Raw genomic sequence first — 144179 nt, 5'->3', positions numbered from 1 at the left:
CTAGGTTAGGCCTGGTATTTTCACTCATCAGACTCATACTTTCGCATTCTTCACATACTCGTTGAACGGATCCTGGGTTTTTACTGGATTGGATCACGTAGTAGTGTGGTACCACACTGAAACAGTCGACTAAACCAGGTTTCGATGAATATTTTTGAGGATAACGCATGTTAGGTCTAGGTTACGTCTGGGATTTTCACTCATCAGGCTCATACATTCGCGTTTTTCACATACTTGTTGAACAGATCCTGAGTTTTTTCTGGTTTGGGTCGCGTAGTAATGTGGTACCACACTGAAACAGTCGATTAAACCAGGTTTCGATCAATATTTTTGAGGATAACGCATGTTAGGTCTAGGTTAGGCCTGGGATTTTCACTCATCAGACTCATACTTTCGCATTCTTCACATACTTGTTGAACGGATCCTGGGTTTTTTCTGGTTTGGATCACGTAGTAATGTGGGACCACGCTGAACCAATCAATGTAACCTGGTTTCGATCAATATTTTAGAGAATAATTCATGTTAGGCCTAGGTTAGGTCTAGGATTTGCCCTCATCAGGCTCATACTTTCGCATATTTCTCATACTTCATGGCTAGATCCTGGGCTGTTTCTGGATTGTATCACGTAGTAATGTGGTACCACGCTGAAACTGTCAATTAAACCTGGTTTTGATCAATATTTTAGAGGATATCGCAAGTTAGGTCTGGGAAAGGTCTGGGATTCGCCCTCATCAGGCTCATACTTTCGCGTTTTTCACATACTTATTGAACTGATCCTGTGTTTTTTCTGGTTTGGGTCACGTAGTAATGTGGTCCCACACTGAAACAGTCGATTAAACCATGTTTCGATCAATATTATTGAGGATAACGCATGTTAGGTCTAGGTTAGGCCTGGTATTTTCACTCATCACACTCATACTTTCGCATTCGTCACATACTTGTTGAACGGATCCTGGGTTTTTTCTGGTTTGGATCACGTAGTAATGTGGGACCACACTGAAACAATCAATTAAACCTGGTCATGATAAATATTTTAGAGGATAACGCATGTTAGGTCTGGGTCAGTTCTAGGATTTGCCCTCGTCATGCTCATACTTTCGCATATTTCTCATACTTCATGGCTAGATCCTTGGCTATTTCTGGTTTGGATCTCGTAGTAATGTGGTACCACACTGAAACGGTCAATTAAACCTGGTTTGGATCAATATTTTAGAGGATAACGCAAGTTAGGTCTGGGATAGGTCTGGGATTTGCCCTCATCAGGCTCATACTTTCGCGTTTTTCACATACTTGTTGAACAGATCCTGGGTTTTTTCTGGTTTGGATCACGTAGTAATGTGGTACAACACTGAAACAGTCGATTAAACCCGGTTTCGATCAATATTTTAGAAGATAACGCATGTTAGGTCTGGGACAGGTCTGGGATTTGCCCCCATCAGGCTCATTCTTTCGCATATTTCTCATACTTCATGACTAGATCCTGGGCTATTTCTGGATTGGACCACGTAGTAATGTGGTACCACGCTGAAACATTCAATGAAACCTGGTCTGGATAAATATTTTAGAGGATAACGCATGTTAGGTCTAGGTTAGTCTTGGGATTTTCACTCATCAGACTCATACTTTCACATTCTTCACATACTTGTTGAACGGATCCTGGGTATTTTCTGGTTTGGTTCACGTAGTAATGTGGTACCACACTGAAACATTCAATTAAACCTGGTCTTGATAAATATTTTAGAGGATAACGCATGTTAGGTTTGGGTTATGTCTAGGATTTGCCCTCATCAGGCTCATACATTCGCATATTTCTCATACTTCATGGCTAGATCCTGGGCTGTTTCTGGATTGTATCACGTAGTAATGTGGTACCACGCTGAAACAGTCAATTAATCCTGGTTTCGATCACTATTTTAGACGATAACGCATGTTAGGTCTGGGTTAGGTCTAGGATTTGCCCTCATCAGGCTCATACTTTCGCGTTTTTCACATACTTGTTGAAGAGATCGTGGGTTGTTTCTGGTTTGGATCACGTAGTAATGTGGTGCCACACTGAAGCAGTCCATTAAACCTGGTTTCGATCAATATTTTAGAGAATAATCCATGTTAGTTCTAGGTTAGGTATGGGATTTGCTCTCATCAGGCTCATTCTTTCGAATATTTCTCATACTTGATGGCTAGATCTTGGGCTTTTTCTGGATTGCATCACGTAGTAATGTAGTACCACACTGAAACAGTCAATGGAATCTGGTTTCCATCAATATTTTAGAGGACAACGCAAGTTATGTCTGGGATAGGTCTGGGATTTGCCCTCATCAGGGTCATACTTTCGCATTTTTCACATACTTGTTGAACAGATCCTGGGTTTTTTCTTGTTTGGATCACGTAGTAATGTGGTACCACACTGCAACAGTCCATAAAACCTGGTTTCGAACAATATTTTAGAGAATAATTCATGTTAGGTCTAGGTTAGGTCTGGGATTTGCTCTCATCAGGCTCATTCTTTCGCATATTTCTCATACTTGATGGCTAGATCCTGGGCTTTTTCTGGATTGCATCACGTAGTAATGAAGTACAACACTGAAACAGTCAATTAAACCTGTTTTCCATCAATATTTTAGAGGACAACGCAAGTTAGGTCTGGGTTAGGTCCAGGATTTGACTTCGTCAGGCTCATACTTTCGCATATTTCTCATACTTCATGGCTAGATCCTGGGCTATTTCTGGATTGGATCAGGTAGTAATATGATACCACACTGAAACGGTCAATTAAACCTGGTTTCGATCAATATTTTAGAGGATAACGCATGTTAGTTCTAGGTTAGGTCTGGGATTTGCTCTCATCAGGCTCATTCTTTCGAATATTTCTCATACTTGATGGCTAGATCTTGGGCTTTTTCTGGATTGCATCACGTAGTAATGTAGTACCACACTGAAACAGTCAATGGAATCTGGTTTCCATCAATATTTTAGAGGACAACGCAAGTTATGTCTGGGATAGGTCTGAATTTGCCCTCATCAGGGTCATACTTTCGCATTTTTCACATACTTGTTGAACTGATCCTGGGTTTTTTCTGGTTTGGATCACGTAGCAATGTGGTACCACACTGAAACAGTCGCTTAAACCTGGTTTCGATCAATATTTTAGAGGATAACGCAAGTTTGGTCTGGCATAGGTCTGGGATTTGCCCTCATCAGGCTCATACTTTCGCATTTTGCACATACTTGTTGAACAGGTCCTGGGTTTTTTCTGGTTTGGGTCACGTAGTAATGTAGTACCACTCTGAAACAGTCGATTAAACCAGGTTTCGATCAATATTTTTGAGGATAACGCAAGTTTGGTCTGGGATAGGTCTGGGATTCGCCCTCATCAGGCTCATACTTTCGCGTTTTTCACATACTTGTTGAACTGATCCTGGGTTTTTTCTGGTTTGGATCACGCAGTAATGTGGGACCACACTGAAACAATCAATTAAACCTGGTCTTGATAAATATTTTAGAGGATAACGCAAGCTTGGTCTGAGATAGGTCTGGGATTTGCCCTCATCAGGCTCATACTTTCGCGTTTTTCACATACTTCATGGCTAGATCCTGGGCTGTTTCAGGATTGTATCACGTAGTAATGTGGTACCACGCTGAAACAGTCAATTAAACCTGGTTTCGATCAATATTTTAGAGGATAACGCAAGTTTGGTCTGGGATAGGTCTGAGATTCGCCCTCATCAGGCTCATACTTTCGCGTTCTTCACATACTTGTTGGACTGATCCTGGGTTTTTTCTGGTTTGGATCACGTAGTGAAGTGGTACCACACTGAAGCAGTCCATTAAACCTGGTTTCGATCAATATTTTAGAGGATAACGCATGTTAGGTTTGGGTTAGGTCTAGGATTTGCCCTCATCAGGCTCATACTTTCGCATATTTCTCATACTTCATGGCTAGATCCTGGGCTGTTTCTGGATTGTATCACGTAGTAATGTGGTACCACGCTGAAACAGTCAATTAATCCTGGTTTCGATCAATATTTTAGAGGATAACGCAAGTTAGGTCTGGGATAGGTCTGGGATTCGCCCTCATCAGGCTCATACTTTCGCGTTTTTCACATACTTCATGGCTAGATCCTGGGTTTTTTCTGGTTTGGATCACGTAGCAATGTGGTACCACACTGAAACAGTCGATTAAACCTGGTTTCGATCAATATTTTAGAGGATAACGCAAGTTTGGTCTGGGATAGGTCTGGGATTTGCCCTCATCAGGCTCATACTTTCGCGTTTTTCACATACTTCATGGCTAGATCCTGGGCTGTTTCTGGATTGTGTCACGTAGTAATGTGGTACCACGCTGAAACAGTCAATTAAACCTGGTTTCGATCAATATTTTAGAGGAAAACGCAAGTTTGGTCTGGGATAGGTCTGGGATTCGCCCTCATCAGGCTCATACTTTCGCGTTTTTCACATACTTGTTGAACTGATCCTGGGTTTTTTCTGGTTTGGATCACGTAGTAATGTGGGACCACACTGAAACAGTCGACTAAACCTGGTTTCGATTAATATTTTTGAGGATAACGCATGTTAGGTCTGGGATTGGTCTGGGATTTGCCCCCATCAGGCTCATACTTTCGCAGTTTTAACATGCATGTTGACCTGATCGAGGGTTTTTTCTGCTTTGGATCACGTAGTAAAGTGGTACCACACTAAAACAGTCAATCAAACCTGGTTTCGATCAATATTTTAGAGGATAACGAAAGTTATGTCTAGTTTAGGCCTGGGATTTGCCCTCATCAGACTCATATTTTCGCATACTTCACATACCTGTTGAACAGATCATGGGTTTTTTTCTGGTTTGGATCACGCAGTAATGAGGTACCACACTGAAACAGTCGATTAAACCTGGTTTCGATCAATATTTTTGAGGATAACGCATGTTAGGTCTAGGTTAGGCCGAGGATTTTCACACATCAGACTCATACTTTCGCATTCTTCACATACTTGTTGAACGGATCCTGGGTTTTTACTGGTTTGGATCATGTAGTAATGTGGTACCACACTGAAACAGTCAATTAAACCTGGTTTCGATCAATATATTAGAGGATAATTCATGTTAGGTCTAGGTTAGGTCTGGGATTTGCTCTGATCAGGCTCATTCCTTCGCATATTTCTCATACTTCATGGCTAGATCCTGGGCTGTTTCTGGATTGCATCCAGTAGTAATGAAGTACAACACTGAAACAGTCAAATAAACCTGGTTTCCATCAATATTTTAGAGGATAACGCATGTTAGGTCTAGGTTAAGTCTGGGATTTTCACTCATCAGACTAATACTTTCGCATTCTTCACATACTTTTTGAACGGATCCTGGGTTTTTTCTGGTTTGGATCACGTAGTAATGAGGGACCACACTGAAGCAATCAATTAAACCTGGTCTTGATAAATATTTTAGAGGATAACGCATGTTAGGTCTGGGATTTGCCCTCATCAGACTCATACTTTCGCACACTTCACATACTCGTTGAACAGATCCTGGGTTATTTTCTGGTTTGGATCACATAGTAATGAGGTACCACACTGAAACAGTCGATTAAACCAGGTTTCGATCAATATTTTTGAGGATAACGCATGTTAGGTCTAGGTTAAGCCTGGGATTTTCACTCATCAGACTCATACTTTCGCATTCTTCACATACTTGTTGAACGGATCCTGGGTTTTTACTGGATTGGATCACGTAGTAATGTGGTACCACACTGAAACAGTCGATTAAACCAGGTTTCGATCAATATTTTTGAGGATAACGCATGTTAGGTCTAGGTTACGTCTGGGATTTTCACTCATCAGGCTCATACTTTCGCGCTTTTCACATACTTGTTGAACAGATCCTGAGTTTTTTCTGGTGTGGGTCGCGTAGTAATGTGGTACCACACTGAAACAGTCGATTAAACCAGGTTTCGATCAATATTTTTGAGGATAACGCATGTTAGGTCTAGGTTAGGCCTGGGATTTTCACTCATCAGACTCATACTTTCGCATTCTTCACATACTTGTTGAACGGATCCTGGGTTTTTTCTGGTTTGGATCACGCAGTAATGTGGGACCACACTGAAACAATCAATTAAACCTGGTCTTGATAAATATTTTAGAGGATAACGCAAGCTTGGTCTGAGATAGGTCTGGGATTTGCCCTCATCAGGCTCATACTTTCGCGTTTTTCACATACTTCATGGCTAGATCCTGGGCTGTTTCTGGATTGTATCACGTAGTAATGTGGTACCACGCTGAAACAGTCAATTAAACCTGGTTTCGATCAATATTTTAGAGGATAACGCAAGTTTGGTCTGGGATAGGTCTGGGATTCGCCCTCATCAGGCTCATACTTTCGCGTTCTTCACATACTTGTTGAACTGATCCTGGGTTTTTTCTGGTTTGGATCACGTAGTGAAGTGGTACCACACTGAAGCAGTCCATTAAACCTGGTTTCGATCAATATTTTAGAGGATAACGCATGTTAGGTTTGGGTTAGGTCTAGGATTTGCCCTCATCAGGCTCATACTTTCGCATATTTCTCATACTTCATGGCTAGATCCTGGGCTGTTTCTGGATTGTATCACGTAGTAATGTGGTACCACGCTGAAACAGTCAATTAATCCTGGTTTCGATCAATATTTTAGAGGATAACGCAAGTTAGGTCTGGGATAGGTCTGGGATTCGCCCTCATCCGGCTCATACTTTCGCGTTTTTCACATACTTCATGGCTAGATCCTGGGTTTTTTCTGGTTTGGATCACGTAGCAATGTGGTACCACACTGAAACAGTCGATTAAACCTGGTTTCGATCAATATTTTAGAGGATAACGCAAGTTAGGTCTGGGATAGGTCTGGGATTCGCCCTCATCCGGCTCATACTTTCGCGTTTTTCACATACTTCATGGCTAGATCCTGGGCTGTTTCTGGATTGTATCACGTAGTAATGTGGTACCACGCTGAAACAGTCAATTAAACCTGGTTTCGATCAATATTTTAGAGGATAACGCAAGTTTGGTCTGGGATAGGTCTGGGATTCGCCCTCATCAGGCTCATGCTTTCGCGTTTTTCACATACTTGTTGAACTGATCCTGGGTTTTTTCTGGTTTGGATCACGTAGTAATGTGGGACCACACTGAAACAGTCGACTAAACCTGGTTTCGATTAATATTTTTGAGGATAACGCATGTTAGGTCTGGGATTGGTCTGGGATTTGCCCCCATCAGGCTCATACTTTCGCAGTTTTAACATGCATGTTGACCTGATCGAGGGTTTTTTCTGCTTTGGATCACGTAGTAAAGTGGTACCACACTAAAACAGTCAATCAAACCTGGTTTCGATCAATATTTTAGAGGATAACGAAAGTTATGTCTAGTTTAGGCCTGGGATTTGCCCTCATCAGACTCATATTTTCGCATACTTCACATACCTGTTGAACAGATCATGGGTTTTTTTCTGGTTTGGATCATGTAGTAATGTGGTACCACACTGAAACAGTCAATTAAACCTGGTTTCGATCAATATATTAGAGGATAATTCATGTTAGGTCTAGGTTAGGTCTGGGATTTGCTCTGATCAGGCTCATTCCTTCGCATATTTCTCATACTTCATGGCTAGATCCTGGGCTGTTTCTGGATTGCATCCAGTAGTAATGAAGTACAACAGTGAAACAGTCAAATAAACCTGGTTTCCATCAATATTTTAGAGGATAACGCATGTTAGGTCTAGGTTAAGTCTGGGATTTTCACTCATCAGACTAATACTTTCGCATTCTTCACATACTTTTTGAACGGATCCTGGGTTTTTTCTGGTTTGGATCACGTAGTAATGAGGGACCACACTGAAGCAATCAATTAAACCTGGTCTTGATAAATATTTTAGAGGATAACGCATGTTAGGTCTGGGATTTGCCCTCATCAGACTCATACTTTCGCACACTTCACATACTCGTTGAACAGATCCTGGGTTATTTTCTGGTTTGGATCACATAGTAATGAGGTACCACACTGAAACAGTCGATTAAACCAGGTTTCGATCAATATTTTTGAGGATAACGCATGTTAGGTCTAGGTTAGGCCTGGGATTTTCACTCATCAGACTCATACTTTCGCATTCTTCACATACTTGTTGAACGGATCCTGGATTTTTACTGGATTGGATCACGTAGTAATGTGGTACCAAACTGAAACAGTCGATTAAACCAGGTTTCGATCAATATTTTTGAGGATAACGCATGTTAGGTCTAGGTTACGTCTGGGATTTTCACTCATCAGGCTCATACTTTCGCGTTTTTCACATACTTGTTGAACAGATCCTGAGTTTTTTCTGGTGTGGGTCGCGTAGTAATGTGGTACCACACTGAAACAGTCGATTAAACCAGGTTTCGATCAATATTTTTGAGGATAACGCATGTTAGGTCTAGGTTAGGCCTGGGATTTTCACTCATCAGACTCATACTTTCGCATTCTTCACATACTTGTTGAACGGATCCTGGGTTTTTTCTGGTTTGGGTCACGTAGTAATGTGGTCCCACACTGAAACAGTCGATTAAACCAGGTTTCGATCAATATTTTTGAGGATAACGCATGTTAGGTCTAGGTTAGGCCTGGGATTTTCACTCATCAGACTCATACTTTCGCATTCGTCACATACTTGTTGAACGGATCCTGGGTTTTTTCTGGTTTGGATCACGTAGTAATGTGGGACCACACTGAAACATTCAATTAAACCTGGTCATGATAAATATTTTAGAGGATAACGCATGTTAGGTCTGGGTCAGTTCTAGGATTTGCCCTCGTCAGGCTCATACTTTCGCATATATCTCATACTTCATGGCTAGATCCTGGGCTATTTCTGGTTTGGATCTCGTAGTAATGTGGTACCACACTGAAACTGTCAATTAAACCTGGTTTGGATCAATATTTTAGAGGATAACGCAAGTTAGGTCTGGGATAGGTCTGGGATTTGCCCTCATCAGGCTCATACTAACGCGTTTTCCACTTAATTGTTGAACTGATCCTGGGTTTTTTCTGGTTTGGATCACGTAGTAATGTGGTACCTCACTGAAACAGTCGATTAAACCTGGTTTCGATCAATATTTTTGAGGATAATGCATGTTAGGTCTAGGTTAGGCCTGGGATTTTCACTCATCAGACTCATACTTTCGCATTTTCACATACTTGTTGAACGGATCCTGGGTTTTTTCTGGTTTGGATCACGTAGTAGTGTGGGACCACACTGAAACAATCAATTAAACCTGGTCATGATAAATATTTTAGAGGATAACGCATGTTAGGTCTGGGTTAGGTCTAGGATTTGCCCTCGTCAGGCTCATACTTTCGCATATTTCTCATACTTCATGCCTAGATCCTGGGCTATTTCTGGATTGGATCACGTAGTAATGTGGTACCACGCTGAAACAGTCAATTAAACCTGGTTTCGATCAATATTTTGGAGGATAACGCAAGTTAGGTCTGGGATAGGTCTGGGATTTGCCCTCATCCGGCTCATACTTTCGCGTTTTTCACATACTTGTTGAACAGATCCTGGGTTTTTTCTGGTTTGGATCACGTAGTAATGTGGTACCTCACTGAAACAGTCGATTAAACCTGGTTTCGATCAATATTTTAGAAGATAACGCATGTTTGGTCTGGGACAGGTCTGGGATTTGCCCTCATCAGGCTCATTCTTTCGCATATTTCTCATACTTCATGGCTAGATCCTGGGCAATTTCTGGATTGAATCACGTAGTAATGTGGTACCACGCTGAAACATTCAATGAAACCTGGTCTGGATAAATATTTTAGAGGATAACGCATGTTAGGTCTGGGATAGGTCTGGGATTTGCCCTCATCAGGCTCATACTTTCGCGTTTTTCACATACTTGTTGAACTGATCCTGGGTTTTTTCTGGTTTGGATCACGTAGTAATGTGGTACAACACTGAAACAGTCAATTAAACCTGGTTTCCATCAATATTTTAGAGGACAACGCATGTTAGGTCTAGGTTAGGCCTGGGATTTGCCTTCGTCAGGGTCATTCTTTCGCATATTTCTCATACTTCATGGCTAGATCCTGGGCTGTTTCTGGATTGTATCACGTAGTAATGTGGTACCACACTGAAACAGTCAATTAAACCTGGTTTTGATCAGTATTTTAGAGAATAATTCATGTTAGGTCTAGGTTAGGTCTGGGATTTGCTCTCATCAGGCTCATACTTTCGCATATTTCTCATACTTCATGGCTAGATCCTGGGCTGTTCCTGGATTGTATCACGTAGTAATGTGGTACCACGCTGAAACAGTCAATTGAACCTGGTTTCGTTTAATATTTTAGAGGATAACGCAAGTTAGGTCTGGGATAGGTCTGGGATTTGCCCTCAGCAGGCTCATACTTTCGCGTTTTTCACATACTTGTTGAACAGATCCTGGGTTTTTTCTGGTTTGGATCACGTAGTAGTGTGGGACCACACTGAAACAATCAATTAAACCTGGTCTGGATAAATATTTTAGAGGATAACGCATGTTAGGTCTGGGTTAGGTCTAGGATTTGCCCTCGTCAGGCTCATACTTTCGCATATTTCTCATACTTCATGCCTAGATCCTGGGCTATTTCTGGATTGGATCACGTAGTAATGTGGTACCACGCTGAAACAGTCAATTAAACCTGGTTTCGATCAATATTTTAGAGGGTAACGCAAGTTAGGTCTGAGATAGGTCTGGGATTCGCCCTCATCAGGCTCATACTTTCGCGTTTTTCACATACTTGTTGAACAGATCCTGGGTTTTTTCTGGTTTGGATCACGTTGTAGTGTGGGACCACACTGAAACAATCAATTAAACCTGGTCTGGATAAATATTTTAGAGGATAACGCATGTTAGGTCTGGGACAGGTCTGGGATTTGCCCCCATCAGGCTCATTCTTTCGCATATTTCTCATACTTCATGACTAGATCCTGGGCTATTTCTGGATTGGATCACGTAGTAATGTGGTACCACGCTGAAACATTCAATGAAACCTGGTCTGGATAAATATTTTAGAGGATAACGCATGTTAGGTCTAGGTTAGCCCTGGGATTTTCACTCATCAGACTCATACTTTCACATTCTTCACATACTTGTTGAACGGATCCTGGGTATTTTCTGGTTTGGTTCACGTAGTAATGTGGTACCACACTGAAACATTCAATTAAACCTGGTCTTGATAAATATTATAGAGGATAACGCATGTTAGGTTTGGGTTATGTCTAGGATTTGCCCTCATCAGGCTCATACATTCGCATATTTCTCATACTTCATGGCTAGATCCTGGGCTGTTTCTGGATTGTATCACGTAGTAATGTGGTACCACGCTGAAACAGTCAATTAATCCTGGTTTCGATCACTATTTTAGACGATAACGCATGTTAGGTCTGGGTTAGGTCTAGAATTTGCCCTCATCAGGCTCATACTTTCGCGTTTTTCACATACTTGTTGAAGAGATCGTGGGTTTTTTCTGGTTTGGATCACGTAGTAATGTGGTGCCACACTGAAGCAGTCCATTAAACCTGGTTTCGATCAATATTTTAGAGAATAATCCATGTTAGTTCTAGGTTAGGTCTGGGATTTGCTCTCATCAGGCTCATTCTTTCGAATATTTCTCATACTTGATGGCTAGATCTTGGGCTTTTTCTGGATTGCATCACGTAGTAATGTAGTACCGCACTGAAACAGTCAATGGAATCTGGTTTCCATCAATATTTTAGAGGACAACGCAAGTTATGTCTGGGATAGGTCTGGGATTTGCCCTCATCAGGGTCATACTTTCGCATTTTTCACATACTTGTTGAACAGATCCTGGGTTTTTTCTTGTTTGGATCACGTAGTAATGTGGTACCACACTGAAACAGTCCATAAAACCTGGTTTCGAACAATATTTTAGAGAATAATTCATGTTAGGTCTAGGTTAGGTCTAGGTTAGTTCTGGGATTTGCTCTCATCAGGCTCATTCTTTCGCATATTTCTCATACTTGATGGCTAGATCCTGGGCTCTTTCTGGATTGCATCACGTAGTAATGAAGTACACAACTGAAACAGTCAATTAAACCTGTTTTCCATCAATATTTTAGAGGACAACGCAAGTTAGGTCTGGGTTAGGTCCAGGATTTGACCTCGTCAGGCTCATACTTTCGCATATTTCTCATACTTCATGGCTAGATCCTGGGCTATTTCTGGATTGGATCAGGTAGTAATGTGGTACCACACTGAAACGGTCAATTAAACCTGGTTTCGATCAATATTTTAGAGGATAACGCATGTTAGTTCTAGGTTAGGTCTGGGATTTGCTCTCATCAGGCTCATTCTTTCGAATATTTCTCATACTTGATGGCTAGATCTTGGGCTTTTTCTGGATTGCATCACGTAGTAATGTAGTACCACACTGAAACAGTCAATGGAATCTGGTTTCCATCAATATTTTAGAGGACAACGCAAGTTATGTCTGGGATAGGTCTGGAATTTGCCCTCATCAGGGTCATACTTTCGCATTTTTCACATACTTGTTGAACTGATCCTGGGTTTTTTCTGGTTTGGATCACGTAGCAATGTGGTACCACACTGGAACAGTCGATTAAACCTGGTTTCGATCAATATTTTAGAGGATAACGCATGTTAGGTCTGGGATAGGTCTGGGATTTGCCCTCATCAGGCTCATACTTTCGCGTTTTTCACATACTTGTTGAACTGATCCTGGGTTTTTTCTGGTTTGGATCACGCAGTAATGTGGGACCACACTGAAACAATCAATTAAACCTGGTCTTGATAAATATTTTAGAGGATAACGCAAGTTTGGTCTGAGATAGGTCTGGGATTTGCCCCCATCAGGCTCATACTTTCGCGTTTTTCACATACTTCATGGCGAGATCCTGGGCTGTTTCTGGATTGTATCACGTAGTAATGTGGTACCACGCTGAAACAGTCAATTAATCCTGGTTTCGATGAATATTTTACAGGATAACGCAAGTTTGGTCTGGGATAGGTCTGGGATTCGCCCTCATCAGGCTCATACTTTCGCGTTTTTCACATACTTGTTGAACTGATCCTGGGTTTTTTCTGGTTTGGATCACGTAGTCAAGTGGTACCACACTGAAGCAGTCCATTAAACCTGGTTTCGATCAATATTTTAGAGGATAACGCATGTTAGGTTTGGGTTAGGTCTAGGATTTGCCCTCATCAGGCTCATACTTTCGCATATTTCTCATACTTCATGGCTAGATCCTGGGCTGTTTCTGGATTGTTTCACGTAGTAATGTGGTACCACGCTGAAACAGTCAATTAATCCTGGTTTCGATCAATATTTTAGAGGATAACGCAAGTTAGGTCTGGGATAGGTCTGGGATTCGCCCTCATCAGGCTCATACTTTCGCGTTTTTCACATACTTGTTGAACTGATCCTGGGTTCTTTCTGGTTTGGATCACGTAGCAATGTGGTACCACACTGGAACAGTCGATTAAACCTGGTTTCGATCAATATTTTAGAGGATAACGCATGTTAGGTCTGGGATTTGCCCTCATCAGACTCATACTTTCGCACACTTCACATACTCGTTGAACAGATCCTGGGTTATTTTCTGGTTTGGATCACATAGTAATGAGGTACCACACTGAAACAGTCGATTAAACCAGGTTTCGATCAATATTTTTGACGATAACGCATGTTAGGTCTAGGTTAGGCCTGGGATTTTCACTCATCAGACTCATACTTTCGCATTCTTCACATACTTGTTGAACGGATCCTGGGTTTTTACTGGATTGGATCACGTAGTAATGTGGTACCACACTGAAACAGTCGATTAAACCAGGTTTCGATCAATATTTTTGAGGATAACGCATGTTAGGTCTAGGTTACGTCTGGGATTTTCGCTCATCAGGCTCATACTTTCGCGTTTTTCACATACTTGTTGAACAGATCCTGAGTTTTTTCTGGTTTGGGTCGCGTAGTAATATGGTACCACACTGAAACAGTCGATTAAACCAGGTTTCGATCAATATTCTTGAGGATAACGCATGTTAGGTCTAGGTTAGGCCTGGGATTTTCACTCATCAGACTCATACATTCGCATTCTTCACATACTTGTTGAACGGATCCTGGGTTTTTTCTGGTTTGGATCACGTAGTAATGTGGGACCACGCTGAACCAATCAATTAAACCTGGTTTCGATCAATATTTTAGAGAATAATTCATGTTAGGCCTAGGTTAGGTCTAGGATTTGCCCTCATCAGGCTCATACTTTCGCATATTTCTCATACTTCATGGCTAGATCCTGGGCTGTTTCTGGATTGTATCACGTAGTAATGTGGTACCACGCTGAAACTGTCAATTAAACCTGGTTTTGATCAATATTTTAGAGGATAACGCAAGTTAGGTCTGGGATAGGTCTGGGATTCGCCCTCATCAGGCTCATACTTTCGCGTTTTTCACATACTTGTTGAACTGATACTGAGTTTTTTCTGGTTTGGATCACGTAGCAATGTGGTACCACACTGAAACATTCGATTAAACCTGGTTTCGATCAATATTTTAGAGGATAACGCAAGTTAGGTGTGGGATAGGTATGGGATTCGCCCTCATCAGGCTCATAGTTTCGCGTTTTTCACACACTTGTTGAACAGATCCTGAGTTTTTTCTGGTTTGGGTCACGTAGTAATGTGGTCACACACTGAAACAGACGATTAAACCAGGTTTCGATCAATATTTTTGAGGATAACGCATGTTAGGTCTAGGTTAGGCCAGCGATTTTCACTCATCAGACTCATACTTTCGCATTCGTCACATACTTGTTGAACGGATCCTGGTTTTTTTCTGGTTTGGATCACGTAGTAATGTGGGACCACACTGAAACAATCAATTAAACCTGGTCATGATATATATTTTAGAGGATAACGCATGTTAGGTCTGGGTCAGTTCTAGGATTTGCCCTCGTCAGGTTCATACTTTCGCATATTTCTCATACTTCATAGCTAGATCCTGGGCTATTTCTGGTTTGGATCTCGTAGTAATGTGGTACCACACTGAAACTGTCAATTAAACCTGGTTTGGATCAATATTTTAGAGGATAACGCAAGTTAGGTCTGGGATAGGTCTGGGATTTGCCCTCATCAGGCTCATACTCTCGCGTTTTTCACATACTTGTTGAACAGATCCTGGGTTTTTTCTGGTTTGGGTCACGTAGTAATGTGGTACCACACTGAAACAGTCGATTAAACCAGGTTTCGATCAATATTTTTGAGGATAATGCATGTTAGGTCTAGGTTAGGCCTGGGATTTTCACTCATCAGACTCATGCTTTCGCATTTTCACATACTTGTTGAACGGATCCTGGGTTTTTTCTGGTTTGGATCACGTAGTAGTGTGGGACCACACTGAAACAATCAATTAAACCTGGTCATGATAAATATTTTAGAGGATAACGCATGTTATGTCTGGGTTAGGTCTAGGATTTGCCCTCGTCAGGCTCATTCTTTCGCATATTTCTCATACTTCATGGCTAGATCCTGGGCAATTTCTGGATTGAATCACGTAGTAATGTGGTACCACGCTGAAACATTCAATGAAACCTGGTCTGGATAAATATTTTAGAGGATAACGCATGTTAGGTCTGGTATAGGTCTGGGATTTGCCCTCATCAGGCTCATACTTTCGCGTTTTTCACATACTTGTTCAACTGATCCTGGGTTTTTTCTGGTTTGGATCACGTAGTAATGTGGTACAACACTGAAACAGTCAATTAAACCTGGTTTCGATCAATATTTTAGAGGACAACGCATGTTAGGTCTAGGTTAGGCCTGGGATTTGCCTTCATCAGGGTCATTCTTTCGCATATTTCTCATACTTCATGGCTAGATCCTGGGCTGTTTCTGGATTGGATCACGTAGTAATGTGGTACCACACTGAAACAGTCAATTAAACCTGGTTTTGATAAGTATTTTAGAGAATAATTCATGTTAGGTCTAGGTTAGGTCTGGGATTTGCTCTCATCAGGCTCATACTTTCGCATATTTCTCATACTTCATGGCTAGATCCTGGGCTATTTCTGGATTGGATCACGTAGTAATGTGGTACCACGCTGAAACAGTCAATTAAACCTGGTTTCGATCAATATTTTAGAGGATAACGCAAGTTAGGTCTGAGATAGGTCTGGGATTCGCCCTCATCAGGCTCATACTAACGCGTTTTCCACTTAATTGTTGAACTGATCCTGGGTTTTTTCTGGTTTGGATCACGTAGTAATGTGGTACCTCACTGAAACAGTCGATTAAACCTGGTTTCGATCAATATTTTAGAAGATAACGCATGTTAGGTCTGGGTCAGTTCTAGGATTTGCCCTCGTCAGGTTCATACTTTCGCATATTTCTCATACTTCATAGCTAGATCCTGGGCTATTTCTGGTTTGGATCTCGTAGTAATGTGGTACCACACTGAAACTGTCAATTAAACCTGGTTTGGATCAATATTTTAGAGGATAACGCAAGTTAGGTCTGGGATAGGTCTGGGATTTGCCCTCATCAGGCTCATACTCTCGCGTTTTTCACATACTTGTTGAACAGATCCTGGGTTTTTTCTGGTTTGGGTCACGTAGTAATGTGGTACCACACTGAAACAGTCGATTAAACCAGGTTTCGATCAATATTTTTGAGGATAATGCATGTTAGGTCTAGGTTAGGCCTGGGATTTTCACTCATCAGACTCATGCTTTCGCATTTTCACATACTTGTTGAACGGATCCTGGGTTTTTTCTGGTTTGGATCACGTAGTAGTGTGGGACCACACTGAAACAATCAATTAAACCTGGTCATGATAAATATTTTAGAGGATAACGCATGTTATGTCTGGGTTAGGTCTAGGATTTGCCCTCGTCAGGCTCATTCTTTCGCATATTTCTCATACTTCATGGCTAGATCCTGGGCAATTTCTGGATTGAATCACGTAGTAATGTGGTACCACGCTGAAACATTCAATGAAACCTGGTCTGGATAAATATTTTAGAGGATAACGCATGTTAGGTCTGGTATAGGTCTGGGATTTGCCCTCATCAGGCTCATACTTTCGCGTTTTTCACATACTTGTTGAACTGATCCTGGGTTTTTTCTGGTTTGGATCACGTAGTAATGTGGTACAACACTGAAACAGTCAATTAAACCTGGTTTCGATCAATATTTTAGAGGACAACGCATGTTAGGTCTAGGTTAGGCCTGGGATTTGCCTTCATCAGGGTCATTCTTTCGCATATTTCTCATACTTCATGGCTAGATCCTGGGCTGTTTCTGGATTGGATCACGTAGTAATGTGGTACCACACTGAAACAGTCAATTAAACCTGGTTTTGATCAGTATTTTAGAGAATAATTCATGTTAGGTCTAGGTTAGGTCTGGGATTTGCTCTCATCAGGCTCATACTTTCGCATATTTCTCATACTTCATGGCTAGATCCTGGGCTATTTCTGGATTGGATCACGTAGTAATGTGGTACCACGCTGAAACAGTCAATTAAACCTGGTTTCGATCAATATTTTAGAGGATAACGCAAGTTAGGTCTGAGATAGGTCTGGGATTCGCCCTCATCAGGCTCATACTAACGCGTTTTCCACTTAATTGTTGAACTGATCCTGGGTTTTTGCTGGTTTGGATCACGTAGTAATGTGGTACCTCACTGAAACAGTCGATTAAACCTGGTTTCGATCAATATTTTAGAAGATAACGCATGTTAGGTCTGGGTCAGATCTAGGATTTGCCCTCGTCAGGTTCATACTTTCGCATATTTCTCATACTTCATAGCTAGATCCTGGGCTATTTCTGGTTTGGATCTCGTAGTAATGTGGTACCACACTGAAACTGTCAATTAAACCTGGTTTGGATCAATATTTTAGAGGATAACGCAAGTTAGGTCTGGGATAGGTCTGGGATTTGCCCTCATCAGGCTCATACTCTCGCGTTTTTCACATACTTGTTGAACAGATCCTGGGTTTTTTCTGGTTTGGGTCACGTAGTAATGTGGTACCACACTGAAACAGTCGATTAAACCAGGTTTCGATCAATATTTTTGAGGATAATGCATGTTAGGTCTAGGTTAGGCCTGGGATTTTCACTCATCAGACTCATGCTTTCGCATTTTCACATACTTGTTGAACGGATCCTGGGTTTTTTCTGGTTTGGATCACGTAGTAGTGTGGGACCACACTGAAACAATCAATTAAACCTGGTCATGATAAATATTTTAGAGGATAACGCATGTTATGTCTGGGTTAGGTCTAGGATTTGCCCTCGTCAGGCTCATTCTTTCGCATATTTCTCATACTTCATGGCTAGATCCTGGGCAATTTCTGGATTGAATCACGTAGTAATGTGGTACCACGCTGAAACATTCAATGAAACCTGGTCTGGATAAATATTTTAGAGGATAACGCATGTTAGGTCTGGGATAGGTCTGGGATTTGCCCTCATCAGGCTCATACTTTCGCGTTTTTCACATACTTGTTGAAATGATCCTGGGTTTTTTCTGGTTTGGATCACGTAGTAATGTGGTACAACACTGAAACAGTCAATTAAACCTGGTTTCCATCAATATTTTAGAGGACAACGCATGTTAGGTCTAGGTTAGGCCTGGGATTTGCCTTCATCAGGGTCATTCTTTCGCATATTTCTCATACTTCATGGCTAGATCCTGGGCTGTTTCTGGATTGGATCACGTAGTAATGTGGTACCACACTGAAACAGTCAATTAAACCTGGTTTTGATCAGTATTTTAGAGAATAATTCATGTTAGGTCTAGGTTAGGTCTGGGATTTGCTTTCATCAGGCTCATACTTTCGCATATTTCTCATACTTCATGGCTAGATCCTGGGCTGTTTCTGGATTGTATCACGTAGTAATGTGGTACCACGCTGAAACAGTCAATTGAACCTGGTTTCGTTCAATATTTTAGAGGATAACGCAAGTTAGGTCTGGGATAGGTCTGGGATTGGCCTTCAGCAGGCTCATACTTTCGCATATTTCACATACTTCATGCCTAGATCCTGGGCTATTTCTGGATTGGATCACGTAGTAATGTGGTACCACGCTGAAACAGTCAATTAAACCTGGTTTCGATCAATATTTTAGAGGGTAACGCAAGTTAGGTCTGAGACAGGACTGGGATTCGCCCTTATCAGGCTCATACTAACGCGTTTTCCACATACTTGTTGAACTGATCCTGGGTTTTTTCTGGTTTGGATCACGTAGTAATGTGGTACCACACTGAAACAGTCCATTAAACCTAGTTTCGATCAATATTTTAGTGGATAACGCATGTTAGGTCTGGGACAGGTCTGGGATTTGCCCCCATCAGGCTCATTCTTTCGCATATTTCTCATACTTCATGGCTAGATCCTGGGCTATTTCTGGATTGGATCACGTAGTAATGTGGTACCACGCTGAAACATTCAATGAAACCTGGTCTGGATAAATATTTTAGAGGATAACGCATGTTAGGTCTAGGTTAGCCCTGGGATTTTCACTCATCAGACTCATACTTTCGCATTCTTCACATACTTGTTGAACGGATCCTGGGTATTTTCTGGTTTGGTTCACGTAGTAATGTGGTACCACACTGAAACATTCAATTAAACCTGGTCTTGATAAATATTTTAGAGGATAACGCATGTTAGGTTTGGGTTATGTCTAGGATTTGCCCTCATCAGGCTCATACATTCGCATATTTCTCATACTTCATGGCTAGATCCTGGGCTGTTTCTGGATTGTATCGCGTAGTAATGTGGTACCACGCTGAAACAGTCAATTGAACCTGGTTTCGTTCGATATTTTAGAGGATAACGCAAGTTAGGTCTGGGATAGGTCTGGGATTTGCCCTCAGCAGGCTCATACTTTCGCGTTTTTCACATACTTGTTGAACAGATCCTGGGTTTCTTCTGGTTTGGATCACGTAGTAATGTGGTACAACACTGAAACAGTCAATAAAACCTGGTTTCCATCAATATTTTAGAGGACAACGCATGTTAAGTCTGGGTTAGGCCTGGGATTTGCCTTCATCAGGGTCATACTTTCGCATATTTCTCATTCTTCATGGCTAGATCATGGGCTGTTTCTGGATTGGATCACGTAGTAATGTGGTACCACACTGAAACAGTCAATTAAACCTGGTTTTGATCAATATTTTAGAGAATAATTCATGTTAGGTCTAGGTTAGGTCTGGGATTTGCTCTCATCAGGCTCGTACTTTCGCATATTTCTCATACTTCATGGCTAGATCCTGGGCTACTTCTGGTTTGGATCACGTAGTAATGTGGTACCACACAGAAACAGTCAATTAAACCTGGTTTGGATCAATATTTTAGAGGATAACGCAAGTTAGGTCTGAGATAGGTCTGGGATTCGTCCTCATCAGGCTCATACTAACGCGTTTTTCACATACTTGTTGAACAGATCCTGAGTTTTTGCTGGTTTGGGTCGCGTAGTAATGTGGTACCACACTGAAACAGTCAATTGAACCTGGTTTCGTTCAATATCTTAGAGGATAACGCAAGTTAGGTCTGGGATAGGTCTGGGATTTGCCCTCAGCAGGCTCATACTTTCGCGCATTTCACATACTTGTTGAACAGATCCTGGGTTTTTTCTGGATTGTATCACGTAGTAATGTGGTACCACGCTGAAACAGTCGATTAAACCAGGTTTCGATCAATATTTTAGAGAATAATTCATGTTAGGTCTAGGTTAGGTCTGGGATTTGCTCTCATCAGGCTCATTCTTTCGCATATTTCTCATACTTGATGGCTAGATCCTGGGCTTTTTCTGGATTGCATCCAGTAGTAATGAAGTACAACATTGAAACAGTCAAATAAACCTGGTTTCCATCAATATTTTAGAGGATAACGCATGTTAGGTCTAGGTTAGGTCTGGGATTTTCACACATCAGACTCATACTTTCGCATTCTTCACATACTTGTTGCACAGATCCTGGGTTTTTTCTGGTTTGGGTCACGTAGTAATGTGGTACCACACTGAAACAGTCGATTAAACCAGGTTTCGATCAATATTTTTGAGGATAACGCATGTTAGGTCTAGGTTAGGCCTGGGATTTTCACTTATCAGACTCGTACTTTCGCATTCTTCACATACTTGTTGAACGGATCGTGGGTTTTTTCTGGTTTGGATCGCGTAGTAATGTGGGACCACACTGAAACAGTCAATTAAACCTGGTTTCGGTCAATATTTTAGAGAATAATTCATGTTAGGTGTAGGTTAGGTCTGGGATTTGCTCTCATCAGGCTCATTCTTTCGCATATTTCTCATACTTGATGGCTAGATCCTGGGCTTTTTCTGGATTGCATCCAGTAGTAATGAAGTACAACATTGAAACAGTCAAATAAACCTGGTGTCCATCAATATTTTAGAGGATAACGCATGTTAGGTCTAGGTTAGGTCTAGGATTTTCACTCATCAGACTCATACTTTCGCACACTTCACATACTCGTTGAACAGATCCCGGGTTATTTTCTGGTTTGGATCACATAGTAATGTGGTGCCACACTGAAACAGTCGATTAAACCAGGTTTCGATCAATATTTTTGAGGATAACGCATGTTAGGTCTAGGTTAGGCCTGGGATTTTCACTCATCAGACTCATACTTTCGCATTCTTCACATACTTGTTGAACGGATCCTGGGTTTTTACTGGATTGGATCACGTAGTAATGTGGTACCACACTGAAACAGTCAATTAAACCTGGTTTCGATCAATATTTTAGAGGATAACGCAAGTTAGGTCTGGGATAGGTCTGGGATTTGCCCTCATCAGGCTCATACTTTCTCGTTTTTCACATACTTGTTGAACAGATCCTCGGTTATTTTCTGGTTTGGATCACATAGTAATGTGGTGCCACACTGAAACAGTCGATTAAACCAGGTTTCGATCAATATTTTTGAGGATAACGCATGTTAGGTCTAGGTTAGGCCTGGGATTTTCACTCATAAGACTCATACTTTCGCATTCTTTACATACTTGTTGAACGTATCTTGGGTTTTTTCTGGTGTGGATCACGTAGTAATGTGGTACCACACTGAAACAATCAATTAAACCTGGTTTCGATCAATATTTTAGAGAATAATTCATGTTAGGTCTGGGTAAGGTCTGGGATTTGCTCTCATCAGGCTCATTCTTTCGCATATTTCTCACTCTTGATGGCTAGATCCTGGGCTTTTTCTGGATTGCATCACGTAGTAATGAAGTACAACACTGAAACGGTCAATTAAACCTGGTTTCCATCAATATTTTAGAGGGCAACGCATGTTAGGTCTAGGTTAGGCTTGGGATTTGCCCTCATCAGGGTCATACTTTCGCAGTTCTAACATACATGTTGACCTGATCGAGGGTATTTTCTGCTTTGGATCACGTAGTAAAGTGGTACCACACTGAAACAGTCCATTAAACCTAGTTTCGATCAATATTTTAGAGGATAACGCATGTTAGGTCTTGGTTAGCCCTGAGATTTTCACTCATCAGACTCATACTTTCGCATTCTTCACATACTTGATGAACGGATCCTGGGTTTTTTCTGGTTTGGTTCACGTAATAATGTGGTACCACACTGAAACAGTCAATTAAACCTGGTTTCGGTCAATATTTTAGAGAATAATTCATGTTAGGTCTAGGTTAGGTCTGGGATTTGCTCTCATCAGGCTCATTCTTTCGCATATTTCTCATACTTGATGGCTAGATCCTGGGCTTTTTCTGGATTGCATCCAGTAGTAATGAAGTACAACATCGAAACAGTCAAATAAACCTGGTGTCCATCAATATTTTAGAGGATAACGCATGTTAGGTCTAGGTTAGGTCTGGGATTTTCACTCATCAGACTCATACTTTCGCACACTTCACATACTCGTTGAACAGATCCTGGGTTATTTTCTGGTTTGGATCACATAGTAATGTGGTGCCACACTGAAACAGTCGATTAAACCAGGTTTCGATCAATATTTTTGAGGATAACGCATGTTAGGTCTAGGTTAGGCCTGGGATTTTCACTCATCAGACTCATACTTTCGCATTCTTCACATACTTGTTGAACGGATCCTGGGTTTTTACTGGATTGGATCACGTAGTAATGTGGTACCACACTGAAACAGTCAATTAAACCTGGTTTCGATCAATATTTTAGAGGATAACGCAAGTTAGGTCTGGGATAGGTCTGGGATTTGCCCTCATCAGGCTCATACTTTCTCGTTTTTCACATACTTGTTGAACAGATCCTGGGTTATTTTCTGGTTTGGATCACATAGTAATGTGGTGCCACACTGAAACAGTCGATTAAACCAGGTTTCGATCAATATTTTTGAGGATAACGCATGTTAGGTCTAGGTTAGGCCTGGGATTTTCACTCATAAGACTCATACTTTCGCATTCTTTACATACTTGTTGAACGTATCTTGGGTTTTTTCTGGTGTGGATCACGTAGTAATGTGGTACCACACTGAAACAATCAATTAAACCTGGTTTCGATCAATATTTTAGAGAATAATTCATGTTAGGTCTGGGTAAGGTCTGGGATTTGCTCTCATCAGGCTCATTCTTTCGCATATTTCTCACTCTTGATGGCTAGATCCTGGGCTTTTTCTGGATTGCATCACGTAGTAATGAAGTACAACACTGAAACGGTCAATTAAACCTGGTTTCCATCAATATTTTAGAGGGCAACGCATGTTAGGTCTAGGTTAGGCTTGGGATTTGCCCTCATCAGGGTCATACTTTCGCAGTTCTAACATACATGTTGACCTGATCGAGGGTATTTTCTGCTTTGGATCACGTAGTAAAGTGGTACCACACTGAAACAGTCCATTAAACCTAGTTTCGATCAATATTTTAGAGGATAACGCATGTTAGGTCTTGGTTAGCCCTGAGATTTTCACTCATCAGACTCATACTTTCGCATTCTTCACATACTTGATGAACGGATCCTGGGTTTTTTCTGGTTTGGTTCACGTAATAATGTGGTACCACACTGAAACAGTCAATTAAACCTGGTTTCGGTCAATATTTTAGAGAATAATTCATGTTAGGTCTAGGTTAGGTCTGGGATTTGCTCTCATCAGGCTCATTCTTTCGCATATTTCTCATACTTGATGGCTAGATCCTGGGCTTTTTCTGGATTGCATCCAGTAGTAATGAAGTACAACATTGAAACAGTCAAATAAACCTGGTGTCCATCAATATTTTAGAGGATAACGCATGTTAGGTCTAGGTTAGGTCTGGGATTTTCACTCATCAGACTCATACTTTCGCACACTTCACATACTCGTTGAACAGATCCTGGGTTATTTTCTGGTTTGGATCACATAGTAATGTGGTGCCACACTGAAACAGTCGATTAAACCAGGTTTCGATCAATATTTTTGAGGATAACGCATGTTAGGTCTAGGTTAGGCCTGGGATTTTCACTCATCAGACTCATACTTTCGCATTCTTCACATACTTGTTGAACGGATCCTGGGTTTTTACTGGATTGGATCACGTAGTAATGTGGTACCACACTGAAACAGTCAATTAAACCTGGTTTCGATCAATATTTTAGAGGATAACGCAAGTTAGGTCTGGGATAGGTCTGGGATTTGCCCTCATCAGGCTCATACTTTCTCGTTTTTCACATACTTGTTGAACAGATCCTGGGTTATTTTCTGGTTTGGATCACATAGTAATGTGGTGCCACACTGAAACAGTCGATTAAACCAGGTTTCGATCAATATTTTTGAGGATAACGCATGTTAGGTCTAGGTTAGGCCTGGGATTTTCACTCATAAGACTCATACTTTCGCATTCTTTACATACTTGTTGAACGGATCTTGGGTTTTTTCTGGTGTGGATCACGTAGTAATGTGGTACCACACTGAAACAATCAATTAAACCTGGTTTCGATCAATATTTTAGAGAATAATTCATGTTAGGTCTGGGTAAGGTCTGGGATTTGCTCTCATCAGGCTCATTCTTTCGCATATTTCTCACTCTTGATGGCTAGATCCTGGGCTTCTTCTGGATTGCATCACGTAGTAATGAAGTACAACACTGAAACGGTCAATTAAACCTGGTTTCCATCAATATTTTAGAGGGCAACGCATGTTAGGTCTAGGTTAGGCCTGGGATTTGCCCTCATCAGGGTCATACTTTCGCAGTTCTAACATACATGTTGACCTGATCGAGGGTATTTTCTGCTTTGGATCACGTAGTAAAGTGGTACCACACTGAAACAGTCCATTAAACCTAGTTTCGATCAATATTTTAGAGGATAACGCAAGTTAGGTCTGCGGTAGGTCTGGGATTTGCCCTCATCAGGGTCATACTTTCGCATTTTTCACATACTTGTTGAACAAATCCTGGGTTTTTTCTGGTTTGGATCGCGCAGTAATGTGGTACCACACTGAAACAGTCCACTCAACCAGGTTTCCATCAATATTTTAGAGGACAACGCATGTTAGGTATAGGTTAGGCCTGGGATTTGCCCTCATCAGGGTCATACTTTCGCAGTTTTAACATACATGTTGACCTGATCGTGGGTTTTTTCTGCTTTGGATCACGTAGTCAAGTGGTACCACACTGAAACAGTCCATTAAACCTAGTTTCGATCAATATTTTAGAGGATAACGCATGTTAGGTCTTGGTTAGGCCTGGGATTTTCACTCATCAGACTCATACTTTCGCATTCTACACATACTTCTTGAACGGATCCTGTGGTTTTTCCGGTTTGGTTCACGTAGTAATGTGGTACCACACTGAAACATTCAATTAAACCTGGTCTTGATAAATATTTTAGAGGATAACCTATGTTAGGCCTGGGTTACGTCTAGGATTTGCCCTCATCAGGCTCATACCTTCGCATATTTCTCATACTTCATGGCTAGATCCTGGGCTATTTCTGGATTGTATCACGTAGTAATGTGGTACCGCGCTGAAACAGTCAATTAAACCTGGTTTCGATCAATATTTTAGAGGATAACGCATGCTTGGTCTGGGTTTGGTCTAGGATTTGCCCTCATCAGGCTCATTCTTTCGCATATTTCTCACTCATGATGGCTAGATCCTGGGCTTTTTCTGGATTGCATCACGTAGTAATGTGGTACCACGCTGAAACAGTCGATTAAACCAGGTTTCGATCAATATTTTTGAGGATAATGCATGTTAGGTCTAGGTTAGTCCTGGGATTTTCACTCATCAGACTCATTCTTTCGCATTCTTCACATACTTGTTGATCGGATCCTGGGTTTTTTCTGGTTTGGATCACGTAGTAATGTGGGACCACACTGAAACAATCAATTAAACCTGGTCATGATAAATATTTTAGAGGAGAACGCATGTTAGGTCTGGGTTAGGTCTAGGATTTGCCCTCGTCAGGCTCATACTTTCGCATATTTCTCATACTTCATGCCTAGATCCTGGGCTATTTCTGGATTGGATCACGTAGTAATGTGGTACCACGCTGAAACAGTCAATTAAACCTGGTTTCGATCAATATTTTAGAGGATAACGCAAGTTAGGTCTGAGATAGGTCTGGGATTCGCCCTCATCAGGCTCATACTAACGCGTTTTCCACATACTTGTTGAACTGATCCTGGGTTTTTTCTGGTTTGGATCACGTAGTAATGTGGTACCACGCTGAAACATTCAATGAAACCTGGTCTGGATAAATATTTTAGAGGATAACGCATGTTAGGTCTAGGTTAGCCTTGGGATTTTCACTCATCAGACTCATACTTTCGCATTCTTCACATACTTGTTGAACGGATCCTGGGTATTTTCTGGTTTGGTTCACGTAGTAATGTGGTACCACACTGGAACATTCAATTAAACCTGGTCTTGATAAATATTTTAGAGGATAACGCATGTTAGGTTTGGGTTAGGTCTAGGATTTGCCCTCATCAGGCTCATACATTCGCATATTTCTCATTCTTCATGACTAGATCCTGGGCTGTTTCTGGATTGTATCACGTAGTAATGTGGTACCACGCTGAAACAGTCAATTAAACCTGGTTTCGATCAATATTTTAGAGGATAACGCAAGTTAGGTCTGGGATAGGTCTGGGGTTCGCCCTCATCAGGCTCATACTTTCGCAGTTTTAACATGCATGTTGACCTGATCGAGGGTTTTTTCTGGTTTGGATCACGTAGTAATGTGGTACCACACTGAAACAGTCGATTAAACCTGGTTTGGATCAATATTTTTGAGGATAACGCATGTTAGGTCTGAGATAGGTCTGGGATTCGCCCTCATCAGGCTCATACTAACGCGTTTTCCACATACTTGTTGAACTGATCCTGGGTTTTTTCTGGTTTGGATCACGTAGTAATGTGGTACCACACTGAAACAGTCGATTAAACCTGGTTTCGATTAATATTTCAGAAGATAACGCATGTTAGGTCTAGGTTAGGTCTGGGATTTGCCCTCATCAGGCTCACATTTTCGCATATTTCTCATACTTCATGGCTAGATCCTGGGCTGTTTCTGGACTGTATCACGTAGTAATGTGGTACCACACTGAAACAGTCGACTAAACCTGATTTCGATTAATATTTTTGAGGATAACGCATGTTAGGTCTGGGTTAGGCCTGGGATTTTCACTCATCAGACTCATACTTTCGCATTCTTCACATACTTGTTGAACTTATCCTGGGTTTTTTTTGGTTTGGATCACGTAGCAATGTGGTACCACACTGGAACAGTCGATTAAACCTGGTTTCGATCAATATTTTGGAGGATAACGCAAGTTTGGCCTGGGATAGGTCTGGGAATTGCCCTCATCAGGCTCATACTTTCGCAGTTTTAACATGCGTGTTGACCTGATCGAGGGTTTTTTCTGCTTTGGATCACGTAGTAAAGTGGTACCTCACTGAAGCAGTCAATTAAACCTGGATACGACCAATATTTTAGAGGTTACACCATGTTAGGTCTAGGTTAGGTCTGGGATTTACACTCATCAGACTCATTCTTTCGCATTCTTCACATACTTGTTGATCGGATCCTGGGTTTTTTCTGGTTTGGATCACGTAGTAATGTGGGACCACACTGAAACAATCAATTAAACCTGGTCATGATAAATATTTTAGAGGAGAACGCATGTTAGGTCTGGGTTAGGTCTAGGATTTGCCCTCGTCAGGCTCATACTTTCGCATATTTCTCATACTTCATGCCTAGATCCTGGGCTATTTCTGGATTGGATCACGTAGTAATGTGGTACCACGCTGAAACAGTCAATTAAACCTGGTTTCGATCAATATTTTAGAGGATAACGCAAGTTAGGTCTGAGATAGGTCTGGGATTCGCCCTCATCAGGCTCATACTAACGCGTTTTCCACATACTTGTTGAACTGATCCTGGGTTTTTTCTGGTTTGGATCACGTAGTAATGTGGTACCACACTGAAACAGTCGATTAAACCTGGTTTCGATCAATATTTCAGAGGATAACGCATGTTAGGTCTGGGACAGGTCTGGGATTTGCCCTCATCAGGCTCATTCTTTCACATATTTCTCATACTTCATTGCTAGATCCTGGGCTATTTCTGGATTGGATCACGTAGTAATGTGGTACCACGCTGAAACATTCAATGAAACCTGGTCTGGATAAATATTTTAGAGGATAACGCATGTTAGGTCTAGGTTAGCCTTGGGATTTTCACTCATCAGACTCATACTTTCGCATTCTTCACATACTTGTTGAACGGATCCTGGGTATTTTCTGGTTTGGTTCACGTAGTAATGTGGTACCACACTGGAACATTCAATTAAACCTGGTCTTGATAAATATTTTAGAGGATAACGCATGTTAGGTTTGGGTTAGGTCTAGGATTTGCCCTCATCAGGCTCATACATTCGCATATTTCTCATTCTTCATGACTAGATCCTGGGCTGTTTCTGGATTGTATCACGTAGTAATGTGGTACCACGCTGAAACAGTCAATTAAACCTGGTTTCGATCAATATTTTAGAGGATAACGCAAGTTAGGTCTGGGATAGGTCTGGGGTTCGCCCTCATCAGGCTCATACTTTCGCAGTTTTAACATGCATGTTGACCTGATCGAGGGTTTTTTCTGGTTTGGATCACGTAGTAATGTGGTACCACACTGAAACAGTCGATTAAACCTGGTTTGGATCAATATTTTTGAGGATAACGCATGTTAGGTCTGAGATAGGTCTGGGATTCGCCCTCATCAGGCTCATACTAACGCGTTTTCCACATACTTGTTGAACTGATCCTGGGTTTTTTCTGGTTTGGATCACGTAGTAATGTGGTACCACACTGAAACAGTCGATTAAACCTGGTTTCGATTAATATTTCAGAAGATAACGCATGTTAGGTCTAGGTTAGGTCTGGGATTTGCCCTCATCAGGCTCACATTTTCGCATATTTCTCATACTTCATGGCTAGATCCTGGGCTGTTTCTGGACTGTATCACGTAGTAATGTGGTACCACACTGAAACAGTCGACTAAACCTGATTTCGATTAATATTTTTGAGGATAACGCATGTTAGGTCTGGGTTAGGCCTGGGATTTTCACTCATCAGACTCATACTTTCGCATTCTTCACATACTTGTTGAACTTATCCTGGGTTTTTTTTGGTTTGGATCACGTAGCAATGTGGTACCACACTGGAACAGTCGATTAAACCTGGTTTCGATCAATATTTTGGAGGATAACGCAAGTTTGGCCTGGGATAGGTCTGGGAATTGCCCTCATCAGGCTCATACTTTCGCAGTTTTAACATGCGTGTTGACCTGATCGAGGGTTTTTTCTGCTTTGGATCACGTAGTAAAGTGGTACCTCACTGAAGCAGTCAATTAAACCTGGATACGACCAATATTTTAGAGGTTACACCATGTTAGGTCTAGGTTAGGTCTGGGATTTACACTCATCAGACTCATTCTTTCGCATTCTTCACATACTTGTTGATCGGATCCTGGGTTTTTTCTGGTTTGGATCACGTAGTAATGTGGGACCACACTGAAACAATCAATTAAACCTGGTCATGATAAATATTTTAGAGGAGAACGCATGTTAGGTCTGGGTTAGGTCTAGGATTTGCCCTCGTCAGGCTCATACTTTCGCATATTTCTCATACTTCATGCCTAGATCCTGGGCTATTTCTGGATTGGATCACGTAGTAATGTGGTACCACGCTGAAACAGTCAATTAAACCTGGTTTCGATCAATATTTTAGAGGATAACGCAAGTTAGGTCTGAGATAGGTCTGGGATTCGCCCTCATCAGGCTCATACTAACGCGTTTTCCACATACTTGTTGAACTGATCCTGGGTTTTTTCTGGTTTGGATCACGTAGTAATGTGGTACCACACTGAAACAGTCGATTAAACCTGGTTTCGATCAATATTTCAGAAGATAACGCATGTTAGGTCTGGGACAGGTCTGGGATTTGTCCTCATCAGGCTCATTCTTTCGCATATTTCTCATACTTCATTGCTAGATCCTGGGCTATTTCTGGATTGGATCACGTAGTAATGTGGTACCACGCTGAAACATTCAATGAAACCTGGTCTGGATAAATATTTTAGAGGATAACGCATGTTAGGTCTAGGTTAGCCCTGGGATTTTCACTCATCAGACTCATACTTTCGCATTCTTCACATACTTGTTGAACGGATCCTGGGTATTTTCTGGTTTGGTTCACGTAGTAATGTGGTACCACACTGGAACATTCAATTAAACCTGGTCTTGATAAATATTTTAGAGGATAACGCATGTTAGGTTTGGGTTAGGTCTAGGATTTGCCCTCATCAGGCTCATACATTCGCATATTTCTCATACTTCATGACTAGATCCTGGGCTGTTTCTGGATTGTATCACGTAGTAATGTGGTACCACGCTGAAACAGTCAATTAAACCTGGTTTCGATCAATATTTTAGAGGATAACGCAAGTTAGGTCTGGGATAGGTCTGGGGTTCGCCCTCATCAGGCTCATACTTTCGCAGTTTTAACATGCATGTTGACCTGATCGAGGGTTTTTTCTGGTTTGGATCACGTAGTAATGTGGTACCACACTGAAACAGTCGATTAAACCTGGTTTGGATCAATATTTTTGAGGATAACGCATGTTAGGTCTGAGATAGGTCTGGGATTCGCCCTCATCAGGCTCATACTAACGCGTTTTCCACATACTTGTAGAACTGATCCTGGGTTTTTTCTGGTTTGGATCACGTAGTAATGTGGTACCACACTGAAACAGTCGATTAAACCTGGTTTCGATCAATATTTCAGAAGATAACGCATGTTAGGTCTAGGTTAGGTCTGGGATTTGCCCTCATCAGGCTCACATTTTCGCATATTTCTCATACTTCATGGCTAGATCCTGGGCTGTTTCTGGACTGTATCACGTAGTAATGTGGTACCACACTGAAACAGTCGACTAAACCTGATTTCGATTAATATTTTTGAGGATAACGCATGTTAGGTCTGGGTTAGGCCTGGGATTTTCACTCATCAGACTCATACTTTCGCATTCTTCACATACTTGTTGAACTGATCCTGGGTTTTTTTTGGTTTGGATCACGTAGCAATGTGGTACCACACTGGAACAGTCGATTAAACCTGGTTTCGATCAATATTTTGGAGGATAACGCAAGTTTGGTCTGGGATAGGTCTGGGAATTGCCCTCATCAGGCTCATACTTTCGCAGTTTTAACATGCGTGTTGACCTGATCGAGGGTTTTTTCTGCTTTGGATCACGTAGTAAAGTGGTACCTCACTGAAGCAGTCAATTAAACCTGGATACGACCAATATTTTAGAGGTTACACCATGTTAGGTCTAGGTTAGGTCTGGGATTTTCACTCATCAGACTCATACTTTCGCATTCTTCACATACTTGTTGAACGGATCCTGGGTTTTTTCTGGATTGGATCACGTAGTAATGTGGGACCACACTGAAACAATCAATTAAACCTGGTCATGATAAATATTTTAGAGGAGAACGCATGTTAGGTCTGGGTTAGGTCTTGGATTTGCCCTCGTCAGGCTCATACTTTCGCATATTTCTCATACTTCATGCCTAGATCCTGGGCTATTTCTGGATTGGATCACGTAGTAATGTGGTACCACGCTGAAACAGTCAATTAAACCTGGTTTCGATCAATATTTTAGAGGATAACGCAAGTTAGGTCTGAGATAGTTCTGGGATTCGCCCTCATCAGGCTCGTACTAACGCGTTTTCCACATACTTGTTGAACTGATCCTGGGTTTTATCTGGTTTGGATCACGTAGTAATGTGGTACCACACTGAAACAGTCGATTAAACCTGGTTTCGATCAATATTTTTGAGGATAACGCATGTTAGGTCTACGTTAGGTCTGGGATTTTCACTCATCAGACTCATACTTTCGCATATTTCTCATACTTCATGCCTAGATCCTGGGCTATTTCTGGATTGGATCACGTAGTAATGTGGTACCACACTGGAACAGTCGATTAAACCTGGTTTCGATCAATATTTTGGAGGATAACGCAAGTTTGGTCTGGGATAGGTCTGGGAATTGCCCTCATTAGGCTCATACTTTCGCAGTTTTAACATGCATGTTGACCTGATCGAGGGTTTTTTCTGGTTTGGATCACGTAGTAATGTGGTACCACACTGAAACAGTCGATTAAACCTGGTTTGGATCAATATTTTTGAGGATAACGCATGTTAGGTCTACGTTAGGTCTGGGATTTTCACTCATCAGACTCATACTTTCGCATTCTTTACATACTTGTTGAACGGATCCTGTGTTTTTTCTGGTTTGGATCACGTAGTAATGCGGTACCACACTCAAACTGTCGACTAAACCTGGTTTCGATTAATATTTTTGAGGATAACGCATGTTAGGTCTGGGATAGGTCTGGGATTTGCCCTCATCAGGCACATTCTTTCGCAGTTTTAACATGCATGTTGACCTTATCGAGGGTTTTTTCTGGTTTGAATCACGTAGTAATGTGGTACCACACTGAAACATTCAATGAAACCTGGTCTGGATAAATATTTTAGAGGATAACGCATGTTAGGTCTAGGTAAGCCCTGGGATTTTCACTCATCAGACTCATACTTTCGCATTCTTCACATACTTGTTGAACGGATCCTGGGTATTTTCTGGTTTGGTTCACGTAGTAATGTGGTACCACACTGGAACATACAATTAAACCTGGTCTTGATAAATATTTTAGAGGATAACGCATGTTAGGTTTGGGTTAGGTCTAGGATTTGCCCTCATCAGGCTCATACTTTCGCGTTTTTCACATACTTGTTGAACAGATCCTGGTTTGTTTCTGGTTTGGATCACGTAGTAGTGTGGTACCACACTGAAACAGTCCATTAAACCTGGTTTGGATCAATATTTTAGAGGATAACGCATGTTAGGTCTAGGTTAGGCCTGCAATTTTCACACATCAGACTCATACTTTCGCATTCTTCACATACTTGTTGAACGGATCGTGGGTTTTTTCTGGTTTGGATCGCGTAGTAATGTGGGACCACACTGAAACAGTCAATTAAACCTGGTTTCGATCAAAATTTTAGAGAATAATTCATGTTAGGTCTAGGTTAGGTCTGGGATTTGCTCTCATCAGGCTCATTCTTTCGCATATTTCTCATACTTGATGGCTAGATCCTGGGCTTTTTCTAGATTGCATCCAGTAGTAATGAAGTACAACACTGAAACAGTCAAATAAACCTGGTTTCCATCAATATTTTAGAGGATAACGCATGTTAGGTCTAGGTTAGGTCTGGGATTTTCACTCATCAGACTCATACTTTCGCACACTTCACATACTCGTTGAACAGATCCTGGGTTATTTTCTGGTTTGGATCACATAGTAATGTGGTGCCACACTGAAACAGTCGATTAAACCAGGTTTCGATCAATATTTTTGAGGACAACGCATGTTAGGTCTAGGTTAGGCCTGGGATTTCCACTCATCAGACTCATACTTTCGCATTCTTCACATACTTGTTGAACGGATCCTGGGTTTTTACTGGTTTGGATCACGTAGTAGTGTGGTACCACACTGAAACAGTCCATTAAACCTGGTTTGGATCAATATTTTAGAGGATAACGCATGTTAGGTCTAGGTTAGGTCTGGGATTTTCACTCATCAGACTCATACTTTCGCATTCTTCACATACTTGTTGAACGGATCCTGGGTTTTTTCTGGATTGGATCACGTAGTAATGTGGGACCACACTGAAACAATCAATTAAACCTGGTTTCGATCATTATTTTAGAGGATACCGAAAGTTATGTCTAGTTTAGGCCTGGGATTTGCCCTCATCAGACTCATACTTTCGCATACTTCTCATACTTGTTGAACAGATCCTGCGTTTTTTTCTGGTTTGGATCACGTAGTAATGTGGTACCACACTGAAACAGTCAATTAAACCTGGTTTCGATCAATATTTTAGAGAATAATTCATGTTAGGTCTAGGTTAGGTCTGGGATTTGCCCTCATCAGGCTCACATTTTCGCATATTTCTCATACTTCATGGCTAGATCCTGGGCTGTTTCTGGACTGTATCACGTAGTAATGTGGTACCACACTGAAACAGTCGACTAAACCTGATTTCGATTAATATTTTTGAGGATAACGCATGTTAGGTCTGGGTTAGGCCTGGGATTTTCACTCATCAGACTCATACTTTCGCATTCTTCACATACTTATTGAACTGATCCTGGGTTTTTTTTGGTTTGGATCACGTAGCAATGTGGTACCACACTGGAACAGTCGATTAAACCTGGTTTCGATCAATATTTTGGAGGATAACGCAAGTTTGGTCTGGGATAGGTCTGGGAATTGCCCTCATCAGGCTCATACTTTCGCAGTTTTAACATGCGTGTTGACCTGATCGAGGGTTTTTTCTGCTTTGGATCACGTAGTAAAGTGGTACCTCACTGAAGCAGTCAATTAAACCTGGATACGACCAATATTTTAGAGGTTACACCATGTTAGGTCTAGGTTAGGCCTGGGATTTTCACACATCAGACTCATACTTTCGCATTCTTCACATACTTGTTGAACGGATCCTGAGTTTTTTCTGGTTTGGATCACGTAGTAATGTGGGACCACACTGAAACAATCAATTAAACCAGGTTTCGATCAATATCTTAGAGGATAATGCAAGTTAGGTTTGGGTTAGGTCTAGGATTTGCCCTCATCAGGCTCATACTTTCGCATATTTCTCATACTTCATGGCTAGATCCTGGGCTGTTTCTGGATTGTATCACGTTGTAATGTGGTACCACGCTGAAACAGTCAATGAAACCTGGTTCCGATCAATATTTTAGAGGATAACGCAAGTTAGGTCTGGGATAGGTCTGGGATTCGCCCTCATCAGGCTCATTCTTTCGCGTTTTTCACATACTTGTTGCACAGATCCTGGGTTTTTTCTGGTTTGGGTCACGTAGTAATGTGGTACCACACTGAAACAGTCGATTAAACCAGGTTTCGATCAATATTTTTGAGGATAACGCATGTTAGGTCTCGGTTAGGCCTGGGATTTTCACACATCAGACTCATACTTTCGCATTCTTCACATACTTGTTGAACGGATCGCGGGTTTTTTCTGGTTTGGATCGCGTAGTAATGTGGGACCACACTGAAACAGTCAATTAAACCTGGTTTCGGTCAATATTTTAGAGAATAATTCATGTTAGGTCTAGGTTAGGTCTAGGATTTGCTCTCATCAGGCTCTTTCTTTCGCATATTTCTCATACTTGATGGCTAGATCCTGGGCTTTTTCTGGATTGCATCCAGTAGTAATGAAGTGCAACACTGAAACAGTCAAATAAACCTGGTTTCCATCAATATTTTAGAGGATAACGCATGTTAGGTCTAGGTTAGGTCTGGGATTTTCACTCATCAGACTCATACTTTCGCACACTTCACATACTCGTGTTGAACGTTGAACAGATCCTGGGTTATTTTCTGGTTCGGATCACATAGTAATGTGGTGCCACACTGAAACAGTCGATTAAACCAGGTTTCGATCAATATTTTTGAGGATAACGCATGTTAGGTCTAGGTTAGGCCTGGGATTTTCAATCATCAGACTCATACTTTCGCATTCTTCACATACTTGTTGAACGAATCCTGGGTTTTTACTGGATTGGATCACGCAGTAATGTGGTACCACACTGAAACAGTCAATTAAACCTGGTTTCGATCAATATTTTAGAGGATAACGCATGTTAGGTTTGGGTTAGGTCTAGGATTTGCCCTCATCAGGCTCATACATTCGCATATTTCTCATACTTCATGACTAGATCCTGGGCTGTTTCTGGATTGTATCACGTAGTAATGTGGTACCACGCTGAAACAGTCAATTAAACCTGGTTTCGATCAATATTTTAGAGGATAACGCAAGTTAGGTCTGGGATAGGTCTGGGGTTCGCCCTCATCAGGCTCATACTTTCGCAGTTTTAACATGCATGTTGACCTGATCGAGGGTTTTTTCTGGTTTGGATCACGTAGTAATGTGGTACCACACTGAAACAGTCGATTAAACCTGGTTTGGATCAATATTTTTGAGGATAACGCATGTTAGGTCTGAGATAGGTCTGGGATTCGCCCTCATCAGGCTCATACTAACGCGTTTTCCACATACTTGTAGAACTGATCCTGGGTTTTTTCTGGTTTGGATCACGTAGTAATGTGGTACCACACTGAAACAGTCGATTAAACCTGGTTTCGATCAATATTTCAGAAGATAACGCATGTTAGGTCTAGGTTAGGTCTGGGATTTGCCCTCATCAGGCTCACATTTTCGCATATTTCTCATACTTCATGGCTAGATCCTGGGCTGTTTCTGGACTGTATCACGTAGTAATGTGGTACCACACTGAAACAGTCGACTAAACCTGATTTCGATTAATATTTTTGAGGATAACGCATGTTAGGTCTGGGTTAGGCCTGGGATTTTCACTCATCAGACTCATACTTTCGCATTCTTCACATACTTGTTGAACTGATCCTGGGTTTTTTTTGGTTTGGATCACGTAGCAATGTGGTACCACACTGGAACAGTCGATTAAACCTGGTTTCGATCAATATTTTGGAGGATAACGCAAGTTTGGTCTGGGATAGGTCTGGGAATTGCCCTCATCAGGCTCATACTTTCGCAGTTTTAACATGCGTGTTGACCTGATCGAGGGTTTTTTCTGCTTTGGATCACGTAGTAAAGTGGTACCTCACTGAAGCAGTCAATTAAACCTGGATACGACCAATATTTTAGAGGTTACACCATGTTAGGTCTAGGTTAGGTCTGGGATTTTCACTCATCAGACTCATACTTTCGCATTCTTCACATACTTGTTGAACGGATCCTGGGTTTTTTCTGGATTGGATCACGTAGTAATGTGGGACCACACTGAAACAATCAATTAAACCTGGTCATGATAAATATTTTAGAGGAGAACGCATGTTAGGTCTGGGTTAGGTCTTGGATTTGCCCTCGTCAGGCTCATACTTTCGCATATTTCTCATACTTCATGCCTAGATCCTGGGCTATTTCTGGATTGGATCACGTAGTAATGTGGTACCACGCTGAAACAGTCAATTAAACCTGGTTTCGATCAATATTTTAGAGGATAACGCAAGTTAGGTCTGAGATAGTTCTGGGATTCGCCCTCATCAGGCTCGTACTAACGCGTTTTCCACATACTTGTTGAACTGATCCTGGGTTTTATCTGGTTTGGATCACGTAGTAATGTGGTACCACACTGAAACAGTCGATTAAACCTGGTTTCGATCAATATTTTTGAGGATAACGCATGTTAGGTCTACGTTAGGTCTGGGATTTTCACTCATCAGACTCATACTTTCGCATATTTCTCATACTTCATGCCTAGATCCTGGGCTATTTCTGGATTGGATCACGTAGTAATGTGGTACCACACTGGAACAGTCGATTAAACCTGGTTTCGATCAATATTTTGGAGGATAACGCAAGTTTGGTCTGGGATAGGTCTGGGAATTGCCCTCATTAGGCTCATACTTTCGCAGTTTTAACATGCATGTTGACCTGATCGAGGGTTTTTTCTGGTTTGGATCACGTAGTAATGTGGTACCACACTGAAACAGTCGATTAAACCTGGTTTGGATCAATATTTTTGAGGATAACGCATGTTAGGTCTACGTTAGGTCTGGGATTTTCACTCATCAGACTCATACTTTCGCATTCTTTACATACTTGTTGAACGGATCCTGTGTTTTTTCTGGTTTGGATCACGTAGTAATGCGGTACCACACTCAAACTGTCGACTAAACCTGGTTTCGATTAATATTTTTGAGGATAACGCATGTTAGGTCTGGGATAGGTCTGGGATTTGCCCTCATCAGGCACATTCTTTCGCAGTTTTAACATGCATGTTGACCTTATCGAGGGTTTTTTCTGGTTTGAATCACGTAGTAATGTGGTACCACACTGAAACATTCAATGAAACCTGGTCTGGATAAATATTTTAGAGGATAACGCATGTTAGGTCTAGGTAAGCCCTGGGATTTTCACTCATCAGACTCATACTTTCGCATTCTTCACATACTTGTTGAACGGATCCTGGGTATTTTCTGGTTTGGTTCACGTAGTAATGTGGTACCACACTGGAACATACAATTAAACCTGGTCTTGATAAATATTTTAGAGGATAACGCATGTTAGGTTTGGGTTAGGTCTAGGATTTGCCCTCATCAGGCTCATACTTTCGCGTTTTTCACATACTTGTTGAACAGATCCTGGTTTGTTTCTGGTTTGGATCACGTAGTAGTGTGGTACCACACTGAAACAGTCCATTAAACCTGGTTTGGATCAATATTTTAGAGGATAACGCATGTTAGGTCTAGGTTAGGCCTGCAATTTTCACACATCAGACTCATACTTTCGCATTCTTCACATACTTGTTGAACGGATCGTGGGTTTTTTCTGGTTTGGATCGCGTAGTAATGTGGGACCACACTGAAACAGTCAATTAAACCTGGTTTCGATCAAAATTTTAGAGAATAATTCATGTTAGGTCTAGGTTAGGTCTGGGATTTGCTCTCATCAGGCTCATTCTTTCGCATATTTCTCATACTTGATGGCTAGATCCTGGGCTTTTTCTAGATTGCATCCAGTAGTAATGAAGTACAACACTGAAACAGTCAAATAAACCTGGTTTCCATCAATATTTTAGAGGATAACGCATGTTAGGTCTAGGTTAGGTCTGGGATTTTCACTCATCAGACTCATACTTTCGCACACTTCACATACTCGTTGAACAGATCCTGGGTTATTTTCTGGTTTGGATCACATAGTAATGTGGTGCCACACTGAAACAGTCGATTAAACCAGGTTTCGATCAATATTTTTGAGGACAACGCATGTTAGGTCTAGGTTAGGCCTGGGATTTCCACTCATCAGACTCATACTTTCGCATTCTTCACATACTTGTTGAACGGATCCTGGGTTTTTACTGGTTTGGATCACGTAGTAGTGTGGTACCACACTGAAACAGTCCATTAAACCTGGTTTGGATCAATATTTTAGAGGATAACGCATGTTAGGTCTAGGTTAGGTCTGGGATTTTCACTCATCAGACTCATACTTTCGCATTCTTCACATACTTGTTGAACGGATCCTGGGTTTTTTCTGGATTGGATCACGTAGTAATGTGGGACCACACTGAAACAATCAATTAAACCTGGTTTCGATCATTATTTTAGAGGATACCGAAAGTTATGTCTAGTTTAGGCCTGGGATTTGCCCTCATCAGACTCATACTTTCGCATACTTCTCATACTTGTTGAACAGATCCTGCGTTTTTTTCTGGTTTGGATCACGTAGTAATGTGGTACCACACTGAAACAGTCAATTAAACCTGGTTTCGATCAATATTTTAGAGAATAATTCATGTTAGGTCTAGGTTAGGTCTGGGATTTGCCCTCATCAGGCTCACATTTTCGCATATTTCTCATACTTCATGGCTAGATCCTGGGCTGTTTCTGGACTGTATCACGTAGTAATGTGGTACCACACTGAAACAGTCGACTAAACCTGATTTCGATTAATATTTTTGAGGATAACGCATGTTAGGTCTGGGTTAGGCCTGGGATTTTCACTCATCAGACTCATACTTTCGCATTCTTCACATACTTATTGAACTGATCCTGGGTTTTTTTTGGTTTGGATCACGTAGCAATGTGGTACCACACTGGAACAGTCGATTAAACCTGGTTTCGATCAATATTTTGGAGGATAACGCAAGTTTGGTCTGGGATAGGTCTGGGAATTGCCCTCATCAGGCTCATACTTTCGCAGTTTTAACATGCGTGTTGACCTGATCGAGGGTTTTTTCTGCTTTGGATCACGTAGTAAAGTGGTACCTCACTGAAGCAGTCAATTAAACCTGGATACGACCAATATTTTAGAGGTTACACCATGTTAGGTCTAGGTTAGGCCTGGGATTTTCACACATCAGACTCATACTTTCGCATTCTTCACATACTTGTTGAACGGATCCTGAGTTTTTTCTGGTTTGGATCACGTAGTAATGTGGGACCACACTGAAACAATCAATTAAACCAGGTTTCGATCAATATCTTAGAGGATAATGCAAGTTAGGTTTGGGTTAGGTCTAGGATTTGCCCTCATCAGGCTCATACTTTCGCATATTTCTCATACTTCATGGCTAGATCCTGGGCTGTTTCTGGATTGTATCACGTTGTAATGTGGTACCACGCTGAAACAGTCAATGAAACCTGGTTCCGATCAATATTTTAGAGGATAACGCAAGTTAGGTCTGGGATAGGTCTGGGATTCGCCCTCATCAGGCTCATTCTTTCGCGTTTTTCACATACTTGTTGCACAGATCCTGGGTTTTTTCTGGTTTGGGTCACGTAGTAATGTGGTACCACACTGAAACAGTCGATTAAACCAGGTTTCGATCAATATTTTTGAGGATAACGCATGTTAGGTCTCGGTTAGGCCTGGGATTTTCACACATCAGACTCATACTTTCGCATTCTTCACATACTTGTTGAACGGATCGCGGGTTTTTTCTGGTTTGGATCGCGTAGTAATGTGGGACCACACTGAAACAGTCAATTAAACCTGGTTTCGGTCAATATTTTAGAGAATAATTCATGTTAGGTCTAGGTTAGGTCTAGGATTTGCTCTCATCAGGCTCTTTCTTTCGCATATTTCTCATACTTGATGGCTAGATCCTGGGCTTTTTCTGGATTGCATCCAGTAGTAATGAAGTGCAACACTGAAACAGTCAAATAAACCTGGTTTCCATCAATATTTTAGAGGATAACGCATGTTAGGTCTAGGTTAGGTCTGGGATTTTCACTCATCAGACTCATACTTTCGCACACTTCACATACTCGTGTTGAACGTTGAACAGATCCTGGGTTATTTTCTGGTTCGGATCACATAGTAATGTGGTGCCACACTGAAACAGTCGATTAAACCAGGTTTCGATCAATATTTTTGAGGATAACGCATGTTAGGTCTAGGTTAGGCCTGGGATTTTCAATCATCAGACTCATACTTTCGCATTCTTCACATACTTGTTGAACGAATCCTGGGTTTTTACTGGATTGGATCACGCAGTAATGTGGTACCACACTGAAACAGTCAATTAAACCTGGTTTCGATCAATATTTTAGAGGATAACGCAAGTTAGGTCTGGGATAGGTCTGGGATTTGCCCTCATCAGGCTCATTCTTTCGCGTTTTTCACATACTTGTTGCACAGATCCTGGGTTTTTTCTGGTTTGGATCACGTAGTAGTGTGGTACCACACTGAAACAGTCCATTAAACCTGGTTTGGATCAATATTTTAGAGGGTAACGCATGTTAGGTCTAGGTTAGCCCTGGGATTTTCACTCATCAGACTCATACTTTCGCATTCTTCACATACTTGTTGAACGGATCCTGGGTTTTTTCTGGTTTGGTTCACGTAGTAATGTGGCACCACACTGAAGCATTCAATTAAACCTGGTCTTGATAAATATTTTAGAGGACAACGCATGTTAGGTTTGGGTTAGGTCTAGGACTTGCCCCCATCAGGCTCATACTTTCGCATATTTCTCATACTTCATGGCTAGATACTGGGCTGTTTCTGGATTGCATCACGTAGTAGTGTGGTACCACACTGAAACAGTCGATTAAACCAGGTTTCGATCAATATTTTTGAGGATAACGCATGTTAGGTCTAGGTTAGGCCTGAGATTTTCACTCATCAGACTCATTCTTTCGCATTCTTCACATACTTGTTCAACTGATCTTGGGTTTTTTCTGGTGTGGATCACGTAGTAATGTGGTACCACACTGAAACAATCAATTAAACCTGGTTTCGATCAATATTTTAGAGAATAATTCATGTTATGTCTGGGTAAGGTCTGGGATTTGCTCTCATCAGGCTCATTCTTTCGCATATTTCTCACTCTTGATGGCTAGATCCTGGGCTTTTTCTGGATTGCATCACGAAGTAATGAAGTACAACACTGAAAGAGTCAATTAAACCTGGTTTCCATCAATATTTTAGAGGGCAACGCATGTTAGGTCTAGGTTAGGCCTGGGATTTGGCCTCATCAGGGTCAAACTTTCGCAGTTTTAACATACATGATGACCTAATCCAGGGTTTTTTCTGCTTTGGATCACGTAGTAATGTGGTACCACACTAAAACAGTCAATTCAACCTGGTTTCGATCAATATTTTAGAGGATAACGCAAGTTTTGTCTGGGATAGGTCTGGGATTTGCTCTCATCAGGGTCATACTTTCGCATTTTTCACATACTTGTTGAACAGATCTTGGGTTTTTTCTGGTTTGGATCACGCAGTAATGTGGTACCACACTGAAACTGTCCACTAAACCTGGTTTCGATCAATACATTGGAGGATAAGGCATGTTATGTCTAGGTTAGGCCTGGGATTTTCACTCATCAGACTCATACTTTCGCATTCCTCACATACTTGTTGAACGGATCCTGGGTTTTTTCTGGTTTGGGTCACGTAGTAATGTGGTACCACACTGAAACATTCAATTAAACCTGGTCTTGATAAATATTTTAGAGGATAACGCATGTTAGGTCTGGGTAAGCTCTAGGATTTGCCATCATTAGGCTCATACTTTCGCATATTTTTAATACTTCGTGGCTAGATCCTGGGCTATTTCTGGATTGGATCACATAGTAATGTGGTACCACACAGAAACAGTCCATTAAACCTGGTTTCGATCAATATTCTTGAGGATAACGCATGTTAGGTCTAGGTTAGGCCTGGGATTTGCCCTCATCAGTGTCATTCTTTCACAGTTTTAACATACATGTTGACCTAATCGAGGGTTTTTTCTGCTTTGGATCACGTAGTAAAGTGGTACCACACTAAAACAGCCAATTAAACCTGGTTTCGATCAATATTTTAGAGGACAACGCAAGTTAGGTCTGGGATAGGTCTGGGATTTGCCCTCATCAGGGTCACACATTCGCATTTTTCACATACTTGTTGAACAGATCCTGGGTTCTTTCTGGTTTGGATCACGCAGTAGTGTGGTACCACAGTGCAACAGTCCACTAAACCTGGTTTCGATCAATATTTTAGATTATAACGCATGCTATGTCAAGGTTAGGCCTGGGATTTGTCCTCATCAGACTCATACTTACGCATACTTCACATACTTGTTAAACAGATCCTGGGTTTTTCTCTGGTTTGGATCACGTAGTAATGTGGTACCACACTGAAACAGTCGATTAAACCGGGTTTCAATCAATATTTTTGAGGATAACGCATGTTAGGTATAGGTAAGGCCTGGGATTTTCACTCATCAGACTCATTCTTACGCATTCTTCACATACTTGTTAAACAGATCCTGGGTTTTTTTCTGGTTTGGATCACGTAGTAATGTGGTACCACACTGAATCAGTCGATTAAACCTGGTTTCGATCAATATTTTTGAGGATAACGCATGTTAGGTCTAGGTTAGTCCTGGGATTTGCTCTCATCAGGGTCATACTATCACAGTTTTAACATACATGTTGACCTGATCGAGGGTTTTCTCTGCTTTGGATCACGTAGTAAAGTGGTACCACACTGAAAAAGTCAACTAAGCCTGGTTTCTATCAATATTTTAGAGGATAACGCATGTTAGGTCTGGGTAACGTCTAGGATTTGCCCTCATCAGGCTCATACTTTCGCATATTTCTAATACTTCATGGCTAGATCCTGGGCTATTTCTGCTTTGGATCACGTAGTAATGTGGTACCACATTGAAACAGTCCAGTAAACCTGGCTTCTATCAATATTTTAGAGGATAACGAAAGTTAGGTCTGGGATAGGTCTGGGATTCGCCCTCATCAGGCTCATACTTTCGCGTTTTTCACATACTTGTTGAACTGATCCTGGGTTTTTTCTGGTTTGGATCACGTAGTAATGTGGTACCACACTGAAACAGTCGATTAAACCTGGTTTCGATCAATATTTTAGGGAATAATTCATGTTAGGGCTAGGTTAGGTCTGGGATTTGCTCTCATCCGGCTCATTCTTTCGCATATTTCTCATTCTTGTTGGCCAGATCCTGGGCTTCCACTGGTTTGGATCACGTAGTAATGTGATGCCACACTAAAACAGTCAATTAAACCTGGTTTTGATAAATATTTTAGAGGACAACGCATGTTAGGTGTGGGTTAGGTCTAGGGTTTGCCCTTCTCAGGCTCATACTATCACAGTTTTAACATACATGTTGACCTGATGGAGGGTTTTCTCTGCTTTGGATCACGTAGTAAAGTGGTACCACACTGAAACAGTCAACTAAGCCTGGATTCGATCAACATTTTAGAGGATAACGCATGTTAGGTCTGGGTAACGTCTAGGATTTGCCCTCATCAGGCTCATACTTTCGCATATTTCTAATACTTCATGGCTAGATCCTGGGCTATTTCTGCTTTGGATCACGTAGTAATGTGGTACCACATTGAAAGAGTCCAGTAAACCTGGTTTCTATCAATATTTTAGAGGATAACGAAAGTTAGGTCTGGGATAGGTCTGGGATTTGCCCTCATCAGACTCATACTTTCGCACACTTCATATACTCGTTGAACAGATCCTGGGTTATTTTCTGGTTTGGATCACATAGTAATGTGGTACCACATTGAAACAATCGATTAAACCTGGATTCGATCAATATTTTTGAGGATAACGCATGTTAGGTCTAGGTTAGGCCTGGGATTTTCACTCATCAGACTCATACATTCGCATTCTTCACATACTCGTTGAACGGATCCTGGGTTTTTACTGGTTTGGATCACGTAGTAATGTGGTACCACACTGAAACATTTAATTAAACCTGGTTTTGATAAATATTTTAGAGGATAACGCATGTTTGGTCTGGGTAACGTCTAGGATTTGCCCTCATCAGGCTCATACTTTCGCATATGTCTAATACTTCATGGCTAGATCCTGGGCTATTTCTGCTTTGGATCACGTAGTAATGTGGTACCACATTGAAACAGTCCATTAAACCTGGTTTCGATCAATATTTTTGAGGATAACGCATGATAGGTCTGGGTTAGGTCTAGGATTTGCCCTCATCAGGCTCATACTTTCGCATATTTCTCATACTTCATGGCTAGATCCTGGGCTATTTCTGGATTGGATCACGTAGTATTGTGGTACCACACTGAAGCAGACAATTAAACCTGGTTTCGATCAATATTTTAGAGGATAACGCAAGTTAGGTCTGGGATAGGTCTGGGATTCGCCCTCATCAGGCTCATACTTTCGCGTTTTTCACATACTTGTTGAACGGATCCTGGGTTTTTACTGGTTTGGATCACGTAGTAATGTGGTACCACACTGAAACATTCAATTAAACCTGGTTTCGAGCAATATTATTGAGGATAACGCATGTTAGGTCTACGTTAGTCCTGGGATTTTCACTCATCAGTCTAATACTTTCGCATTCTTCACATACTTGTTGAACGGATCCTGGGTTTTTACTGGTTTGGATCACGTAGTAATGTGGTACCACACTGAAACTGTCAATTAAACCTGGTTTCGATCAATATTTTAGAGGATACCGCAAGTTAGGTCTGGGATAGGTCTGGGATTCGCCCTCATCAGGCTCATACTTTCGCGGTTTTCACATACATGTTGAACAGATCCTGGGTTTTTTCTGGTGTGGATCACGTAGTAATGTGGTACCACACTGAAACAATCAATTAAACCTGGTCTTGATAAATATTTTAGAGGATAACGCATGTTAGGTCTAGGTTAGGTCTAGGATTTGCCCTCCTCAGGCTCATACTTTCGCATATTTCTCATACTTCATGGCTAGATCCTGAGCTATTTCTGGATTGTATCACATAGTAATGTGGTACCACGCTGAAACAGTCGATTAAACCTGGTTTCGATCAATATTTTAGAGGATAACGAAAGTTAGGTCTGGGATAGGTCTGGGATTCGCCCTCATCAGGCTCATACTTTCGCGTTTTTCACATACTTGTTGAACTGATCCTGGGTTTTTTCTGGTTTGGATCACGTAGTAATGTGGTACCACACTGAAACAGTCGATTAAACCTGGTTTCGATCAATATTTTAGGGAATAATTCATGTTAGGGCTAGGTTAGGTCTGGGATTTGCTCTCATCCGGCTCATTCTTTCGCATATTTCTCATTCTTGTTGGCCAGATCCTGGGCTTCCACTGGTTTGGATCACGTAGTAATGTGATGCCACACTAAAACAGTCAATTAAACCTGGTTTTGATAAATATTTTAGAGGACAACGCATGTTAGGTGTGGGTTAGGTCTAGGGTTTGCCCTTCTCAGGCTCATACTTTCGCATATTTCTCATACTTCATGGCTAGATCCTGAGCTATTTCTGGATTGTATCACATAGTAATGTGGTACCACGCTGAAACAGTCAATTAAACCTGGTTTCGATCAATATTTTAGAGGATAACGCAAGTTATGTCTGGGATAGGTCTGGGATTTGCCCTCATCAGGCTCATACTTTCGCGTTTTTCACATACTTGTTAAACAGATCCTGGGTTTTTTCTGATTTGGATCACGTAGTAGTGTGGTACCACATTGAAACAATCGATTAAACCTGGTTTCGATCAATATTTTTGAGGATAACGCATGTTAGGTCTAGGTTAGGCCTGGGATTTTCACTCATCAGACTCATACTTTCGCATTCTTCACATACTCGTTGAACGGATCCTGGGTTTTTACTGGTTTGGATCACGTAGTAATGTGGTACCACACTGAAACATACAATTAAACCTGGTTTTGATAAATATTTTAGAGGACAACGCATGTTAGGTGTGGGTTAGGTCTAGGATTTGCCCTTCTCAGGCTCATACTTTCGCATATTTCTCATACTTCATGGCTAGATCCTGAGCTATTTCTGGATTGTATCACATAGTAATGTGGTACCACGCTGAAACAGTCAATTAAACCTGGTTTCGATCAATATTTTAGAGGATAACGCAAGTTAGGTCTGGGATAGATCTGGGATTCGCCCTCATCAGGCTCATACTTTCGCGTTTTTCACATACTTGTTGAACTGATCCTGGGTTTTTTCTGGTTCGGATCACGTAGTAATGTGGTACCACACTGAAACAGTCGATTAAACCTGGTTTCGATCAATATTTTAGAGGATAACGAAAGTTAGGTCTGGGATAGGTCTGGGATTTGCCCTCATCAGACTCATACTTTCGCACACTTCACATACTCGTTGAACAGATCCTGGGTTATTTTCTGGTTTGGATCACATAGTAATGTGGTACCACACTGGGACAGTCGATTAAACCAGGTTTCGATCAATATTTTTCAGGATAACGCATGTTAGGTCTAGGTTAGGCCTGGGATTTTCTCTCACCAGACTCATACTTTCGCATTCTTCACATACTTGTTGAACGGATCCTGGGTTTTTTCTGGTTTGGATCACGTAGTAATGTGGGACCACACTGAAACAGTCAATTAAACCTGGTTTCGATCAATATTTTAGGGAATAATTCATGTTAGGGCTAGGTTAGGTCTGGGATTTGCTCTCATCCGGCTTATTCTTTCGCATATTTCTCATTCTTGTTGGCCAGATCCTGGGCTTCCACTGGTTTGGCTCACGTAGTAATGTGATGCCACACTAAAACAGTCAATTAAACCTGGTTTTGATAAATATTTTAGAGGACAACGCATGTTAGGTGTGGGTTAGGTCTAGGGTTTGCCCTTCTCAGGCTCATACTTTCGCATATTTCTCATACTTCATGGCTAGATCCTGAGCTATTTCTGGATTGTATCACATAGTAATGTGGTACCACGCTGAAACAGTCAATTAAACCTGGTTTCGATCAATATTTTAGAGGATAACGCAAGTTATGTCTGGGATAGGTCTGGGATTTGCCCTCATCAGGCTCATACTTTCGCGTTTTTCACATACTTGTTAAACAGATCCTGGGTTTTTTCTGATTTGGATCACGTAGTAGTGTGGTACCACATTGAAACAATCGATTAAACCTGGTTTCGATCAATATTTTTGAGGATAACGCATGTTAGGTCTAGGTTAGGCCTGGGATTTTCACTCATCAGACTCATACTTTCGCATTCTTCACATACTCGTTGAACGGATCCTGGGTTTTTACTGGTTTGGATCACGTAGTAATGTGGTACCACACTGAAACATACAATTAAACCTGGTTTTGATAAATATTTTAGAGGATAACGCATGTTAGGTCTGGGTAACGTCTAGGATTTGCCCTCATCAAGCTGATTCTTTCGCATATTTCTAATACTTCATGGCTAGATCCTGGGCTATTTCTGCTTTGGATGACGTAGTAATGTGGTACCACATTGAAACAATCGATTAAACCTGGTTTCGATCAATATTTTTGAGGATAACGCATGTTAGGTCTAGGTTAGGCCTGGGATTTTCACTCATCAGACTCATACTTTCGCATTCTTCACATACTTGTTGAACAGATCCTGGGTTTTTTTCTGGTTTGGATCACGTAGTTATGTGGTACCACACTGAAACAGTCGATTAAACCTGGTTTCGATCAATATTTTTGAGGATGACGCATGTTAGGTCTAGGTTAGGCCTTGGATTTTCCCTCATCAGGCTCATTCTTTCGCATATTTCTCATACTTGATGGCTAGATCCTGGGCTTTTTCTGGATTGCATCACGTAGTAATGTAGTACCACACTGAAACAGACAATTAAACCTGGTTTCCATCAATATTTTAGAGGACAACGCAAGTTAGGTCTGGCATAGGTCTGGGATTTGCCCTCATCAGGGTCACACTTTCGCATTTTTCACATACTTGTTAAACAGATCCTGGAGTTTCTGGTTTGGATCACGCAGTAATGTGGTACCACACTGAAACAGTCCACTAAACCTGGCTTCGATCAATATTTTTGAGGATAACGAAAGTTAGGTCTGGGATAGGTCTGGGATTTGCCCTCATCAGACTCATACTTTCGCACACTTCACATACTCGTTGAACAGATCCTGGGTTATTTTCTGGTTTGGATCACATAGTAATGTGGTACCACACTGGGACAGTCGATTAAACCAGGTTTCGATCAATATTTTTCAGGATAACGCATGTTAGGTCTAGGTTAGGCCTGGGATTTTCTCTCACCAGACTCATACTTTCGCATTCTTCACATACTTGTTGAACGGATCCTGGGTTTTTTCTGGTTTGGATCACGTAGTAATGTGGGACCACACTGAAACAGTCAATTAAACCTGGTTTCGATCAATATTTTAGGGAATAATTCATGCTAGGTCTAGGTTAGGCCTGGGATTTGCCCCCATCAGACCCATACTTTCGCATATTTCTCATACTTCATAGCTAGATCCTCGGTTTTTCTGCATTGGATCACGTAGTAAAGTGGTACCACACTAAAACAGTCAATTAAACCTGGTTTCGATCAATATTTTAGAGGACGACGCAAGTTAGGTCTGGGATAGTTCTGGGATTTGCTCTCATCAGGGTCATACTTTCGCATTTTTCACATACTTGTTGAACAGATCCTGGGTTTTTTCTGGTTTGGATCACGTAGTAATGTGGTACCACACTGAAACTGTCCACTAAACCTGGTTTTGATAAATATTTTAGTGGATAACGCATGTTAGGTCTGGGTAACGTCTAGGATTTGCCCTCATCAGGCTCATACTTTCGCATGTTTCTAATACTTCATGGCTAGATCCTGGGCTATTTCTGCTTTGGATCACGTAGTAATGTGGTAGCACATTGAAACAATCGATTAAACCTGGTTTCCATCAATATTTTTGAGGATGACGCATGTTAGGTCTAGGTTAGGCCTTGGATTTTCCCTCATCAGGCTCATTCTTTCGCATATTTCTCATACTTGATGGCTAGATCCTGGGCTTTTTCTGGATTGCATCACGCAGTAATATGGTACCACACTGAAACAGTCCACTAGACCTGGCTTCGATCAATATTTTAGAGGATAAGGCATGTTATGTCTAGGTTAGGCCTGGGATTTTCACTCATCAGACTCATACTTTCGCATTCTTCACATACTTGTTGAACAGATCCTGGGTTTTTTTCTGGTTTGGATCACGCAGTAATATGGTACCACACTGAAAAAGTCCACAAAACCTGGCTTCGATCAATATTTTTGAGGATAACCCATGCTAGGTCTAGGTTAGGCCTGGGATTTGCCCCCTTCAGACCCATACTTTCGCATATTTCTCATACTTCATAGCTAGATCCTGGGTTTTTCTGCATTGGATCACGTAGTAAAGTGGTACCACACTAAAACAGTCAATTAAACCTGGTTTCGATCAATATTTTAGAGGACGACGCAAGTTAGGTCTGGGATAGTTCTGGGATTTGCTCTCATCAGGGTCATACATTCGCATTTTTCACATACTTGTGGAACAGATCCTGGGTTTTTTCTGGTTTGGATCACGCAGTAATGTGGTACCACACTGAAACTGTCCACTAAACCTGGTTTCGATCAATATTTTAGAGGATAAGGCATGTTATGTCTAGGTTAGGCCTGGGATTTTCGCTCATCAGACTCATACTTTCGCATTCCTCACATACTTGTTGAACGGATCCTGGGTTTTTACTGGTTTGGATCACGTAGTAATGTGGTACCACACTGAAACAGTCAATTAAACCTGGCTTCGATCAATATTTTTGAGGATAACCCATGCTAGGTCTAGGTTAGGCCTGGGATTTGCCCCCTTCAGACCCATACTTTCGCGGTTTTCACATACATGTTGAACAGATCCTGGGTTTTTTCTGGTGTGGATCACGTAGTAATGTGGTACCACACTGAAACAATCAATTAAACCTGGTTTCCATCAATATTTCAGAGGATAACGCATGTTAGGTCTAGGTTAGGCCTGGGATTAGGCCTCATGAGGGTCAAACTTTCGCAGTTTTAACATACATGTTGACCTGATCGAGGGTCTTTTCTGCTTTGTATCACGTAGTAAAGTGGTACCACACTGAAACAGTCCATTAGACCTGGTTTGGATCAATGTTTTAGAGGATAACGCATGTTAGGTCTAGGTTAGCCCTGGGATTTTCACTCATCAGACCCTTACTTTCGCATTCTTCACATACTTGTTGAACGGATCCTGGGTTTTTTCTGGTTTCGTTCACGTAGTAATGTGTCACCACACTGAAACATTCAATTAAACCTGGTTTTGATAAATATTTTAGTGGACAACGCATGTTAGGTGTGGGTTAGGTCTAGGATTTGCCCTTCTCAGGCTCATACTTTCGCATATTTCTCATACTTCATGGCTAGATCCTGAGCTATTTCTGGATCGTATCACATAGTAATGTGGTACCACGCTGAAACAGTCAATTAAACCTGGTTTCGATCAATATTTTAGAGGATAACGCAAGTTAGGTCTGGGATAGATCTGGGATTCGCCCTCATCAGGCTCATACTTTCGCGTTTTTCACATACTTGTTGAACTGATCCTGGGTTTTTTCTGGTTCGGATCACGTAGTAATGTGGTACCACACCGAAACAGTCGATTAAACCTGGTTTCGATCAATATTTTAGAGGATAACGCAAGTTATGTCTGGGATAGGTCTGGGATTTGCCCTCATCAGGCTCATACTTTCGCGTTTTTCACATACTTGTTAAACAGATCCTGGGTTTTTTCTGGATTGGATCACGTAGTAATGTGGGACCACACTGAAACAGTCAATTAAACCTGGTTTCGATCAATATTTTAGGGAATAATTCATGTTAGGGCTAGGTTAGGTCTGGGATTTGCTCTCGTCCGGCTCATTCTTTCGCATTTTTCTCATTCTTGTTGGTCAGATCCTGGGCTTCCACTGGTTTGGATCACGTAGTAATGTGATGCCACACTAAAACAGTCAATTAAACCTGGTTTTGATAAATATTTTAGAGGACAACGCATGTTAGGTGTGGGTTAGGTCTAGGGTTTGCCCTTCTCAGGCTCATACTTTCTCATATTTCTCATACTTCATGGCTAGATCCTGAGGTATTTCTGGATTGTATCACATAGTAATGTGGTACCACGCTGAAACAGTCAATTAAACCTGGTTTCGATCAATATTTTAGAGGATAACGCATGTTAGGTCTAGGTTAGGCCTGGGATTTTCACTCATCAGACTCATACTTTCGCATTCTTCACATACTCGTTGAACGGATCCTGGGTTTTTACTGGTTTGGATCACGTAGTAATGTGGTACCACACTGAAACATACAATTAAACCTGGTTTTGATAAATATTTTAGAGGATAACGCATGTTAGGTCTGGGTAACGTCTAGGATTTGCCCTCATCAAGCTGATACTTTCGCATATTTCTAATACTTCATGGCTAGATCCTGGGCTATTTCTGCTTTGGATGACGTAGTAATGTGGTACCACATTGAAACAATCGATTAAACCTGGTTTCGATCAATATTTTTGAGGATAACGCATGTTAGGTCTAGGTTAGGCCTGGGATTTGCCCTTATCAGGCTCATACTTTCGCGTTTTTCACATACATGTTAAACAGATCCTGGGTTTTTTCTGGTTTGGATCACGTAGTAGTGTGGTACCACATTGAAACAATCGATTAAACCTGGTTTCGATCAATATTTTTGAGGATAACTCATGTTAGGTCTAGGTTAGGCCTGGGATTTTCACTCATCAGACTCATACTTTCGCATTCTTCACATACTCGTTGAACGGATCCTGGGTTTTTACTGGTTTGGATCACGTAGTAATGTGGTACCACACTGAAACATACAATTAAACCTGGTTTTGATAAATATTTTAGAGGATAACGCATGTTAGGTCTGGGTAACGTCTAGGATTTGCCCTCATCAAGCTGATACTTTCGCATATTTCTAATACTTCATGGCTAGATCCTGGGCTATTTCTGCTTTGGATGACGTAGTAATGTGGTACCACATTGAAACAATCGATTAAACCTGGTTTCGATCAATATTTTAGAGGATACCGCAAGTTAGGTCTGGGATAGGTCTGGTATTCGCCCTCATCAGGCTCATACTTTCGCGGTTTTCACATACATGTTGAACAGATCCTGGGTTTTTTCTGGTGTGGATCACGTAGTAATGTGGTACCACACTGAAACAATCAATTAAACCTGGTCTTGATAAATATTTTAGAGGATAACGCATGTTAGGTCTAGGTTAGGTCTAGGATTTGCCCCCATCAGGCTCATACTTTCGCATATTTCTCATACTTCATGGCTGGATCCTGGGCTATTTCTGGATTGGATCACGTAGTAATGTGGTACCACACTGAAACAGTCAATTTAACCTGGTTTCGATCAATATTTTAGAGAATAATTCATGTTCGGTCTGGGTTAGGTCTGGGATTTGCTCTCATCTGGCTCATTCTTTCGCATATTTCTCATACTTCATGGCTAGATCCTGGGCTTGTTCTGGATTGCATCACGTAGTAATGAAGTACAACACTGAAACAGTCAATTAAACATGGTTTCCATCAATATTTTAGAGGACATGTTAGGTCTAGGTTAGGCCTGGGGTTTGCCCTCATCAGGGTCATACTTTCGCAGTTTTAACATACATGTTGACCTGATCGAGGGTTTTTTCTGCTTTGTATCACGTAGTAAAGTGGTACCACACTGAAACAGTCCATTAGACCTGGTTTGGATCAATGTTTTAGAGGATAACGCATGTTAGGTCTAGGTTAGCCCTGGGATTTTCACTGATCAGACTCTTACTTTCGCATTCTTCACATACTTGTTGAACGGATACTGGGTTTTTTCTGGTTTCGTTCACGTAGTAATGTGTTACCACACTGAGACATTCAACTAAACCTGGTTTTGATAAATATTTTAGAGGATAACGCATATTAGGTGTGGGTTAGGTCTAGAATTTGCCCTCCTCAGGCTCATACTTTCGCATATTTCTCATACTTCATGGCTAGATCCTGCGCTATTTCTGCTTTGGATCACGTAGTAATGTGGTACCACATTGAAACAGTCCATTAAACCTGGTTTCGATCAATATTTTAGAGGATAACGCATGATAGGTCTGGGTTAGGTCTAGGATTTGCCCTCATCAGGCTCATACTTTCGCATATTTCTCATACTTCATGGCTAGATCCTGGGCTATTTAAGGATTGGATCACGTAGTATTGTGGTACCACACTGAAGCAGTCAATTAAACCAGGTTTCGATCAATATTTTAGAGGATACAGCAAGTTAGGTCTGGGATAGGTCTGGGATTCGCCCTCATCAGGCTCATACTTTCGCGTTTTTCACATACTTGTTGAACTGATCCTGGGTTTTTTCTGGTTTGGATCACGTAGTAATGTGGTACCACACTGAAACAGTCGATTAAACCTGGTTTCGATCAATATTTTAGAGGATAACGAAAGTTAGGTCTGGGATAGGTCTGGGATTTGGCCTCATCAGACACATACTTTCGCACACTTCACATACTTGTTGAACAGATCCTGGGTTTTTTTCTGGTTTGGATCACGTAGTAATGTGGTACCACACTGAAACATTTAATTAAACCTGGTTTTGATAAATATTTTAGTGGATAACGCATGTTAGGTCTGGCGACCGTCTAGGATTTGCCCTCATCAGGCTCATACTTTCGCATATTTCTAATACTTCATGGCTAGATCCTGGGCTATTTCTGCTTCGGATCACGTAGTAATGTGGTACCACATTGAAACAATCGATTAAACCTGGTTTCGATCAATATTTTTGAGGATAACGCATGTTAGGTCTAGGTTAGGCCTGGGATTTGCCCTGATCAGGCTCATACTTTCGCGTTTTTCACATACTTGTTGAACAGATCCTGGGATATTTTCTGGTTTGGATCACATAGTAATGTGGTACCACACTGGGACAGTCGATTGAACCAGGTTTCGATCAATATTTTTCAGGATAACGCATGTTAGGTCTAGGTTAGGCCTGGGATTTTCTCTCACCAGACTCATACTTTCGCATTCTTCACATACTTGTTGAACAGATCCTGGGTTTTTTTCTGGTTTGGATCGCGCAGTAATATGGTACCACACTGAAAAAGTCCACAAAACCTGGCTTCGATCAATATTTTTGAGGATAACCCATGCTAGGTCTAGGTTAGGCCTGGGATTTGCCCCCTTCAGACCCATACTTTCGCATATTTCTCATACTTCATAGCTTGATCCTGGGTTTTTCTGCATTGGATCACGTAGTAAAGTGGTACCACACTAAAACAGTCAATTAAACCTGGTTTCGATCAATATTTTAGAGGACGACGCAAGTTAGGTCTGGGATAGTTCTGCGATTTGCTCTCATCAGTGTCATACTTTCGCATTTTTCACATACTTGTTGAACAGATCCTGGGTTTTTTCTGGTTTGGATCACGCAGTAATGTGGTACCACACTGAAACAGTCAATTAAACCTGGTTTCGATCAATATTTTAGTGGATACCGCAAGTTAGGTCTGGGATAGGTCTGGGATTCGCCCTCATCAGGCTCATACTTTCGCGGTTTTCACATACATGTTGAACAGATCCTGGGTTTTTTCTGGTGTGGATCACGTAGTAATGTGGTACCACACTGAAACAATCAATTAAACCTGGTCTTGATAAATATTTTAGAGGATAACGCATGTTAGGTCTAGGTTAGGTCTAGGATTTGCCCCCATCAGGCTCATACTTTCGCATATTTCTCATACTTCATGGCTGGATCCTGGGCTATTTCTGGATTGGATCACGTAGTAATGTGGTACCACACTGAATCAGTCAATTTAATCTGGTTTCGATCAATATTTTAGAGAATAATTCATGTTCGGTCTGGGTTAGGTCTGGGATTTGCTCTCATCTGGCTCATTCTTTCGCATATTTCTCATACTTCATGGCTAGATCCTGGGCTTTTTCTGGATTGCATCACGTAGTAATGAAGTACAACCATGAAACAGTCAATTAAACATGGTTTCCATCAATATTTTAGAGGACACGTTAGGTCTAGGTTAGGCCTGGGGTTTGCCCTCATCAGGGTCATACTTTCGCAGTTTTAACATACATGTTGACCTGATCGAGGGTTTTTTCTGCTTTGTATCACGTAGTAAAGTGGTACCACACTGAAACAGTCCATTAGACCTGGTTTGGATCAATGTTTTAGAGGATAACGCAAGTTAGGTCTGGGATAGGTCTGGGATTTGCCCTGATCAGGCTCGTAGTTTCGCGTTCTTCACATACTTGTTGAACAGATCATGGGTATTTTTCTGGTTTGCATCAGGTAGTAATGTGGTACCACACTGAAACATTCCATTGAACCTGGTTTCGATGAATATTTTAGATGATAACGCATGTTCGGTCTAGGTTACGCCTGGGATTTGCCCTCGTCAGGCTCATACTTTCGCATTCTTCACATACTTGTTGAACAGATCCTGGGTTTTTTTCAGGTTTGGATCACGTAGTAATGTGGTACCACACTGAAACATTCAATTAAACCTGGTCTTGATAAATATTTTACAGGATAACGCATGTAAGGTCTGGGTTAGGTCTAGGATTTGCCCTCATCAGGCTCATAGTTTCGCGTTTTTCACATACTTGTTGAACAGATCCTGGGTATTTTTCTGGTTTGGATCACATAGTAATGTGGTACCACACTGAAACAGTCCATTTAACCTGGTTTCGATCAATATTTTAGAGGATAACGCATGTTATGTCTAGGTTAGTCCTGGGATTTGCCCTCATCAGACACATACTTTCGCATTCTCCACATACTTGTTGAACAGATCCTGGGTTTTTTCAGGTTAGGATCACGTAGTAATGTGGTACCACACTGAAACATTCAATTAAACCTGGTCTTGATAAATATTTTAGAGGATAACGCATGTTAGGTCTGGGTTAGGTCTAGGATTTGCCCTCATCTGGCTCATACTTTCGCATATTACTCATACTTGATGGCTAGATCCAGGGCTTTTTCTGGACTGGATCACGTAGTAATGTGGTACCTCACTGAAACAGTCCATTAAACCTGGTTTCGATCAATATTTTAGAGGATAACGCATGTTATGTCTAGGTTGGGCCTGGGATTTGCCCTCATCAGAGTCATATTTTCGCGTTCTTCACATACTTGTTGAACAGATCCTGGGTATTTTTCTGGTCTGGATAACGTAGTAATGTGGTACCACACTGAAACAGTCCATTAAACCTGGTTTCGATCAATATTTTAGATGATAACGCATGTTAGGTCTAGGTTAGGCCTGGGATTTGCCCTCAGCAGGTTCATACTTTCGCATATTTCTCATAGTTGATGGCCAGATTCTGGGTTTTTTTCTGGTTTGGCTCACGTAGTAATGTGGCACCACACTGAAACGTTCGATTAAACCTGGTATCGATCAATATTTTAGACGATAACGCAAGTTATGTCTGGGATAGGTCTGGGAATTGCCCTCGTTAGGCTCGTACTTTCGCATTCTTCACATACTTGTTGTACAGATCCTTGGTTTTTTTCTGGTTTGGATCACGTAGTAATGTGGTACCACATTGAAACAGTCGATTAAACCTGGTATCGATCAATATTCTAGTGAATAACGCATGTTAGGTCTTGGTTAGGTCTGTGATTTGCTCTCATCAGGCTCGTATGTTCGCATATTTCTCATACTTGATGGCCAGATTCTGGGGCTTTTTCTGGTTTGGATCACGTAGTAAAGTGGTACCACACAGAAACAGTCCATTAATCCTGGTCTCGTTCAACATTTTATAGGATAACGCCGGTTAGGACACGGTTTGGTGTGGGATTTGCCCTCATCAGGCTCATACAGTCGCATATTTCTCATACTTGTTAGCCAGATCCATTGCTTTTTCTGGTTTGGATCACGTGGTAATGTAGTATCACACTGAAACAGTCCATGAAACCTGGTTTCGACCACTATTTTTGAGGATAACGCATGTTATGTCTGGGAAAGGTCTGGGATTTGCCCTCGTCAGGCTCATACGTTCGCATTTTTCACATACTTGTTGTAAAGATCCCTGGCGTTTTCTGGTTTAGATCACGTTGTAAACTGGTACCACACTGAAACAGTCGATTAATCCTGGTCTCGATCAACATTTTAAAGGATAACGCCGGTTAGGACACGGTTAGGTGTGGGATTTGCCCTCATCAGGCTCATACTGTCGCATATATCTCTTACTTGTTAGCCAGATCCATTGCTTTTTCAGGTTTGGATCTCCTGGTAATGTGGTATCACACTGAAACAGTCCATGAAACCTGGTTTCGATCAATATTTTAGATGATAACGCATGTTAGGTCTGGGATAGGACTGGGATCTGCCCTCATCAGACTCATACCTTCGCATTCTTCCCATGCTTGTTGAACAGATCCTGGGTTTTTTCTGGTTTGGATCACGTAGTAATGTGGTACCACACTGAAACAGTCGATTAATCCTGGTCTCGTTCAACATTTTAGGATAACGCCGGTTAGGACACGGTTAGGTGTCGGATTTGCCCCCATCAGGCTCATACTGTCGCATATTTCTCATACTTGTTAGCCAGATCCGTTGCTTTTTCTGGTTTGGATCACGTGGTAATGAGGTATCACACTGAAACAGTCCATGAAACCTGGTTTCGATCAATATTTTAGAGGATAACGCATGTTAGGTCTAGGTTAGGCCTGGGATTTTCCCTCATCAGACTCATACTTTCGCATTCCTCACATACTTGTTGAACGGATCCTGGGTTTTTTCTGGTTTGGATCACGTAGTAATGTGGTACCACACTGAAACAGTCCATTAAACCTGATTTTGATAAATATTTTAGATGATAACGCATTTTAGGTCTGGGATAGGTCTGGGATCTGTCCTCATCTGACTCATACCTTCGCATTCTTCACATGCTTGTTGAACAGATCCTGGGTTTTTCTGGTTTGGATCACGTAGTAATGTGGTACCACACTGAAACAGTCCATTAAACCTGGTTTTGATCAATATTTTAGATGATAACGCATGTTTGGTCTGGGTTAGGTACAGGATTTGCTCGCATCAGGCTCATAGTTTCGCATATTTCTCAAACTTGTTGGCCAGATTCTGTGCTTTCACTGGTTTGGATCACGTAGTAATGTTGTACCGCCCTGAAACAGTCAATTCAACCTGGTCTCGATAAATATTTTAGAGGATAACGCATGTTTGGTCTGGGTTAGGTACAGGATTAGCCCGCATCAGGCTCATACTTTCGCAGACTTCTCATACTTGCTGGCCAGATCCAGCGCTTTTTCTGGTTTGGATCACGTAGTAATGTGGTACCACTCTGAAACAGTCGATGAAACCTGGTTTCGATCAATATTTTAGATGATAACGCATGTTAGGTCTTGGTTAGGTCTGGGATTTGCTCTCATCAGGGTCATACATTCGCGTTTTTCACATTCTTGTTGAACAGATCCCTGGCTTATTCTGGTTTGGATCACGTACTAATGTGGTACCACACTGAAACAGTCCATTAAACCTGGTTTCGATCAATATTTTAGAGGATAACGCATGTTAGGTCTGGGATAGGTCTGGGATTTGCCCTCCTCAGGCTCATAGTTTCGCGTTTTTCACATACTTGTTGAACAGATCCTGGGTTTTTTCAGGTTTCGATCACGTAGTAATGTGGTACCACACTGAAACAGTCCATCCAACGTGGTTTCGATCAAGATTTTAGAGAATAACTCATGTTAGGTCTTGGTTGGGCCTGGGATTTGCCCTCATCAGAGTCATATTTTCGCGTTCTTCGCATACTTGTTGAACAGATCCTGGGTATTTTTCTGATTTGGATCAGGTAGTAATGTGGTACCTCACTGAAACAGTCCATTAAACCTGGTTTCGATCAATTTTTTAGAGAATAACGCATGTTAGGTCTTGGTTAGGTCTGGGATTTTCTCTCATCAGGCTCGTACTTTCGTATATTTCTCAGAGTTGATGGCCAGATTCCGGGCTTTTACTGGGATAGATCACGTAGTAATGTGGTACCACACTAAAACAGTCCATTAAACCTGGTTTCGATCAATATTTTTGAGGATAACGCATGTTATGTCTAGGTTAGGTCTGGGATTTTCCCTCATCAGGTTCATACGTTCGCATTTTTCACATTCTTGTTGGCCAGATACTGGGCTCTCACTGGTTTGGATCACGTAGTAATGTGATGCCACACTGAAACAGTCAATTAAACCTGGTCTAGATAAATATTTTAGAGGATAACGCATGTTAGGTCGGGGTTAGGTCTAGGATTTTCCCTCATCAGGTTCATACGTTCGCATTTTTCACATACTTGTTGAACAGATCCTGGGTTTCTCCTGGTTTGGATCACATAGTAATGTGGTACCACACTGAAACAGTCCACTCAACCTGGTTTCGATCAATACTTTACAGGATAACGCATGTTATGTCTAGGTTAGGTCTGGGATTAGCCCTCATCAGACTCATACTTTCGCATACTTCACATACTTGTTGAACAGATCCTGGGTTTTTTCTAGTTTGGATCACGTAGTAATATGGTACCACACTGAAACAGTCCATTAAACCTGGTTTCGATCAATATTTTTGAGGATAACGCATGTTAGGTCTGGGTTAGGTCTAGGATTTGCCCTCATCAGTCTCATTCTTTCGCATATTTCTCATACTTGATGGCTAGATCCTGGGCTTTTTCTGGATTGCGTCACGCACTAATGTAGTACAACACTGAAACAGTCAATTAAACCTGGTTTCCATCAATATTTTAGAGGACAACGCATGTTAGGTCTAGGTTAGGCCTGGGATTTGCCCTCTTCAGGGTCATACTTTCGCATATTTCTCATACTTGATGGCCAGATTCTGGGCCTTTTCTGGTTTGGATCACGTAGTAATGTGGTACCACTCTGAAGCAGTCCATTAAACCTGGTTTCGATCAATATTTTTGAGGATAACGCATGTTAGGTCTGGGTTAGGTCTAGGATTTGCCCTCATCAGTCTCATACTTTCGCATATTTCTCATAATTCATGGCTAGATCCTGGCCTTTTTCTGGATTGGATCACGTAGTAATGTATAACCACACTGAAACAGTCAATTAACCCTGGTTTCGATCACTATTTTAGAGGATAACGCATGTTAGGTATGGGATAGTTCTGGGATTTGCCCTCGTCAGTCTCATACTTTCGCATATTTATCATAATCCATGGCTAGATCCTGGGCAATTTCTGGATTGCATCACGTAGTAATGTAGTACCACACTGAAACAGTCCATTAAACCTGGTTTCGATCAACATTTTTGAGGATAACACATGTTAGGTCTAGGTTAGGTCTGGGATTTGCTCTCATCAGGCTCATTCTTTCGCCTATTTCTCATACTTGATGGGCAGATTCTGGGCTTTTTGTGGATTGAATCACGTAGTAATTTTGTAGCACACTGAAACAGTCGATTAAACCTGGTTTCGATCAATATATATGAGCATAACGCATGTTAGGTCTAGGTTAGACCTGGGATTTGCCCTCAGCAGGGTCATACTTTCGCAGTTTTGACATGCATCTTGACCTGATCGAGGGCTTTTCTGCTTTGGATCACGTAGTAAAGTGGAACCACACTAAAACGGTCAATTAAACCTGGTTTCGATCAATATTTTAGAGGATAACGCATGTTAGGTCTAGGTTAGGCCTGAGATTTTCACTCATCAGACACATACTTTCGCATTTTTCACATACTTCTTGAACGGATCCTGGGTTTTTTCTGGTGTGGATCACGTAGTAATGTGTTACCACACTGAAACAATCCATTAAACCTGGTTTCGATGAATATTTTAGAGGATAACGCATGTTAGGTCTAGGTTAGGTCTAGGATTTGCCCTCGTCAGGATCATACTTTCGCATATTTCTAATACTTCATGGCTAGATCCTGGGCTCTTCCTGGATTGGATCACGTAGTAATGTGGTACCACACTGAAACATTCAATTAAACCTGGTCATGATAAATATTTTAGTGGATACCGCATGTTAGGTCTGGGTTAGGTCTAGGATTTGCCCTCATCAGGCTCATACTTTCGCGTTTTTCACATACTTGTTGAACAGATCTCGGTTTTTTCTGGTTTGGATCACGTAGTAATGTGTTACCACACTGAAACAATCCAATAAACCTGGTTTCGATGAATATTTTAGAAGATAACGCATGTTAGGTCTAGGTTAGGCCTGGGATTTGCCCTCATCATGGTCATACTTTCGCGTTTTTCACATACTTGTTGAACAGATCCTGGGTTTTTTCTAGTTTGGATCACGTAGTAATGTGGTACCACACTGAAACAGTCCATTAAACCTGGTTTCGATCAATATTTTTGAGGATAACGCATGTTAGGTCTGGGTTAGGTCTAGGATTGGCCCTCGTCAGGATCATACTTTCGCATGTTTCTAATACTTCATGGCTAGATCCTGGGCTCTTCCTGGATTGGATCACGTAGTAATGTGGTACCACACTGAAACAGTCCATTAAACCTGGTTTCGATCAATATTTTTGAGGATAACGCATGTTAGGTCTGGGTTAGGTCTAGGATTGGCCCTCGTCAGGATCATACTTTCGCATATTTCTAATACTTCATAGCTAGATCCTGAGCTATTTCTGCATTGGATCACGTAGTAATGTGGTACCACACTGAAACAGTCCACTCAACGTGGCTTCTATCAATATTTTAGAGGATAACGCATGTTATGTCTAGGTTAGGCCTGGGATTTGCCCTCATGAGACTCATACTTTCGGATTTTTCACATACTTGTTGAACAGATCCTGGGTTTTCTATGGTTTGGATCACGTAGTAATGTGGTACCACACTAAAACAGTCCATGAAACCTGGTTTCGATCAATATTCTAGAGAATAATTCATGTTAGGTCTAGGTTAGGTCTGGGATTTGCTCACGTCAGGCTCATTCTTTCGCATATTTCTCATACTTGATGGCTAGATCCTAGGCTTATTCTGGATTGCATCACGTAGTAATGTAGTACCACACTGAAACAGTCAATAAATCTTGGTTTCCATCAATATTTTAGAGAATAATTCATGTTAGGTCTAGTTTAGGTGTGGGATTTGCTCTCATCAGACTCATTCTTTCGCATATTTCTCATACTTGATGGCTAGATCCTGGGCTTTTTCTGGATTGCGTCACGCAGTAATGTAGTACAACACTGAAACAGTCAATTAAACCTGGTTTCCATCAATATTTTAGAGGACAACGCATGTTAGGTCTAGGTTAGGCCTGGTATTTGCCCTCATCAGGGTCATACTTTCGCATATTTCTCATACTTGATGGCCAGATTCTGGGCCTTTTCTGGTTTGGTTCACGTAGTAATGTGGTACCACACGGAGACAGTCCATTAAACCTGGTTTCGATCAATATTTTTGAGGATAACGCATGTTAGGCCTGTGTGAGGTCTAGGATTTGCCCTCATCAGGCTCATACTTTCGCATATTTCTCATAATTCATGGCTAGATCCTGGGCTATTTCTGGATTGCATCACGTAGTAATGTAGTACCACACTGAAACAGTCAATTAAACCTGGTTTCCATCACTATTTTAAAGGACAACTCAAGTTAGGTCTGGGATAGTCTCAACAGGGTCATGCTTTCGCATATTTCTCACACTTGATGGCCAGATTCTGGGCCTTTTCTGGTTTGGATCACGTAGTAATGTGGTACCACACTGAAACAGTCCATTAAACCTGGTTTCGATCAATATTTTTGAGGATAACGCATGTTAGGTCTGGGTTAGTCTAGGATTTGCCCTCATCAGGCTCATACTTTCGCATATTTCTCATAATTCATGGCTAGATCCTGGGCTATTTCTGGATTGCATCACGTAGTAATGTAGTACCACACTGAAACAGTCAATTAAACCTGGTTTCCATCACTATTTTAGAGGACAACTCAAGTTAGGTCTGGGATAGGTCTGGGATTTGCCCTCGTCAGGATCATACTTTCGCATTTTTCACATACTTGTTGGACAGATCCTGGGTTTTTTCTGGTTTGGATCACGCAGTAGTGTGGTACCACACTGAAACATTCAATTAAACCTGGTCTTGATAAATATTTTAGAGGATAACGCATGTTAGGTCTAGGTTAGGCCTGGGATTTGCCCTCATCAGGGTCATACTTTCGCAGTTTTAACATACATGTTGACCTAATCGAGGGTTTTTTCTGCTATGGATCACGTAGTAAAGTGGTACCACACTAAAACAGTCAATTAAACCTGGTTTCGATCAATATTTTAGAGGACAACGCAAGTTAGGTCTGAGATAGGTATGGGATTTGCCCTCATCAGGGTCATACTTTCGCATTTTTCACATACTTGTTGAACAGATCCTGGGTTTTTTCTGGTTTGGATCACACAGTAATGTGGTACCACACTGAAACTGTCCACTAAACCTGGTTTCGATCAATATTTTAGAGGATAACGTACGTTATGTCTAGGTTAGGCCTGGGATTTGCCCTCATCAGACTCATACTTACGCATTTTTCACATACTTCTTGAACGGATCCTGGGTTTTTTCTGGCGTGGATCACGTAGTAATGGGGTACCACACTGAAACAGTCGATTAAACCTGGTTTCGATCAATATTTTTGGGGATAACGCATGTTAGGTCTGGGATAGGTCTGGGATTTGCCCTCATCAGGGTCATACTTTCGCAGTTTTGACATTCATGTTGACCTGATCGAGGGCTTTTCTGCTTTGGATCACGTAGTAAAGTGGAACCACACTAAAACGGTCAATTAAACCTAGTTTCGATCAATATTTTAGAGGATAACGTACGTTATGTCTAGGTTAGGCCTGGGATTTGCCCTCATCAGACTCATACTTACGCATTTTTCACATACTTCTTGAACGGATCCTGGGTTTTTTCTGGCGTGGATCACGTAGTAATGGGGTACCACACTGAAACAGTCGATTAAACCTGGTTTCGATCAATGTTTTTGGGGATAACGCATGTTAGGTCTGGGATAGGTCTGGGATTTGCCCTCATCAGGGTCATACTTTCGCAGTTTTGACATTCATGATGACCTGATCGAGGGCTTTTCTGCTTTGGATCACGTAGTAATGTGGTACCACACTGAAACAATCAATTAAACCTGGTCTTGATAAATATTTTAGAGGATAACGCATGTTAGGGCTGGGTTTTGTCTAGGATTTGCCCTCATCAGGCTCATACTTTCGCATATTTTTCATACTTCATGGCTAGATCCCGGGCTATTTCTGGTTCGGATCACGTAGTAATGTGGTACCACACTGAAACATTCAATTAAACCTGGTCATGATAAATATTTTAGTGGATAACGCATGTTAGGTCTGGGTTAGGTCTAGGATTTGCCCTCATCAGGCTCATACTTTCGCGTTTTTCACATACTTGTTGAACAGATCTCGGGTTTTTCTGGTTTGGATCACGTAGTAATGTGTTACCACACTGAAACAATCCATTAAACCTGGTTTCGATGAATATTTTAGAGGATAACGCATGTTAGGTCTAGGTTAGGCCTGCGATTTGCCCTCATCAGGGTCATACTTTCGCAGTTTTAACATACGTGTTGACCTGATCGAGTGCTTCTTCTGCTTTGGATCACGTAGTAAAGTGGTACCACACTGAAACAGTCCATTAAACCTGGTTTCGATCAATATTTTTGAGGATAACACATGTTAGGTCTAGGTTAGGTCTGGGATTTGCTCTCATCAGGCTCATTCTTTCGCATATTTCACATACTTGATGGCTAGATACTGGGTTTCTCCTGGTTTGGATCACGCAGTAATGTGGTACCACACTGAAACAGTCCACTCAACCTGGTTTCGATCAATATTTCAGAGGATAACGCATGTTATGTCTAGGTTAGGCCTGGGATTAGCCCTCATCAGATTCATACTTTCGCATACTTCACATACTTGTTGAACAGATCCTGGGTTTTTTTCTGGTTTGGATCACGTAGTAATGTGGTACCACACTGAAACAGTCGATTACACCTGGTTTCGATCTATATTTTTGAGGATAACGCATGTTAGGTCTAGGTTAGGCCTGGGATATGCCCTCATCAGGGTCATACTTTCGCAGTTTTGACATACATGTTGACACATCGAGGGTTTTTTCTGCTTTGGATCACGTAGTAAAGTGGTGCCACACTAAAACTGTCAATTAAACCTGGTATCGATCAATATTTTAGAGGATAACGCAAGTTATGTCTGGGATAGGTCTGGGGATTTGCCCTCATCAGTCTCATACTTTCGCATATTTCTCATAATTCATGGCTAGATCCTGGGCTATTTCTGGATTGCATCACGTAGTAATGTAGTACCACACTGAAACCGTCAATTAAACCTGGTTTCCATCACTATTTTAGAGGACAACTCAAGTTAGGTCTGGGATGGGTCTGGGACTTGCCCTCGTCAGGATCATACTTTCGCATTTTTCACATACTTGTTGAACAGATCCTGGGTTTTTTCTGGTTTGGATCACGCAGTAGTGTGGTACCACACTGAAACATTCAATTAAACCTGGTCTTGATAAATATTTTAGAGGATAACGCATGTGAGGTCTAGGTTAGGCCTGGGATTTGCCCTCATCAGGGTCATACTTTCGCAGTTTTAACATACATGTTGACCTAATCGAGGGTTTTTTCTGCTATGGATCACGTAGTAAAGTGGTACCACACTAAAACAGTCAATTAAACCTGGTTTCCATCAATATTTTAGAGGACAACGCAAGTTAGGTCTGGGTTAGGCCTGGGATTTGCCCTCATCAGACTCATACTTTCGCATACTGCACATACTTGTTGAACAGATCCTGGGTTTTTTTCCGGTTTGGATCACGTAGAAATGTGGTACCACACTGAAACATTCAATTAAACCTGGTACTGATAAATATTTTTGAGGGAAACGCATGTTAGGTCTAGGTTAGGCCTGGGATTTGCTCTCATCAGGCTCGTACTTACGCAAATTTCTCATACTTGATGGCCTGATTCTGTGCTTTTTCTGATTTGGATCCCGTAGTAATGCGGTACCACACTGAAACAGTCCATTAAACCTGGTTTCGATCAATATTTTTGAGGATAACGCATGTTATGTCTAGGTTAGGCCTGTAATTTGCCCTCATCAGGGCCATATTTTCGCGTTCTTCACATACTTGTTGAACAGATCCAGGGTATTTTTCTGGTTTGGATCAGGTAGTAATGTGGTACCACACTGAAGCAGTCGATTAAACCTGGTTTCGATCAATATTTTTGAGGATAACGCATGTTAGGTCTAGGTTAGGCCCGGGATTTGCCCTCATCAGGGTCATATTTCCGCGTTCTTCACATACTTGTTGAACAGATCCTGAGTTTTTTCAGGTTTGGATCACGTAGTAATGTGGTACCACACTGAAACATTCCATTAAACCTGGTCTTGATAAATATTTTTGAGGATAACGCATGTTAGGTCTGGGTTAGGTCTAGGATTGGCCCTCGTCAGGATCATACTTTCGCATATTTCTAATACTTCATGGCTAGATCCTGGGCTCTTCCTGGATTGGATCACGTAGTAATGTGGTACCACACTGAAACAGTCCATTAAACCTGGTTTCGATCAATATTTTTGAGGATAACACATGTTAGGTCTAGGTTAGGTCTGGGATTTGCTCTCATCAGGCTTATTCTTTCGCATATTTCACATACTTGATGGCTAGATACTGGGTTTTTCCTGGTTTGGATCACGCAGTAATGTGGTACCACACTGAAACAGTCCACTCAACCTGGTTTCGATCAATATTTTAGAGGATAACGCATGTTATGTCTAGGTTAGGCCTGGGATTAGCCCTCATCAGATTCATACTTTCGGATTTTTCACATACTTGTTGAACAGATCCTGGGTTTTCTATGGTTTGGATCACGTAGTAATGTGGTACCACACTAAAACAGTCCTTGAAACCTGGTTTCGATCAATATTCTAGAGAATAATTCATGTTAGGTCTAGGTTAGGTCTGGGATTTGCTCACGTCAGGCTCATTCTTTCGCATATTTCTCATACTTGATGGCTAGATCCTAGGCTTTTTCTGGATTGCATCACGTAGTAATGTAGTACCACACTGAAACAGTCAATAAATCTTGGTATCCATCAATATTTTAGAGAATAATTCATGTTAGGTCTAGTTTAGGTGTGGGATTTGCTCTCATCAGACTCATTCTTTCGCATATTTCTCATACTTGATGGCTAGATCCTGGGCTTTTTCTGGATTGCGTCACGCAGTAATGTAGTACAACACTGAAACAGTCAATTAAACCTGGTTTCCATCAATATTTTAGAGGACAACGCATGTTAGGTCTAGGTTAGGCCTGGTATTTGCCCTCATCAGGGTCATACTTTCGCATATTTCTCATACTTGATGGCCAGATTCTGGGCCTTTTCTGGTTAGGTTCACGTAGTAATGTGGTACCACACGGAGACAGTCCATTAAACCTGGTTTCGATCAATATTTTTGAGGATAACGCATGTTAGGCCTGTGTGAGGTCTAGGATTTGCCCTCACAGGCTCATACTTTCGCATATTTCTCATAATTCATGGCTAGATCCTGGGCTATTTCTGGATTGCATCACGTAGTAATGTAGTACCACACTGAAACAGTCAATTAAACCTGGTTTCCATCACTATTTTAGAGGACAACTCAAGTTAGGTCTGGGATAGTCTCAACAGGGTCATGCTTTCGCATATTTCTCACACTTGATGGCCAGATTCTGGGCCTTTTCTGGTTTGGATCACGTAGTAATGTGGTACCACACTGAAACAGTCCATTAAACCTGGTTTCGATCAATATTTTTGAGGATAACGCATGTTAGGTCTGGGTTAGTCTAGGATTTGCCCTCATCAGGCTCATACTTTCGCATATTTCTCATAATTCATGGCTAGAACCTGGGCTATTTCTGGATTGCATCACGTAGTAATGTAGTACCACACTGAAACAGTCAATTAAACCTGGTTTCCATCACTATTTTAGAGGACAACTCAAGTTAGGTCTGGGATAGGTCTGGGATTTGCCCTCGTCAGGATCATACTTTCGCATTTTTCACATACTTGTTGAACAGATCCTGGGTTTTTTCTGGTTTGGATCACGCAGTAGTGTGGTACCACACCGAAACATTCAATTAAACCTGGTCTTGATAAATATTTTAGAGGATAACGCATGTTAGGTCTAGGTTAGGCCTGGGATTTGCCCTCATCAGGGTCATACTTTCGCAGTTTTAACATACATGTTGACCTAATCGAGGGTTTTTTCTGCAATGGATCACGTAGTAAAGTGGTACCACACTAAAACAGTCAATTAAACCTGGTTTCGATCAATATTTTAGAGGACAACGCAAGTTAGGTCTGAGATAGGTATGGGATTTGCCCTCATCAGGGTCATACTTTCGCATTTTTCACATACTTGTTGAACAGATCCTGGGTTTTTTCTGGTTTGGATCACACAGTAATATGGTACCACACTGAAACTGTCCACTAAACCTGGTTTCGATCAATATTTTAGAGGATAACGTACGTTATGTCTGGGATAGGCCTGGGATTTGCCCTCATCAGACTCATACTTACGCATTTTTCACATACTTCTTGAACGGATCCTGGGTTTTTTCTGGTGTGGATCACGTAGTAATGGGGTACCACACTGAAACAGTCGATTAAACCTGGTTTCGATCAATATTTTTGAGGATAACGCATGTTAGGTCTGGGATAGGTCTGGGATTTGCCCTCATCAGGGTCATACTTTCGCAGTTTTGACATGCATGTTGACCTGATCGAGGGCTTTTCTGCTTTGGATCACGTAGTAAAGTGGAACCACACTAAAACGGTCAATTAAACCTGGTTTCGATCAATATTTTAGAGGATAACGCATGTTAGGTCTAGGTTAGGCCTGAGATTTTCACTCATCAGACACATACTTTCGCATTTTTCACATACTTCTTGAACGGATCCTGGGTTTTTTCTGGTGTGGATCACGTAGTAATGTGGTACCACACTGAAACAATCAATTAAACCTGGTCTTGATAAATATTTTAGAGGATAACGCATGTTAGGGCTGGGTTATGTCTAGGATTTGCCCTCATCAGGCTCATACTTTCGCATATTTTTCATACTTCATGGCTAGATCCTGGGCTATTTCTGGTTTGGATCACGTAGTAATGTGGTACCACACTGAAACATTCAATTAAACCTGGTCATGATAAATATTTTAGTGCATAACGCATGTTAGGTCTGGGTTAGGTCTAGGATTTGCCCTCATCAGGCTCATACTTTCGCGTTTTTCACATACTTGTTGAACAGATCTCGGGTTTTTCTGGTTTGGATCACGTAGTAATGTGTTACCACACTGAAACAATCCATTAAACCTGGTGTCGATGAATATTTTAGAGGATAACGCATGTTAGGTCTAGGTTAGGCCTGCGATTTGCCCTCATCAGGGTCATACTTTCGCAGTTTTAGCATACGTGTTGACCTGATCGAGTGCTTCTTCTGCTTTGGATCACGTAGTAAAGTGGTACCACACTGAAACAGTCCATTAAACCTGGTTTCGATCAATATTTTTGAGGATAACGCATGTTATGTCTAGATTAGGCCTGTGATTTGCCCTCATCAGGGTCATATTTTCGCGTTCTTCACATACTTGTTGAACAGATCCAGGGTATTTTTCTGGTTTGCATCAGGTAGTAATGTGGTACCACACTGAAGCAGTCGATTAAACCTGGTTTCGATCAATATTTTTGAGGGTAACGCATGTTAGGTCTAGGTTAGGCCCGGGATTTGCCCTCATCAGGGTCATATTTCCGCGTTCTTCACATACTTGTTGAACAGATCCTGGGTTTTTTCAGGTTTGGATCACGTAGTAATGTGGTACCACACTGAAACATTCCATTAAACCTGGTCTTGATAAATATTTTAGAGGATAACGCATGTTAGGTCTGGGTTAGGTCTAGGATTTGCCCTCATCAGGCTCATACTTTCGCATATTTCTCATACTTGATGGCTAGATCCAGGGCTTTTTCTGGATTGGATCACGTAGTAATGTGGTACCACACTGAAACAGTAAATGAAACTCAGTTTCGATCGATATTTTAGAGGATAACGCATGTTAGGTCTAAGTTAGGCCTGGGATTTTCCCTCATCAGACACATGCTTTCGCATTCTTCACATACTTTTTGAACGTATCCTGGGTTTTTTCTGGTTTGGATCACGTAGTAATGTGGTACCACACTGAAAATGTCGAATAAACCTGCTTTCGATGAATATTTTTGAGAATAGCTCATGCTAGGTCTAGGTTAGGTCTGGGATTTGCTCTTATCAGGCTCGTACTTTCGCAAATTTCGCATACTTGATGGCCAGATTCTTTGCTTTTCCTGGTTTGGATCATGTAGTAATGTGGTACCACACAGAAAAAGTCGATTAAACCTGGTTTCGATCAATATCTTAGATGATAACGCTAGTTAGGACTGGTATAGGTCTGGGATTTGCCCTCCTCAGGGTCATATTTTCGCGTTCTTCACATACTTGTTGAACAGATCCTGGGTATTTTTCTGGTTTGGATCACGTAGTATTGTGGCACCACACAGAAATAGTCGATTAAACCTGGTTCCGATAAATATTTTTGAGGATAACGCATGTTAGTTCTAGGTTAGGCCTGGGATTTGCCCTCATCAGGGTCATACTTCCGCGTTCTTCACATACTTGTTGAACAGATCCTGGGTATTTTTCTGGTTTGGATCACGTAGTAATGTGGCACCACACAGAAATAGTCGATTAAACCTGGTTTCGATCAATATTTTAGAGGATAACTCATGTTAGGTCTAGGATAGGTCTGGGATTTGCCCTCATCACGCTCATAGTTTCGCGTTTTTCACATACTTGTTGAACAGATCCTGGGTTTTTTCTGGTTTCGATCATGTAGTACTGTGGTACCACACTGGAACAGTCCATTAAACCTGGTTTCGATCAGTATTTTAGAGAATAACGCATGTTAGGTCTTGGTTAGGTCTGGGATTTGCTCTCATCAGGCTCGTACTTTCGCATATTTCTCATAGTTGATGGCCAGATTCTGGGCTTTTTCTGGTTTGGATCACGTAGGAATGTGGTACCACACTGAAACAGTCGATTAAACCTGGTTTCGATCAATATCTTATATGATAACGCTAGTTAGGTCTGGTATAGGTCTGGGATATGCCCTCCTCAGGGTCATATTTTCGCGTTCTTCACATACTTGTTGAACAGATCCTGGGTATTTTTCTGGTTTGGATCAGGTAGTAATGTTGTACCACACAGAAACAGTCGATTAATCCTGGTTTCGATAAATATTTTTGAGGATAACGCATGTTAGGTCTAGGTTAGGCCTGGGATTTGCCCTCATCAGGGTCATATTTCCGCGTTCTTCACATACTTGTTAAACAGATCCTGGGTATTTTTCTGGTTTGGATCACGTAGTAATGTGGCACCACACAGATATAGTCGATTAAACCTGGTTTCGATCAATATTTTAGAGGATAACTGATGTTAGGTCTAGGATAGGTCTGGGATTTGCCCTCATCACGCTCATAGTTTCGCGTTTTTCACATACTTGTTGAACAGATCCTGGGTTTTTTCTGGTTTCGATCATGTAGTAATGTGGTACCACTCTGGAACAGTCCATTAAACCTGGTTTCGATCAGTATTTTAGTGAATAACGCATGTTAGGTCTTGGTTAGGTCTGGGATTTGCTCTCATCAGGCTCGTACTTTCGCATATTTCTCATAGTTGATGGCCAGATTCTGGACTTTTTCTAGTTTGGATCCTGTAGTAATGTGGTACCACACTGAAACAGTCCATTTAACCTGGTTTCGATCAACATTTTAGAGGATAACGCATGTTATGTCTAGGTTAGGCCTGGGATTTGCCCTCATCAGACACATACTTTCGCATTCTCCACATACTTGTTGAACAGATCCTGGGTTTTTTCAGGTTTGGATCACGTAGTAATGTTGTACCACACTGAAACATTCAACTAAACCTGGTCTTGATAAATATTTTAGAGGATAACGCATGTTAGGTCTGGGTTAGGTCTAGGATTTGCCCTCATCAGGCTCATACTTTCGCATATTTCTCATACTTGATGGCTAGATCCATGGCTTTTTCTGGATTGGATCACGTAGTAATGTGGTACCACACTGAAACAGTAAATGAAACCCAGTTTCGATCGATATTTTAGAGGATAACGCATGTTAGGTCTGGGTTAGGCCTGGGACTTGCCCTCATCAGACACATACTTTCGCATTCTTCGCATACTTGTTGAACGTATCCTGGGTTTTTTCTGGTTTGGATCACGTAGTAATGTGGTACCACACTGGAACAGTCCATTAAACCTGGTTTCGATCAGTATTTTAGAGAATAACGCATGTTAGGTCTTGGTTAGGTCTGGGATTTGCTCTCATCAGGCTCGTACTTTCGCATATTTCTCATACTTGATGGCTAGATCCAGGGCTTTTTCTGGATTGGATCACGTAGTAATGTGGTACCACACTGAAACAGTAAATGAAACCCAGTTTCGATCGATATTTTAGAGGATAACGCATGTTAGGTATAAGTTTGGCCTGTGATTTTCCCTCATCAGACACATACTTTCGCATTCTTCACATACTTGTTGAACGTATCCTGTGTTTTTTCTGGTTTGGATCACGTAGTAATGTGGTACCACACTGAAGCAGTCGATTAAACCTGGTTTTGATCAATATCTTAGATGATAACGCATGTTAGGTCTAGGTTAGGCCTGGGATTTGCCCTCATCACGCTCATAGTTTCATGTTTTTCACATACTTGTTGAACAGATCCTGGGTTTTTTCTGGTTTCGATCATGTAGTAATGTGGTACCACACTGGAACAGTCCATTAAACCTGGTTTCGATCAGTATTTTAGAGAATAACGTATGTTAGGTCTTGGTTAGGTCTGGGATTTGCTCTCATCAGGCTCATTCTTTCGCATATTTCACATACTTGATGGCTAGATACTGGGTTTCTCCTGGTTTGGATCACGCAGTAATGTGGTACCACACTGAAACAGTCCACTCAACCTGGTTTCGATCAATATTTCAGAGGATAACGCATGTTATGTCTAGGTTAGGCCTGGGATTAGCCCTCATCAGATTCATACTTTCGCATACTTCACATACTTGTTGAACAGATCCTGGGTTTTTTTCTGGTTTGGATCACGTAGTAATGTGGTACCACACTGAAACAGTCGATTAAACCTGGTTTCGATCTATATTTTTGAGGATAACGCATGTTAGGTCTAGGTTAGGCCTGGGATATGCCCTCATCAGGGTCATACTTTCGCAGTTTTGACATACATGTTGACACATCGAGGGTTTTTTCTGCTTTGGATCACGTAGTAAAGTGGTGCCACACTAAAACTGTCAATTAAACCTGGTATCGATCAATATTTTAGAGGATAACGCAAGTTAGGTCTGGGATAGGTCTGGGATTTTCCCTCATCAGACTCATACTTTCGCATATTTCTCATACTTGATGGCTAGATCCAGGGCTTTTTCTGGATTGGATCACGTAGTAATGTGGTACCACACTGAAACAGTAAATGAAACTCAGTTTCGATCGATATTTTAGAGGATAACGCATGTTAGGTCTAAGTTAGGCCTGGGATTTTCCCTCATCAGACTCATTCTTTCGCATTCTTCACATACTTGTTGAACGTATCCTGGGTTTTTTCTGGTTTGGATCACGTAGTAATGTGGCACCACACAGTAATAGTCGATTAAACCTGGTTTCGATCAATATTTTAGAGGATAACTCATGTTAGGTCTAGGATAGGTTTGGGATGTGCTCTCATCAGGCTCGTACTTTCGCAAATTTCTCATACTTGATGGCCTGATTCTGTGCTTTTTCTGATTTGGATCCCGTAGTAATGCGGTACCACACTGAAACAGTCCATTAAACCTGGTTTCGATCAATATTTTTGAGGATAACGCATGTTATGTCTAGGTTAGGCCTGTGATTTGCCCTCATCAGGGTCATATTTTCGCGTTCTTCACATACTTGTTGAACAGATCCAGGGTATTTTTCTGGTTTGGATCAGGTAGTAATGTGGTACCACACTGAAGCAGTCGATTAAACCTGGTTTCGATCAATATTTTTGAGGGTAACGCATGTTAGGTCTAGGTTAGGCCCGGGATTTGCCCTCATCAGGGTCATATTTCCGCGTTCTTCACATACTTGTTGAACAGATCCTGGGTTTTTTCAGGTTTGGATCACGTAGTAATGTGGTACCACACTGAAACATTCCATTAAACCTGGTCTTGATAAATATTTTAGAGGATAACGCATGTTAGGTCTGGGTTAGGTCTAGGATTTGCCCTCATCAGGCTCATACTTTCGCATATTTCTCATACTTGATGGCTAGATCCAGGGCTTTTTCTGGATTGGATCACGTAGTAATGTGGTACCACACTGAAACAGTAAATGAAACTCAGTTTCGATCGATATTTTAGAGGATAACGCATGTTAGGTCTAAGTTAGGCCTGGGATTTTCCCTCATCAGACACATGCTTTCGCATTCTTCACATACTTTTTGAACGTATCCTGGGTTTTTTCTGGTTTGGATCACGTAGTAATGTGGTACCACACTGAAACTGTCGAATAAACCTGCTTTCGATCAATATTTTTGAGAATAGCTCATGCTAGGTCTAGGTTAGGTCTGGGATTTGCTCTTATCAGGCTCGTACTTTCGCAAATTTCTCATACTTGACGGCCAGATTCTTTGCTTTTCCTGGTTTGGATCATGTAGTAATGTGGTACCACACAGAAAAAGTCGATTAAACCTGGTTTCGATCAATATCTTAGATGATAACGCTAGTTAGGACTGGTATAGGTCTGGGATTTGCCCTCCTCAGGGTCATATTTTCGCGTTCTTCACATACTTGTTGAACAGATCCTGGGTATTTTTCTGGTTTGGATCACGTAGTAATGTGGCACCACACAGAAATAGTCGATTAAACCTGGTTCCGATAAATATTTTTGAGGATAACGCATGTTAGTTCTAGGTTAGGCCTGGGATTTGCCCTCATCAGGGTCATACTTCCGCGTTCTTCACATACTTGTTGAACAGATCCTGGGTATTTTTCTGGTTTGGATCACGTAGTAATGTGGCACCACACAGAAATAGTCGATTAAACCTGGTTTCGATCAATATTTTAGAGGATAACTCATGTTAGGTCTAGGATAGGTCTGGGATTTGCCCTCATCACGCTCATAGTTTCGCGTTTTTCACATACTTGTTGAACAGATCCTGGGTTTTTTCTGGTTTCGATCATGTAGTACTGTGGTACCACACTGGAACAGTCCATTAAACCTGGTTTCGATCAGTATTTTAGAGAATAACGCATGTTAGGTCTTGGTTAGGTCTGGGATTTGCTCTCATCAGGCTCGTACTTTCGCATATTTCTCATAGTTGATGGCCAGATTCTGGGCTTTTTCTGGTTTGGATCACGTAGGAATGTGGTACCACACTGAAACAGTCGATTAAACCTGGTTTCGATCAATATCTTATATGATAACGCTAGTTAGGTCTGGTATAGGTCTGGGATATGCCCTCCTCAGGGTCATATTTTCGCGTTCTTCACATACTTGTTGAACAGATCCTGGGTATTTTTCTGGTTTGGATCAGGTAGTAATGTTGTACCACACAGAAACAGTCGATTAAACCTGGTTTCCAACAATATTCTTGAGGGTAACGCATGTTAGGTCTAGGTTAGGCCTGGGATTTTCCCTCATCAGACACATACTTTCGCATTCTTCGCATACTTGTTGAACGTATCCTGGGTTTTTTCTGGTTTGGATCACGTAGTAATGTGGTACCACACTGGAACAGTCCATTAAACCTGGTTTCGATCAGTATTTTAGAGAATAACGCATGTTAGGTCTTAGTTAGGTCTGGGATTTGCTCTCATCAGGCTCGTACTTTCGCATATTTCTCATACTTGATGGCTAGATCCAGGGCTTTTTCTGGATTGGATCACGTAGTAATGTGGTACCACACTGAAACAGTAAATGAAACCCAGTTTCGATCGATATTTTAGAGGATAACGCATGTTAGGTATAAGTTTGGCCTGTGATTTTCCCTCATCAGACACATACTTTCGCATTCTTCACATACTTGTTGAACAGATCCTGGGTATTTTTCTGGTTTGGATCAGGTAGTAATGTTGTACCACACAGAAACAGTCGATTAAACCTGGTTTCCAACAATATTCTTGAGGGTAACGCATGTTAGGTCTAGGTTAGGCCTGGGATTTTCCCTCATCAGACACATACTTTCGCATTCTCCACATACTTGTTGAACAGATCCTGGGTTTTTTCAGGTTTGGATCACGTAGTAATGTTGTACCACACTGAAACATTCAACTAAACCTGGTCTTGATAAATATTTTAGAGGATAACGCATGTTAGGTCTGGGTTAGGTCTAGGATTTGCCCTCATCAGGCTCATACTTTCGCATATTTCTCATACTTGATGGCTAGATCCAGGGCTTTTTCTGGATTGGATCACGTAGTAATGTGGTACCACACTGAAACAGTAAATGAAACCCAGTTTCGATCGATATTTTAGAGGATAACGCATGTTAAGTCTGGGTTAGGCCTGGGACTTGCCCTCATCAGACACATACTTTCGCATTCTTCACATACTTGTTGAACGTATCCTGGGTTTTTTCTGGTTTGGATCACGTAGTAATGTGGTACCACACTGAAGCAGTCGATTAAACCTGGTTTTGATCAATATCTTAGATGATAACGCATGTTAGGTCTAGGTTAGGCCTGGGATTTGCCCTCATCACGCTCATAGTTTCATGTTTTTCACATACTTGTTGAACAGATCCTGGGTTTTTTTCTGGTTTCGATCATGTAGTAATGTGGTACCACACTGGAACAGTCCATTAAACCTGGTTTCGATCAGTATTTTAGAGAATAACGTATGTTAGGTCTTGGTTAGGTCTGGGATTTGCTCTCATCAGGCTCGTACTTTCGCATATTTCTCATAGTTGATGGCCAGATTGTGGGCCTTTTCTGGTTTGGATCACGTAGTAACGTGGTACCACACTGAAACAGTCGATTAAACCTGGTTTCTAACAATATTTTTGAGGGTAACGCATGTTAGGTCTAGGTTAGGCCTGGGTTTTTCCCTCATCAGACACATACTTTCGCATTCTTCGCATACTTGTTGAACGTATCCTGGGTTTTTTCTGGTTTGGATCACGTAGTAATGTGGTACCACACTGGAACAGTCCATTAAACCTGGTTTCGATCAGTATTTTAGAGAATAACGCATGTTAGGTCTTGGTTAGGTCTGGGATTTGCTCTCATCAGGCTCGTGCTTTCGCATATTTCTCATACTTGATGGCTAGATCCAGGGCTTTTTCTGGATTGGATCACGTAGTAATGTGGTACCACACTGAAACAGTAAATGAAACCCAGTTTCGATCGATATTTTAGAGGATAACGCATGTTAGGTATAAGTTTGGCCTGTGATTTTCCCTCATCAGCCACATACTTTCGCATTCTTCACATACTTGTTGAACGTATCCTGGGTTTTTTCTGGTTTGGATCACGTAGTAATGTGGTACCACACTGAAGCAGTCGATTAAACCTGGTTTTGATCAATATCTTAGATGATAACGCATGTTAGGTCTAGGTTAGGCCTGGGATTTGCCCTCATCACGCTCATAGTTTCATGTTCTTCACATACTTGTTGAACAGATCCTGGGTTTTTTCTGGTTTCGATCATGTAGTAATGTGGTACCACACTGGAACAGTCCATTAAACCTGGTTTCGATCAGTATTTTAGAGAATAACGTATGTTAGATCTTGGTTAGGTCTGGGATTTGCTCTCATCAGGCTCGTACTTTCGCATATTTCTCATAGTTGATGGCCAGATTGTGGGCCTTTTCTGGTTTGGATCACGTAGTAACGTGGTACCACACTGAAACAGTCGATTAAACCTGGTTTCTAACAATATTTTTGAGGGTAACGCATGTTAGGTCTAGGTTAGGCCTGGGATTTTCCCTCATCCGACACATACTTTCGCATTCTTCACATACTTGTTGAACGGATCCTGGGTTTTTTCTGGTTTGGATCACGTAGTAATGTGGTAGCACACTGAAACAGTCCATTAAACCTGGTTTCGATCAATATTTTAGAGGATAACGCATGTTATGTCTAGGTTAGGCCTGGGATTTGCCCTCATCAGACACATACTTTCGCATTCTCCACATACTTGTTGGACAGATCCTGGGTTTTTTCAGGTTTGGACAAATAGTAATGTGGTATCACACTGAAACATTCAATTAAACCTGGTCTTGATAAATATTTTAGAGGATAACGCATGTTATGTCTAGGTTAGGCCTGGGATTTGCCCTTATCAGACACATACTTTCGCATTCTCCACATACTTGTTGAACAGATCCTGGGTTTTTTCAGGTTTGGAAACATAGTAATGTGGTACCACACTGAAACATTCAATTAAACCTGGTCTTGATAAATATTTTAGAGGATAACGCATGTTAGGTCTGGGTTAGGTCTAGGATTTGCCCTCATCAGGCTCGTACTTTCGCATATTTCTCATACTTGATGGCCAGATTCTGGACTTTTTCTAGTTTGGATCCTGTAGTAATGTGGTACCACACTGAAACAGTCCATTTAACCTGGTTTCGATCAACATTTTAGAGGATAACGCATGTTATGTCTAGGTTAGGCCTGGGATTTGCCCTCATCAGACACATACTTTCGCATTCTCCACATACTTGTTGAACAGATCCTGGGTTTTTTCAGGTTTGGATCACGTAGTAATGTTGTACCACACTGAAACATTCAACTAAACCTGGTCTTGATAAATATTTTAGAGGATAACGCATGTTAGGTCTGGGTTAGGTCTAGGATTTGCCCTCATCAGGCTCATACTTTCGCATATTTCTCATACTTGATGGCTAGATCCAGGGCTTTTTCTGGATTGGATCACGTAGTAATGTGGTACCACACTGAAACAGTAAATGAAACCCAATTTCGATCGATATTTTAGAGGATAACGCATGTTAGGTCTGGGTTAGGCCTGTGATTTTCCCTCATCAGACACATACTTTCGCATTCTTCACATACTTGTTGAACGTATCCTGGGTTTTTTCTGGTTTGGATCACGTAGTAATGTGGTACCACACTGAAGCAGTCGATTAAACCTGGTTTTGATCAATATCTTAGATGATAACGCATGTTAGGTCTAGGTTAGGCCTGGGATTTGCCCTCATCACGCTCATAGTTTCATGTTTTTCACATACATGTTGAACAGATCCTGGGTTTTTTCTGGTTTCGATCATGTAGTAATGTGGTACCACACTGGAACAGTCCATTAAACCTGGTTTCGATCAGTATTTTAGAGAATAACGTATGTTAGGTCTTGGTTAGGTCTGGGATTTGCTCTCATCAGGCTCGTACTTTCGCATATTTCTCATAGTTGATGGCCAGATTGTGGGCCTTTTTTGGTTTGGATCACGTAGTAACGTGGTACCACACTGAAACAGTCGATTAAACCTGGTTTCTAACAATATTTTTGAGGGTAACGCATGTTAGGTCTAGGTTAGGCCTGGGATTTTCCCTCATCCGACACATACTTTCGCATTCTTCACATACTTGTTGAACGGATCCTGGGTTTTTTCTGGTTTGGATCACGTAGTAATGTGGTAGCACACTGAAACAGTCCATTAAACCTGGTTTCGATCAATATTTTAGAGGATAACGCATGTTATGTGTAGGTTAGGCCTGGGATTTGCCCTCATCAGACACATACTTTCGCATTCTCCACATACTTGTTGGACAGATCCTGGGTTTTTTCAGGTTTGGACACATAGTAATGTGGTATCACACTGAAACATTCAATTAAACCTGGTCTTGATAAATATTTTAGAGGATAACTCATTTTAGGTCTGGGTTAGGTCTAGTATTTGCCCTCATCAGGCTCATACTTTCGCATATTTCTCATACTTGATGGCGAGATCCAGGGCTTTTTCTGGATTGAATCATGTAGTAATGTGGTACCACACTGGAACAGTCCATTAAACCTGGTTTCGATCAGTATTTTAGAGAATAACGTATGTTAGGTCTTGGTTAGGTCTGGGATTTGCTCTCATCAGGCTCGTACTTTCGCATATTTCTCATAGTTGATAGCCAGATTGTGGGCCTTTTCTGGTTTGGATCACGTAGTAACGTGGTACCACACTGAAACAGTCGATTAAACCTGGTTTCTAACAATATTTTTGAGGGTAACGCATGTTAGGTCTAGGTTAGGCCTGGGTTTTTCCCTCATCAGACACATACTTTCGCATTCTTCGCATACTTGTTGAACGTATCCTGGGTTTTTTCTGGTTTGGATCACGTAGTAATGTGGTACCACACTGGAACAGTCCATTAAACCTGGTTTCGATCAGTATTTTAGAGAATAACGCATGTTAGGTCTTGGTTAGGTCTGGGATTTGCTCTCATCAGGCTCGTACTTTCGCATATTTCTCATACTTGATGGCTAGATCCAGGGCTTTTTCTGGATTGGATCACGTAGTAATGTGGTACCACACTGAAACAGTAAATGAAACCCAGTTTCGATCGATATTTTAGAGGATAACGCATGTTAGGTATAAGTTTGGCCTGTGATTTTCCCTCATCAGACACATACTTTCGCATTCTTCACATACTTGTTGAACGTATCCTGGGTTTTTTCTGGTTTGGATCACGTAGTAATGTGGTACCACACTGAAGCAGTCGATTAAACCTGGTTTTGATCAATATCTTAGATGATAACGCATGTTAGGTCTAGGTTAGGCCTGGGATTTGCCCTCATCACGCTCATAGTTTCATGTTCTTCACATACTTGTTGAACAGATCCTGGGTTTTTTCTGGTTTCGATCATGTAGTAATGTGGTACCACACTGGAACAGTCCATTAAACCTGGTTTCGATTAGTATTTTAGAGAATAACGTATGTTAGATCTTGGTTAGGTCTGGGATTTGCTCTCATCAGGCTCGTACTTTCGCATATTTCTCATAGTTGATGGACAGATTGTGGGCCTTTTCTGGTTTGGATCACGTAGTAACGTGGTACCACACTGAAACAGTCGATTAAACCTGGTTTCTAACAATATTTTTGAGGGTAACGCATGTTAGGTCTAGGTTAGGCCTGGGATTTTCCCTCATCCGACACATACTTTCGCATTCTTCACATACTTGTTGAACGGATCCTGGGTTTTTTCTGGTTTGGATCACGTAGTAATGTGGTAGCACACTGAAACAGTCCATTAAACCTGGTTTCGATCAATATTTTAGAGGATAACGCATGTTATGTCTAGGTTAGGCCTGGGATTTGCCCTCATCAGACACATACTTTCGCATTCTCCACATACTTGTTGGACAGATCCTGGGTTTTTTCAGGTTTGGACAAATAGTAATGTGGTATCACACTGAAACATTCAATTAAACCTGGTCTTGATAAATATTTTAGAGGATAACGCATGTTATGTCTAGGTTAGGCCTGGGATTTGCCCTTATCAGACACATACTTTCGCATTCTCCACATACTTGTTGAACAGATCCTGGGTTTTTTCAGGTTTGGAAACATAGTAATGTGGTACCACACTGAAACATTCAATTAAACCTGGTCTTGATAAATATTTTAGAGGATAACGCATGTTAGGTCTGGGTTAGGTCTAGGATTTGCCCTCATCAGGCTCGTACTTTCGCATATTTCTCATACTTGATGGCCAGATTCTGGACTTTTTCTAGTTTGGATCCTGTAGTAATGTGGTACCACACTGAAACAGTCCATTTAACCTGGTTTCGATCAACATTTTAGAGGATAACGCATGTTATGTCTAGGTTAGGCCTGGGATTTGCCCTCATCAGACACATACTTTCGCATTCTCCACATACTTGTTGAACAGATCCTGGGTTTTTTCAGGTTTGGATCACGTAGTAATGTTGTACCACACTGAAACATTCAACTAAACCTGGTCTTGATAAATATTTTAGAGGATAACGCATGTTAGGTCTGGGTTAGGTCTAGGATTTGCCCTCATCAGGCTCATACTTTCGCATATTTCTCATACTTGATGGCTAGATCCAGGGCTTTTTCTGGATTGGATCACGTAGTAATGTGGTACCACACTGAAACAGTAAATGAAACCCAGTTTCGATCGATATTTTAGAGGATAACGCATGTTAGGTCTGGGTTAGGCCTGGGACTTGCCCTCATCAGACACATACTTTCGCATTTTCCACATACTTGTTGAACAGATCCTGCGTTTTTTCTGGTTTGCATCACGTAGAAATGTGGTACCACACTGAAACAGTCCATTAAACCTGGTTTCGATCAGTATTTTAGAGGATAACGCATGTTAGGTCTAAGTTAGGCCTGGGTTTTTCCCTCATCAGACACATACTTTCGCATTCTTCGCATACTTGTTGAACGTATCCTGGGTTTTTTCTGGTTTGGATCACGTAGTAATGTGGTACCACACTGGAACAGTCCATTAAACCTGGTTTCGATCAGTATTTTAGAGAATAACGCATGTTAGGTCTTGGTTAGGTCTGGGATTTGCTCTCATCAGGCTCGTACTTTCGCATATTTCTCATACTTGATGGCTAGATCCAGGGCCTTTTCTGGATTGGATCACGTAGTAATGTGGTACCACACTGAAACAGTAAATGAAACCCAGTTTCGATCGATATTTTAGAGGATAACGCATGTTAGGTATAAGTTTGGCCTGTGATTTTCCCTCATCAGACACATACTTTCGCATTCTTCACATACTTGTTGAACGTATCCTGGGTTTTTTCTGGTTTGGATCACGTAGTAATGTGGTACCACACTGAAGCAGTCGATTAAACCTGGTTTTGATCAATATCTTAGATGATAACGCATGTTAGGTCTAGGTTAGGCCTGGGATTTGCCCTCATCACGCTCATAGTTTCATGTTCTTCACATACTTGTTGAACAGATCCTGGGTTTTTTCTGGTTTCGATCATGTAGTAATGTGGTACCACACTGGAACAGTCCATTAAACCTGGTTTCGATCAGTATTTTAGAGAATAACGTATGTTAGATCTTGGTTAGGTCTGGGATTTGCTCTCATCAGGCTCGTACTTTCGCATATTTCTCATAGTTGATGGCCAGATTGTGGGCCTTTTCTGGTTTGGATCACGTAGTAACGTGGTACCACACTGAAACAGTCGATTAAACCTGGTTTCTAACAATATTTTTGAGGGTAACGCATGTTAGGTCTAGGTTAGGCCTGGGATTTTCCCTCATCCGACACATACTTTCGCATTCTTCACATACTTGTTGAACGGATCCTGGGTTTTTTCTGGTTTGGATCACGTAGTAATGTGGTAGCACACTGAAACAGTCCATTAAACCTGGTTTCGATCAATATTTTAGAGGATAACGCATGTTATGTCTAGGTTAGGCCTGGGATTTGCCCTCATCAGACACATACTTTCGCATTCTCCACATACTTGTTGGACAGATCCTGGGTTTTTTCAGGTTTGGACAAATAGTAATGTGGTATCACACTGAAACATTCAATTAAACCTGGTCTTGATAAATATTTTAGAGGATAACGCATGTTATGTCTAGGTTAGGCCTGGGATTTGCCCTTATCAGACACATACTTTCGCATTCTCCACATACTTGTTGAACAGATCCTGGGTTTTTTCAGGTTTGGAAACATAGTAATGTGGTACCACACTGAAACATTCAATTAAACCTGGTCTTGATAAATATTTTAGAGGATAACGCATGTTAGGTCTGGGTTAGGTCTAGGATTTGCCCTCATCAGGCTCGTACTTTCGCATATTTCTCATACTTGATGGCCAGATTCTGGACTTTTTCTAGTTTGGATCCTGTAGTAATGTGGTACCACACTGAAACAGTCCATTTAACCTGGTTTCGATCAACATTTTAGAGGATAACGCATGTTATGTCTAGGTTAGGCCTGGGATTTGCCCTCATCAGACACATACTTTCGCATTCTCCACATACTTGTTGAACAGATCCTGGGTTTTTTCAGGTTTGGATCACGTAGTAATGTTGTACCACACTGAAACATTCAACTAAACCTGGTCTTGATAAATATTTTAGAGGATAACGCATGTTAGGTCTGGGTTAGGTCTAGGATTTGCCCTCATCAGGCTCATACTTTCGCATATTTCTCATACTTGATGGCTAGATCCAGGGCTTTTTCTGGATTGGATCACGTAGTAATGTGGTACCACACTGAAACAGTAAATGAAACCCAATTTCGATCGATATTTTAGAGGATAACGCATGTTAGGTCTGGGTTAGGCCTGTGATTTTCCCTCATCAGACACATACTTTCGCATTCTTCACATACTTGTTGAACGTATCCTGGGTTTTTTCTGGTTTGGATCACGTAGTAATGTGGTACCACACTGAAGCAGTCGATTAAACCTGGTTTTGATCAATATCTTAGATGATAACGCATGTTAGGTCTAGGTTAGGCCTGGGATTTGCCCTCATCACGCTCATAGTTTCATGTTTTTCACATACATGTTGAACAGATCCTGGGTTTTTTCTGGTTTCGATCATGTAGTAATGTGGTACCACACTGGAACAGTCCATTAAACCTGGTTTCGATCAGTATTTTAGAGAATAACGTATGTTAGGTCTTGGTTAGGTCTGGGATTTGCTCTCATCAGGCTCGTACTTTCGCATATTTCTCATAGTTGATGGCCAGATTGTGGGCCTTTTTTGGTTTGGATCACGTAGTAACGTGGTACCACACTGAAACAGTCGATTAAACCTGGTTTCTAACAATATTTTTGAGGGTAACGCATGTTAGGTCTAGGTTAGGCCTGGGATTTTCCCTCATCCGACACATACTTTCGCATTCTTCACATACTTGTTGAACGGATCCTGGGTTTTTTCTGGTTTGGATCACGTAGTAATGTGGTAGCACACTGAAACAGTCCATTAAACCTGGTTTCGATCAATATTTTAGAGGATAACGCATGTTATGTGTAGGTTAGGCCTGGGATTTGCCCTCATCAGACACATACTTTCGCATTCTCCACATACTTGTTGGACAGATCCTGGGTTTTTTCAGGTTTGGACACATAGTAATGTGGTATCACACTGAAACATTCAATTAAACCTGGTCTTGATAAATATTTTAGAGGATAACTCATTTTAGGTCTGGGTTAGGTCTAGTATTTGCCCTCATCAGGCTCATACTTTCGCATATTTCTCATACTTGATGGCGAGATCCAGGGCTTTTTCTGGATTGAATCATGTAGTAATGTGGTACCACACTGGAACAGTCCATTAAACCTGGTTTCGATCAGTATTTTAGAGAATAACGTATGTTAGGTCTTGGTTAGGTCTGGGATTTGCTCTCATCAGGCTCGTACTTTCGCATATTTCTCATAGTTGATAGCCAGATTGTGGGCCTTTTCTGGTTTGGATCACGTAGTAACGTGGTACCACACTGAAACAGTCGATTAAACCTGGTTTCTAACAATATTTTTGAGGGTAACGCATGTTAGGTCTAGGTTAGGCCTGGGTTTTTCCCTCATCAGACACATACTTTCGCATTCTTCGCATACTTGTTGAACGTATCCTGGGTTTTTTCTGGTTTGGATCACGTAGTAATGTGGTACCACACTGGAACAGTCCATTAAACCTGGTTTCGATCAGTATTTTAGAGAATAACGCATGTTAGGTCTTGGTTAGGTCTGGGATTTGCTCTCATCAGGCTCGTACTTTCGCATATTTCTCATACTTGATGGCTAGATCCAGGGCTTTTTCTGGATTGGATCACGTAGTAATGTGGTACCACACTGAAACAGTAAATGAAACCCAGTTTCGATCGATATTTTAGAGGATAACGCATGTTAGGTATAAGTTTGGCCTGTGATTTTCCCTCATCAGACACATACTTTCGCATTCTTCACATACTTGTTGAACGTATCCTGGGTTTTTTCTGGTTTGGATCACGTAGTAATGTGGTACCACACTGAAGCAGTCGATTAAACCTGGTTTTGATCAATATCTTAGATGATAACGCATGTTAGGTCTAGGTTAGGCCTGGGATTTGCCCTCATCACGCTCATAGTTTCATGTTCTTCACATACTTGTTGAACAGATCCTGGGTTTTTTCTGGTTTCGATCATGTAGTAATGTGGTACCACACTGGAACAGTCCATTAAACCTGGTTTCGATCAGTATTTTAGAGAATAACGTATGTTAGATCTTGGTTAGGTCTGGGATTTGCTCTCATCAGGCTCGTACTTTCGCATATTTCTCATAGTTGATGGACAGATTGTGGGCCTTTTCTGGTTTGGATCACGTAGTAACGTGGTACCACACTGAAACAGTCGATTAAACCTGGTTTCTAACAATATTTTTGAGGGTAACGCATGTTAGGTCTAGGTTAGGCCTGGGATTTTCCCTCATCCGACACATACTTTCGCATTCTTCACATACTTGTTGAACGGATCCTGGGTTTTTTCTGGTTTGGATCACGTAGTAATGTGGTAGCACACTGAAACAGTCCATTAAACCTGGTTTCGATCAATATTTTAGAGGATAACGCATGTTATGTCTAGGTTAGGCCTGGGATTTGCCCTCATCAGACACATACTTTCGCATTCTCCACATACTTGTTGGACAGATCCTGGGTTTTTTCAGGTTTGGACAAATAGTAATGTGGTATCACACTGAAACATTCAATTAAACCTGGTCTTGATAAATATTTTAGAGGATAACGCATGTTATGTCTAGGTTAGGCCTGGGATTTGCCCTTATCAGACACATACTTTCGCATTCTCCACATACTTGTTGAACAGATCCTGGGTTTTTTCAGGTTTGGAAACATAGTAATGTGGTACCACACTGAAACATTCAATTAAACCTGGTCTTGATAAATATTTTAGAGGATAACGCATGTTAGGTCTGGGTTAGGTCTAGGATTTGCCCTCATCAGGCTCGTACTTTCGCATATTTCTCATACTTGATGGCCAGATTCTGGACTTTTTCTAGTTTGGATCCTGTAGTAATGTGGTACCACACTGAAACAGTCCATTTAACCTGGTTTCGATCAACATTTTAGAGGATAACGCATGTTATGTCTAGGTTAGGCCTGGGATTTGCCCTCATCAGACACATACTTTCGCATTCTCCACATACTTGTTGAACAGATCCTGGGTTTTTTCAGGTTTGGATCACGTAGTAATGTTGTACCACACTGAAACATTCAACTAAACCTGGTCTTGATAAATATTTTAGAGGATAACGCATGTTAGGTCTGGGTTAGGTCTAGGATTTGCCCTCATCAGGCTCATACTTTCGCATATTTCTCATACTTGATGGCTAGATCCAGGGCTTTTTCTGGATTGGATCACGTAGTAATGTGGTACCACACTGAAACAGTAAATGAAACCCAGTTTCGATCGATATTTTAGAGGATAACGCATGTTAGGTCTGGGTTAGGCCTGGGACTTGCCCTCATCAGACACATACTTTCGCATTTTCCACATACTTGTTGAACAGATCCTGCGTTTTTTCTGGTTTGGATCACGTAGAAATGTGGTACCACACTGAAACAGTCCATTAAACCTGGTTTCGATCAGTATTTTAGAGGATAACGCATGTTAGGTCTAAGTTAGGCCTGGGTTTTTCCCTCATCAGACACATACTTTCGCATTCTTCGCATACTTGTTGAACGTATCCTGGGTTTTTTCTGGTTTGGATCACGTAGTAATGTGGTACCACACTGGAACAGTCCATTAAACCTGGTTTCGATCAGTATTTTAGAGAATAACGCATGTTAGGTCTTGGTTAGGTCTGGGATTTGCTCTCATCAGGCTCGTACTTTCGCATATTTCTCATACTTGATGGCTAGATCCAGGGCCTTTTCTGGATTGGATCACGTAGTAATGTGGTACCACACTGAAACAGTAAATGAAACCCAGTTTCGATCGATATTTTAGAGGATAACGCATGTTAGGTATAAGTTTGGCCTGTGATTTTCCCTCATCAGACACATACTTTCGCATTCTTCACATACTTGTTGAACGTATCCTGGGTTTTTTCTGGTTTGGATCACGTAGTAATGTGGTACCACACTGAAGCAGTCGATTAAACCTGGTTTTGATCAATATCTTAGATGATAACGCATGTTAGGTCTAGGTTAGGCCTGGGATTTGCCCTCATCACGCTCATAGATTCATGTTTTTCACATACTTGTTGAACAGATCCTGGGTTTTTTTCTGGTTTCGATCATGTAGTAATGTGGTACCACACTGGAACAGTCCATTAAACCTGGTTTCGATCAGTATTTTAGAGAATAACGTATGTTAGGTCTTGGTTAGGTCTGGGATTTGCTCTCATCAGGCTCGTACTTTCGCATATTTCTCATAGTTGATGGCCAGATTGTGGGCCTTTTCTGGTTTGGATCACGTAGTAACGTGGTACCACACTGAAACAGTCGATTAAACCTGGTTTCTAACAATATTTTTTAGGGTAACGCATGTTAGGTCTAGGTTAGGCCTGGGTTTTTCCCTCATCAGACACATACTTTCGCATTCTTCGCATACTTGTTGAACATATCCTGGGTTTTTTCTGGTTTGGATCACGTAGTAAAGTGGTACCACACTGGAACAGTCCATTAAACCTGGTTTCGATCAGTATTTTAGAGAATAACGCATGTTAGGTCTTGGTTAGGTCTGGGATTTGCTCTCATCAGGCTCGTACTTTCGCATATTTCTCATACTTGATGGCTAGATCCAGGGCTTTTTCTGGATTGGATCACGTAGTAATGTGGTACCACACTGAAACAGTAAATGAAACCCAGTTTCGATCGATATTTTAGAGGATAACGCATGTTAGGTATAAGTTTGGCCTGTGATTTTCCCTCATCAGACACATACTTTCGCATTCTTCACATACTTGTTGAACGTATCCTGGGTTTTTTCTGGTTTGGATCACGTAGTAATGTGGTACCACACTGAAGCAGTCGATTAAACCTGGTTTTGATCAATATCTTAGATGATAACGCATGTTAGGTCTAGGTTAGGCCTGGGATTTGCCCTCATCACGCTCATAGTTTCATGTTTTTCACATACTTGTTGAACAGATCCTGGGTTTTTTCTGGTTTCGATCATGTAGTAATGTGGTACCACACTGGAACAGTCCATTAAACCTGGATTCGATCAGTATTTTAGAGAATAACGTATGTTAGGTCTTGGTTAGGTCTGGGATTTGCTCTCATCAGGCTCGTACTTTCGCATATTTCTCATAGTTGATGGCCAGATTGTGGGCCTTTTTTGGTTTGGATCACGTAGTAACGTGGTACCACACTGAAACAGTCGATTAAACCTGGTTTCTAACAATATTTTTGAGGGTAACGCATGTTAGGTCTAGGTTAGGCCTGGGATTTTCCCTCATCCGACACATACTTTCGCATTCTTCACATACTTGTTGAACGGATCCTGGGTTTTTTCTGGTTTGGATCACGTAGTAATGTGGTAGCACACTGAAACAGTCCATTAAACCTGGTTTCGATCAATATTTTAGAGGATAACGCATGTTATGTGTAGGTTAGGCCTGGGATTTGCCCTCATCAGACACATACTTTCGCATTCTCCACATACTTGTTGGACAGATCCTGGGTTTTATCAGGTTTGGACACATAGTAATGTGGTATCACACTGAAACATTCAATTAAACCTGGTCTTGATAAATATTTTAGAGGATAACTCATTTTAGGTCTGGGTTAGGTCTAGTATTTGCCCTCATCAGGCTCATACTTTCGCATATTTCTCATACTTGATGGCTAGATCCAGGGCTTTTTCTGGATTGAATCATGTAGTAATGTGGTACCACACTGGAACAGTCCATTAAACCTTGTTTCGATCAGTATTTTAGAGAATAACGTATGTTAGGTCTTGGTTAGGTCTGGGATTTGCTCTCATCAGGCTCGTACTTTCGCATATTTCTCATAGTTGATGGCCAGATTGTGGGCCTTTTCTGGTTTGGATCACGTAGTAACGTGGTACCACACTGAAACAGTCGATTAAACCTGGTTTCTAACAATATTTTTGAGGGTAACGCATGTTAGGTCTAGGTTAGGCCTGGGTTTTTCCCTCATCAGACACATACTTTCGCATTCTTCGCATACTTGTTGAACGTATCCTGGGTTTTTTCTGGTTTGGATCACGTAGTAATGTGGTACCACACTGGAACAGTCCATTAAACCTGGTTTCGATCAGTATTTTAGAGAATAACGCATGTTAGGTCTTGGTTAGGTCTGGGATTTGCTCTCATCAGGCTCGTACTTTCGCATATTTCTCATACTTGATGGCTAGATCCAGGGCTTTTTCTGGATTGGATCACGTAGTAATGTGGTACCACACTGAAACAGTAAATGAAACCCAGTTTCGATCGATATTTTAGAGGATAACGCATGTTAGGTATAAGTTTGGCCTGTGATTTTCCCTCATCAGACACATACTTTCGCATTCTTCACATACTTGTTGAACGTATCCTGGGTTTTTTCTGGTTTGGATCACGTAGTAATGTGGTACCACACTGAAGCAGTCGATTAAACCTGGTTTTGATCAATATCTTAGATGATAACGCATGTTAGGTCTAGGTTAGGCCTGGGATTTGCCCTCATCACGCTCATAGTTTCATGTTCTTCTCATACTTGTTGAACAGATCCTGGGTTTTTTCTGGTTTCGATCATGTAGTAATGTGGTACCACACTGGAACAGTCCATTAAACCTGGTTTCGATCAGTATTTTAGAGAATAGCGTATGTTAGATCTTGGTTAGGTCTGGGATTTGCTCTCATCAGGCTCGTACTTTCGCATATTTCTCATAGTTGATGGCCAGATTGTGGGCCTTTTCTGGTTTGGATCACGTAGTAACGTGGTACCACACTGAAACAGTCGATTAAACCTGGTTTCTAACAATATTTTTGAGGGTAACGCATGTTAGGTCTAGGTTAGGCCTGGGATTTTCCCTCATCCGACACATACTTTCGCATTCTTCACATACTTGTTGAACGGATCCTGGGTTTTTTCTGGTTTGGATCACGTAGTAATGTGGTAGCACACTGAAACAGTCCATTAAACCTGGTTCCGATCAATATTTTAGAGGATAACGCATGTTATGTCTAGGTTAGGCCTGGGATTTGCCCTCATCAGACACATACTTTCGCATTCTCCACATACTTGTTGGACAGATCCTGGGTTTTTTCAGGTTTGGACAAATAGTAATGTGGTATCACACTGAAACATTCAATTAAACCTGGTCTTGATAAATATTTTAGAGGATAACGCATGTTATGTCTAGGTTAGGCCTGGGATTTGCCCTTATCAGACACATACTTTCGCATTCTCCACATACTTGTTGAACAGATCCTGGGTTTTTTCAGGTTTGGAAACATAGTAATGTGGTACCACACTGAAACATTCAATTAAACCTGGTCTTGATAAATATTTTAGAGGATAACGCATGTTAGGTCTGGGTTAGGTCTAGGATTTGCCCTCATCAGGCTCGTACTTTCGCATATTTCTCATACTTGATGGCCAGATTCTGGACTTTTTCTAGTTTGGATCCTGTAGTAATGTGGTACCACACTGAAACAGTCCATTTAACCTGGTTTCGATCAACATTTTAGAGGATAACGCATGTTATGTCTAGGTTAGGCCTGGGATTTGCCCTCATCAGACACATACTTTCGCATTCTCCACATACTTGTTGAACAGATCCTGGGTTTTTTCAGGTTTGGATCACGTAGTAATGTTGTTCCACACTGAAACATTCAACTAAACCTGGTCTTGATAAATATTTTAGAGGATAACGCATGTTAGGTCTGGGTTAGGTCTAGGATTTGCCCTCATCAGGCTCATACTTTCGCATATTTCTCATACTTGATGGCTAGATCCAGGGCTTTTTCTGGATTGGATCACGTAGTAATGTGGTACCACACTGAAACAGTAAATGAAACCCAGTTTCGATCGATATTTTAGAGGATAACGCATGTTAGGTCTGGGTTAGGCCTGGGACTTGCCCTCATCAGACACATACTTTCGCATTTTCCACATACTTGTTGAACAGATCCTGCGTTTTTTCTGGTTTGGATCACGTAGAAATGTGGTACCACACTGAAACAGTCCATTAAACCTGGTTTCGATCAGTATTTTAGAGGATAACGCATGTTAGGTCTAAGTTAGGCCTGGGTTTTTCCCTCATCAGACACATACTTTCGCATTCTTCGCATACTTGTTGAACGTATCCTGGGTTTTTTCTGGTTTGGATCACGTAGTAATGTGGTACCACACTGGAACAGTCCATTAAACCTGGTTTCGATCAGTATTTTAGAGAATAACGCATGTTAGGTCTTGGTTAGGTCTGGGATTTGCTCTCATCAGGCTCGTACTTTCGCATATTTCTCATACTTGATGGCTAGATCCAGGGCTTTTTCTGGATTGGATCACGTAGTAATGTGGTACCACACTGAAACAGTAAATGAAACCCAGTTTCGATCGATATTTTAGAGGATAACGCATGTTAGGTATAAGTTTGGCCTGTGATTTTCCCTCATCAGACACATACTTTCGCATTCTTCACATACTTGTTGAACGTATCCTGGGTTTTTTCTGGTTTGGATCACGTAGTAATGTGGTACCACACTGAAGCAGTCGATTAAACCTGGTTTTGATCAATATCTTAGATGATAACGCATGTTAGGTCTAGGTTAGGCCTGGGATTTGCCCTCATCACGCTCATAGATTCATGTTTTTCACATACTTGTTGAACAGATCCTGGGTTTTTTTCTGGTTTCGATCATGTAGTAATGTGGTACCACACTGGAACAGTCCATTAAACCTGGTTTCGATCAGTATTTTAGAGAATAACGTATGTTAGGTCTTGGTTAGGTCTGGGATTTGCTCTCATCAGGCTCGTACTTTCGCATATTTCTCATAGTTGATGGCCAGATTGTGGGCCTTTTCTGGTTTGGATCACGTAGTAACGTGGTACCACACTGAAACAGTCGATTAAACCTGGTTTCTAACAATATTTTTTAGGGTAACGCATGTTAGGTCTAGGTTAGGCCTGGGTTTTTCCCTCATCAGACACATACTTTCGCATTCTTCGCATACTTGTTGAACATATCCTGGGTTTTTTCTGGTTTGGATCACGTAGTAAAGTGGTACCACACTGGAACAGTCCATTAAACCTGGTTTCGATCAGTATTTTAGAGAATAACGCATGTTAGGTCTTGGTTAGGTCTGGGATTTGCTCTCATCAGGCTCGTACTTTCGCATATTTCTCATACTTGATGGCTAGATCCAGGGCTTTTTCTGGATTGGATCACGTAGTAATGTGGTACCACACTGAAACAGTAAATGAAACCCAGTTTCGATCGATATTTTAGAGGATAACGCATGTTAGGTATAAGTTTGGCCTGTGATTTTCCCTCATCAGACACATACTTTCGCATTCTTCACATACTTGTTGAACGTATCCTGGGTTTTTTCTGGTTTGGATCACGTAGTAATGTGGTACCACACTGAAGCAGTCGATTAAACCTGGTTTTGATCAATATCTTAGATGATAACGCATGTTAGGTCTAGGTTAGGCCTGGGATTTGCCCTCATCACGCTCATAGTTTCATGTTTTTCACATACTTGTTGAACAGATCCTGGGTTTTTTCTGGTTTCGATCATGTAGTAATGTGGTACCACACTGGAACAGTCCATTAAACCTGGTTTCGATCAGTATTTTAGAGAATAACGTATGTTAGGTCTTGGTTAGGTCTGGGATTTGCTCTCATCAGGCTCGTACTTTCGCATATTTCTCATAGTTGATGGCCAGATTGTGGGCCTTTTTTGGTTTGGATCACGTAGTAACGTGGTACCACACTGAAACAGTCGATTAAACCTGGTTTCTAACAATATTTTTGAGGGTAACGCATGTTAGGTCTAGGTTAGGCCTGGGATTTTCCCTCATCCGACACATACTTTCGCATTCTTCACATACTTGTTGAGCGGATCCTGGGTTTTTTCTGGTTTGGATCACGTAGTAATGTGGTAGCACACTGAAACAGTCCATTAAACCTGGTCTTGATAAATATTTTAGAGGATAACTCATTTTAGGTCTGGGTTAGGTCTAGTATTTGCCCTCATCAGGCTCATACTTTCGCATATTTCTCATACTTGATGGCTAGATCCAGGGCTTTTTCTGGATTGAATCATGTAGTAATGTGGTACCACACTGGAACAGTCCATTAAACCTGGTTTCGATCAGTATTTTAGAGAATAACGTATGTTAGGTCTTGGTTAGGTCTGGGATTTGCTCTCATCAGGCTCGTACTTTCGCATATTTCTCATAGTTGATGGCCAGATTGTGGGCTTTTTCTGGTTTGGATCACGTAGTAACGTGGTACCACACTGAAACAGTCGATTAAACCTTGTTTCTAACAATATTTTTGAGGGTAACGCATGCTAGGTCTAGGTTAGGCCTGGGATTTTCCCTCATCCGACACATACTTTCGCATTCTTCACATACTTGTTGAACGGATCCTGGGTTTTTTCTGGTTTGGATCACGTAGTAATGTGGTAGCACACAGAAACATTCAATTAAACCTGGTCTTGATAAATATTTTAGAGGATAACGCATGTTAGGTCTGGGTTAGGTCTAGGATTTGCCCTCATCAGGCTCATACTTTCGCATATTTCTCATACTTGATGGCTAGATCCAGGGCTTTTTCTGGATTGAATCATGTAGTAATGTGGTAGCACACTGAAACAGTCCATTAAACCTGGTTTCGATCAATATTTTAGAGGATAACGCATGTTAGGTCTAGGTTAGGCCTGCGATTTGCCCTCATCAGGGTCATACTTTCGCAGTTTTAACATACGTGTTGACCTGATCGAGGGCTTCTTCTGCTTTGGATCACGTAGTAAAGTGGTACCACACTGAAACAGTCCATTAAACCTGGTTTCGATCAATATTTTTGAGGATAACACATGTTAGGTCTAGGTTAGGTCTGGGATTTGCTCTCATCAGGCTCATTCTTTCGCATATTTCACATACTTGATGGCTAGATACTGGGTTTTTCCTAGTTTGGATCACGCAGTAATGTGGTACCACATTGAAACAGTCCACTCAACCTGGTTTCGATCAATATTTCAGAGGAAAACGCATGTAATGTCTAGGTTAGGCCTGGGATTAGCCCTCATCATATTCATACTTTCGCATACTTCACATACTTGTTGAACAGATCCTGGGTTTTTTTCTGGTTTGGATCACGTAGTAATGTGGTACCACACTGAAACATTCAATTAAACCTGGTACTGATAAATATTTTTGAGGGAAACGCATGTTAGGTCTAGGTTAGGCCTGGGATATGCCCTCATCAGGGTCATACTTTCGCAGTTTTGACATACATGTTGACCTCATCGAGGGTTTTTTCTGCTTTGGATCACGTAGTAAAGTGGTGCCACACTAAAACTGTCAATTAAACCTGGTATCGATCAATATTTTAGAGGATAACGCAAGTTATGTCTGGGATAGGTCTGGGAATTTGCCCTCATCAGTCTCATACTTTCGCATATTTCTCATAATTCATGGCTAGATCCTGGGCTATTTCTGGATTGCATCACGTAGTAATGTAGTACCACACTGAAGCAGTCAATTAAACCTGGTTTCCATCACTATTTTAGAGGACAACTCAAGTTAGGTCTGGGATAGGTCTGGGATTTGCCCTCGTCAGGATCATACTTTCGCATTTTTCACATACTTGTTGAACAGATCCTGGGTTTTTTCTGGTTTGGATCACGCAGTAGTGTGGTACCACACTGAAACATTCAATTAAACCTGGTCTTGATAAATATTTTAGAGGATAACGCATGTTAGGTCTAGGTTAGGCCTGGGATTTGCCCTCATCAGGGTCATACTTTCGCAGTTTTAACATACATGTTGACCTAATCGAGGGTTTTTTCTGCTATGGATCACGTAGTAAAGTGGTACCACACTAAAACAGTCAATTAAACCTAGTTTCCATCAATATTTTAGAGGACAACGCAAGTTAGGTCTGGGTTAGGCCTGGGATTTGCCCTTATCAGACTCATACTTTCGCATACTGCACATACTTGTTGAACAGATCCTGGGTTTTTTTCCGGTTTGGATCACGTAGAAATGTGGTGCCACACTGAAACATTCAATTAAACCTGGTACTGATAAATGTTTTAGAGGATAACGCATGTTAGGTCTAAGTTAGGCCTGGGATTTTCCCTCATCAGACTCATTCTTTCGCATTCTTCACATACTTGTTGAACGTATCCTGGGTTTTTTCTGGTTTGGATCACGTAGTAATGTGGCACCACACAGAAATAGTCGATTAAACCTGGTTTCGATCAATATTTTAGAGGATAACTCATGTTAGGTCTAGGATAGGTTTGGGATTTGCTCTCATCAGGCTCGTACTTTCGCAAATTTCTCATACTTGATGGCCTGATTCTGTGCTTTTTCTGGTTTGTATCCCGTAGTAATGCGGTACCACACTGAAACAGTCCATTAAACCTGGTTTCGATCAATATTTTTGAGGATAACGCATGTTATGTCTAGGTTAGGCCTGTGATTTGCCCTCATCAGGGTCATATTTTCGCGTTCTTCACATACTAGTTGAACAGATCCAGGGTATTTTTCTGGTTTGGATCAGGTAGTAATGTGGTACCACACTGAAGCAGTCGATTAAACCTGGTTTCGATCAATATTTTTGAGGATAACGCATGCTAGGTCTAGGTTAGGCCTGGGATTTTCCCTCATCCGACACATACTTTCGCATTCTTCACATACTTGTTGAACAGATCCTGGGTTTTTTCAGGTTTGGATCACGTAGTAATGTGGTACCACACTGAAACATTCCATTAAACCTGGTCTTGATAAATATTTTAGAGGATAACGCATGTTAGGTCTGGGTTAGGTCTAGGATTTGCCCTCATCAGGCTCATACTTTCGCATATTTCTCATACTTGATGGCTAGATCCAGGGCTTTTTCTGGATTGGATCACGTAGTAATGTGGTACCACACTGAAACAGTAAATGAAACCCAGTTTCGATCGATATTTTAGAGGATAACGCATGTTAGGTCTAAGTTAGGCCTGGGATTTTCCCTCATCAGACACATACTTTCGCATTCTTCACATACTTTTTGAACGTATCCTGGGTTTTTTCTGGTTTGGATCACGTAGTAATGTTGTACCATACTGAAACTGTCGAATAAACCTGCTTTCGATCAATATTTTTGAGAATAACTCATGCTAGGTCTAGGTTAGGTCTGGGATTTGCACTTATCAGGCTCGTACTTTCGCATATTTCTCATACTTGTTAAACAGATCCTGGGTTTTTTCTGGTTTCGATCATGTAGTAATGTGGTACCACACTGGAACAGTCCATTAAACCTGGTTTCGATCAGTATTTTAGAGAATAACGCATGTTAGGTCTTGGTTAGGTCTGGGATTTGCTCTCATCAGGCTCGTACTTTCGCATATTTCTCATACTTGATGGCCAGATTCTGGACTTTTTCTAGTTTGGATCCTGTAGTAATGTGGTACCACACTGAAACAGTCCATTTAACCTGGTTTCGATCAACATTTTAGAGGATAACGCATGTTATGTCTAGGTTAGGCCTGGGATTTGCCCTCATCAGACACATACTTTCGCATTCTCCACATACTTGTTGAACAGATCCTGGGTTTTTTCAGGTTTGGTTCACGTAGTAATGTTGTACCACACTGAAACATTCAATTAAACCTGGTCTTGATAAATATTTTAGAGGATAACGCATGTTAGGTCTGGGTTAGGTCTAGGATTTGCCCTCATCAGGCTCATACTTTCGCATATTTCTCATACTTGATGGATAGATCCAGGGCTTTTTCTGGATTGGATCACGTAGTAATGTGGTACCACACTGAAACAGTAAATGAAACCCAGTTTCGATCGATATTTTAGAGGATAACGCATGTTAGGTCTGGGTTAGGCCTGGGATTTGCCCTCATCAGACACATACTTTCGCATTTTCCACATACTTGTTGAACAGATCCTGGGTTTTTTCTGGTTTGGATCACGTAGAAATGTGGTACCACACTGAAACAGTCCATTAAACCTGGTTTCGATCAATATTTTAGAGGATAACGCATGTTAGGTCTAAGTTAGGCCTCGGTTTTTCCCTCATCAGACACATACTTTCGCATTCTTCGCATACTTGTTGAACGTATCCTGGGTTTTCTCTGGTTTGGATCACGTAGTAATGTGGTACCACACTGGAACAGTCCATTAAACCTGGTTTCGACCAGTATTTTAGAGAATAACGCATGTTAGGTCTTGGTTAGGTCTGGGATTTGCTCTCATCAGGCTCGTACTTTCGCATATTTCTCATACTTGATGGCTAGATCCAGGGCTTTTTCTGGATTGGATCACGTAGTAATGTGGTACCACACTGAAACAGTAAATGAAACCCAGTTTCGATCGATATTTTAGAGGATAACGCATGTTAGGTCTTAGTTGGGCCTGTGATTTTCCCTCATCAGACACATACTTTCGCATTCTTCACATACTTGTTGAACGTATCCTGGGTTGTTTCTGGTTTGGATCACGTAGTAATGTGGTACCACACTGAAACAGTCGATTAAACCTGGTTTCGATAAATATTTTTGAGGATAACGCATGTTAGGTCTAGGTTAGGCCTGGGATTTGCCCTCATCAGGGTCATATTTCCGCGTTCTTCACATAGTTGTTGAACAGATCCTGGGTATTTTTCTGGTTTGGATCACGTAGTAATGTGGCACCACACAGAAATATTCGATTAAACCTGGTTTCGATCAATATTTTGGAGGATAACTCATGTTAGGTCTAGGATAGGTCTGGGATTTGGCCTCATCACGCTCATAGTTTCGCGTTTTTCACATACTTGTTGAACAGATCCTGGGTTTTTTCTGGTTTCGATCATGTAGTAATGTGGTACCACACTGGAACAGTCCATTAAACCTGGTTTCGATCAGTATTTTAGAGAATAACGCATGTTAGGTCTTGGTTAGGTCTGGGATTTGCTCTCATCAGGCTCGTACTTTCGCATATTTCTCATAGTTGATGGCCAGATTCTGGGCTTTTCTGGTTTGGATCACGTAGTAATGTGGTACCACACTGAAATAGTCGATTAAACCTGGTTTCTATCAATATTTTTGAGGGTAACGCATGTTAGGTCTAGGTTAGGCCTGGGTTTTCCCTTATCAGACACATACTTTCGCATCCTTCACATACTTGTTGAACGTATCCTGGGTTTTCTCTAGTTTGGATCACGTAGTAATGTGGTACCACACTGAAACTGTCGATTAAACCTGCTTTCGATCAATATTTTTGAGAATAACTCATGTTAGGTCTAGGTTAGGTCTGGGATTTGCTCTTATCAGCCTCGTACGTTCGCAAATTTCTCATACTTGATGGCCAGATTCTGTGCTTTTACTGGTTTGGATCACGTAGTAATATGGTACCACACTGAAACAGTCGATTAAACCTGGTTTCGATCAATATCTTAGATGATAACGCTAGTTAGGTCTGGTATAGGTCTGGGATTTGCCCTCCTCAGGGTCATATTTTCGCGTTCTTCACATACTTGTTGAACAGATCCTGGGTATTTTTCTGGTTGGGATCAGGTAGTAATGTCGTACCACAGTGAAACAGTCGATTAAACCTGGTTTCGATAAATATTTTTGAGGATAACGCTAGTTAGGTCTGGTATAGGTCTGGGATTTGCCCTCCTCAGGGTCATATTTCCACGTTCTCCACATACTTGTTGAACAGATCCTGGTAATTTTTCTGGTTTGGATCACGTAGTAATGTGGCACCACACAGAAATAGTCGATTAAACCTGGTTTCGAACAATATTTCTGAGGATAACTCATGTTAGGTCTAGGATAGGTCTGGGATTTGCCCTCATCACGCTCATAGTTTCGCGTTTTTCACATACTTGTTGAACAGATCCTGGGTTTTTTCTGGTTTCGATCATGTAGTAATGTGGCACCACACTGGAACAGTCCATTAAACCTGGTTTCGATCCGTATTTTAGAGAATAACGCATGTTAGGTCTTGGTTAGGTCTGGGATTTGCTCTCATCAGGCTCGTACTTTCGCATATTTCTCATAGTTGATGGCCAGATTGTGGGCCTTTTCTGGTTTGGATCACGTAGTAACGTGGTACCACACTGAAACAGTCGATTAAACCTGGTTTCTAACAATATTTTTGAGGGTAACGCATGTTAGGTCTAGGTTAGGCCTGGGATTTTCCCTCATCCGACACATACTTTCGCATTCTTCACATACTTGTTGAACGTATCCTGGGTTTTTTCTGGTTTGGATCACGTAGTAATGTGGTAGCACAACTGAAACAGTCCATTAAACCTGGTTTCGATCAATATTTTAGAGGATAACGCATGTTATGTCTAGGTTAGGCCTGGGATTTGCCCTCATGAGACACATACTTTCGCATTCTCCACATACTTGTTGGACAGATCCTGGGTTTTTTCAGGTTTGGACACATAGTAATGTGGTACCACACTGAAACATTCAATTAAACCTGGTCTTGATAAATATTTTAGAGGATAACGCATGTTAGGTCTGGGTTAGGTCTAGGATTTGCCCTCATCAGGCTCATACTTTCGCATGTTTCTCATACTTGATGGCTAGATCCAGGGCTTTTTCTGGATTGAATCATGTAGTAATGTGGTACCACACTGGAACAGTCCATTAAACCTGGTTTCGATCAGTATTTTAGAGAATAACGCTAGTTATGTCTGGGATAGATCTGGGATTTGCCCTCGTCAGGCTCATACTTTCGCATTCTTCACATACTTGTTGAACGTATCCTGGGTTTTTTCTGGTTTGGATCACGTAGTAATGTGGTAGCACACTGAAACAGTCCATTAAACCTGGTTTCGATCAATTTTTTAGAGGATAACGCATGTTCTGTCTAGGTTAGGCCTGGGATTTGCCCTCATCAGACACATACTTTCGCATTCTTCACATACTTGTTGAACGTATCCTGGGTTTTTTCTGGTTTGGATGACGTTGTAATGTGGTTCCACACTGAAACTGTCGATTAAACCTGCTTTCGATCAATATTTTTGAGAATAACTCATGTTAGGTCTGGGTTAGGTCTGGGATTTGCTCTCATCAGGCTCGTACTTTCGCAAATTTCTCGTACTTGATGGCCTGATTCTGTGCTTTTTCTGGTTTGGATCCCGTAGTAATGTGGTACCATACTGAAACAGTCCATTAAACCTGGTTTCGATCAATATCTTAGATGATAACGCTAGTTATGTCTGGGATAGATCTGGGATTTGCCCTCGACAGGCTCATACTTTCGCATTCTTCACATACTTGTTGAACGTATCCTGAGTATTTTTCTGGTTTGGATCACGTAGTGATGTGGTACCACACTGAAACAGTCCATTAAGCCTGGTTTCGATCAATATTTTAGAGGATAACGCATGTTAGGTCTGGGTTAGGTCTAGGATTTGCCCTTATCAGGCTCATACTTTCGCATATTTCTCATACTTGATGGCTAGACCCAGGGCTTTTCCTGGATTGGATCCCGCAGTAATGTGGTACCACACTGAAACAGTCCATTAAACCTGGTTTCGATCAGTATTTTAGAGGATAACGCATGTTATGTCTAGGTTAGGCCTGTGATTTGCCCTCATCACACACATACTTTCGCATTCTTCACGTACTTGTTGAACGGATCCTGGGTTTTTTCTGGTTTGGATCACGTAGTAATGTGGTAGCACACTGAAACAGTCAATCAAACCTGGTTTCGACCAATATTTTAGAGAATAACGCATGTTCTGTCTAGGTTAGGCCTGGGATTTGCCCTCATCAGACACATACTTTCGCATTCTTCATATACTTGTTGAACGGATCCTGGGTTTTTTCTGGTTTGGACACATAGTAATGTGGTACCACACTGAAACAGTCCATTAAACCTGGTTTCGATCAATATTTTAGAAGATGACGCATGTTATGTCTAGGTTAGGCCTGGGATTTGCCCTCATCAGACACATACTTTCGCATTCTTCACATACTTGTTGAACGGATCCTGGGTTTTTTCTGGTTTGGATCACGTAGTAATGTGGTAGCACACTGAAACAGTCCATTAAACCTGGTTTCGATCAATTTTTTAGAGGATAACGCATGTTCTGTCTATGTTAGGCCTGGGATTTGCCCTCAACAGACACATACTTTCGCATTCTTCACATACTTGTTGAACGGATCCTGGGTTTTTTCTGGTTTGGATGACGTTGTAATGTGGTTCCACACTGAAACTGTCGATTAAACCTGCTCTCGATCAATATTTTTGAGAATAACGCATGTTAGGTCTAGGTTAGGTCTGGGATTTGCTCTCATCAGGCTCGTACTTTCGCAAATTTCTCATACTTGATGGCCTGATTCTGTGCTCTTTCTGGTTTGGATCCCGTAGTAATGTGGTACCATACTGAAACAGTCCATTAAACCTGGTTTCGATCAATATGTTAGATGATAACGCTAGTTATGTCTGGGATAGATCTGGGATTTGCCCTCGGCAGGCTCATACTTACGCATTCTTCACACACTTGTTGAACGTATCCTGAGTATTTTTCTGGTTTGGATCACGTAGTGATGTGGTACCACACTGAAACAGTCCATTAAACCTGGTTTCGAAGAATATTTTTGAGGATAACGCATGTTATGTCTAGGTTAGGCCTGTGATTTGCCCTCATCAGACAAATACATTCGCATTCTCCACATACTTGTTGAACAGATCCTGGGTTTTTTCAGGTTTGGATCACGTAGTAATGTGGTACCACACTGAAACATTCAATTAAACCTGGTCTTGTTAAATATTTTAGAGGATAACGCATGTTAGGTCTGGGTCAGGTCTAGAATTTGCCCACATCATGCTCATACTTTCGCATCTTTCTCATACATCATGGCTAGATCCCGGGCTATTTCTGGATTGTATCACGTAGTAATGTGGTACCACGCTGAAACAGTCAATTAAACCTGGTTTCGATCAGTATTTTAGTGAATAACGCATGTTAGGTCTTGGTTAGGTCTGGGATTTGCTCTCATCAGGCTCGTACTTTCGCATATTTCTCATAGTTGATGGCCAGATTCTGGGCTTTTTCAGGTTTGGATCACGTAGTAATGTGGTACCACGCTGAAACCCGCAATTAAACCTGGTTTCGATCAATATTTAAGAGGATAACCCAACTTAGGTCTGGGATAGGTCTGGGATTCGCCCTCATCAGGCTCATACTTTCGCGTTTTTCACATACTTGTTCAACTGATCCTGGGTTTTTTCTGGTTTGGATCACGTAGTAATGTGGTACCACACTGAAACAGTCGATTAAACCTAGTTTCGGTCAATATTTTAGAGGATAACGCAGGTTAGGTCTGGGATAGGTCTGGGATTTGCCCTCATCAGACTCATACTTTCGCACACTTCACATACTCGTTGAACAGATCCCGGGTTATTTTCTGGTTTGGATCACGTAGTAATGTGGTACCACACTGAAACATTCAATTAAACCTGGTGTCCGACAATATTTTAGAGGATAACGCATGTTAGGTCTGGGATAGGTCTGGGATTTGCCCTCATCAGACTCATACTTTCGCATTCTTCACATACTTGTTGAACGGATCCTGTGTTTTTACTGGTTTTGAGCACGAAGTAAAGTGGTACCACACTGAAACATTCAATTAAACCTGGTCTTGGTAAATATTTTACAGGATAACGCATGTTAGGTCTGGGTAAGGTCTACGATTTGCCCTCTTCAGGCTCATACTTTCGCATATTTCTAATACTTAATGGCTAGATCCTGGGCTCTTTCTGGATTGGATCGCGTAGTAATGTGGTACCACACTGAAACTGTCCATTAAACCTGGTTTCGATCAATATTTTAGATGATAACGCGTGTTAGGTCTAGGATAGGCCTGGGATTTGCCCTCATCAGAGTCATACTTTCGCATTCTTCACATACTTGTTGAACGGATCCTGGGTTTTTTCTGGTTTGGATCACGTAGTAATGTGGTAGCACACTGAAACAGTCCATTAAACCTGGTTTCGATCAATTTTTTAGAGGATAACGCATGTTCTGTCTATGTTAGGCCTGGGATTTGCCCTCAACAGACACATACTTTCGCATTCTTCACATACTTGTTGAACGGATCCTGGGTTTTTTCTGGTTTGGATGACGTTGTAATGTGGTTCCACACTGAAACTGTCGATTAAACCTGCTCTCGATCAATATTTTTGAGAATAACGCATGTTAGGTCTAGGTTAGGTCTGGGATTTGCTCTCATCAGGCTCGTACTTTCGCAAATTTCTCATACTTGATGGCCTGATTCTGTGCTCTTTCTGGTTTGGATCCCGTAGTAATGTGGTACCATACTGAAACAGTCCATTAAACCTGGTTTCGATCAATATGTTAGATGATAACGCTAGTTATGTCTGGGATAGATCTGGGATTTGCCCTCGGCAGGCTCATACTTACGCATTCTTCACACACTTGTTGAACGTATCCTGTGTATTTTTCTGGTTTGGATCACGTAGTGATGTGGTACCACACTGAAACAGTCCATTAAACCTGGTTTCGAACAATATTTTTGAGGATAACGCATGTTATGTCTAGGTTAGGCCTGTGATTTGCCCTCATCAGACAAATACATTCGCATTCTCCACATACTTGTTGAACAGATCCTGGGTTTTTTCAGGTTTGGATCACGTAGTAATGTGGTACCACACTGAAACATTCAATTAAACCTGGTCTTGTTAAATATTTTAGAGGATAACGCATGTTACGTCTGGGTCAGGTCTAGAATTTGCCCACATCATGCTCATACTTTCGCATCTTTCTCATACATCATGGCTAGATCCCGGGCTATTTCTGGATTGTATCACGTAGTAATGTGGTACCACGCTGAAACAGTCAATTAAACCTGGTTTCGATCAGTATTTTAGTGAATAACGCATGTTAGGTCTTGGTTAGGTCTGGGATTTGCTCTCATCAGGCTCGTACTTTCGCATATTTCTCATAGTTGATGGCCAGATTCTGGGCTTTTTCAGGTTTGGATCACGTAGTAATGTGGTACCACGCTGAAACCCGCAATTAAACCTGGTTTCGATCAATATTTTAGAGGATAACCCAACTTAGGTCTGGGATAGGTCTGGGATTCGCCCTCATCAGGCTCATACTTTCGCGTTTTGCACATACTTGTTCAACTGATCCTGGGTTTTTTCTGGTTTGGATCACGTAGTAATGTGGTACCACACTGAAACAGTCGATTAAACCTAGTTTCGGTCAATATTTTAGAGGATAACGCAGGTTAGGTCTGGGATAGGTCTGGGATTTGCCCTCATCAGACTCATACTTTCGCACACTTCACATACTCGTTGAACAGATCCCGGGTTATTTTCTGGTTTGGATCACGTAGTAATGTGGTGTCACACTGAAACATTCAATTAAACCTGGTGTCCGACAATATTTTAGAGGATAACGCATGTTAGGTCTGGGATAGGTCTGGGATTTGCCCTCATCAGACTCATACTTTCGCATTCTTCACATACTTGTTGAACGGATCCTGTGTTTTTACTGGTTTTGAGCACGAAGTAAAGTGGTACCACACTGAAACATTCAATTAAACCTGGTCTTGGTAAATATTTTAGAGGATAACGCATGTTAGGTCTGGGTAAGGTCTACGATTTGCCCTCTTCAGGCTCATACTTTCGCATATTTCTAATACTTAATGGCTAGATCCTGGGCTCTTTCTGGATTGGATCGCGTAGTAATGTGGTACCACACTGAAACTGTCCATTAAACCTGGTTTCGATCAATATTTTAGATGATAACGCGTGTTAGGTCTAGGATAGGCCTGGGATTTGCCCTCATCACAGTCATACTTTCGCTGTTTTAACATACATGTTGACCTCATCGAGGGTTTATTCTGCTTTGGATCACGTAGTAAAGTGGTACCACACTAAAACAGTCAATTAAAGCTGGTTTCGACCAATATTTTAGAGGATAACGCATTTTAGGTCTGGGTTAGGTCTAGGATTTGCCCTCATCAGGCTCATACTTTCGCATATTTCTAATACTTCATGGCAAGATCCTGGGCTCTTTCTGGATTGGATCACGTATCAATGTTGTACCACACTGAAACAGTCCATTAAACCTGGTTTCGAACAATATTTTTGAGGATAACACATGTTAGGTCTAGGTTAGGTCTGGGATTTGCTCTCATCAGGCTCATTCTTTCACATATTTCTCATACTTGATGGCTAGATCCTGAGCTTTTTCTGGATTGGATCACGTAGTAATGTAGAACCACACTGAAACAGTCAATTAACTCTGGTTTCGATCACTATTTTAGAGGATAACGCATGTTAGGTCTGGGATAGGTCTGGGATTTCTCTCATCAGACTCATACTTTCGCATTCCTCTCATACTTGTTGAACGGATCCTGTGTTCTTTCTGGTTTGGATCACGTAGTGATGTGGTACCACACTGAAACATTCACTTAAACCTGGTCTTGATAAATATTTTAGAGGATAACGCGTGCTAGGTCTAGGTGAGACCTGGGATTTGCCCTCATCAGACTCATACTTTCGCACACTTCACATACTCGTTGTCAAGATCCTGGGTTTTTTTCTGGTGTGGATCACGTAGTAATGTGGTACCACACTGAAACAGTCGATTAAACCTGGTTTCGATCAATATTTTAGAGGATAACGCATGTTAGGTCTGGGATAGGTCTAGGATTTGCCCTCATCAGGCTCATACTTTCGCATATTTTTCATACTTCATGGCTAGATCCTGGGCTTTTTCTGGTTTGGATCACGTAGTAATATGGTACCACACTGAAACAGCCCATTAAACCTGGTTTCGATCGATATTTTAGAAGATAACGCATGTTAGGTCTCGGTTAGGCCTGGGATTTGCCCTCATCAGACTCATACTTTCGCACACTTCACATACTCGTTGAACAGATCCTGGGTTATTTTCTGGTTTGGATCACATGGTAATGTGGTACCACACTGAAACAGTCGATTAAACCAGGTTTCGATCAATATTTTAGAGAGTAATTCATGTTAGGTCTAGGCTAGGTCTGGGATTTGCTCTCATCAGGCTCATACTTTCGCACACTTCACATACTCGTTTGACAGATCCTGTGTTATTTTCTGGTTTGGATCGCATAGTAATGTGGTACCACACTGAAACAGTCGATTAAACCAGGTTTCGATCAATATTTTTGAGGATAACGCATGTTAGGTCTAGGTTAGGCCTGGGATTTTCACTCATCAGACTCATACTTTCGCATTCTTCTCATACTTGTTGAACGGATCCTGGGTTTTTTCTGGTTTGGATCACGTAGTAATGTGGTACCGCATGAAACAGCCAATTAAACCTGGTTTTGATCAATATTTTAGAGAATAATTCATGTTAGGTCAAGGTTAGGTCTGGGATTTGCTCTCATCAGGCTCATTCTTTCGCATATTTCTCATACTGGATGGCTAGATCCTGGGCTTTTTCTGGATTGCATCACGTAGTAATGAAGTACAACACTGAAACAGTCAATTAAACCTGGTTTCCATCAATATCTTAGAGGGCAACGCAAGTTAGGTCTGGGATAGGTCTGGGATTTGCCCACATCAGGCTCATACTTTCGCGTTTTTCACATACTCGTTGAACAGATCCTGGGTTATTTTCTGGTTTGGATCACGTAGTAATGTGGGACCACTCTGAAACTATTAATTAAACCTGGTCTTGATAAATATTTTAGAGGATAACGCATGTTAGGTCTGGGATAGGTCTGGGATTTGCCCGCATCAGACTCATACGTTCGCACACTTCACATACTCGTTGAACAGTTCCTGGGTTATTTTCTGGTTTGGATCACGTAGTAATGTGGGACCACACTGAAACAGTCAATTAAACCTGGTTTCGATCAATATATTAGAGAATAATTCATGTTAGGTCTAGGTTAGGTCTGGGATTTGCTCTCATCAGGCTCATTCTTTCGCATATTTCTCATACTTGATGGCTAGATCCTGGGATTTTCTGGATTGCATCACGTAGTAATGAAGTACAACACTGAAACAGTCAATTAAACCTGGTTTCCATCAATATCTTAGAGGACAACGCAAGTTAGGTCTGGGATAGGTCTGGGATTTGCCCTCATCAGGCTCATACTTTCGCGTTTTTCACATACTTGTTGAACGGATCCTGGGTTTTTTCTGGTTTGGATCACGTAGTAATGTGGTACCACACTGAAACAGTCAATTAAACCTGGTTTCGATCAATATTTTATAGGATAACGCAAGTAAGGTCTGGGATAAGTCTGGGATTTGCCCTCATCAGGGTCATACTTTCGCACTTCTCACATACTTGTTGAGCAGATCCTGGGTTTTTTCTGGTTTGGATCACGCAGTAATGTGGTACCACACAGAAACAGTCCACTAAACCTGGTTTCGGTCAATATTTTTGAGGATAACGCATGTTAGGTCTAGGTTAGGTCTGGGATTTGCTCTCCACAGGCTCATACTTTCGCATATTTCTCATTCTTGTTGGCCAGATCCCGGGCTTCCACTGGTTTGGATCACGTAGTAATGTGATGCCACACTGAAACAGTCAGTTAATCCTGGTCTTGATAAATATTTTAGAGGATAACGCAAGTTATGTCTGGGTTAGTTCTGCGATTTGCCCTTATCAGGCTCAGACATTCGCGTTTTTCACATACTTGTTGAACTGATCCTCGGTTTTTTCTGGTTTGGATCACGTAGTAATGTGATGCCACACTGAAACAGTCAATTAATCCTGGTCTTGATAAATATTTTAGAGGATAACGTATGTTAGGTCTGGGTTAGGTCTAGGATTTGCCCTCGTCAGGGTTATACTTTCGCATTCTTCACATACTTTTTGAACAGATCCTGGTTTTTTTCTGGTTCGGATCACGTAGTAATGTGGTACCACACTGAAACATTCAATTAAACCTGGTCTTGATAAATATTTTAGAGGATAACGCATGTTAGGTCTGGGTTAGGTCTGGGATTTGCCCTCATCAGGCTCATGCTTTCGCGTTTTTCACATACTTGTTGAACTGATCCCCCGGTTTTTTCTGGTTTGGATCACGTAGTAATGTGATGCCACACTGAAACAGTCAATTAATCCTGGTCTTGATAAATATTTTAGAGGATAACGTATGTTAGGTCTGGGTTAGGTCTAGGATTTGCCCTCGTCAGGGTCATACTTTCGCGTTCTTCACATACTTTTTGAACAGATCTTGGGTTTTTTCTGGTTGGGATAACGTAGTAATGAGGTACCACACTGAAAGAGTCGATTGAGCCTGGTTTCGATCAATATTTTTGAGGATAACGCATGTTAGGTCTAGGTTAGGTCTGGGATTTGCTCTCGCCAGGCTCATACTTACGCATTTTTCACATACTTGTTGAACAGATCCCTGGCTTTTTCTGGTATCGAACACGTTGTAAAGTGTTACCAGACTGAAACGGTCAATTAAACCTGGTTTTGATGAATATTTTAGGGGATAACGCATGTTAGGTCTGGGTTAGGTCTAGGGTTTGCCATCATCAGGCTCATACTTTCGCATACTTCTCATTCTTGTTGGCTAGATCCTGGGCTTCCACTGGTTTGGATCACGTAGTAATGTGATGCCACACTGAAACAGTCAATTAATCCTGGTCTTGATAAATATTTTAGAGGGTAACGCAAGTTATGTCTGGGTTAGTTCTGGGATTTGCCCTCATCAGGCTCAGACTTTCGCGTATTTCACATACTAGTTGAACAGATCCTGGGTTTTCTCTGGTTCTGATCACGTAGTAATGTGGTACCACACTGAAACATTCAATTAAACATGGTCTTGATAAATATTTTAGAGGATAACGCATGTTAGGTCTGGGTTAGGTCTAGGATTTGCCAACATCGGGCTCATACTTTCGCATACTTCTCATTCTTGTTGGCCAGATCCTGGGCTTCCACTGGTTTGGATCACGTAGTAATGTGATTCCACACTGAAACAGTCAATTAATCCTGGTCTTGATAAATATTTTAGAGGATAACGCAAGTTATGTCTGGGTTAGTTCTGGGATTTGCCCTCATCAGGATCAGACTTTCGCGTTTTTCACATACTTGTTGAACAGATCCTGGGTTTTTTCTGGTTTGGATCACGTAGAAATGTGTTACCACACCGAAACTGTCGATTAAACCTGGTTTCGATCAATATTTTAGAGAATAATTCATGTTAGGTCCGGGTTAGGTCTGGGATTTGACCTCATCAGGCTCATTCTTTCGCATATTTCTCATACTTGATGGCTAGATCTTGGGCTTTTTCTGGATTGCGTCACGCACTAATGTAGTACAACACTGAAACAGTCAATTAAACCTGGTGTCCATCAATATTTTAGAGGACAACGCATGTTAGGTCTGGGTTAGGTCTAGGATTTGCCCTCGTCAGGGTCATACTTTCGCATTCTTCACATACTTTTTCAACAGATCCTGGTTTTTTTCAGGTTCGGATCACGTAGAAATGTGTTACCACACTGAAACTGTCGATTAAACCTGGTTTCGATCAATATTTTAGAGAATAATTCATGTTAGGTCTGGGTTAGGTCTGGGATTTGACATCATCATGCTCAGACTTTCGCGTTTTTCACATACTTGTTGAACAGATCCTGGGTTTTTTTCTGGTTCGGATCACGTAGTAATGTGGTACCACACTGAAACATTCAATTAAACATGGTCTTGATAAATATTTTAGAGGATAACGCATGTTAGGTCTGGGTTAGGTCTAGGAATTGCCATCATCAGGCTCATACTTTCGCATACTTCTCATTCTTGTTGGCCAGATCCTGGGCTTCCACTGGTTTGGATCACGTAGTAATGTGATGCCACACTGAAACAGTCGATTAATCCTGGTCTTGATAAATATTTTAGAGGATAACGCAAGTTATGTCTGGGTTAGGTCTAGGATTTGACCTCATCAGGCTCAGACTTTCGCGTTTTTCACATACTTGTTGAACAGATCCTGGGTTTTTTCTGATTCGGATCACGTAGTAATGTGGTACCACACTGAAACAGTCGATTAAACCTGGTTTCGATCAATATTTTAGACGACAACGCAAGTTAGGTCTGGGATAGGTCTGGGATTTGCCCTCATCAGGGTCAGACTTTCGCATTTTTCACATACTTGTTGAACAGATCCTGGGTTTTTTCTGGGTTGGATCACGTAGTAATGTGATGCCACACTGAAACAGTCAATTAATCATGGTCTTGATAAATATTTTAGAGGATAACGCATGTTAGGTCTGGGTTAGGTCTAGGAATTGCCATCATCAGGCTCATACTTTCGCATACTTCTCATTCTTGTTGGCCAGATCCTGGGCTTCCACTGGTTTGGATCACGTAGTAATGTGGTACCACACTGAAACAGTCGATTAAACCTGGTTTCGATCAATATTTTAGAGAATAATTCATGTTAGGTCTGGGTTAGGTCTGGGATTTGCTCTCATGAGGCTCGTACTTTAGCATATTTCTCATACTTGATGGCCAGATTCTAGGCTTTTTCTGGTTTGGATCACGTAGTAACGTGGTACCACACTGAAACAGTCGATTAAACCTGGTTTCGGTCAATATTTTTGAGGATAACGCAAGTTATGTCTGGGTTAGTTCTGGGATGTGCCATCATCGGGCTCATACTTTCGCATACTTCTCCTTCTCGTTGGCCAGATCCTTTTCTTCCACTGGTTTGGATCACGTAGTAATGTGATCCCACACTGAAACAGTCAATTAATTCTGGTCTTGATAAATATTTTAGAGGATAACGCAAGTTATGTCTGGGTAAGTTCTGGGATTTGCCCTCATCAGGCTCAGACTTTCGCGTTTTTCACACACTTGTTGAACAGATCCTGGGTTTTTTCTGGTTCGGATCACGTAGTAACGTGGTACCACACTGAAACAGTCGATTAAACCTGGTTTCGATCAATATTTTAGAGAATAATTCATGTTAGGTCTGGGATAGGTCTGGGATTTGCTCTCATGAGGCTCGTACTTTCGCATATTTCCCATACTTGATGGCCAGATTCTAGGCTTTTTCTGGTTTGGATCACGTAGTAACGTGGTGCCACAGTGAAACAGTCGATTAAACCTGGTTTCGATCAATATTTTTGAGGATAACGCATGTTAGGTCTAGGTTAGGTCTGGGATTTGCTCTCGCCAGGCTCATACTTACGCATTTTTCACATACTTGTTGAACAGATCCCTGGCTTTTTCTGGTATCGAACACGTTGTAAAGTGTTACCACACTAAAACGGTCAATTAAACCTGGTTTTGATGAATATTTTAGGGGATAACGCAAGTTACGTCTGGGATAGGTCTGGGATTTGCCATCATCGGGCTCATACTTTCGCATACTTCTCATTCTTGTTGGCCAGATCCTGGGCTTCCACTGGTTTGGATAACGTAGTAATGTGATGCCACACAGAAACAGTCAATTAATCCTGGTCTTGATAAATATTTTAGAGGATAACGCAAGTTATGTCTGGGTTAGTTCTGGGATTTGCCCTCATCAGGATCAGAGTTTCGCGTTTTTCACATACTTGTTGAACAGATCCTGGGTTTTTTCTGGTTTGGATCACGTAGAAATGTGTTACCACACTGAAACTGTCGATTAAACCTGGTTTCGATCAATATTTTAGAGAATAATTCATGTTAGGTCTGGGTTAGGTCTGGGATTTGACCTCATCAGGCTCAGACTTTCGCGTTTTTCACATACTTGTTGAATAGATCCTGGCTTTTTTCTGGTTCGGATCACGTAGTAATGTGGTACCACACTGAAACAGTCGATTAAACCTGGTTTCGATCAATATTTTAGAGAATAATTCATGTTAGGTCTGGGTTAGGTCTGGGATTTGCTCTCATGAGGCTCGTACTTTCGCATATTTCTCATACTTGATGGCCAGATTCTGGGCTTTTTCTGGTTTGGATCACGTAGTAACGTGGTACCACACTGAAACAGTCGACTAAACCTGGTTTCGATCAATATTTTTGAGGATAACGCAAGTTATGTCTGGGTTAGTTCTGGGATGTGCCATCATCAGGCTCATACTTTCGCATACTTCTCATTCTCGTTGGCCAGATCCTTTTCTTCCACTGGTTTGGATCACGTAGTAATGTGATGCCACACTGAAACAGTCGATTAAACCTGGTTTCGATCAATATTTTAGAGAATAATTCATGTTAGGTCTGGGTTAGGTCTGGGATTTGACCACATCAGGCTCAGACTTTCGCGTTTTTCACATACTTGTTGAACAGATCCCTGGCTTTTTCTGGTTTCGATCACGTTGTAAAGTGTTACCACACTGAAACGGTCAATTATACCTGGTTTTGATGAATATTTTAGGGGATAACGCAAGTTATGTCTGGGATAGGTCTGGGATTTGCCCCCATCAGGCTCATACTTTCGCATACTTCTCATTCTTGTTGGCCAGATCCTGGGCTTCCACTGGTTTGGATCACGTAGTAATGTGATGCCACACTGAAACAGTCAATTAATCCTGGTCCTGATAAATATTATAGAGGATAACGCATGTTAGGTCTGGGTTAGGTCTAGGATTTGCCATCATCAGGCTCATACTTTCGCGTACTTCTCATTCTTGTTGGCCAGATCCTGGGCTTCCACTGGTTTGGATCACGTAGTAATGTGATGCCACACTGAAACAGTCAATTAATCCTGGTCTTGATAAATATTTTAGAGGATAACGCAAGTTATGTCTGGGTTAGTTCTGGGATTTGCCCTCATCAGGCTCAGACTTTCGCGTTTTTCACACACTTGTTCAACAGATCCTGGGTGTTTCTGGTTTGGATCACGTAGTAATGTGGTACCACACTGAAACAGTCGATTAAACCTGGTTTCGATCAATATTTTAGAGAATAATTCATGTTAGGTCTGGGTTAGGTCTGGGATTTGCTCTCGTCAGGCTCATACCTTCGCATATTTCTCATTCTTGTTGGCCAGATCCTGGGCTTCAACTGGTTTGGATCACGTAGTAATGTGATGACACACTGAAACAGTCAATTAATCCTGGTCTTGATAAATATTCTAGAGGAAAACGCATGTTTGGTCTGGGTTAGGTCTAGGATTTGCCCTCATCAGGCTCATTCTTTCGCGTTTTTCACATACTTGTTGAACAGATCCTGGATTTTTTCTGGTTCGGATCACGTAGAAATGTGCTACCACACTGAAACAGTCGATTAAACCAGGTTTCGATCAATATTTTTGAGGATAACGCATGTTAGGTCTGGGTTAGGCCTGGGATTTTCACTCACCAGACTCATACTTTCGCATTCTTCACATACTTGTTGAACGGATCCTGGGTTTTTTCTGGTTTGGACCACGTAGTAAAGTGGTACCACTCAGAAACAGTCAATTAAACCTGGTTTCGGTCAATATTTTAGAGGATAACGCATGTTAGGTCTGGGTTAGGTCGGGGATTTGCCCTCGTCAGGCTCATACTTTCGCATATTTCCCATACTTCATGGCTAGATCCTGGGCTTTTTCTGGATTCGATCACGTATTAATGTGGTAACACACTGAAACTGTCAATTAAATCTGGTTTCCGTCAATATTTTAGAGGATAACACATGTTAGGTCCAGGTTAGACCAGGGAATTTGCCCACATCAGATTCATACTTTCGCATTCTTCACATACTTGTTGAACTGGTCCTGGGTTTTTTCTGGTTCGGATCACGTAGTAATGTGGTACCACACTGAAACATTCAATTAAACCTGGTCTTGATAAATATTTTAGAGGATAACGTATGTTAGGTCTGGGTTAGGTCTAGGATTTGCCCTCGTCAGGGTCATACTTTCGCATTCTTCGCATACATGTTGAACAGATCCTGTATTTTTCTGGTTCCGATCACGTAGTAATGTGGTACCTCACTGAAACATTCAATTAAACCTGCTCTTGATAAATATTTTAGAGGATAACGTATGTTAGGTCTGGGTTAGGTCTAGGATTTGCCCTCATCAGGGTCATACTTTCGCGTTTTTCACACACTTGTTGAACAGATCCTGGGTTTTTTCTGGTTCGGATCACGTAGTAACGTGGTACCACACTGAAACAGTCGATTAAGCCTGGTTTCGATCAATATTTTAGAGAATAATTCACGTTAGGTCTAGGTTAGGTCTGGGATTTGCTCTCGCCAGGCTCATACTTACGCATTTTTCACATACTTGTTGAACAGATCCCTGGCTTTTTCTGGTATCGAACACGTTGTAAAGTGTTACCACACTAAAACGGTCAATTAAACCTGGTTTTGATGAATATTTTAGGGGGTAACGCAAGTTATGTCTGGGTTAGTTCTGGGGTTTGCCCTCATCAGGCTCAGACTTTCGCGTTTTTCACATACTAGTTGAACAGATCCTGGGTTTTTTCTGGTTCTGATCACGTAGTAATGTGGTACCACACTGAAACATTCAATTAAACCTGGTCTTGATAAATATTTTAGAGGATAACGCATGTTGGGTCTGGGTTAGGTCTGGGATTTGACCTCATCAGGCTCATACTTTCGCGTTTTTCACACACTTGTTGAACAGATCCTGGGTTTTTTCTGGTTCGGATCACGTAGTAACGTGGTACCACACTGAAACAGTCGATTAAACCTGGTTTCGATCAATATTTTAGAGAATAATTCATGTTAGGTCTGGGTTAGGTCTAGGATTTGCTCTCGTCAGGCTCATACCTTTGCATATTTCTCATTCTTGTTGGCCAGATCCTGGGCTTCAACTGGTTTGGATCACGTAGTAATGTGATGACACACTGAAACAGTCAATTAATCCTGGTCTTGATAAATATTCTAGAGGAAAGCGCATGTTTGGTCTGGGTTAGGTCTAGGATTTGCCCTCATCAGGCTCATTCTTTCGCGTTTTTCACATACTTGTTGAACAGATCCTGGATTTTTTCTGGTTCGGATCACGTAGTAATGTGCTACCACACTGAAACAGTCGATTAAACCTGGTTTCGATCAATATTTTTGAGGATAACGCATGTTAGGTCTGGGTTAGGTCGGGGATTTGCCCTCGTCAGGCTCATACTTTCGCATATTTCCCATACTTCATGGCTAGATCCTGGTCTTTTTCTGGATTCGATCACGTATTAATGTGGTAACACACTGAAACTGTCAATTAAATCTGGTTTCCGTCAATATTTTAGAGGATAACACATGTTAGGTCCAGGTTAGGCCAGGGATTTGCCCACATCAGATTCATACTTTCGCATTCTTCACATACTTGTTGAACTGATCCTGGGTTTTTTCTGGTTCGGATCACGTAGTAATGTGGTACCACACTGAAACATTCAATTAAACCTGGTCTTGATAAATATTTTAGAGGATAACGTATGTTAGGTCTGGGTTAGGTCTAGGATTTGCCCTCATCAGGGTCATACTTTCGCATTCTTCACATACTTTTTGAACAGATCCTGGGTTTTTTCTGGTTTGGATAACGTAGTAATGTGGTACCACACTGAAAGAGTCGATTAAGCCTGGTTTCGATCAATATTTTTGAGGATAACGCAAGTTAGGTCTAGGTTAGGTCTGGCATTTGCTCTCGCCAGGCTCATACTTACGCATTTTTCACATAGATGTTGAACAGATCCCTGGCTTTTTCTGGTTTCGAACACGTTGTAAAGTGTTACCACACTGAAACGGTCAATTAAACCTGGTTTTGAAGAATATTTTAGGGGATAACGCAAGTTATGTCTGGGATAGGTCTGGGATTTGCCCTCATCAGGCTCATACTTTCGCGTTTTTCACATACTTGTTGAACTGATCCTCGGTTTTTTCTTGTTTGGATCTCGTAGTAACGTGGTATCACACTGAAACAGTCCATTAAACCTGGTTTCGATCAATATTTTTGAGGATAACGCATGTTAGGTCTAGGTCAGGTCTGGGATTTGCTCTCGTCAGGCTCTTACTTTCGCATATTTCTCATTCTTGATGGCTAGATCCTGGACTTTTTCTGGATTGGATCACGTAGTAATGTGGTACCACACTGAAACTGTCATTTAAACCTGGTTTCCATGAATATTTTAGACGACAACGCAAGTTAGTTCTGGCATAGGTCTGGGATTTGCCCTCATCAGGGTCATACTTTCGCATTTTTCACATACTTGTTGAACAGATCCTGGGTTTTTTCTGGGTTGGATCACGCAGTAATGTGGTACTACACTGGAACAGTCCACTAAACCTGGTTTCGGTCAATATTTTTGAGAATAATTCATGTTTGGTCTGGGTTAGGTCTGGGATTTGCTCTCATGAGGCTTGTACTTTCGCATATTTCTCATACTTGATGGCCAGATTCTAGGCTTTTTCTGGTTTGGATCACGTAGTAACGTGGTACCACTCTGAAACAGTCGATTAAACCTGGTTTCGATCAATATTTTTGAGGATAACGCATGTAAGGTCTAGGTTAGGTCTGGGATTTGCTTTCGTCAGGCTCTTACTTTCGCATATTTCTCATCCTTGATGGCTAGATCCTGGACTTTTTCTGGATTGGATCACGTAGTAATGTGGTACCACACTGAAACAGTCATTTAAACCTGGTTTCCATGAATATTTTAGACGACAACGCAAGTTAGGTCTGGGATAGGTCTGGGATTTGCCCTCATCAGGGTCAGACTTTCGCATTTTTCACATACTTGTTGAACAGATCCTGGGTTTTTTCTGGGTTGGATCACGTAGTAATGTGGTACCACACTGAAACATTCAATTAAACCTGGTCTTGATAAATATTTTAGAGGATAACGTATGTTAGGTCTGGGTTAGGTCTAGGATTTGCTCTCATCCGGGTCATACTTTCGCATTCTTTACATACTTTTTGAACAGATCCTGGGTTTTTTCTGGTTTGGATAACGTAGTAATGTGGTACCACACTGAAAGAGTCGATTAAGCCTGGTTTCGATCAATATTTTTGAGGATAACGCATGTTAGGTCTAGGTTAGGTCTGGGATTTGCTCTCGCCAGGCTCATACTTACGCATTTTTCACATACGTGTTGAACAGATCCCTGGCTTTTTCTGGTTTGGATCACGTAGTAACGTGGTACCACACTGAAACGGTCAATTAAACCTGGTTTTGAAGAATATTTTAGGGGATAACGCAAGTTATGTCTGGGATAGGTCTGGGATTTGCCCTCATCAGGCTCATACTTTCGCGTTTTTCACATACTTGTTGAACTGATCCTCGGTTTTTTCTGGTTTGGATCACGTAGTAACGTGGTATCACACTGAAACAGTCCATTAAACCTGGTTTCGATCAATATTATTGAGGATAACGCATGTTAGGTCTAGGTCAGGTCTGGGATCTGCTCTCGTCAGGCTCTTACTTTCGCATATTTCTCATTCTTGATGGCTAGATCCTGGACTTTTTCTGGATTGGATCACGTAGTAATGTGGTACCACACTGAAACTGTCATTTAAACCTGGTTTCCATGAATATTTTAGACGACAACGCAAGTTAGTTCTGGGATAGGTCTGGGATTTGCCCTCATCAGGGTCATACTTTCGCATTTTTCACATACTTGTTGAACAGATCCTGGGTTTTTTCTGGGTTGGATCACGCAGTAATGTGGTACCACACTGGAACAGTCCACTAAACCTGGTTTCGGTCAATATTTTTGAGAATAATTCATGTTTGGTCTGGGTTAGGTCTGGGATTTGCTCTCATGAGGCTTGTACTTTCGCATATTTCTCATACTTGATGGCCAGATTCTAGGCTTTTTCTGGTTTGGATCACGTAGTAACGTGGTACCACTCTGAAACAGTCGATTAAACCTGGTTTCGATCAATATTTTTGAGGATAACGCATGTAAGGTCTAGGTTAGGTCTGGGATTTGCTTTCGTCAGGCTCTTACTTTCGCATATTTCTCATCCTTGATGGCTAGATCCTGGACTTTTTCTGGATTGGATCACGTAGTAATGTGGTACCACACTGAAACTGTCATTTAAACCTGGTTTCCATGAATATTTTAGACGACAACGCAAGTTAGGTCTGGGATAGGTCTGGGATTTGCCCTCATCAGGGTCAGACTTTCGCATTTTTCACATACTTGTTGAACAGATCCTGGGTTTTTTCTGGGTTGGATCACGTAGTAATGTGATGCCACACTGAAACAGTCAATTAATCATGGTCTTGATAAATATTCTAGAGGAAAACGCATGTTTGGTCTGGGTTAGGTCTAGGATTTGCCCTCATCAGGCTTATTCTTTCGCGTTTTTCACATACTTGTTGAACAGATCCTGGATTTTTTCTGGTTCGGACCACGTAGTAATGTGCTACCACACTGAAACAGTCGACTAAACCTGGTTTCGATCAATATTTTTGAGGATAACGCATGTTAGGTCCAGGTTAGGCCAGGGATTTGCCCACATCAGATTCATACTTTCGCATTCTTCACATACTTGTTGAACTGATCCTGGGTTTTTTCTGGTTCGGATCACGTAGTAATGTGGTACCACACTGAAACATTCAATTAAACCTGGTCTTGATAAATATTTTAGAGGATAACGTATGTTAGGTCTGGGTTAGGTCTAGGATTTGCCCTCATCAGGGTCATACTTTCGCATTCTTCACATACTTTTTGAACAGATCCTGGGTTTTTTCTGGTTTGGATAACGTAGTAATGTGGTACCACACTGAAAGAGTCGATTAAGCCTGGTTTCGATCAATATTATAGAGGATAACGCATGTTAGGTCTAGGTTAGGTCTGGCATTTGCTCTCGCCAGGCTCATACTTACGCATTTTTCACATACATGTTGAACAGATCCCTGGCTTTTTCTGGTTTCGAACACGTTGTAAAGTGTTACCACACTGAAACGGTCAATTAAACCTGGTTTTGAAGAATATTTTAGGGGATAACGCAAGTTATGTCTGGGATAGGTCTGGGATTTGCCCTCATCAGGCTCATACTTTCGCGTTTTTCACATACTTGTTGAACTGATCCTCGGTTTTTTCTTGTTTGGATCTCGTAGTAACGTGGTATCACACTGAAACAGTCCATTAAACCTGGTTTCGATCAATATTTTTGAGGATAACGCATGTTAGGTCTAGGTCAGGTCTGGGATTTCCTCTCGTCAGGCTCTTACTTTCGCATATTTCTCATTCTTGATGGCTAGATCCTGGACTTTTTCTGGATTGGATCACGTAGTAATGTGGTACCACACTGAAACTGTCATTTAAACCTGGTTTCCATGAATATTTTAGACGACAACGCAAGTTAGTTCTGGCATAGGTCTGGGATTTGCCCTCATCAGGGTCATACTTTCGCATTTTTCACATACTTGTTGAACAGATCCTGGGTTTTTTCTGGGTTGGATCACGCAGTAATGTGGTACTACACTGGAACAGTCCACTAAACCTGGTTTCGGTCAATATTTTTGAGAATAATTCATGTTTGGTCTGGGTTAGGTCTGGGATTTGCTCTCATGAGGCTTGTACTTTCGCATATTTCTCATACTTGATGGCCAGATTCTAGGCTTTTTCTGGTTTGGATCACGTAGTAACGTGGTACCACTCTGAAACAGTCGATTAAACCTGGTTTCGATCAATATTTTTGAGGATAACGCATGTAAGGTCTAGGTTAGGTCTGGGATTTGCTTTCGTCAGGCTCTTACTTTCGCATATTTCTCATCCTTGATGGCTAGATCCTGGACTTTTTCTGGATTGGATCACGTAGTAATGTGGTACCACACTGAAACAGTCATTTAAACCTGGTTACCATGAATATTTTAGACGACAACGCAAGTTAGGTCTGGGATAGGTCTGGGATTTGCCCTCATCAGGATCAGACTTTCGCATTTTTCACATACTTGTTGAACAGATCCTGGGTTTTTTCTGGGTTGGATCACGTAGTAATGTGGTACCACACTGAAACATTCAATTAAACCTGGTCTTGATAAATATTTTAGAGGATAACGTATGTTAGGTCTGGTTTAGGTCTAGGATTTGCCCTCATCCGGGTCATACTTTCGCATTCTTCACATACTTTTTGAACAGATCCTGGGTTTTTTCTGGTTTGGATAACGTAGTAATGTGGTACCACACTGAAAGAGTCGATTAAGCCTGGTTTCGATCAATATTTTTGAGGATAACGCATGTTAGGTCTAGGTTAGGTCTGGGATTTGCTCTCGCCAGGCTCATACTTACGCATTTTTCACATACGTGTTGAACAGATCCCTGGCTTTTTCTGGTTTGGATCACGTAGTAACGTGGTACCACACTGAAACGGTCAATTAAACCTGGTTTTGAAGAATATTTTAGGGGATAACGCAAGTTATGTCTGGGATAGGTCTGGGATTTGCCCTCATCAGGCTCATACTTTCGCGTTTTTCACATACTTGTTGAACTGATCCTCGGTTTTTTCTGGTTTGGATCACGTAGTAACGTGGTATCACACTGAAACAGTCCATTAAACCTGGTTTCGATCAATATTATTGAGGATAACGCATGTTAGGTCTAGGTCAGGTCTGGGATCTGCTCTCGTCAGGCTCTTACTTTCGCATATTTCTCATTCTTGATGGCTAGATCCTGGACTTTTTCTGGATTGGATCACGTAGTAATGTGGTACCACACTGAAACTGTCATTTAAACCTGGTTTCCATGAATATTTTAGACGACAACGCAAGTTAGTTCTGGGATAGGTCTGGGATTTGCCCTCATCAGGGTCATACTTTCGCATTTTTCACATACTTGTTGAACAGATCCTGGGTTTTTTCTGGGTTGGATCACGCAGTAATGTGGTTCCACACTGGAACAGTCCACTAAACCTGGTTTCGGTCAATATTTTTGAGAATAATTCATGTTTGGTCTGGGTTAGGTCTGGGATTTGCTCTCATGAGGCTTGTACTTTCGCATATTTCTCATACTTGATGGCCAGATTCTAGGCTTTTTCTGGTTTGGATCACGTAGTAACGTGGTACCACTCTGAAACAGTCGATTAAACCTGGTTTCGATCAATATTTTTGAGGATAACGCATGTAAGGTCTAGGTTAGGTCTGGGATTTGCTTTCGTCAGGCTCTTACTTTCGCATATTTCTCATCCTTGATGGCTAGATCCTGGACTTTTTCTGGATTGGATCACGTAGTAATGTGGTACCACACTGAAACTGTCATTTAAACCTGGTTTCCATGAATATTTTAGACGACAACGCAAGTTAGGTCTGGGATAGGTCTGGGATTTGCCCTCATCAGGGTCAGACTTTCGCATTTTTCACATACTTGTTGAACAGATCCTGGGTTTTTTCTGGGTTGGATCACGTAGTAATGTGATGCCACACTGAAACAGTCAATTAATCATGGTCTTGATAAATATTCTAGAGGAAAACGCATGTTTGGTCTGGGTTAGGTCTAGGATTTGCCCTCATCAGGCTTATTCTTTCGCGTTTTTCACATACTTGTTGAACAGATCCTGGATTTTTTCTGGTTCGGATCACGTAGTAATGTGCTACCACACTGAAACAGTCGACTAAACCTGGTTTCGATCAATATTTTTGAGGATAACGCATGTTAGGTCCAGGTTAGGCCAGGGATTTGCCCACATCAGATTCATACTTTCGCATTCTTCACATACTTGTTGAACTGATCCTGGGTTTTTTCTGGTTCGGATCACGTAGTAATGTGGTACCACACTGAAACATTCAATTAAACCTGGTCTTGATAAATATTTTAGAGGATAACGTATGTTAGGTCTGGGTTAGGTCTAGGATTTGCCCTCATCAGGGTCATACTTTCGCATTCTTCACATACTTTTTGAACAGATCCTGGGTTTTTTCTGGTTTGGATAACGTAGTAATGTGGTACCACACTGAAAGAGTCGATTAAGCCTGGTTTCGATCAATATTATTGAGGATAACGCATGTTAGGTCTAGGTTAGGTCTGGCATTTGCTCTCGCCAGGCTCATACTTACGCATTTTTCACATACATGTTGAACAGATCCCTGGCTTTTTCTGGTTTCGAACACGTTGTAAAGTGTTACCACACTGAAACGGTCAATTAAACCTGGTTTTGAAGAATATTTTAGGGGATAACGCAAGTTATGTCTGGGATAGGTCTGGGATTTGCCCTCATCAGGCTCATACTTTCGCGTTTTTCACATACTTGTTGAACTGATCCTCGGTTTTTTCTTGTTTGGATCTCGTAGTAACGTGGTATCACACTGAAACAGTCCATTAAACCTGGTTTCGATCAATATTTTTGAGGATAACGCATGTTAGGTCTAGGTCAGGTCTGGGATTTGCTCTCGTCAGGCTCTTACTTTCGCATATTTCTCATTCTTGATGGCTAGATCCTGGACTTTTTCTGGATTGGATCACGTAGTAATGTGGTACCACACTGAAACTGTCATTTAAACCTGGTTTCCATGAATATTTTAGACGACAACGCAAGTTAGTTCTGGGATAGGTCTGGGATTTGCCCTCATCAGGGTCATACTTTCGCATTTTTCACATACTTGTTGAACAGATCCTGGGTTTTTTCTGGGTTGGATCACGCAGTAATGTGGTACCACACTGGAACAGTCCACTAAACCTGGTTTCGGTCAATATTTTTGAGAATAATTCATGTTTGGTCTGGGTTAGGTCTGGGATTTGCTCTCATGAGGCTTGTACTTTCGCATATTTCTCATACTTGATGGCCAGATTCTAGGCTTTTTCTGGTTTGGATCACGTAGTAACGTGGTACCACTCTGAAACAGTCGATTACACCTGGTTTCGATCAATATTTTTGAGGATAACGCATGTAAGGTCTAGGTTAGGTCTGGGATTTGCTTTCGTCAGGCTCTTACTTTCGCATATTTCTCATCCTTGATGGCTAGATCCTGGACTTTTTCTGGATTGGATCACGTAGTAATGTGGTACCACACTGAAACTGTCATTTAAACCTTGTTTCCATGAATATTTTAGACGACAACGCAAGTTAGGTCTGGGATAGGTCTGGGATTTGCCCTCATCAGGGTCAGACTTTCGCATTTTTCACATACTTGTTGAACAGATCCTGGGTTTTTTCTGGGTTGGATCACGTAGTAATGTGATGCCACACTGAAACAGTCAATTAATCATGGTCTTGATAAATATTCTAGAGGAAAACGCATGTTTGGTCTGGGTTAGGTCTAGGATTTGCCCTCATCAGGCTTATTCTTTCGCGTTTTTCACATACTTGTTGAACAGATCCTGGATTTTTTCTGGTTCGGATCACGTAGTAATGTGCTACCACACTGAAACAGTCGACTAAACCTGGTTTCGATCAATATTTTTGAGGATAACGCATGTTAGGTCCAGGTTAGGCCAGGGATTTGCCCACATCAGATTCATACTTTCGCATTCTTCACATACTTGTTGAACTGATCCTGGGTTTTTTCTGGTTCGGATCACGTAGTAATGTGGTACCACACTGAAACATTCAATTAAACCTGGTCTTGATAAATATTTTAGAGGATAACGTATGTTAGGTCTGGGTTAGGTCTAGGATTTGCCCTCATCAGGGTCATACTTTCGCATTCTTCACATACTTTTTGAACAGATCCTGGGTTTTTTCTGGTTTGGATAACGTAGTAATGTGGTACCACACTGAAAGAGTCGATTAAGCCTGGTTTCGATCAATATTTTTGAGGATAACGCCGGTTAGGTCTAGGTTAGGTCTGGCATTTGCTCTCGCCAGGCTCATACTTACGCATTTTTCACATACATGTTGAACAGATCCCTGGCTTTTTCTGGTTTCGAACACGTTGTAAAGTGTTACCACACTGAAACGGTCAATTAAACCTGGTTTTGAAGAATATTTTAGGGGATAACGCAAGTTATGTCTGGGATAGGTCTGGGATTTGCCCTCATCAGGCTCATACTTTCGCGTTTTTCACATACTTGTTGAACTGATCCTCGGTTTTTTCTTGTTTGGATCTCGTAGTAACGTGGTATCACACTGAAACAGTCCATTAAACCTGGTTTCGATCAATATTTTTGAGGATAACGCATGTTAGGTCTAGGTCAGGTCTGGGATTTGCTCTCGTCAGGCTCTTACTTTCGCATATTTCTCATTCTTGATGGCTAGATCCTGGACTTTTTCTGGATTGGATCACGTAGTAATGTGGTACCACACTGAAACTGTCATTTAAACCTGGTTTCCATGAATATTTTAGACGACAACGCAAGTTAGTTCTGGCATAGGTCTGGGATTTGCCCTCATCAGGGTCATACTTTCGCATTTTTCACATACTTGTTGAACAGATCCTGGGTTTTTTCTGGGTTGGATCACGCAGTAATGTGGTACTACACTGGAACAGTCCACTAAACCTGGTTTCGGTCAATATTTTTGAGAATAATTCATGTTTGGTCTGGGTTAGGTCTGGGATTTGCTCTCATGAGGCTTGTACTTTCGCATATTTCTCATACTTGATGGCCAGATTCTAGGCTTTTTCTGGTTTGGATCACGTAGTAACGTGGTACCACTCTGAAACAGTCGATTAAACCTGGTTTCGATCAATATTTTTGAGGATAACGCATGTAAGGTCTAGGTTAGGTCTGGGATTTGCTTTCGTCAGGCTCTTACTTTCGCATATTTCTCATCCTTGATGGCTAGATCCTGGACTTTTTCTGGATTGGATCACGTAGTAATGTGGTACCACACTGAAACAGTCATTTAAACCTGGTTTCCATGAATATTTTAGACGACAACGCAAGTTAGGTCTGGGATAGGTCTGGGATTTGCCCTCATCAGGGTCAGACTTTCGCATTTTTCACATACTTGTTGAACAGATCCTGGGTTTTTTCTGGGTTGGATCACGTAGTAATGTGGTACCACACTGAAACATTCAATTAAACCTGGTCTTGATAAATATTTTAGAGGATAACGTATGTTAGGTCTGGGTTAGGTCTAGGATTTGCCCTCATCCGGGTCATACTTTCGCATTCTTCACATACTTTTTGAACAGATCCTGGGTTTTTTCTGGTTTGGATAACGTAGTAATGTGGTACCACACTGAAAGAGTCGATTAAGCCTGGTTTCGATCAATATTTTTGAGGATAACGCATGTTAGGTCTAGGTTAGGTCTGGGATTTGCTCTCGCCAGGCTCATACTTACGCATTTTTCACATACGTGTTGAACAGATCCCTGGCTTTTTCTGGTTTGGATCACGTAGTAACGTGGTACCACACTGAAACGGTCAATTAAACCTGGTTTTGAAGAATATTTTAGGGGATAACGCAAGTTACGTCTGGGATTGGTCTGGGATTTGCCCTCATCAGGCTCATACTTTCGCGTTTTTCACATACTTGTTGAACTGATCCTCGGTTTTTTCTGGTTTGGATCACGTAGTAACGTGGTATCACACTGAAACAGTCCATTAAACCTGGTTTCGATCAATAGTATTGAGGATAACGCATGTTAGGTCTAGGTCAGGTCTGGGATCTGCTCTCGTCAGGCTCTTACTTTCGCATATTTCTCATTCTTGATGGCTAGATCCTGGACTTTTTCTGGATTGGATCACGTAGTAATGTGGTACCACACTGAAACTGTCATTTAAACCTGGTTTCCATGAATATTTTAGACGACAACGCAAGTTAGTTCTGGGATAGGTCTGGGATTTGCCCTCATCAGGGTCATACTTTCGCATTTTTCACATACTTGTTGAACAGATCCTGGGTTTTTTCTGGGTTGGATCACGCAGTAATGTGGTACCACACTGGAACAGTCCACTAAACCTGGTTTCGGTCAATATTTTTGAGAATAATTCATGTTTGGTCTGGGTTAGGTCTGGGATTTGCTCTCATGAGGCTTGTACTTTCGCATATTTCTCATACTTGATGGCCAGATTCTAGGCTTTTTCTGGTTTGGATCACGTAGTAACGTGGTACCACTCTGAAACAGTCGATTAAACCTGGTTTCGATCAATATTTTTGAGGATAACGCATGTAAGGTCTAGGTTAGGTCTGGGATTTGCTTTCGTCAGGCTCTTACTTTCGCATATTTCTCATCCTTGATGGCTAGATCCTGGACTTTTTCTGGATTGGATCACGTAGTAATGTGGTACCACACTGAAACTGTCATTTAAACCTGGTTTCCATGAATATTTTAGACGACAACGCAAGTTAGGTCTGGGATAGGTCTGGGATTTGCCCTCATCAGGGTCAGACTTTCGCATTTTTCACATACTTGTTGAACAGATCCTGGGTTTTTTCTGGGTTGGATCACGTAGTAATGTGATGCCACACTGAAACAGTCAATTAATCATGGTCTTGATAAATATTCTAGAGGAAAACGCATGTTTGGTCTGGGTTAGGTCTAGGATTTGCCCACATCAGGCTTATTCTTTCGCGTTTTTCACATACTTGTTGAACAGATCCTGGATTTTTTCTGGTTCGGATCACGTAGTAATGTGCTACCACACTGAAACAGTCGACTAAACCTGGTTTCGATCAATATTTTTGAGGATAACGCATGTTAGGTCCAGGTTAGGCGAGGGATTTGCCCACATCAGATTCATACTTTCGCATTCTTCACATACTTGTTGAACTGATCCTGGGTTTTTTCTGGTTCGGATCACGTAGTAATGTGGTACCACACTGAAACATTCAATTAAACCTGGTCTTGATAAATATTTTAGAGGATAACGTATGTTAGGTCTGGGTTAGGTCTAGGATTTGCCCTCATCAGGGTCATACTTTCGCATTCTTCACATACTTTTTGAACAGATCCTGGGTTTTTTCTGGTTTGGATAACGTAGTAATGTGCTACCACACTGAAAGAGTCGATTAAGCCTGGTTTCGATCAATATTATTGAGGATAACGCATGTTAGGTCTAGGTTAGGTCTGGCATTTGCTCTCGCCAGGCTCATACTTACGCATTTTTCACATACATGTTGAACAGATCCCTGGCTTTTTCTGGTTTCGAACACGTTGTAAAGTGTTACCACACTGAAACGGTCAATTAAACCTGGTTTTGAAGAATATTTTAGGGGATAACGCAAGTTACGTCTGGGATTGGTCTAGGATTTGCCCTCATCAGGGTCATACTTTCGCATTCTTCACATACTTTTTGAACAGATCCTCGGTTTTTTCTTGTTTGGATCTCGTAGTAACGTGGTATCACACTGAAAGAGTCGATTAAGCCTGGTTTCGATCAATATTTTTGAGGATAACGCATGTTAGGTCTAGGTTAGGTCTGGGATTTGCTCTCGCCAGGCTCATACTTTCGCATATTTCTCATTCTTGATGGCTAGATCCTGGACTTTTTCTGGATTGGATCACGTAGTAATGTGGTACCACACTGAAACTGTCATTTAAACCTGGTTTCCATGAATATTTTAGACGACAACGCAAGTTAGTTCTGGGATAGGTCTGGGATTTGCCCTCATCAGGGTCATACTTTCGCATTTTTCACATACTTGTTGAACAGATCCTGGGTTTTTTCTGGGTTGGATCACGCAGTAATGTGGTACCACACTGGAACAGTCCACTAAACCTGGTTTCGGTCAATATTTTTGAGAATAATTCATGTTTGGTCTGGGTTAGGTCTGGGATTTGCTCTCATGAGGCTTGTACTTTCGCATATTTCTCATACTTGATGGCCAGATTCTAGGCTTTTTCTGGTTTGGATCACGTACTAACGTGGTACCACTCTGAAACAGTCGATTAAACCTGGTTTCGATCAATATTTTTGAGGATAACGCATGTAAGGTCTAGGTTAGGTCTGGGATTTGCTTTCGTCAGGCTCTTACTTTCGCATATTTCTCATCCTTGATGGCTAGATCCTGGACTTTTTCTGGATTGGATCACGTAGTAATGTGGTACCACACTGAAACAGTCATTTAAAACTGGTTTCCATGAATATTTTAGACGACAACGCAAGTTAGGTCTGGGATAGGTCTGGGATTTGCCCTCATCAGGGTCAGACTTTCGCATTTTTCACATACTTGTTGAACAGATCCTGGTTTTTTTCTGGGTTGGATCACGTAGTAATGTGATGCCACACTGAAACAGTCAATTAATCATGGTCTTGATAAATATTCTAGAGGAAAACGCATGTTTGGTCTGGGTTAGGTCTAGGATTTGCCCTCATCAGGCTTATTCTTTCGCGTTTTTCACATACTTGTTGAACAGATCCTGGATTTTTTCTGGTTTGGATAACGTAGTAATGTGGCACCACACTGAAAGAGTCGATTAAGCCTGGTTTCGATCAATATTTTTGAGGATAACGCATGTTAGGTCTAGGTTAGGTCTGGGATTTGCTCTCGCCAGGCTCATACTTACGCATTTTTCACATACGTGTTGAACAGATCCCTGGCTTTTTCTGGTTTCGAACACGTTGTAAAGTGTTACCACACTGAAACGGTCAATTAAACCTGGTTTTGAAGAATATTTTAGGGGATAACGCAAGTTATGTCTGGGATAGGTCTGGGATTTGCCCTCATCAGGCTCATACTTTCGCGTTTTTCACATACTTGTTGAACTGATCCTCGGTTTTTTCTGGTTTGGATCACGTAGTAACGTGGTACCACACTGAAACAGTCCATTAAACCTGGTTTCGATCAATATTTTTGAGGATAACGCATGTTAGGTCCAGGTTAGGCCAGGGATTTGCCCACATCAGATTCATACTTTCGCATTCCTCACATACTTGTTGAACTGATCCTGGGTTTTTTCTGGTTCGGATCACGTAGTAATGTGGTACCACACTGAAACGGTCAATTAAACCTGGTTTCGATCAATATTTTATAGGATAACGCAAGTTAGGTCTGGGATAGGTCTGGGATCTGACCTCATCAGACTCATACTTTCGCTTTTTTCGCATACTTCTAGAACAGATCCAGGGTTTTTTCTGATTTCGATCACGTAGTAATGTGGTACCACACTGAAACAGTCCATTAAACCTGGTTTCGATCAATATTTTAGAGGATAACACATGTTAGGTCTAGGTTAGGCCTGGGATTTGCCCTCATCAGACTCATACTTTCGCATTCTTCACATACTTGTTGTACAGATCCTGGGTTTTTTCTGGTTTGGATCTCGTAGTAATGTGGTACCACACTGAAACATTCAATTAAACTTGGTCTTGATAAATATTTTAGAGGACAACGCATGTTTGGTCTGGGTTAGGTCTAGGATTTGCCCTCATCAGGCTCATTCTTTCGCGTTTTTCACATACTTGTTGAATAGAACCTGGATTTTTTCTGGTTCGGATCACGTAGTAATGTGCTACCACACTGAAACAATCGATTAAACCTGGTTTCGATCAATATTTTTGAGCATAACGCATGTTAGGTCTGGGTTAGGCCTGGGATTTTCACTCATCAGACTCATACTTTCGCATTCTTCACATACTTGTTGAACGGATCCTGGGTTTTTTCTGGTTTGGATAACTTAGTAATGTGGTACCACAATGAAAGAGTCGATTAAGCCTGGTTTCGATCAATATTTTTGAGGATAACGCATGTTAGGTCTAGGTTAGGTCTGGGATTTGCTCTCGTCAGGCTCATACTTACGCATTTTTCACATACGTGTTGAACAGATCCCTGGCTTTTTCTGGTTTCGAACACGTTGTAAAGTGTTACCACACTGAAACGGTCAATTAAACCTGGTTTTGAAGAATATTTTAGGGGATAACGCAAGTTATGTCTGGGATAGGTCTGGGATTTGCCCTCATCAGGCTCATACTTTCGCGTTTTTCACATACTTGTTGAACTGATCCTCGGTTTTTTCTGGTTTGGATCACGTAGTAACGTGGTACCACACTGAAACAGTCCATTAAACCTGGTTTCGATCAATATTTTTGAGGATAACGCATGTTTGGTCCAGGTAAGGCCAGGGATTTGCCCACATCAGATTCATACTTTCGCATTCCTCACATACTTGTTGAACTGATCCTGGGTTTTTTCTGGTTCGGATCACGTAGTAATGTGGTACCACACTGAAACGGTCAATTAAACCTGGTTTCGATCAATATTTTTTAGGATAACGCATGTTAGGTCTAGGTTAGGTCTGGGATTTGCTCTCGTCAGGCTCATACTTTCGCATATTTCTTATTCTTGTTGGCCAGATCCTGGGCTTCCACTGGATTGGATCACGTAGCAATGTGATGCCACACTGAAACAGTCAATTAATCCTGGTCATGATAAATATTTTAGAGGACAGCGCAAGTTAGGTCTGGGATAGGTCTGGGATTTGCGCTCATCAGGCTCGTACTTACGCATATTTCTCATACTTGATGGCCAGATTCTGGGCTTTTTCTGGTTTGGATAACGTAGTAATGTGGTACCACACTGAAACAGTCGAATAAGCCTGGTTTCGATCAATATTTTTGAGGATAACGCATGTTAGGTCTAGGTTAGCTCTGGGATTTGCTCTCTTTAGGCTCATACTTTCGCATATTTCTCATTCTTGTTGGTCAGATCCTGGGCTACCACTGGTCTGGATCACGTAGTAATGTGATGCCACACTGAAACAGTCAATTAATCCTGGTCTTGATAAATATTTTAGAGGATAACGCAAGTTATGTCTGGGATAGGTCTGGGATTTGCCCTCATCAGGCTCGTACTTTCGCGTTTTTCACATACTTGTTGAACAGATCCTGGGGTTTTTCTGGTTTGGATCACGTAGTAATGTGGTACCACACTGAAACAGTCCATTAAACCTGGTTTCGATTAATATTTTAGAGAATAATTCATGTTAGGTCTGGGTTAGGTCTGGGATTTGCTCTCATCAGACTCGTACTTTCGAGTATTTCTCATTCTTGGTGGCCAGATTCTGGGCTTTTTCTGGTTTGGATCACGTAGGAATGTGGTACCACACTGAAACAGTCCATTAAACCTGGTTACGATCAATAACTTAGAGGATAACGCATGTTATGTCTAGGTTGGCTTGGGATTTGCCCTCATCAGACACATACTTTCGCATTCTTCACATACTTGATGAACAAATCCTGGGTTTTCTCTGGTTTGGATCACGTAGTAATGTGGTACCACACTGAAACAGTCAATTAAACCTGGTTTCGATCAATATTTTAGAGGATAACGCAAGTTATGTCTGGGATAGGTCTGGGATTTGCCCTCATCAGGCTCATACTTTCGCATTCTTCACGTACTTGTTGAACAGATTCTGGGTTTTTTCTGGTTTGGATCGCGTAGTAATGTGGTACCACACTGAAACAGTCCATTAATCCTCGTTTTGATCAATATTTTAGAGGATAACGCATGTTAGGTCTAGGTTAGGCCTGGGATTTTCACTCACCAGACTCATACTTTCGCATACTTCACATACGTGTTGAACGGATCCTGAGTTTTTTCTGGTTTGGATCACGCTGTAATGTGGTACCACACAGAAACATTCAATTAAACCTGGTTTCCATTAATATTTTAGAGGATAACGCAAGTTATGTCTGGGACAGTTCTGGGATTTGCCCTCATCAGGGTCATACTTTCGCAGTTTTAACATACATGTTGACCTGATCGATGGTTTTTTCTGCTTTGGATCACGTAGCAAAGTGGTACCACACTGAAACAGTAAATTAAACCTGGTTTCGATCAGTATCTTAGAGGACAACGCAAGTTAGGTCTGGGATAGGTCTGGGATTTGCCCTCATCAGGGTCATACTTTCGCGTTTTTCATATACTTGTTGAACAGATTCTCGGTTTTTTCTGGTTTGGATCACGTAGTAATGTGGTACCACACTGAGACAGTCCATTAAACCTGGTTTCCATCAATATTTTAGAGAATAATTCATGTTAGGTCTGGGTTAGGTCTGGGATTTGCTCTCATTTGGCTCGTACTTTCCAATATTTCTCATACTTGATGGACAGATTCTGAGCTTTCTCTGGTTTGGATCACGTAGTAATGTGGTATCACACTGAAACAGTCCATTAAACCTGTTTTCGATCAATATTTTAGAGGATAACGCATGTTATGTCTAGGTTAGGCTTGGGATTTGCCCTCATCAGACACATACTTTCGTATATTTCTCATACTTCATAGCTAGATCCTGGGCTTTTTCTGGATTGGATCACGTAGTAATGTGGTACCACACTGAAACAGTCAATTAAACCTGGTTTCGATCTATATTTTTGAGGATAACGCATGTTAGGTCTAGGTTAGGTCTGGGATTTACTCTCGTCAGGCTCATACTTTCGCATATTTCCCATTCTTGTTGGCCAGATCCTGGGCTTCCACTGGTTTGGATCACGTAGTAATGTGATGCCACACTGAAACAGTCAATTAATCCTGGTCTTGATAAATATTTTAGAGGATAACGCATGTTAGGTCTGGGTTAGGTCTAGGATTTGCCCTCATCAGGCTCATTCTTTCGCATATTTCTCATACTTGATGGCTAGATCCTGGACTTTTTCTGGTTTGGATAACGTAGTAATGTGGTACCACACTGAAACAGTCGATTAAACCTGGTTTCGATCAATATTTTTTAGGATAACGCATGTTAGGTCTAGGTTAGGTCTGGGATTTGCTCTCGTCGGGCTCATACTTTCGCATATTTCTCATTCTTGTTGGCCAGATCCTGGGCTTCCACTGGTTTGGATCACGTAGCAATGTGATGCCACACTGAAACAGTCAATTAATCCTGGTCTTGATAAATATTTTAGAGGACAGCGCAAGTTAGGTCTGGGATAGGTCTGGGATTTGCGCTCATCAGGCTCATACTTTCGCGTTTTTCACATACTTGTTGAACGGATCCTGGGTTTTTTCTGGTTTGGATCACGTAGTAATGTCGTACCACACTGAAACATTCAATTAAACCTGGTCTTGATAAATATTTTAGAGGATAACGCATGTTAGGTCTGGGTTAGGTCTCGGATTTGCCCTCATCAGGCTCATACTTTCGCATATTTCTCATTCTTGTTGGCCAAATCCTGGGCGTCCACTGGTTTGGATCACGTAGCAATGTGATGCCACACTGAAACAGTCAATTAAACCTGGTTTCGATCAATATTTTAGAGGATAACGCATGTTAGGTCTGGTTTAGGTCTAGGATTTGCACTCATCAGGCTCATACTTTCGCATATTTCTCATACTTCATGGCTAGATCCTGGGCTATTTCTGGATTGTATCACGTAGTAATGTGGTACCACGCTGAAACAGTCAATTAAACCTGGTTTCGATCAATATTTTAGAGGATAACGCAAGTTAGGTCTGGGATAGGTGTGGGATTCGCCCTCATCAGGCTCATACTTTCGCGTTTTTCACATACTTGTTGAACTGATCCTGTGTTATTTTCTGGATTGGATCACGTAGTAGTGTGGTATCACACTGAAACAGTCCATTAAACCTGGTTTCGATCACTATTTTAGAGGATAACGCATGTTAGGTCTGGGTTAGGCCTGGGATTTTCCCTCATCAGACTCATACTTTCACATACTTCACATACTTGTTGAACAGATCCTGGGTTTTTTCTACTTTGGATCACGTAGTAAAGTGGTACCACACTGAAACAGTCAATTAAACCTGTGTTCGATCAATATTTTGGAAGGTAACGCATGTTAGGTCTGGGTTAGGTCTGGGATTTGCGCCCATCAGTGTAATACTTTCGCATATTTCTCATACTTGATGGCGAGATCCTGGGGTTTTTCTTGATTGCATCACGTAGTAATGTGGTACCACACTGAAACAGTCAATTAAACCTGGTTTCGATCAATATTTTAGAGGATTAACAGAAGTTAGGTCTGGGATAGGTCTTGGATTTGCCCTCATCAGGCTCGTACTTTCGCGTTTTTCACATACCTGTAGAACAGATCCTGGGTTTTTTCTGGATTGGATCACGCAGTAATGTGGTACCACACCGAAACATTCAATTAAACCTGGCCTGGATAAGTATTTTAGAGGATATCGCATGTTAGGTCTAGGTTAGGCCTGGGATTTGCCCACATCAGGGTCATACTTTCGCAGTTTTAACATGCATGTTGACATAATCGAGAGTTTTTTCTGCTTTGGATCACGTAGTAAAGTGGTACCACACTGTAACAGTCCATTAAATCTGGTTTCGATCAATATTTTTGAGGATAACGCATGTCAGGTCTAGGTTAGGCCAAAGATTTTCACTGATCAGAGTCATACTTTCGCATTCTTCACATACTTGTTGAACGGATCCTAGGTTTTTTGTGGTTTGTTTCACGTAGTAATGTGGTACCACACTGAAACATTCAATTAAACCTGGTCTTGAAAAATATTTTAGAGGATAACGCATGTTAGGTCTGGGTGAGGTCTAGGATTTGCCCTCATCAGGCTCATACTTTCGCATATTTCTCATACTTCATGGCTAGATCCTGAGCTATTACTGGATTGGATCACGTAGTAATGTGGTACCACACTGAAACAGTCAATTAAACCTGGTTTCGATCAATATTTTACTGGATAACGCAAGTTAGGTCTCGGATAGTTCCGGGATTCGCCCTCATCAGGCTCATACATTTGCGTTTTTCACATACTTGTTGAACAGTTCCTGGGTTTTTTCTGGTTTGGATCACGTAGTAGTGCGGTACCACACTGAAACAGTCCATTCAACCTGGTTTCGATCAATATTTCAGAGGATAACGCATGTTAGGTCTAGGTTAGGCCTGGGATTTTCACTCACCAGACTCATACTTCCGCATTCTTCACATACTTGTTGAACGGATCCGGGGTTTTTTCTGGTTTGGTTCACGTAGTAATGTGGGACCACACTGAAAAAATCAATTAAACCTGGTCTTGATAAATATTTTAGAGGATAACGCATGTTAGGTCTGGTTTAGGTCTAGGATTTGCCCTCATCAGGCTCATACTTTCGCATATTTCTCATACTTCATGGCTAGATCCTGAACTATTACTGGATTGGATCACGTAGTAATGTGGTACCACGCTGAAACAGTCAATTAAACCTGGTTTCGATCAATATCTTACTGGATAACGCAAGTTAGGTCTCGGATAGTTCTGGGATTTGCCCTCATCAGGCTCATACTTTCACATTCTTCACATACTTGTTGAACGGATCCTGGGATTTTTCTGGTTTGGTTCACGTAGTAATGTGGTACCACACTGAAACATTCAATTAAACCTGGTCCTGAAAAATATTTTAGAGGATAACGCATGTTAGGTCTGGGTTAGGTCTAGGATTTGCCCTCATCAGGCTCATACTTTCGCATATTTCTCATACTTCATGACTAGATCCTGGGCTATTTCTGGATTGTATCACGTAGTAATGTGGTACCACGCTGAAACAGTCAATTAAACCTGGTTTCGATCAATATTTTAGAGGATAACGCATGTTAGGTCTGGGATAGGTGTGGGATTCGCCCTCATCAGGCTCATACTTTCGCGTTTTTCACATACTTGTTGAACTGATCCTGGGTTATTTTCTGGTTTGGATCACGTAGTAATGTGGGACCACACTGAAACAATCAATTAAACCTGGTCTTGATAAATATTTTAGAGGATAACGCAAGTTTGGTCTGGGATAGGTCTGGGATTTGCCCTCATCAGGCTCATACTTTCGCGTTTTTCACATACTTGTTGAACGGATCCTGGGTTTTTTCTGGTTTGGATCACGTAGTAATGTGGGACCACACTGAAAAAATCAATTAAACCTGGTCTTGATAAATATTTTAGAGGATAACGCATGTTAGGTCTGGTTTAGGTCTGGGATTAGCTCTCATCAGGCTCATTCTTTCGCATATTTCTAATACTTGATGGCTAGATCCTGGGCTTTTTCTGGATTGCATCACGTAGTAATGAAGTACAACACTGAAACAGTCAATTAAACCTGTTTTCCATCAATATTTTAGAGGACAACGCAAGTTAGGTCTGGGATAGGTCTGGGATTCGCCCTCATCAGGCTCATACTTTCGCGTTTTTCACATACTTGTTGAACTGATCCTTGGTTTTTTCTGGATTGGATCACGTAGTAGTGTGGTACCACACTGAAACAGTCCATTAAACCTGGTTTCGATCACTATTTTAGAGGATAACGCATGTTAGGTCTGGGTTAGGTCTAGGATTTGCCCTCATCAGGCTCATACTTTCGCGTTTTTCACATACTTGTTGAAGAGATCCTGGGTTTTTTCTGGTTTGGATCACGTAGTACTGTGGTACCACACTGAAGCAGTCCATTAAACCTGGTTTCGATCAGTATTTTAGAGAATAATCCATGTTAGTTCTAGGTTAGGTCTGGGATTTGCTCTCATCAGGCTCATTCTTTCGCATATTTCTCATACTTGATGGCTAGATCCTGGGCTTTTCCTGGATTGCATCACGTAGTAATGAAGTACAACACTGAAACAGTCAATTAAACCTGTTTTCCATCAATATTTTAGAGGACAACGCAAGTTAGGTCTGGGATAGGTCTGGGATTCGCCCTCATCAGGCTCATACTTTCGCATACTTCTCATACTTCATGGCTAGATCCTGGGCTGTTTCTGGATTGTATCACGTAGTAATGTGGTACCACGCTGAAACAGTCAATTAATCCTGGTTACGATCAATATTTTAGAGGAAAACGAACTTTAGGACTAGGTTAGGCCAGGAATTTTCCTTCATCAGACTCGTACTTTCGCATTCTTCACATACTTGTTGAACAGATCCTGGGTTTTTTCTGGTTTGGATCACGTAGTAATGTGGCACCACACTGAAACATTAAATTAAACCTGGGCTTGATAAATATTTTTGAGGATAAAGCATGTTAGGTCTGGGTTAGGTCTAGGATTTGCCCTCATCAGGCTCATACTTTCGCATATTTCTCATACTTCATGGATAGATCCTGGGCTATTTCTCGACTGGATCACGTAGTAATGTGGTACCACACTGAAACAGTCAATTAAACCTGGTTTCGATCAATATTTTAGAGGATAACGCAAGTTATGTCTGGTATAGGTCTGGGATTTGCCCTCTTCAGGCTCATACTTTCGCGTTTTTCACATACTTGTTGAACAGATCCTGGGTTTTTTCTGGTTTGGATCACGTAGTAATGTGGTACCACACTGAAGCAGTCCATTAAACCTGGTTTCCATCAATATTTTAGAGGACAACGCAAGTTAGGTCTGGGATAGGTCTGGGATTCGCCCTCATCAGGCTCATACTTTCGCGTTTTTCACATACTTGTTGAACTGATCCTGGGTTTTTTCTGGTTTGGATCACGTAGTAATGTGGTACCACACTGAAACAGTCGATTAAACCTGGTTTCGATCAATATTTTAGAGGATAACGCAAGTTAGGTCCGGGATAGGTCTGGGATTTGCCCTCATCAGACTCATACTTTCGCACACTTCACATACTCGTTGAACAGATCCTGGGTTATTTTCTGGTTTGGATCACATAGTAATGTGGTACCACACTGAAACAGTCGTTTAAACCAGGTCTTGATAAATATTTTAGAGGATAACGTATGTTAGGTCTGGGTTAGGTCCAGGATTTGACCTCGTCAGGCTCATACTTTCGCATATTTCTCATACTTCATGGCTAGATCCTGGGCTATTTCTGGATTGGATCACGTAGTAATGTGGTACCACACTGAAACGGTTAATTAAACCTGGTTTCGAACAATATTTTTGAGGATAACGCATGTTAGGTCAAGGTTTGGCCGGGGATTTTCACTCATCAGACTCTTACTTTCGCAGTTTTCACATACATGTTGGCCTGATCGAGGGTTCTTTCTGCTTTGGATCACGTAGTGAAGTGGTACCACACTGAAGCAGTCCATTAAACCTGGTTTCGATCAATATTTTAGAGGATAACGCATGTTAGGTCTGGGATAGGTCTGGGATTCGCCCTCATCAGGCTCATACTTTCGCGTTTTTCACATACTTGTTGAACTGATCCTGGGTTTTTTCTGGTTTGGATCACGTAGCAATGTGGTACCACACTGATACAGTCGATTAAACCTGGTTTCGATCAATATTTTAGAGGATAACGCGAGTTTGGTCTGGGATAGGTCTGGGATTTGCCCTCATCAGGCTCACACTTTCGCGTTTTTCACATACTTGTTGAGCAGATCCTGGGTTTTTTCTGGTTTGGGTCACGTAGTAATGTAGTACCACTCTGAAACAGTCGATTAAACCAGGTTACGATGAATATTTTTGTGGATAACGCATGTTAGGTCCAGGTTAGGTCTGGGATTTTCACTCATCAAACTCATACTTTCGCATTCTTCACATACTTGTTGAACGGATCCTGGGTTTTTTCTGGTTTGGATCACGCAGTAATGTGGGACCACACTGAAACAATCAATTGAACCTGGTCTTGATAAATATTTTAGAGGATAACGCAAGTTTGGTCTGGGATAGGTCTGGGATTTGCCCTCATCAGGCTCATACTTTCGCGTTTTTCACATACTTCATGGCTAGATCCTGGGCTGTTTCTAGATTGTATCACGTAGTAATGTGGTACCACGCTGAAACAGTCAATTAAACCTGGTTTCGATCAATATTTTAGAGGATAACGCAAGTTTGGTCTGGGATATGTCTGGGATTCGCCCTCATCAGGCTCATACTTTCGCGTTTATCACATACTTGTTGAACTGATCGTGGGTTTTTTCTGGTTTGGATCACGTAGTAATGTGGAACCACACTGAAACAGTCAATTAAACCTGGTTTCCATCAATATTTTAGAGGACAACGCATGTTAGGTCTAGGTTAGGCCTGCGATTTGCCCTCATCAGGGTCATACTTTCGCATATTTCTCATACTTCATGGCTAGATCCTGGGCTGTTTCTGGATTGGATCACGTAGTAATGTGGTACCACACTGAAACAGTCAATTAAACCTGGTTTTGATCAATATTTTAGAGAATAATTCATGTTAGGTCTAGGTTAGGTCTGGGATTTGCTCTCATCAGGCTCATACTTTCGCATATTTCTCATACATCACGGCTAGATCCGGGGCTGTCTCTGGATTGTATCACGTAGTAATGTGGTACCACGCTGAAACAGTCAATTAAACCTGGGTTCGTTCAATCATTTTAGAGGATAACGCTAGTTAGGTCTGGGATATGTCTGGGATTTGCCCGCGGCAGGCTCATACTTTCGCGTTTTTCACATACTTGTTGAACAGATCCTGGGTTTTTTCTGGTTTGGGTCACGTAGTAGTGTGGTACCACACTGAAACAGTCGATTAAACCAGGTTTCGATCAATATTTTTGAGGATAATGCATGTTAGGCCTAGGTTAGGCCGGGGATTTTCTCTCATCAGACTCATACTTTCGCATTCTTCACATACTTGTTGAACAGATCCTGGGTTTTTTCTGGTTTGGATCACGTAGTAATGTGGTACCACACTGAAACAGTCGATTAAACCTGGTTTCGATCAATATTTTAGAGGATAAGGCAAGTTAAGTCTGGGATAGGTCTGGGATTTGACCTCATCAGACTCATACTTTCGCACACTTCACATACTCGTTGAACAGATCCTGGGTTATTTTCTGGTTTGGATCACATAGTAATGTGGTACCCCACTGAAACAATCGATTAAACCAGGTTTCGATCAATATTTTAGAGGATAACGCAAGTTTGGTCTGGGATAGGTCTGGGATTTGCCCTCATCAGGCACATACTTGCGCGTTTTTCACATACTTGTTGAACGGATCCAGGGTTTTTTCTGGTTTGGATCACGTAGTAATGTGGGACCACACTGAAACAATCAATTATACCTGGTCATGATAAATATTTTAGAGGATAACGCATGTTAGGTCTGGGTTAGGTCTAGGATTTGCCCTCGTCAGGCTCATAGTTTCGCATATTTCTCATACTTCATGGCTAGATCCTGGGCTATTGCTGGATTGGATCACGTAGTAATGTGGTACCACACTGAAACAGTCAATTAAACCTGGTTTTGATGAATATTTTAGAGAATAATTCATGTTAGGTCTAGGTTAGGTCTGGGATTTTCTCTCATCAGGCTCATTCTTTCGCATAATTCTCATACTTGATGGCTAGATCATGGGCTGTTTCTGGATTGTATCACGTAGTAATGTGGTACCACGCTGAAACAGTCAATTAAACCTGGTTTCGTTCAATCATTTTAGAGGATAACGCTAGTTAGGTCTGGGATAGGTCTGGGATTTGCCCTCAGCAGGCTCATACTTTCGCGTTTTTCACATACTTGTTGAACTGATCCTGGGTTTTTTCTGGTTTGGATCATGTAGCAATGTGGTACCACACTGAAACAGTCGATTAAACCTGGTTTCGATCAATATTTTAGAGGATAACGCAAGTTTGGTCTGGGATAGGTCTGGGATTTGCCCTCATCAGGCTCATACTTTCGCGTTTTTCACATACTTGTTGAACAGATCCTGGGTTTTTTCTGGTTTGGGTCACGTAGTAATGTAGTACCACTCTGAAACAGTCGATTAAACCAGGTTTTGATCAATATTTTTGAGGATAACGCATGTTAGGTCCAGGTTAGGTCTGGGATTTTCACTCATCAGACTCATACTTTCGTATTCTTCACATACTTGTTGAACGGATCCTGGGTTTTTTCTGGTTTGGATCACGCAGTAATGTGGGACCACACTGAAACAATCAATTAAACCTGGTCTTGATAAATGTTTTGGAGGATAACGCAAGTTTGGTCTGGGATAGGTCTGGGATTTGCCCTCATCAGGCTCATACTTTCGCGTTTTTCACATACTTCATGGCTAGATCCTGGGCTGTTTCTGGATTGTATCACGTAGTAATGTGGTACCACGCTGAAACTGTCAATTAAACCTGGTTTCGATCAATATTTTAGAGGATAATGCAAGTTTGGTCTGGGATAGGTCTGAGATTCGCGATCATCAGTCTCATACTTTCGCGTTTTTCACATACTTGTTGAACTGATCCTGGGTTTTTTCTGGTTTGCATCACGTAGCAATGTGGGACCACACTGAAACAATCAATTAAACCTGGTCTTGATAAATATTTTAGAGGATAACGCAAGTTTGGTCTGGGATAGGTCTGGGATTTGCCCTCATCAGGCTCATACTTTCGCGTTTTTCACATACTTGTTGAACGGATCCTGGGTTTTTTCTGGTTTGGATCACGTAGTAATGTGGGACCACACTGAAACAATCAATTAAACCTGGTCATGATAAATATTTTAGAGGATAACGCATGTTAGGTCTGGGTTAGGTCTAGGATTTGCCCTCGTCAGGCTCATACTTTCGCATATTTCTCATACTTCATGGCTAGATCCTGGGCTATTGCTGGATTGGATCACGTAGTAATGTGGGACCACACTGAAACAGTCAATTAAACCTGGTTTCGATTAATATTTTAGAGAATAATTCATGTTAGGTCTAGGTTAGGTCTGGGATTTTCTCTCATCAGGCTCATTCTTTCGCATAATTCTCATACTTGATGGCTAGATCATGGGCTTTTTCTGGATTGCATCACGTAGTAATGAAGTACAACACTGAAACGGTCAACTAAACCTGGTTTCCATCAATATCTTAGAGGACAACGGAAGTTAGGTCTGGGATAGGTCTGGGATTTGCCCTCATCAGGCTCATACTTT

The sequence above is a fragment of the Colletes latitarsis genome, unplaced genomic scaffold (genome assembly GCF_051014445.1).
Source record: "Colletes latitarsis isolate SP2378_abdomen unplaced genomic scaffold, iyColLati1 scaffold0027, whole genome shotgun sequence".
Classification (NCBI taxonomy): Eukaryota; Metazoa; Arthropoda; class Insecta; order Hymenoptera; family Colletidae; genus Colletes; species Colletes latitarsis.
Note: the sequence above shows the minus strand (reverse complement) of the source record.